We start from the raw sequence: 128,123 nt of genomic DNA, 5'->3' as shown, positions 1-128,123 counted from the left end.
ACTGTATAACCTCTAGGTTACCTGTCACTCTACACACACCTTGACTATATAACCTCTAGGTTACCTGTCACTCTACACACACCTTGACTATATAACCTCTAGGTTACCTGTCACTCTGCACACACCTTGACTATATAACCTCTAGGTTACCTGCCACTCTACACACACCTACCATATAAAACTCTAGGTTACCTGTCACTCTACACACACCTTGACTATAAAACCTCTAGGTTACCTGCCACTCTACACACACCTTGACTATATAACCTCTAGGTTACCTGCCACTCTACACACACCTTGACTGTATAACCTCTAGGTTACCTGCCACTCTACACACACCTTGACTATATAACCTCTAGGTTACCTGCCACTCTACACACACCTTGACTGAATAACCTCTAGGTTACCTGTCACTCTACACACACCTTGACTATATAACCTCTAGGTTACCTGCCACTCTACACACACCTTGACTGTCTAACCTCTAGGTTACCTGCCACTCTACACACACCTTGACTATATAACCTCTAGGTTACCTGCCACTCTACACACACCTTGACTATATAACCTCTAGGTTACCTGCCACTCTACACACACCTTGACTATATAACCTCTAGGTTACCTGCCACTCTACACACACCTTGACTATATAACCTCTAGGTTACCTGCCACTCTACACACACCTTGACTGTCTAACATCTAGGTTACCTGCCACTCTACACACACCTTGACTATATAACCTCTAGGTTACCTGTCACTCTACACACACCTTGACTATATAACCTCTAGGTTACCTGCCACTCTACACACACCTTGACTGTCTAACATCTAGGTTACCTGCCACTCTACACACACCTTGACTGTATAACCTCTAGGTTACCTGTCACTCTACACACACCTTGACTATATAACCTCTAGGTTACCTGTCACTCTACACACACCTTGACTATATAACCTCTAGGTTACCTGTCACTCTGCACACACCTTGACTATATAACCTCTAGGTTACCTGCCACTCTACACACACCTACCATATAAAACTCTAGGTTACCTGTCACTCTACACACACCTTGACTATAAAACCTCTAGGTTACCTGCCACTCTACACACACCTTGACTATATAACCTCTAGGTTACCTGCCACTCTACACACACCTTGACTGTATAACCTCTAGGTTACCTGCCACTCTACACACACCTTGACTATAACCTCTAGGTTACCTGCCACTCTACACACACCTTGACTGAATAACCTCTAGGTTACCTGTCACTCTACACACACCTTGACTATATAACCTCTAGGTTACCTGCCACTCTACACACACCTTGACTGTCTAACCTCTAGGTTACCTGCCACTCTACACACACCTTGACTATATAACCTCTAGGTTACCTGCCACTCTACACACACCTTGACTATATAACCTCTAGGTTACCTGCCACTCTACACACACCTTGACTATATAACCTCTAGGTTACCTGCCACTCTACACACACCTTGACTATATAACCTCTAGGTTACCTGCCACTCTACACACACCTTGACTATATAACCTCTAGGTTACCTGTCACTCTACACACCTTGACTATATAACCTCTAGGTTACCTGTCACTCTACACACACCTTGACTGAATAACCTCTAGGTTACCTGCCACTCTACACACACCTTGACTATATAACCTCTAGGTTACCTGTCACTCTACACACACCTTGACTGTCTAACATCTAGGTTACCTGCCACTCTACACACACCTTGACTATGTAACCTCTAGGTTACCTGCCACTCTACACACACCTTGACTATATAACCTCTAGGTTACCTGCCACTCTGCACACACCTTGACTGTCTAACATCTAGGTTACCTGCCACTCTACACACACCTTGACTATATAACCTCTAGGTTACCTGCCACTCTACACACACCTTGACTATATAACCTCTAGGTTACCTGCCACTCTACACACACCTTGACTATATAACCTCTAGGTTACCTGTCACTCTACACACCTTGACTATATAACCTCTAGGTTACCTGTCACTCTACACACACCTTGACTATATAACCTCTAGGTTACCTGTCACTCTACACACACCTTGACTGTCTAACATCTAGGTTACCTGCCACTCTACACACACCTTGACTATGTAACCTCTAGGTTACCTGCCACTCTACACACACCTTGACTATATAACCTCTAGGTTACCTGCCACTCTGCACACACCTTGACTGTATAACCTCTAGGTTACCTGTCACTCTACACACACCTTGACTATATAACCTCTAGGTTACCTGTCACTCTACACACACCGTGACTATATAACCTCTAGGTTACCTGTCACTCTGCACACACCTTGACTATATAACCTCTAGGTTACCTGCCACTCTACACACACCTACCATATAAAACTCTAGGTTACCTGTCACTCTACACACACCTTGACTATAAAACCTCTAGGTTACCTGCCACTCTACACACACCTTGACTATATAACCTCTAGGTTACCTGCCACTCTACACACACCTTGACTGTATAACCTCTAGGTTACCTGCCACTCTACACACACCTTGACTATATAACCTCTAGGTTACCTGCCACTCTACACACACCTTGACTGAATAACCTCTAGGTTACCTGTCACTCTACACACACCTTGACTATATAACCTCTAGGTTACCTGCCACTCTACACACACCTTGACTGTCTAACCTCTAGGTTACCTGCCACTCTACACACACCTTGACTATATAACCTCTAGGTTACCTGCCACTCTACACACACCTTGACTATATAACCTCTAGGTTACCTGCCACTCTACACACACCTTGACTATATAACCTCTAGGTTACCTGCCACTCTACACACACCTTGACTATATAACCTCTAGGTTACCTGCCACTCTACACACACCTTGACTATATAACCTCTAGGTTACCTGTCACTCTACACACCTTGACTATATAACCTCTAGGTTACCTGTCACTCTACACACACCTTGACTGAATAACCTCTAGGTTACCTGCCACTCTACACACACCTTGACTATATAACCTCTAGGTTACCTGTCACTCTACACACACCTTGACTGTCTAACATCTAGGTTACCTGCCACTCTACACACACCTTGACTATGTAACCTCTAGGTTACCTGCCACTCTACACACACCTTGACTATATAACCTCTAGGTTACCTGCCACTCTGCACACACCTTGACTGTCTAACATCTAGGTTACCTGCCACTCTACACACACCTTGACTATATAACCTCTAGGTTACCTGCCACTCTACACACACCTTGACTATATAACCTCTAGGTTACCTGCCACTCTACACACACCTTGACTATATAACCTCTAGGTTACCTGTCACTCTACACACCTTGACTATATAACCTCTAGGTTACCTGTCACTCTACACACACCTTGACTATATAACCTCTAGGTTACCTGCCACTCTACACACACCTTGACTATATAACCTCTAGGTTACCTGCCACTCTACACACACCTTGACTATATAACCTCTAGGTTACCTGCCACTCTACACACACCTTGACTATATAACCTCTAGGTTACCTGCCACTCTACACACACCTTGACTGTCTAACATCTAGGTTACCTGCCACTCTACACACACCTTGACTGTCTAACATCTAGGTTACCTGCCACTCTACACACACCTTGACTATATAACCTCTAGGTTACCTGTCACTCTACACACCTTGACTATATAACCTCTAGGTTACCTGTCACTCTACACACACCTTGACTGAATAACCTCTAGGTTACCTGCCACTCTACACACACCTTGACTATATAACCTCTAGGTTACCTGTCACTCTACACACACCTTGACTGTCTAACATCTAGGTTACCTGCCACTCTACACACACCTTGACTATGTAACCTCTAGGTTACCTGCCACTCTACACACACCTTGACTATATAACCTCTAGGTTACCTGCCACTCTGCACACACCTTGACTGTCTAACATCTAGGTTACCTGCCACTCTACACACACCTTGACTATATAACCTCTAGGTTACCTGCCACTCTACACACACCTTGACTATATAACCTCTAGGTTACCTGCCACTCTACACACACCTTGACTATATAACCTCTAGGTTACCTGTCACTCTACACACCTTGACTATATAACCTCTAGGTTACCTGTCACTCTACACACACCTTGACTATATAACCTCTAGGTTACCTGCCACTCTACACACACCTTGACTGTCTAACCTCTAGGTTACCTGCCACTCTACACACACCTTGACTATATAACCTCTAGGTTACCTGCCACTCTACACACACCTTGACTATATAACCTCTAGGTTACCTGCCACTCTACACACACCTTGACTATATAACCTCTAGGTTACCTGCCACTCTACACACACCTTGACTATATAACCTCTAGGTTACCTGCCACTCTACACACACCTTGACTATATAACCTCTAGGTTACCTGTCACTCTACACACCTTGACTATATAACCTCTAGGTTACCTGTCACTCTACACACACCTTGACTGAATAACCTCTAGGTTACCTGCCACTCTACACACACCTTGACTATATAACCTCTAGGTTACCTGTCACTCTACACACACCTTGACTGTCTAACATCTAGGTTACCTGCCACTCTACACACACCTTGACTATGTAACCTCTAGGTTACCTGCCACTCTACACACACCTTGACTATATAACCTCTAGGTTACCTGCCACTCTGCACACACCTTGACTGTCTAACATCTAGGTTACCTGCCACTCTACACACACCTTGACTATATAACCTCTAGGTTACCTGCCACTCTACACACACCTTGACTATATAACCTCTAGGTTACCTGCCACTCTACACACACCTTGACTATATAACCTCTAGGTTACCTGCCACTCTACACACACCTTGACTATATAACCTCTAGGTTACCTGCCACTCTACACACACCTTGACTGTCTAACATCTAGGTTACCTGCCACTCTACACACACCTTGACTATATAACCTCTAGGTTACCTGTCACTCTACACACACCTTGACTATATAACCTCTAGGTTACCTGCCACTCTACACACACCTTGACTGTCTAACATCTAGGTTACCTGCCACTCTACACACACCTTGACTGTCTAACATCTAGGTTACCTGTCACTCTACACACCTTGACTATATAACCTCTAGGTTACCTGTCACTCTACACACACCTTGACTATATAACCTCTAGGTTACCTGCCACTCTACACACACCTTGACTATATAACCTCTAGGTTACCTGCCACTCTACACACACCTTGACTGTCTAACATCTAGGTTACCTGTCACTCTACACACCTTGAGTATATAACCTCTAGGATACCTGCCACTCTACACACACCTTGACTATATAACCTCTAGGTTACCTGCCACTCTACACACACCTTGACTATATAACCTCTAGGTTACCTGCCACTCTACACACACCTTGACTGTCTAACCTCTAGGTTACCTGCCACTCTACACACACCTTGACTATATAACCTCTAGGTTACCTGTCACTCTGCACACACCTTGACTGTATAACCTCTAGGTTACCTGCCACTCTACACACACCTTGACTGTCTAACCTCTAGGTTACCTGCCACTCTACACACACCTTGACTATATAACCTCTAGGTTACCTGTCACTCTACACACCTTGACTATATAACCTCTAGGTTACCTGTCACTCTACACACACCTTGACTATATAACCTCTAGGTTACCTGTCACTCTACACACACCTTGACTGAATAACCTCTAGGTTACCTGCCACTCTACACACACCTTGACTATATAACCTCTAGGTTACCTGTCACTCTACACACACCTTGACTATATAACCTCTAGGTTACCTGCCACTCTACACATACCTTGACTATATAACCTCTAGGTTACCTGTCACTCTACACACACCTTGACTGAATAACCTCTAGGTTACCTGCCACTCTACACACACCTTGACTGTATAACCTCTAGGTTACCTGTCACTCTACACACCTTGACTATATAACCTCTAGGTTACCTGTCACTCTACACACACCTTGACTGAATAACCTCTAGGTTACCTGCCACTCTACACACACCTTGACTATATAACCTCTAGGTTACCTGTCACTCTACACACACCTTGACTGAATAACCTCTAGGTTTACCTGCCACTCTACACACACCTTGACTATATAACCTCTAGGTTACCTGCCACTCTACACACACCTTGACTGAATAACCTCTAGGTTACCTGTCACTCTACACACACCTTGACTATATAACCTCTAGGTTACCTGTCACTCTACACACACCTTGACTATATAACCTCTAGGTTACCTGTCACTCTACACACACCTTGACTGAATAACCTCTAGGTTACCTGTCACTCTACACGCACCTTGACTATATAACCTCTAGGTTACCTGCCACTCTACACACACCTTGACTATATAACCTCTAGGTTACCTGCCACTCTACACACACCTTGACTATATAACCTCTAGGTTACCTGCCACTCTACACACACCTTGACTATATAACCTCTAGGTTACCTGCCACTCTACACACACCTTGACTGTCTAACATCTAGGTTACCTGCCACTCTACACACACCTTGACTATATAACCTCTAGGTTACCTGTCACTCTACACACACCTTGACTATATAACCTCTAGGTTACCTGCCACTCTACACACACCTTGACTGTCTAACATCTAGGTTACCTGCCACTCTACACACACCTTGACTGTCTAACATCTAGGTTACCTGTCACTCTACACACCTTGACTATATAACCTCTAGGTTACCTGTCACTCTACACACACCTTGACTATATAACCTCTAGGTTACCTGCCACTCTACACACACCTTGACTATATAACCTCTAGGTTACCTGCCACTCTACACACACCTTGACTGTCTAACATCTAGGTTACCTGTCACTCTACACACCTTGACTATATAACCTCTAGGATACCTGCCACTCTACACACACCTTGACTATATAACCTCTAGGTTACCTGCCACTCTACACACACCTTGACTATATAACCTCTAGGTTACCTGCCACTCTACACACACCTTGACTGTCTAACCTCTAGGTTACCTGCCACTCTACACACACCTTGACTATATAACCTCTAGGTTACCTGTCACTCTGCACACACCTTGACTGTATAACCTCTAGGTTACCTGCCACTCTACACACACCTTGACTGTCTAACCTCTAGGTTACCTGCCACTCTACACACACCTTGACTATATAACCTCTAGGTTACCTGTCACTCTACACACCTTGACTATATAACCTCTAGGTTACCTGTCACTCTACACACACCTTGACTATATAACCTCTAGGTTACCTGTCACTCTACACACACCTTGACTGAATAACCTCTAGGTTACCTGCCACTCTACACACACCTTGACTATATAACCTCTAGGTTACCTGTCACTCTACACACACCTTGACTATATAACCTCTAGGTTACCTGCCACTCTACACATACCTTGACTGTCTAACCTCTAGGTTACCTGCCACTCTACACATACCTTGACTGTATAACCTCTAGGTTACCTGCCACTCTACACACACCTTGACTATATAACCTCTAGGTTACCTGTCACTCTACACACACCTTGACTATATAACCTCTAGGTTACCTGTCACTCTACACACACCTTGACTGAATAACCTCTAGGTTACCTGCCACTCTACACACACCTTGACTATATAACCTCTAGGTTACCTGTCACTCTACACACACCTTGACTGAATAACCTCTAGGTTACCTGCCACTCTACACACACCTTGACTGTATAACCTCTAGGTTACCTGTCACTCTACACACCTTGACTATATAACCTCTAGGTTACCTGTCACTCTACACACACCTTGACTGAATAACCTCTAGGTTACCTGCCACTCTACACACACCTTGACTATATAACCTCTAGGTTACCTGTCACTCTACACACACCTTGACTGAATAACCTCTAGGTTTACCTGCCACTCTACACACACCTTGACTATATAACCTCTAGGTTACCTGCCACTCTACACACACCTTGACTGAATAACCTCTAGGTTACCTGTCACTCTACACACACCTTGACTATATAACCTCTAGGTTACCTGTCACTCTACACACACCTTGACTATATAACCTCTAGGTTACCTGTCACTCTACACACACCTTGACTGAATAACCTCTAGGTTACCTGCCACTCTACACACACCTTGACTATATAACCTCTAGGTTACCTGCCACTCTACACACACCTTGACTGAATAACCTCTAGGTTACCTGCCACTCTACACACACCTTGACTATATAACCTCTAGGTTACCTGCCACTCTACACACACCTTGACTATATAACCTCTAGGTTACCTGTCACTCTACACACACCTTGACTATATAACCTCTAGGTTACCTGCCACTCTACACACACCTTGACTATATAACCTCTAGGTTACCTGTCACTCTACACACACCTTGACTATATAACCTCTAGGTTACCTGCCACTCTACACACACCTTGACTATATAACCTCTAGGTTACCTGCCACTCTATACACACCTTGACTATATAACCTCTAGGTTACCTGCCACTCTACACACACCTTGACTATATAACCTCTAGGTTACCTGCCACTCTACACACACCTTGACTATATAACCTCTAGGTTACCTGCCACTCTACACACACCTTGACTATATAACCTCTAGGTTACCTGTCACTCTACACACACCTTGACTATATAACCTCTAGGTTACCTGCCACTCTACACACACCTTGACTATATAAACTCTAGGTTACCTGTCACTCTACACACACCTTGACTATATAACCTCTAGGTTACCTGCCACTCTACACACACCTTGACTATATAACCTCTAGGTTACCTGCCACTCTACACACACCTTGACTATATAACCTCTAGGTTACCTGCCACTCTACACACACCTTGACTATATAACCTCTAGGTTACCTGCCACTCTACACACACCTTGACTATATAACCTCTAGGTTACCTGTCACTCTACACACACCTTGACTATATAACCTCTAGGTTACCTGTCACTCTACACACACCTTGACTATATAACCTCTAGGTTACCTGCCACTCTACACACACCTTGACTATATAACCTCTAGGTTACCTGCCACTCTACACACACCTTGACTATGTAACCTCTAGGTTACCTGCCACTCTACACACACCTTGACTGTCTAACATCTAGGTTACCTGTCACTCTACACACACCTTGACTATATAACCTCTAGGTTACCTGCCACTCTATACACACCTTGACTATATAACCTCTAGGTTACCTGCCACTCTACACACACCGTGACTATATAACCTCTAGGTTACCTGTCACTCTACACACACCTTGACTATATAACCTCTAGGTTACCTGTCACTCTACACACACCTTGACTATATAACCTCTAGGATACCTGCCACTCTATACACACCTTGACTATATAACCTCTAGGTTACCTGTCACTCTACACACACCTTGACTATATAACCTCTAGGTTACCTGCCACTCTATACACACCTCGACTATATAACCTCTAGGTTACCTGTCACTCTACACACACCTTGACTATATAACCTCTAGGATACCTGCCACTCTACACACACCTTGACTGAATAACCTCTAGGTTACCTGTGACTCTACACACACCTTGACTATATAACCTCTAGGTTACCTGTCACTCTACACACACCTTGACTATATAACCTCTAGGTTACCTGTCACTCTACACACACCTTGACTGAATAACCTCTAGGTTACCTGCCACTCTACACACACCTTGACTATATAACCTCTAGGTTACCTGCCACTCTACACACACCTTGACTGAATAACCTCTAGGTTACCTGCCACTCTACACACACCTTGACTATATAACCTCTAGGTTACCTGCCACTCTACACACACCTTGACTATATAACCTCTAGGTTACCTGTCACTCTACACACACCTTGACTATATAACCTCTAGGTTACCTGCCACTCTACACACACCTTGACTATATAACCTCTAGGTTACCTGCCACTCTACACACACCTTGACTATATAACCTCTAGGTTACCTGCCACTCTACACACACCTTGACTATATAACCTCTAGGTTACCTGTCACTCTACACACACCTTGACTATATAACCTCTAGGTTACCTGCCACTCTACACACACCTTGACTATATAACCTCTAGGTTACCTGTCACTCTACACACACCTTGACTATATAACCTCTAGGTTACCTGCCACTCTACACACACCTTGACTATATAACCTCTAGGTTACCTGCCACTCTACACACACCTTGACTATATAACCTCTAGGTTACCTGCCACTCTACACACACCTTGACTATATAACCTCTAGGTTACCTGCCACTCTACACACACCTTGACTATATAACCTCTAGGTTACCTGTCACTCTACACACACCTTGACTATATAACCTCTAGGTTACCTGTCACTCTACACACACCTTGACTATATAACATCTAGGTTACCTGCCACTCTACACACACCTTGACTATATAACCTCTAGGTTACCTGCCACTCTACACACACCTTGACTATGTAACCTCTAGGTTACCTGCCACTCTACACACACCTTGACTGTCTAACATCTAGGTTACCTGTCACTCTACACACACCTTGACTATATAACCTCTAGGTTACCTGCCACTCTATACACACCTTGACTATATAACCTCTAGGTTACCTGCCACTCTACACACACCGTGACTATATAACCTCTAGGTTACCTGTCACTCTACACACACCTTGACTATATAACCTCTAGGTTACCTGTCACTCTACACACACCTTGACTATATAACCTCTAGGATACCTGCCACTCTATACACACCTTGACTATATAACCTCTAGGTTACCTGTCACTCTACACACACCTTGACTATATAACCTCTAGGTTACCTGCCACTCTATACACACCTTGACTATATAACCTCTAGGTTACCTGTCACTCTACACACACCTTGACGATATAACCTCTAGGATACCTGCCACTCTACACACACCTTGACTATATAACCTCTAGGTTACCTGCCACTCTATACACACCTTGACTGTCTAACCTCTAGGTTACCTGCCACTCTACACACACCTTGACTATATAACCTCTAGGTTACCTGTCACTCTACACACACCTTGACTGTATAACCTCTAGGTTACATGTCACTCTACACACACCTTGACTGTATAACCTCTAGGTTACCTGTCACTCTACACACACCTTGACTATATAACCTCTAGGTTACCTGCCACTCTACACACACCTTGACTATATAACCTCTAGGTTACCTGCCACTCTACACACACCTTGACTATATAACCTCTAGGTTACCTGCCACTCTACACACACCTTGACTATATAACCTCTAGGTTACCTGCCACTCTACACACACCTTGACTATATAACCTCTAGGTTACCTGCCACTCTACACACACCTTGACTATATAACCTATAGGTTACCTGCCACTCTACACACACCTTGACTATATAACCTCTAGGTTACCTGTCACTCTACACACACCTTGACTATATAAACTCTAGGTTACCTGCCACTCTACACACACCTTGACTATATAACCTCTAGGTTACCTGTCACTCTACACACACCTTGACTATATAAACTCTAGGTTACCTGCCACTCTACACACACCTTGACTATATAACCTCTAGGTTACCTGTCACTCTACACACACCTTGACTATATAACCTCTAGGTTACCTGTCACTCTACACACACCTTGACTATATAACCTCTAGGTTACCTGCCACTCTACACACACCTTGACTGTCTAACCTCTAGGTTACCTGTCACTCTACACACACCTTGACTGTCTAACATCTAGGTTACCTGCCACTCTACACACACCTTGACTATATAACCTCTAGGTTACCTGCCACTCTACACACACCTTGACTATATAACCTCTAGGTTACCTGCCACTCTACACACACCTTGACTATATAACCTCTAGGTTACCTGCCACTCTACACACACCTTGACTGTCTAACCTCTAGGTTACCTGCCACTCTACACACACCTTGACTGTCTAACCTCTAGGTTACCTGCCACTCTACACACACCTTGACTATATAACCTCTAGGTTACCTGCCACTCTACACACACCTTGACTGTCTAACCTCTAGGTTACCTGTCACTCTACACACACCTTGACTGTCTAACCTCTAGGTTACCTGCCACTCTACACACACCTTGACTATATAACCTCTAGGTTACCTGCCACTCTACACACACCTTGACTGTCTAACCTCTAGGTTACCTGCCACTCTACACACACCTTGACTATATAACCTCTAGGTTACCTGCCACTCTACACACACCTTGACTATATAACCTCTAGGTTACCTGCCACTCTACACACACCTTGACTATATAACCTCTAGGTTACCTGCCACTCTACACACACCTTGACTATATAACCTCTAGGTTACCTGCCACTCTACACACACCTTGACTATATAACCTCTAGGTTACCTGCCACTCTACACACACCTTGACTATATAACCTCTAGGTTACCTGTCACTCTACACACACCTTGACTATATAACCTCTAGGTTACCTGCCACTCTACACACACCTTGACTATATAACCTCTAGGTTACCTGTCACTCTACACACACCTTGACTATGTAACCTCTAGGTTACCTGTCACTCTACACACACCTTGACTATGTAACCTCTAGGTTACCTGTCACTCTACACACACCTTGACTGTATAACCTCTAGGTTACCTGCCACTCTACACACACCTTGACTATATAACCTCTAGGTTACCTGTCACTCTACACACACCTTGACTATATAACCTCTAGGTTACCTGCCACTCTACACACACCTTGACTATATAACCTCTAGGTTACCTGCCACTCTGCACACACCTTGACTGTATAAGATAGGATCATTAATGGCATTGATAATGGCAGTAAAATCACCAGAAATCTTGTTGAACCCAACACTCTGAAATATGCAGGTTTGTAAAACCTAATTGTAATATTTATAAAGAGGTGTGTGTGTGTATGTATATGTGTGTGTGTGTGTGTGTGTGTGTGTGTGTGTGTGTGTGTGTGTGTGTGTGTGTGTGTGTGTGTGTGTGTGTGTGTGTGTGTGTGTGTGTGTGTGTGTGTGTGTGTGTGTGTGTGTGTGTGTGTGTGTGTGTGTGTGTGTGTGTGTGTGTGTGTGTGTGTAGATGTTTGGTAGGCTCTTGCTGTTAACTGTTTCTAGTGATGTCATAGGGATGGTTTGGAACACGGGGTCTTTACTCTTCAGGCTTCATTATACTTCCTAGGATTATATACAGACACACACACACACACACACACACACCCGATGGTCTCCCAGCATGTATTTTACTGAATCCTCTCCCACTTCCTCTTGTCGGAAGCTTACACTCTCCCTCCTACCTCCCTCTCCCTCTCCCTCCCTCCCTCCCTCCCTCTTACCTCCCTCTCTCTCTCTCTCTCTCCTTCCAACCTCCCTCCTCCCTCTCCCTCCCTCCTACCTCCCTCCTCCCTCCCTCCTCCCTCCCTCTCCCTCCCTCCTACCTCCCTCTCTCTCTCCTTCCAACCTCCCTCCTTCCTCTCTCTCCCTCCTCCCTCCCTTCTACCTCCCCCCTCCTCCCCCCTCTCTCTCTCTCCCTCCTCCATCCTACCTCCTTCCTCTCTCTCCCTCCTACCTCCTTCCTCCCTCTCTCTCCCTCCTGCCTCCATCTCTCTCCCTCTCCTCTTTATCACTCTCGTCTATATCCCTTCATCTGTTGTCCTTGTCTCCCTCCCTCCATTCTCCCTCCCTCCTCTCTCTTCTTCTCCCTCTCCATCCCTTCATCTGTTGTCCTTGTCTCCCTCCCTCCCTCCCTTCTCCCTCTCTCTCCCTCTCCTCTATATCCCTTCATCTGTTGTCCTTGTCTCCCTCCCTCCCCCCTCCCTCCCTAATCTCTCTCCCTCTCCATCCCTTCATCTGTTGCCCTTGTCTCCCTCCCTTCTCCCTCCCTCCCTCCTCTCTCTCCCTCTCCTCTCTATCCCTTCATCTGTTGTCCTCGTCTCCCTCCCTCCCCCCCCCCTCCCTAATCTCTCTCCCTCTCCCTCTCCATCCCTTCATCTGTTGCCCTTGTCTCCCTCCCTTCTCCCTCCCTCCCTCCTCTCTCTCCCTCTCCTCTCTATCCCTTCATCTGTTGTCCTCGTCTCCCTCCCTCCCCCCTCCCTCCCTCCTCTCTCTCCCTCTCCTCTCTATCCCTTCATCTGTTGTCCTCGTCTCCCTCCCTCCTCCCTCCCTCCCCCCTCCCTGTGCACCTCTCCTCTCGTCTGTTCTTTCTCTGGGCACAAGGCCAGTGTGGGTCAGTGGCAGGGTGTCATTATTCCTGTCTTCCTCCCCTCTCCTCCTCTACTATCCATCCTCCTCTCTCCTACTCTGCTATCCATCCTCCTCTCTCCTCCTCTGCTACCCATCCTCCTCTGTTATCCATCCTCCCCTCTCCTTCTCTGCTACCCATCCTCCTCTCTGATCCTCTGCTATCCATCCTCCTCTCTCCCCCTCTACTATCCATCCTCCTCTGCTATCCATCCTCCCCTCTCCTACTCTGTTATCCATCCTCCCCTCTCCTCCTCTGCTATCCATCCTCCCCTCTCCTCCTCTGCTATCCATCCTCCCCTCTCCTCCTCTGTTATCCATCCTCATCTCTCCTCCTCTGCTATCCATCCTCCCCTCTCCTCCTCTGCTATCCATCCTCCCCTCTCCTCCTCTGCTATCCACCCTCCCCTCTCCTACTCTGTTATCCATCCTCCCCTCTCCTCCTCTGCTATCCATCCTCCCCTCTCCTCCTCTGCTATCCATCCTCCCCTCTCCTCCTCTGTTATCTATCCTCCTCTCTCCTCCTCTGCTACCCATCCTCCTCTCTCCTCCTCTGCTATCCATCCTTCCCTCTCCTCCTCTGCTATCCATCCTCCCCTCTCCTCCTCTGCTACCCATCCTCCCCTCTCCTCCTCTGCTATCCATCCTCCCCTCTCCTCCTCTGCTATCCATCCTCCCCTCTCCTCCTCTGCTATCCATCCTCTCTCCTCCTCTGCTATCCATCCTCCCCTCTCCTCCTCTGCTATCCATCCTCCCCTCTCCTCCTCTGTTATCCATCCTCCCCTCTCCTCCTCTGTTATCCATCCTCCCCTCTCCTCCTCTGCTACCCATCCTCCCCTCTCCTCCTCTGTTATCCATCCTCCACTCTCCTCCTCTGTTATCCATCCTCCCCTCTCCTCCTCTGCTACCCATCCTCCCCTCTCCTCCTCTGCTACCCATCCTCCTCTCTCCTCCTCTGCTATCCATCCTCCTCTCTCCTCCTCTGCTATCCATCCTCCCCTCTCCTCCTCTGTTATCCACCCTCCCCTCTCCTACTCTGTTATCCATCCTCCCCTCTCCTCCTCTGCTACCCATCATCCCCTCTCCTCTTCTGCTACCCATCCTCCCCTCTCCTCCTCTGCTACCCATCCTCCCCTCTCCTCCTCTGTTATCCATCCTCCTCTCTCCTCCTCTGCTATCCATCCTCCTCTCTCCTCCTCTGCTATCCATCCTCCCCTCTCCTCCTCTGTTATCCATCCTCCCCTCTCGTCCTCTGCTACCCATCCTCCCCTCCTCTGTTATCCATCCTCCCCTCTCCTCTTCTGCTATCCTAGCCTTAATTGTCAAGTCTATATTTGAGTTGAGATGTCTAATAAACTCCAGTTTGACAAGAGACATTCGTTAAAACGCATCACATGATAAATCTGACGTATGACATTTGAGCCACTGCGTATACAAAACAATCAAACTCCAATGAAGGTTTCATTTACTGAAGAACAAACAGGTAGAGAGAAATAGAAGGTCAATGAAAGGCTTTTACTGCTCATTAACAAGCAACAAGTTGTTTTTGTACAAACACTGTCATCTAATGAAGTTGCTATCCTGGTCAACTTGTGTGTTGTATCAGTGACCCTTCCTCTTTAACTAGGTTGATTATTTATAGCTCTTTTTGATGTATTCTGTGGTCCTCTGAGGCTCTTCTGGGGTCTGTGAGGGAGAGAGAGAATGAGAGAAGAGAGAGAGAGAGAGAGAGAGACTGACGGAGAGGGTGAGAGAGACTGAGGGAGAGAGAGATAGAGACAGAGACTGAGGGAGAAACAGGAGAGGAGAGGAGAGGAGAAGAGGTGTAGGAGAGGAGTGGAGGAGAGGAGATGAGGTGGAGGAGAGGAGGAGTGTTGGAGGAGGAGAGGTGGAGGAGAGGAGACGAGAAGAGGTGGAGAAGAGGTGAAGGAGAGGAGAAGAGGTGGAGGAGAGGAGTGGGTGGAGGAGGTGGAGGAGAGGTGGAGGAGAGGAGAAGAGGTGGAGGAGAGGTGGAGGAGAGGAGAAGAGGAGAAAAGGTGGATGATAGGAGAAGAGGTGGAGGAGAGGAGTGGGTGGAGGAGGTGGAGGAGAGGTGGAGGAGAGGAGACGAGAAGAGGTGGAGAAGAGGTGAAGGAGAGGAGAAGAGGTGGAGGAGAGGAGTGGGTGGAGGAGGTGGAGGAGAGGAGAAGAGGTGGAGAAGAGGTGGAGGAGAGGAGAAGAGGTGGAGGAGAGGAGGAGGAGAGGAGGAGAGGAGGAGGAGGAGAGAAGAGGTGGATGAGAGGAGGAGAGGTGGAGGAGAGGAGGAGAGGTGGAGGAGAGGAGAAGAGGTGGAGGAGAAGAGTGGGTGGAGGAGGTGGAGGAGAGGGTGGAGGAGGTGGAGGAGAGGGTGGAGGAGAGGAGAGGATAAAAGGTGGAGGAGAGGAGAAGAGGTGGAGGAGAGGAGTGGGTGGAGGAGGTGGAGGAGAGGAGGAGAGGTGGAGGAGAGGAGAAGAGGTGGAGGAGAGGAGAAGAGAAGAGGTGGAGGAGAGGAGGAGGACAGGAGATGAGGTGGAGGAGAGGAGAAGAGGTGGAGGAGAAGAGGAGGAGAGGAGACGAGGTGGAGGAGAGGAGTGGGTGGAGGAGGTGGAGGAGAGGTGGAGGAGAGGAGGAGAGGAGGAGAGGAGAGGGGTGGGTGGAGGAGGTGTTCCCCAGATTCCAGTAGTAATTGTAAAAGTTTTCTTCAGAGAGAATCCCAGGAAGATCTGGGTCATCTCACTTCCGCCTTCCCCCGGGGTGCTACGACCAAATACACCCCCGAAATATCTCTGTCTGTGTTACTGAGGGTGAAATGTTGTCGTTAATTTATAATACAATTACCTTCCCATTATGATCAAGACTTTTAAAGAGTTTAAAATAAATCCCATCTAAGTGCATGGGCTTGATCACATTGCAACACTATGTGAGATAACTTCCCCTGAAATGGTGATATAACTTCCCCTGAAATGGTGATATAACTTCCCCTGAAATGGTGATATAACTTCCCCTGAAATGGTGATATAACTTCCCCCCCTGAAATGGTGATATACGTAACTTCTCCTCATGAAATGGTGATATATCTTCTCGTTCCTGAAATGGTGATATATCTTATCGTCCTGATATGGTGAAATAACTTCTCCTCCTGAAATGGTGATATAACTTCCCCTCCTGAAATGGTGATATAACTTCTCCTCCTGAAGGGGTGATATAACTTCCCCTCCTGAAATGGTGATATAACTTCTCCGCCTGAAATGGTGATATAACTTCCCCTGAAATGGGATATAACTTCTCGTTCCTGAAATGGTGATATAACTTCTCCTCCTGAAATGGTGATATAACTTCTCGTTCCTGAAATGGTGATATAACTTATCGTTCCTGAAATGGTGATATAACCTCTCCTCCTGAAATGGTGATATAACTTCTCGTTCCTGAAATGGTGATATAACTTCCCCTCCTGAAATGGTGATATAACTTCTCCTCCTGAAATGGTGATATAACTTCTCGTTCCTGAAATGGTGATATAACTTCCCCTCCTGAAATGGTGATATAACTTCTCCTCCTGAAATGGTGATATAACCTCTCCTCCTGAAATGGTGATATAACTTCCCCTGAAATGGTGATATAACTTCTCGTTCCTGATATGGTGAAATAACATCTCCTCCTGAAATGGTGATATAACTTCTCGTTCCTGAAATGGTGAGATAACTTCCCCTCCTGAAATGGTGAGATAACTTCTCCGCCTGAAGGGGTGATATAACTACCCTTGAAATGGTGATGTAACTTCCCCTCCTGAAATGGTGATATAACTTCCCCTGAAATGGTGATATAACTTCTCCTCCTGAAATGGTGATATAACTTCCCCTGAAATGGTGATATATCTTATCGTCCTGAAATGGTGACATAACTTCTCCTCCTGAAATGGTGATATAACTTCTCGTTCCTGAAATGGTGAAATAACATCTCCTCCTGAAATGTTGATATATTTTCCCCTCCTGAAATGGTGTTTGTTTACTCAACTAAATATAATAACCTAGTTGTTTCATTTGACAGAATTCGTCCATTCCATGGATTCTATTTCCATAGTTGTACGATCCCCCAGATATGTCATAGGCTGCATGCATCCCAAATGTCTCTGGTCAAAAGTAGTGCACAATATTTGACTGAGGCCTACAGTTCTCGAAGGTTGAGAGTGTCTCTCTCGCTCTCTCTCTCTATATATATATATATCCCTCTCTCTCTGTCTCTCGGTCTATCCATCTCAATTTCTATCGCTGTCTATCAATTTCTATCGCTCTCGCCCTCTCTCCCTCCCTCTCCTTCTCTCTCTCTCCATCTCTCTCTCCCTCTCTCTCTCGCCCTCTCTCTCTCTCCCTCTCTCTCTCTTTCTCTCTCTCTCTCTCCTTTCTCTCTCTCTCCTTCTCTCTCTCGCCATCTCTCTCTCCCTCTCTCTCTCTCCCTCTCTCTCTCTCCTTCTCTCTCTCTCCTTTCTCTCTCTCCCTCTCTCTCTCTCCCCATCTCAATCCCTCTCTCTCTCTCCCCCATCTCAATCTCTCGCTGTCTATCCGTTTCTATCGCTCTCTCTCTCCCTCTCTCTCCCCATCTCAATCCCTCTCTCTATCACTCTCTCTCTAGCCCTGGTTTCACCTTGCGTTAACATGTGGTTGTCGCCATCCAATCAAGATGATCCAATCTCTATCTGATGGAGATTTGTTGCGTCTACACCGGTGCCGGATTCTGCGGGGAGGACGGCTCATAATAATGTCTGGAACGGAGCAAATGGAATGGCTTTAGATACAGTTAAGGTGCCCTCAACCTCATGTGGTAATAAAACGTGTCTCTAACCTGCCCACTGCGTCCATATCCATAAACCTCCCATTATGACACGAGCTGTATAAATGGACAGAAAAGAGCACACTTTTATAATCAATAGTTTTAAACAAAGACCGGGCGTAATACTGTCTCGATATCCTAAACCTGTCCACAGCTGTCCTAATGAATATTCATAGAAACACTCCCATTCCTAAAAAAGTCACAACACAAATAAGTTGAGTATCTGGATGAAACAGGTTCAGTTACAGGCCCTAATGAAACAGGTTCAGTTGCAGGCCCCAATGAAACAGGTTCAGTTACAGGCCCTAAAGAAACAGATTCAGTTACAGACCCTAATGAAACAGATTCAGTTACAGGCCCTAATGAAACAGGTTCAGTTACAGGCCCCAATGAAACAGATTCAGTTACAGGCCCTAATGAAACAGGTTCAGTTACAGGCCCCAATGAAACAGGTTCAGTTACAGGCCCTAAAGAAACAGATTCAGTTACAGACCCTAATGAAACAGATTCAGTTACAGGCCCCAGTGAAACAGGTTCAGTTACAGGCCCCAATGAAACAGATTCAGTTACAGGCCCTAATGAAACAGGTTCAGTTACAGGACCTAATGAAACAGGTTCAGTTACAGGCCCTAACGAAACAGGTTCAGTTACAGGCCCTAATGAAACAGGTTCAGTTACAGGCCCCAATGAAACAGGTTCAGTTACAGGCCCTAATGAATCAGATTCAGTTAGATGCCCTAATAAAACAGGTTCAATAACAGGCCCTAATGAAACAGGTTCAGTTACAGGCCCTAATGAAACAGGTTCAGTTACAGGCCCTAATGAAACAGGTTCAGTTACAGGCCCTAATGAAACAGGTTCAGTTACAGGCCCCAATGAAACAGGTTCAGTTACAGGCCCCAATGAAACAGGTTCAGTTACAGGCCCCAATGAATCAGATTCAGTTACAGGCCCCAATGAAACAGGTTCAGTTACAGGCCCTAATGAAACAGGTTCAGTTACAGGCCCCAATGAAACAGGTTCAGTTACAGGCCCTAATGAATCAGATTCAGTTACAGGCCCCAATGAAACAGGTTCAGTTACAGGCCCTAATGAAACAGGTTCAGTTAGAGGCCCTAATGAAACAGATTCAGTTAGATGCCCTAATAAAACAGGTTCAATTACAGGCCCTAATGAAACAGGTTCAGTTACAGGCCCTAATGAAACAGGTTCAGTTACAGGCCCTAATGAAACAGGTTCAGTTACAGGCCCTAATGAAACAGGTTCAGTTACAGGCCCCAATGAAACAGGTTCAGTTACAGGCCCCAACGAAACAGGTTCAGTTACAGGCCCTAATGAAACAGAAACAGGTTCAGTTACAGGCCCCAATGAAACAGGTTCAGTTACAGGCCCTAATGAATCAGATTCAGTTAGATGCCCTAATAAAACAGGTTCAATTACAGGCCCTAATGAAACAGGTTCAGTTACAGGCCCTAATGAAACAGGTTCAGTTACAGGCCCTAATGAAACAGGTTCAGTTACAGGCCCTAATGAAACAGGTTCAGTTACAGGCCCCAATGAAACAGGTTCAGTTACAGGCCCCAATGAAACAGGTTCAGTTACAGGCCCCAATGAATCAGATTCAGTTACAGGCCCCAATGAAACAGGTTCAGTTACAGGCCCTAATGAAACAGGTTCAGTTACAGGCCCCAATGAAACAGGTTCAGTTACAGGCCCCAATGAAACAGGTTCAATTACAGGCCCTAATGAAACAGGTTCAGTTACAGGCCCTAATGAAACAGGTTCAGTTACAGGCCCTAATGAAACAGGTTCAGTTACAGGCCCTAATGAAACAGGTTCAGTTACAGGCCCCAATGAAACAGGTTCAGTTACAGGCCCCAATGAAACAGGTTCAGTTACAGGCCCCAATGAATCAGATTCAGTTACAGGCCCCAATGAAACAGGTTCAGTTACAGGCCCTAATGAAACAGGTTCAGTTACAGGCCCCAATGAAACAGGTTCAGTTACAGGCCCTAATGAATCAGATTCAGTTACAGGCCCCAATGAAACAGGTTCAGTTACAGGCCCTAATGAAACAGGTTCAGTTAGAGGCCCTAATGAAACAGATTCAGTTAGATGCCCTAATAAAACAGGTTCAGTTACAGGCCCTAATGAAACAGGTTCAGTTACAGGCCCTAATGAAACAGGTTCAGTTACAGGCCCTAATGAAACAGGTTCAGTTACAGGCCCTAATGAAACAGGTTCAGTTACAGGCCCCAATGAAACAGGTTCAGTTACAGGCCCAAATGAAACAGGTTCAGTTACAGGCCCTAATGAAACAGAAACAGGTTCAGTTACAGGCCCTAATGAAACAGAAACAGGTTTAGTTACAGGCCCTAATGAAACAGGTTCAGTTACAGGCCCTAATGAAACAGAAACAGTTACAGGCCCTAATGAAACAGAAACAGGTTCAGTTACAGGCCCTAATGAAACAGAAACAGGTTCAGTTACAGGCCCTAATGAAACAGGTTCAGTTACAGGCCCCAACGAAACAGGTTCAGTTACAGGCCCTAATGAAACAGAAACAGGTTCAGTTACAGGCCCCAATGAAACAGGTTCAGTTACAGGCCCTAATGAATCAGATTCAGTTAGATGCCCTAATAAAACAGGTTCAATTACAGGCCCTAATGAAACAGGTTCAGTTACAGGCCCTAATGAAACAGGTTCAGTTACAGGCCCTAATGAAACAGGTTCAGTTACAGGCCCTAATGAAACAGGTTCAGTTACAGGCCCCAATGAAACAGGTTCAGTTACAGGCCCCAATGAAACAGGTTCAGTTACAGGCCCCAATGAATCAGATTCAGTTACAGGCCCCAATGAAACAGGTTCAGTTACAGGCCCTAATGAAACAGGTTCAGTTACAGGCCCCAATGAAACAGGTTCAGTTACAGGCCCCAATGAAACAGGTTCAATTACAGGCCCTAATGAAACAGGTTCAGTTACAGGCCCTAATGAAACAGGTTCAGTTACAGGCCCTAATGAAACAGGTTCAGTTACAGGCCCTAATGAAACAGGTTCAGTTACAGGCCCCAATGAAACAGGTTCAGTTACAGGCCCCAATGAAACAGGTTCAGTTACAGGCCCCAATGAATCAGATTCAGTTACAGGCCCCAATGAAACAGGTTCAGTTACAGGCCCTAATGAAACAGGTTCAGTTACAGGCCCCAATGAAACAGGTTCAGTTACAGGCCCTAATGAATCAGATTCAGTTACAGGCCCCAATGAAACAGGTTCAGTTACAGGCCCTAATGAAACAGGTTCAGTTAGAGGCCCTAATGAAACAGATTCAGTTAGATGCCCTAATAAAACAGGTTCAGTTACAGGCCCTAATGAAACAGGTTCAGTTACAGGCCCTAATGAAACAGGTTCAGTTACAGGCCCTAATGAAACAGGTTCAGTTACAGGCCCTAATGAAACAGGTTCAGTTACAGGCCCCAATGAAACAGGTTCAGTTACAGGCCCAAATGAAACAGGTTCAGTTACAGGCCCTAATGAAACAGAAACAGGTTCAGTTACAGGCCCTAATGAAACAGAAACAGGTTTAGTTACAGGCCCTAATGAAACAGGTTCAGTTACAGGCCCTAATGAAACAGAAACAGTTACAGGCCCTAATGAAACAGAAACAGGTTCAGTTACAGGCCCTAATGAAACAGAAACAGGTTCAGTTACAGGCCCTAATGAAACAGGTTCAGTTACAGGCCCTAATGAAACAGAAACAGGTTCAGTTACAGGCCCCAATTAAACAGATTCAGCTGTGCATTTGCGCAAAACTGAAAACACGAACCCCCACTTTTAATCATGGCAAGGCGACCAGAATCATTACCGAATACAAACAGTGCAGCTATTCCCTCCGCAAGGCAATCAAACAAGCAAAGCGTCAGTATAGAGACAAAGTAGAGTCGCAATTCAACGGCTCAGACACGAGAGGTATGTGGCAGGGTCTACAGTCAATCACGGACCACAAAAAGAAAACCAGCCCCGTCGGGGACATTGACGTCTTGCTCCTAGACAAATTTAACAACTTCTTTGCTCCCTTTGAGGACAATACAGTGCCACTGACACGGCCCGCTACCAAAACCTGTGGGCTCTCCTTCTCCGTGGCCAACTAAATGTGTTAACCCTCGCAAGGCTGCCAGTCCAGACGGCATCCCTAGCCGCGTCCTCAGCATGCGCAGACCAGCTGGCTGGTGTGTTTACGGACATATTCAATCAATCTCTATCCCAGTCTGTTGTCCCCACATGCTTCAAGATGGCCACCAGTGTTCCTGTTCCCAAGAAAGCTGAGGTAAATATCTTGACTGGATACCACTACTTGAACACTGAAAATAAATATCAACACTAATGTACCCGAACCTCCTGCTGAATATTTGACCACATCCCTACACTACCTATTTGACATGGTTTGTTCGTTTTTATTTACGACACATTTGTAATGTGTTCTTTTTCCTCAAAGTGCTAACTTGAGATCTCCAAATAGCTGCTCGGTGTAGTTACCGTTGGTTTCCACTAGATGGCAGCCTAAGTTAGATGAAGTCACCGCTCTAGCAATCCGGCCCGTTCAAAGCAGTTTTTTCTTTCTGGCTACATTTGATCTTGTTGTATGGGAGTGTGATTAACCATTTCAGCAGGTCAGATTGTATAGTTTTTAACAGAAGGCGCTAATATTGTCTTGAAAAATAATGACCGTAGACAGCTAAAACAAACTCCATGTGTAGTCGTTTTATTTGGTAGTAGAGGATCCCATAGACTGGTTTTTATTAACGCTCAAACCCTACGTAGATGCCTCTTGATTCTGGGTATGCACGGCTAACACGGAACCCAAACCGGCTGCGCGCGTGCTATCGTGCATAAATGTATTTTGTCCCCCCAAACCAAACGCGATCACGACACGCAGGTTAAAATATCAAAACAAACTCTGAACCAATGACATTCATTTGGGAACAGGTCGAAAAGCGTTAAACATATATGGCAATTTAGCTAGTTAGCTTGCACTTGCTAGCTAATTTGTCCTATTTAGCTAGCTGTTGCTAGCTAATTTGTCCTATTTAGCTAGCTGTTGCTAGCTAATTTGTCCTATTTAGCTAGCTGTTGCTAGCTGATTTGTCCTATTTAGCTTGCTGTTGCTAGCTAATTTGTCCTATTTAGCTTGCTGTTGCTAGCTAATTTGTCCTATTTAGCTAGCTGTTGCTAGCTAATTTTTCCTATTTAGCTTGCTGTTGCTAGCTAATTTGTCCTATTTAGCTTGCTGTTGCTAGCTAATTTGTCCTATTTAGCTAGCTGTTGCTAGCTAATTTGTCCTATTTAGCTTGCTGTTGCTAGCTAATTTGTCCTATTTAGCTTGCTGTTGCTAGCTAATTTGTCCTATTTAGCTAGCTGTTGCTAGCTAATTTTTCCTATTTAGCTTGCTGTTGCTAGCTAATTTGTCCTATTTAGCTTGCTGTTGCTAGCTAATTTGTCCTATTTAGCTTGCTGTTGCTAGCTAATTTGTCCTATTTAGCTAGCTGTTGCTAGCTAATTTGTCCTATTTAGCTTGCTGTTGCTAGCTAATTTGTCCTATTTAGCTTGCTGTTGCTAGCTAATTTGTCCTATTTAGCTAGCTGTTGCTAGCTAATTTTTCCTATTTAGCTTGCTGTTGCTAGCTAATTTGTCCTATTTAGCTTGCTGTTGCTAGCTAATTTGTCCTATTTAGCTTGCTGTTGCTAGCTAATTTGTCCTATTTAGCTTGCTGTTGCTAGCTAATTTGTCTAGCAATAGTCAAAACAAAATATTTATTAAAGACAATTAGAAAGAAGGTTGGTACTTATTTATTTTGATCCAAAGATCAAAATAAGAAGAGAGTCCAAAGAAGAGAGTCACTCAGTGTTATGCTGACAATTATACAGAGCCTTCGGAAAGTATTCAGACCCCTTGACTTTTTACAAATGGTTTTACCTTACAGCCTATTGATTAAATAAATAAAAAATCCTCAGCAATCTCCACACACTAACCCATAATAACAAAGTAAAACAGGTTTTAAGAAATGTTCGCAAATGTATTAAAAATAAAAAACAGAAATACCTTATTTACATAAGTATTCAGACCCTTTGCTATGAGACTAGAAATTGAGCTCAGGTGCATCCTGTTGTTTCCATTGATCATCCTTGAGATGTTTCTACAACTTGAATGGAGTCCACCTGTGGTAAATTAAATTGATTGGACATGATTTGGAAAGGACCACACCTGTCTATATAAGGTCCCACAGTTTACAGTGCATGTCAGAGCAAAAACCAAGCCATGAGGTCAAAGGAATTGTCCGTAGAGCTCCGAGACAGGATTGTGTCGCGGTTCAGATCTGGGGAAGGGTACCAAAACATTTCTGCAGCATTGAAGGTCCCCAAGAACACATTGGCCTCCATCATTCTTAAATGGAAGAAGCAATCGGGGGAGAAGGGCCTTGGTCGGGGAGGTGACCGAGAACCCGATGGTCACTCTGACAGAGCTCTAGAGTGACTCTGTGGAGATGGGAGAACCTTCCAGAAGGACAACCATCTCTGCGGCACTCCATCAATCAGGCCTTTATGGTAGAGTGGCCAGACGGAAGCCACTTCTCAGTAAAAGGCACATGACAGCCCGCTTGGAGTTTGCCGAAAGACACCTAAAGAACTCTCAGACAATGAGAAACAAGATTCTTTGGTCTGATGAAACCAAGATTGAACTCTTTGGCCTGAAAGCCAAGCGCCACATCTGGAGGAAACTTGGCACCATCGCTACAGTGAAGCATGGTGGTGGCAGCATCATGCTGTGGGTATGTTTTTCAGTGGCAGGGACTGGGAGGTGTTAGCGTTCGTTCCTTTAATCCTTGTCAATCATTGGCTCATTGGGTGAAATTAGCATTATGACAATATCTTTCATTAAATAATTCATAAACTTTTATTAATGTAATTGCAGACAGAAGTTGACAATCAGGAACACGCATGTTTCTGAGTAAGTTCTGCATCAAACAAAAGGTCTCAAGTTGTTTTATTAAACCCTCAGTCTAGCCTGGTGATGTCACTACCTACGTCATTACCTTTTTACTCCTGAGACCAAAACCGTGGCCTACCAAGCTATTTAAACAAGGCTTTTGGAGTTATCTAAAAGCTTAGCGGTGTCACGTCTTGACCATAGTTCTTATGTGTTTGCTTGTTTTAGTGTTGGTCAGGACGTGAGCTGGGTGGGCATTCTATGTTGTGTGTCTAGTTTGTCTGTTTCTGTGTTCGGCCTAATATGGTTCTCAATCAGAGGCAGCTGTCAATCGTTGTCCCTGATTGAGAATCATATATAGGTGGCTTGTTTTGTGTTGGGGATTTGTGGGTGGTTGTTTCCTGTCTCTGTGTTTTGTCTGCACCAGAAAGGACTGTATCGGTTTGCCACTTTTTGTTATTTTGTATTTGTAAGTGTTCTCTGTTTTATCGTTTATTAAACATGTTGAGCACTGGCTACGTTGCGTGTTGGTCCGATCCCTGCTACACCTCCTCTTCTCTTGAAGAGAGGGAAGGCTGCCGTTACAAGCGGTAAACGTCCACTCCCCAAAGTTGATTTATTGTGGAATGTTTGACTAGTCTCTTATCTCCTACACTCCCCTGCAGAGTTCTGTCTCAGTCACACATTCTCAGAGGGGCCTTTTTATAAGACATAGAGAACTAGAAAACAACAGCGGAACAATTCTAAACCTCTATAATGAATATATATATATTGTTAATCTATAGTCTAGGACCCTATAAATGTAAGGAGGGAGGGGTCTTATAACCCCTCCCCTTCTATTAATATAACATACGCATAATCAATTATTCTAATACATCAAACATTTGTACAGCCCCAATCATGACCCCTAGGTGAACTTCTAACCTAGACAGGATCGAGGGAAAGATAAACTAAGCAAAGTACAGAGAGATCCTTGATGAAAGCCTGATCGCTCAGGACCTCAGACTGGAGTGAAGGTTCACCTTCCAACAGGACAACAACCCTGAGCACACAGCCAAGACAATGCTGGAGTGGCCTCGGAACAAGTCTCTGAATGTCCTTGGCCCAGCCAGAGGCCGGACTTGAACCCGATCGAACATCTTTGGAGAGAACTGAAAATAGCTGTGAAGCAACGCTCCTCATCCAACCTGACAAAGCACGAGAGGAACTGCAGAGAAGAATGGAAGAAACTTCACAAATACAGGTGTGCCAAGCTTGTAGCGTCATACCCAAGAAGAGTCGAGGCTGTAATCGCTGCCCAAGGTGCTTCAACAAAGTACTGAGTAAAGGGTCTGAATACTTATGTTTCCGTTTTTAACTTTCATACATTTGCAAACAATTCTAAAAAACGGTTTTTTCTTTGTCATTATGGGGTATTGTGTGTAGATTGATGAGGAAAATAAACAACTTATTGAATTTTAGAATAACGCTGTAATATATATATATATATTTTTAAAGTCAAGGGGTCTTGCCAAATGCAATGAAAACACAAGTATAACACTTACTGTACAGACTGAAAACAGAAACTACAGTACAGACTGAAAACACAAGCATATACAGGGCAGACAGGAAACAAATATAACAAGTACAGTACAGACTGAAAACACATTAATATTCTGTATTGACTGAGAACACAAGCATAACACTAAATACTGAAAATACAAGCATAACACTAACAGTAAAGACTGAAAACACAAGCATTAAATGTACAGTACAGACTGAAAAACAAGCTAAATACATACAGTACAGACTGAAAACATGAGCAGTACAGACTGAAAACACAGGCATATTGTACACAGGCATATTGTGTACAGACTGAAAACACAAGCATAACACTTACACAGTAGTTGTGGTCAGTGGTTTTGTGGTTATCTTCAGTAGTTGTGTGGTAGTGGTCAGTATTTTTGGTCAGTTTTTGTAGTTAGTAGTAGTCAGAAGTTTGGTCAGTAGTTGTGTGGTTGTTGTCACTAGATGTTTGGTTGTGGTCAGTAGTTGTGTGGTTGTGGTCAGTAGTTGTGTGGTTGTTGTCAGTAGTTGTGTGGTTGTTGTCAGTAGTTGTGTGGTTGTGGTCAGTAGTTGTGGTTGTTGTCAGTGGTTGTGTGGTTGTGGTCAGTAGTTGTGGTTGTGGTCAGTAGTTGTGGTTGTTGTCAGTAGTTGTGGTTGTTGTCAGTAGGTGTTTGGTTGTGGTCAGTAGTTGTGTGGTTGTTGTCAGTAGATTTTTGGTTGTTGTCAGTAGATTTTGGTTGTTGTCAGTAGGTGTTTGGTTGTGGTCAGTAGGTGTTTGGTTGTGGTCAGTAGTTGTGGTTGTTGTCAGTAGTTGTGGTTGTTTTCAGTGGTTGTGTGGTTGTGGTCAGTAGTTGTGGTTGTTGTCAGTAGTTGTGTGGTTGTTGTCACTAGATGTTTGGTTGTTGTCAGTAGTTGTGGTTGTTGTCAGTGGTTGTGTGGTTGTTGTCAGTAGGTGTTTGGTTGGGGTCAGTAGTTGTGGTTGTTGTCAGTAGTTGTGGTTGTTGTCAGTAGTTGTGTGGTTGTGGTCAGTAGTTGTGGTTGTTGTCAGTAGTTGTGGTTGTTGTCAGTAGTTGTGTGGTTGTGGTCAGTAGTTGTGGTTGTTGTCAGTAGTTGTGGTTGTTGTCAGTAGTTGTGTGGTTGTGGTCAGTAGTTGTGTGGTTGTGGTCAGTAGTTGTGGTTGTTGTCAGTGGTTGTGTGGTTGTTGTCAGTAGTTGTGTGGTTGTTGTCACTAGATGTTTGGTTGTTGTCAGTAGTTGTGGTTGTTGTCAGTGGTTGTGTGGTTGTTGTCAGTAGGTGTTTGGTTGTGGTCAGTAGTTGTGTGGTTGTGGTCAGTAGTTGTGTGGTTGTTGTCAGTAGATTTTTGGTTGTTGTCAGTAGATTTTGGTTGTTGTCAGTAGGTGTTTGGTTGTGGTCAGTAGGTGTTTGGTTGTGGTCAGTAGTTGTGGTTGTTGTCAGTAGGTGTGGTTGTTTTCAGTGGTTGTGTGGTTGTGGTCAGTAGTTGTGGTTGTTGTCAGTAGTTGTGGTTGTTGTCAGTAGTTGTGTGGTTGTGGTCAGTAGTTGTGTGGTTGTTGTCAGTAGTTGTGGTTGTTGTCAGTAGTTGTGTGGTTGTGGTCAGTAGTTGTGTGGTTGTTGTCAGTAGATTTTTGGTTGTTGTCAGTAGATTTTGGTTGTTGTCAGTAGGTGTTTGGTTGTGGTCAGTAGTTGTGGTTGTTGTCAGTAGTTGTGGTTGTTTTCAGTGGTTGTGTGGTTGTTGTCAGTAGTTGTGGTTGTTGTCAGTAGTTGTGGTTGTTGTCAGTAGTTGTGTGGTTGTGGTCAGTAGTTGTGTGGTTGTGGTCAGTAGTTGTGGTTGTTGTCAGTGGTTGTGTGGTTGTTGTCAGTAGTTGTGTGGTTGTTGTCACTAGATGTTTGGTTGTTGTCAGTAGTTGTGGTTGCTGTCAGTGGTTGTGTGGTTGTTGTCAGTAGGTGTTTGGTTGTGGTCAGTAGTTTCGGTCAGTAGTTGTGTGGTTGTGGTCAGTAGTTGTGGTTGTTGTCAGTAGTTGTGGTTGTTGTCAGTAGTTGTGTGGTTGTGGTCAGTAGTTGTGGTTGTTGTCAGTAGTTGTGGTTGTTGTCAGTAGTTGTGTGGTTGTGGTCAGTAGTTGTGTGGTTGTGGTCAGTAGTTGTGGTTGTTGTCAGTGGTTGTGTGGTTGTTGTCAGTAGTTGTGTGGTTGTTGTCACTAGATGTTTGGTTGTTGTCAGTAGTTGTGGTTGTTGTCAGTGGTTGTGTGGTTGTTGTCAGTAGGTGTTTGGTTGTGGTCAGTAGTTGTGTGGTTGTGGTCAGTAGTTGTGTGGTTGTTGTCAGTAGATTTTTGGTTGTTGTCAGTAGATTTTGGTTGTTGTCAGTAGGTGTTTGGTTGTGGTCAGTAGGTGTTTGGTTGTGGTCAGTAGTTGTGGTTGTTGTCAGTAGGTGTGGTTGTTTTCAGTGGTTGTGTGGTTGTGGTCAGTAGTTGTGGTTGTTGTCAGTAGTTGTGGTTGTTGTCAGTAGTTGTGTGGTTGTGGTCAGTAGTTGTGTGGTTGTTGTCAGTAGTTGTGGTTGTTGTCAGTAGTTGTGTGGTTGTGGTCAGTAGTTGTGTGGTTGTTGTCAGTAGATTTTTGGTTGTTGTCAGTAGATTTTGGTTGTTGTCAGTAGGTGTTTGGTTGTGGTCAGTAGTTGTGGTTGTTGTCAGTAGTTGTGGTTGTTTTCAGTGGTTGTGTGGTTGTTGTCAGTAGTTGTGGTTGTTGTCAGTAGTTGTGGTTGTTGTCAGTAGTTGTGTGGTTGTGGTCAGTAGTTGTGTGGTTGTGGTCAGTAGTTGTGGTTGTTGTCAGTGGTTGTGTGGTTGTTGTCAGTAGTTGTGTGGTTGTTGTCACTAGATGTTTGGTTGTTGTCAGTAGTTGTGGTTGCTGTCAGTGGTTGTGTGGTTGTTGTCAGTAGGTGTTTGGTTGTGGTCAGTAGTTTCGGTCAGTAGTTGTGTGGTTGTGGTCAGTAGTTGTGGTTGTTGTCAGTAGTTGTGGTTGTTGTCAGTAGTTGTGTGGTTGTGGTCAGTAGTTGTGGTTGTTGTCAGTAGTTGTGGTTGTTGTCAGTAGTTGTGTGGTTGTGGTCAGTAGTTGTGTGGTTGTGGTCAGTAGTTGTGGTTGTTGTCAGTGGTTGTGTGGTTGTTGTCAGTAGTTGTGTGGTTGTTGTCACTAGATGTTTGGTTGTTGTCAGTAGTTGTGGTTGTTGTCAGTGGTTGTGTGGTTGTTGTCAGTAGGTGTTTGGTTGTGGTCAGTAGTTTCGGTCAGTAGTTGTGTGGTTGTTGTCAGTAGTTGTGTGGTTGTGGTCAGTAATTGTTTGGTTGTGGTCAGTAGTTGTTTGGTTGTGGTCAGTAGTTGTGGTTGTGGTCAGTAGTTGTGTGGTTGTGGTCAGTAGTTGTGGTTGTTGTCAGTAGTTGTGGTTGTTGTCAGTGGTTGTGCGGTTGTGGTCAGTAGTTGTGGTTGTTGTCAGTAGTTGTGGTCAGTGGCTGTGGTTGTTGTCAGTAGTTGTGGTTTAGTAGGTGTGTGGTTGTGGTCAGTAGTTGTGTGGTTGTGGTCAGCAGTTGTGGTCAGTAGTTGTGTGGTTGTGGTCAGTATTTGTGTGGTTGTGGTCAGTATTTAAGTTTGACTTTGTAACGAGTGCACAGCATGGTGTTTTGGGAAACGGGTGGGACACAGTCTGTGTGTTTTTGTCTGTCTGTCTGTCTGTCTGTCTGTCTGTCTGTCTGTCTGTCTGTCTGTCTGTCTGTCTGTCTGTCTGTCTGTCTGTCTGTCTGTCTGGATAGCTTTGATGCTATCCAGAATTTGACTAGATTTTACTACTAGTTTTTAATGACTGATAGTTTTTCATCAGCATGCTAGGCTAGCTAATGCTATAGGAGCCCGTTGGATTCTCCAACACATCCGGGTAGCTACAACTCATCCGGGTAGCTACAACTCATCCGGGTAGCTACAACTCATCCGGGTAGCTACAACTCATCCGGGTAGCTACAACTCATCCGGGTAGCTACAACTCATCCGGGTAGCTACAACTCATCCGGGTAGCTACAACTCATCCGGGTAGCTACAACACATCCGGGTAGCTACAACACATCCGGGTAGCCACAACTCATCCGGGTAGCTACAACTCATCCGGGTAGCTACAACACATCTGGGTAGCTACAACACATCTGGGTAGCTACAACACATCCGGGTAGCTACAACTCATCCGGGTAGCTACAACACATCCGGGTAGCCACAACTCATCCGGGTAGCTACAACTCATCCGGGTAGCTACAACTCATCCGGGTAGCTACAACACATCTGGGTAGCTACAACACATCTGGGTAGCTACAACACATCCGGGTAGCTACAACTCATCCGGGTAGCTACAACACATCCGGGTAGCTACAACATATCCGGGTAGCTACAACTCATCTGGGTAGCTACAACACATCCGGGTAGCTACAACTCATCCGGGTAGCTACAACACATCCGGGTAGCTACAACACATCCGGGTAGCCACAACTCATCCGGGTAGCTACAACTCATCCGGGTAGCTACAACTCATCCGGGTAGCTACAACACATCCGGGTAGCCACAACACATCCGGGTAGCTACAACTCATCCGGGTAGCTACAACACATCTGGGTAGCTACAACTCATCCGGGTAGCTACAACACATCCGGGTAGCTACAACACATCCGGGTAGCTACAACACATCCGGGTAGCCACAACTCATCCGGGTAGCTACAACTCATCCGGGTAGCTACAACACATCTGGGTAGCTACAACACATCTGGGTAGCTACAACACATCCGGGTAGCTACAACTCATCCGGGTAGCTACAACACATCCGGGTAGCTACAACTCATCCGGGTAGCTACAACACATCCGGGTAGCTACAACTCATCCGGGTAGCTACAACACATCCGGGTAGCTACAACTCATCCGGGTAGCTACAACACATCCGGGTAGCTACAACTCATCCGGGTAGCTACAACTCATCCGGGTAGCTACAACACATCCGGGTAGCTACAACTCATCCGGGTAGCTACAACTCATCCGGGTAGCTACAACTCATCTGGGTAGCTACAACTCATCCGGGTAGCCACAACACATCCGGGTAGCCACAACACATCTGGGTAGCTACAACACATCCGGGTAGCCACAACTCATGGGTGTGTTGATCCAAGAGAGCACACGGCTACAGGACTGGTGGTGGATCCCTGGACCACTCAACATAGCCGACATTATCACTCGAGGAGCTGGGCCAAAGGAACTTGATGCCCATTCAGAGTGGCAGCAAGGGCCAGAGTTTCTATATCTTCCAGAGAGCGAGTGGCCAATTATGTCGTCAAAAGATGTGTCTGTGACAGCTCGAGAGAGCATTAACAATATGCAAAAGAAGTCATTTGTGGCAGCACTCACCAGAGCCCAAGCGAAAAGAAGTCTTCCAAGTCTTGTGGGACGATTTCCTGCTGGTGCAGCTGTCCTAAACTTGGTGGATGAGAGGCGCTTTAGTAGCCTAAAGTGTCTAATCAAGACTGTTGCTTTTATCTGGAGAGCCGCCAAAAAGTTTAGATCTGCAACAAAGTCCATCGAGACCCCAAAGTGGGAGGCGATTCCCACAAAAGGAGTTATCACCGCCACAGAACGTCAAGAGGCAATAAGAGACATCTATCTTGCTGCTCAAGAGGGGGTGACGTTCCCAACTACCACTACGGACCGCTTGGTTGTGTACAGAGAGCCAGAATCTGGGTTACTAGTCTGCGGTGGGAGAATCCATGGCTTCAGGGAGGATGGCGCTGCAGTTCCCCTTCTGCCTTTCAATGCATGGGTCTCTACTTTATTGGCACGGGAGGCGCACGATGAGGGTCATGAAGGTGTGGCTGCAACCCTGCTGAAAATGAGGAGGAAAGCCTGGGTCATCCAAGGAAGAAAAATTTCCCAAAAAGTAGTGGATAACTGCCTTTTCTGCAAAAAGTCAAGAGCGAGGGTGCGAACAGGTAATGGCTGACTTACCTGCTGAAAGAGCCACACCTGCAGCTCCGTTCGAGTTCACTACAGTCGACCTCTTCGGACCGTACCTTGTCAAAGATGACATCAAGAAACGGGTCTCAATGAAAGTGTGGGGTGTCGTCTTCAGCTGTATGGCCAGCAGGGCAATTCATGCAGACCTGGTCAACACAATGTCGACAGAGAGCTTCTTGATGGCTTACCAACGCTTTACTGCAATTAGAGGGCACCCAAGAAAGATCTGGTCCGACCCGGGGACAAACTTCATCGGCGCCAAACCTGTCCTAAGAGAGCTGTACCAGTTCCTGGATGCTCAGAATAGAACTTCAATAGAAGAGATGTCGGCTCAAAAAGGTACCAAATGGGAGTGGACAATTCACCCTGCTGACTCACCTCACCGCAATGGGGCTGCTGAAGCCGCTGTTCGCATTCTCAAGAAGGCACTGCAGAGCCTGGGCAACAACACTGGCCTTAGCTACAGCGAGCTTCAGACAACACTACAACTTGCTGCAAACCTTGCCAACGAATGCCCAATAGATGCCAGGGTGCAGAGCCATGAAGAAAGCGTGCAGTATGTGTCACCCAACACACTTCTCCTGGGCCGAGCCTCTCCAAGCGGTGAGATCAGAACATTTGACTTTGCGAACTACCCTTACAAGAGACTCAGAGAGATGCAGAACCAGGTCAACAAGTTCTGGAGGTCTTGGAGCCAGCTTGCCGGCCCAAACTTATTTCTGAGAAGTAAATGGCACACTTCATATCGCAACGTTGCTGTCGGAGATATTGTCTGGTTGTGTGACCAAAATGCAGTGAGGGGCCAATTCAAGCTAGGACGGGTGGTGAGCGTTAATCCAGATGCTAAGGGCATTGTTCGAGACGTGAACGTCAAAGTGGTCCAAAGCTCCTGCCTTCCTGTCACAAAACCCGCACTAAACTGGCCATCGGCCAAAGTCCTGAAAGAAGCTACGCAAACCACAGTCCTGCACAGAGATGTTCGACGCCTGGTTGTCTTGCTACCAGTTGAGGATCAAACTCGGAGCTGACCGGCAGTATGTAGGTGTTGATTTACGATCTTTCCATCGGTTCCCGTGGGAAGATTGAGTGGGAGGTGTGCTGACAAACTGCCTGGGAGCTCCTCAGTGGTGAAACTCCTCCTCCTTCAATCAGTGGTGAACCAGGTGGAACAAATCTTTCAGGCAATCTGGGCGTGCCAGCACCTGGCTCTGCTGTTGTCTTTAGACCGCAGTGAAAGGAGCATTTATAACACCACAAGACCAAGGAAACTTCATCTTTGTGATCAAGGTGACTGTGCAAGTCCAAGCCCTCCACAAAACTGTGAAAGACAGCCGGTAAGCGCCATATTGGCCATGCTTTGCTAGACTGCTAATGATACTCTGGAAAACACAGACTCTTAACTCTTAACTTTGATAGGACTTTTGCAGTGGTATTTATAACTTCAAATGTTGTTTGTGGGGTATAAAGGAAAAGTAAGAAGAGCCAAATTCATTGTTGACAAAGAACTTGTTTGAAATGGTTAAAAGTAATTTAAACTTTGTAGAAATCTTAGTAAACCAAGTTCTTAATTCAGTAACAAATGTATAGTCTAAAAAATCTTTGGCTAAAAAATGTAAGATTTGTCTGCTTAAAACTACTGATTAGAAAATAAATGTAATTTTTTACTACTAAAAATATTTTGAATGTATTTGGCTAAAATGCAAATTTAGATAAAAATATACTGATTCTGCTCATTTGATAAAAAATGGTGGGTTTCTATTTTGGGAAACATTTGCTTAAAAGTGGAAACCTTGTATTTTATAATGGCAGAAATGTGTTTATCTGAGGTGAATGTGGATAATTTTGTGTATTTTTGTGCTACTTACCCTAACGCTAGGCGTTGCATTTTCATGGAATCCAATGATTTTTGAAAACGGAAACCATCGACTCCAAACGGAAAAACGTTTTTGCAATGAAAACAGGAGTTTCCGTTTGACAAATGAAGGTAGGTTTCCTCCTCGTGTCCTTCTGCATCCCTTTGGTTTCTGGTGAACACATCCCTTGTTGTATGTAGACACTATGGCACCCTGGTTCATGTGGTGGTGCTAATCAGATCATTCTCAGTGGGGACTTTAAACAACGACAGATTGATGCTGAAGAACATCACATGGACCCCTATTCAACAAACCGTATCAGTAGGAGAGCTGATGTAGGATCAATGATGTCTTTAAGATCATAATGAATAAGAGAGGAGAGCTGGTCTAGGATCAGTTATGTCTTTAAGATCATAATGAATAAGAGAGGAGAGCTGGTCTAGGATCAGTTATGTCTTTAAGATCATAATGAATAAGAGAGGAGAGCTGGTCTAGGATCAGTTATGTCTTTAAGATCATAATGAATAAGAGGAGAGCTGGTCTAGGATCAGTTATGTCTTTAAGATCATAATGAATAAGAGGGGAGAGCTGATCCTAGATCAGCAGTCTGACACGCTCTCTGAATAATACAGGCCATAGGCTCTGATTACCAGCTTCCTGTTGATGCAGAACAGAGACCATGGAGCAGACTATTTGTTCACAACACAGAGAGAGAGACGAGACAGACTGAAGAGATCTGGGAGACAAGAGGTCTCCAACTGATTGGCTAAGAACTATAATCAATTTACTAATTGATTGTCTCTGATATGCACTATTGAGGACAGCACACATTCCGCCGAGAGACCCGGGTGCTGCTGATCGACATCGATAACCGGCATCAAACTGTGGTGTGTTCATTAGGAACCAAACGAAACACAACAGGGAGGGACCTACCTGAATTTGTCTGAAAGTAATTGGTTTTCATCATAAAATGTTCTGAGTTCTGAATGTTTTTGCTACGGTGTGTGACCAATGAATACACCCCTGAACTAGTGCGACTGATGTTATCTACTGGACTATGTAAAGAGTTCTACGGTTCTATTCACTCTGTTCAACCTCCTTGATTGGATTTGCAGAACCTCAAATAACTCTGTGAGGACTTGTTACCACTCCGCCTGCCCGCTAAAACCTCAGATATTCTCCTGCTGAGAAGACTAAACCTCATAGAGGTTGTGAAGAAGAAAAAAACAAGCCTGATATCCTCTCCTCGTCTCCTTGGACACCAAAAGATAACAAGCCTGATAACCTCTCCTCGTCTCCTTGGACACCAAACGATAACAAGCCTGATATCCTCTCCTCGGACACCAACAACAGTGAAAGTCAAGTCTAGTTGATTGTCGTTCCTGTATCCTAAACATGTCTCCATCGAGGTCTGTGGAGGCTCCTCTCTCCAGTGGGCAGTCTGCGTCTGGTCAGTCTGTGCCTGCTCCTCTCTCCAGTGGGCAGTCTGCGTCTGGTCAGTCTGTGCCTGCTCCTCTGTCCATCTCCTTCTCTGGATCGGGGTTCCTGGCTACGTACCAGCTGGGTGTGGCCCAGAGCATGCTGGACCGGTCCCCCTGGGTGCTGCAGGCGGCCCCTAAGGTCATGGGGGCCTCAGCCGGGTCCCTGGTGGCTGCTGCCGTAGTCTGTGGATCCAGTCTGGGTAAGAGAGTTAATTATACTGAGGAGTTGACCAGTCTGGGTAAGAGAGTTAATTATACTGAGAAGTTGACCAGTCTGGGTAAGAGAGTTAATTATACTGAGAAGTTGACCAGTCTGGGTAAGAGTTAATTATACTGAGAAGTTGACCAGTCTGGGTAAGAGAGTTAATTATACTGAGAAGTTGACCAGTCTGGGTAAGAGAGTTAATTACACTGAGAAGTTGACCAGTCTGGATAAGAGAGTTAATTATACTGAGAAGTTGATGTGAGATGCTGTTGATTGATGTTTTAATCATTCTGCGAATATGTATCTGTGTACGTGCGTGTCGGTGTGTGTGCCAAGCTGACTGTTTATGTGTGTGTGTGTGTGTGTGTGTGTGTGTGTCTCTGTCTGTCTGTAACAAGCCGACTGTTTATGTGTGTGTCTCTGTCCGTGTGCCATGCAGACGCGGTGCGTGATGAGATGCTGCGGTTTGCGCGGCAGATGAAGGGCCACATCCTGGGGCCGCTGCACCCTGCGGGGAACGTGTCTGTGTGGATAGAACGTATGGTGCGCCTCTTGCTTCCGGCCGACGCCCACATCAGGGCCAGCGGACGCCTGGCCATCGCCATGACGCGCATCCCAGATGGACAGAACATCTTGGTGTCAAAGTTCACGTCCAGAGAGGACGTGGTGCAGGTGTGTCCTATGCTATAGACAATTACATTGATAAAACTAACGTGAGTAAATCTCAGTTTACCGTGAGTAAATCTCAGTTTACCGTGAGTAAATCTCAGTTTACCGAGAGTAAATCTCAGTTTACCGAGAGTAAATCTCAGTTTACCGAGAGTAAATCTCAGTTTACCGAGAGTAAATCTCAGTTTACCGAGAGTAAATCTCAGTTTACCCAGAGTAAATCTCAGTTTACCCAGAGTAAATCTCAGTTTACCCTGAGTAAATCTCAGTTTACCCTGAGTAAATCTCAGTTTACCCTGAGTAAATCTCAGTTTACCCTGAGTAAAGCTCAGTTTACCCTGAGTAAATCTCAGTTTACCGTGAGTAAATCTCAGTTTACCGTGAGTAAATCTCAGTTTACCCTGAGTAAATCTCAGTTTACCGTGAGTAAATCTCAGTTTACCGTGAGTAAATCTCAGTTTACCCTGAGTAAATCTCAGTTTACCCTGAGTAAATCTCAGTTTACCCTGAGTAAATCTCAGTTTACCCTGAGTAAATCTCAGTTTACCCTGAGTAAATCTCAGTTTACCCTGAGTAAATCTCAGTTTACCGTGGTACACAGCATTAGATACTAGTATCAACATGCAGAACTTAGTGATGTCTGTCTATGAGCCAGATGTTTAACTGCAGTTCTGTGTTTCCCCCACATGGAGGCGCTGTTGTGCGGTTGCTTTCTGCCTGGGTACTGTGGTATACAGCCACCAAGTTACAAAGGAGTGGTGAGTCCTCACACTGCTCACTGTCTGTGGGCTAATACTAACCCTGCTATACGTTAAACTAATACACAAAACGTTTTACGTTAGAGTTTACGTAGCACACCTGAGTCAAGGGCTTGATGATTAGTTGATCAGTGTAATCAGGTGGTTCTGGAACGGTTTAGATCCACGGACCGGCTCCCTGAGGTTTGAAAGAGACTGCTATAAAGCAGTGCTCCGTGGTGCATGTGATCCCTGTTTGTGTGTCGTCACGCAGCATTACGTGGACGGTGGATTCTCCAGTATGCAGCCGACCAACTCCTTCCCAATTGGCCACACCCTCACTGTGTCTCCATTCGCTGGTGAGACGGACATCTGCCCTAAAGACCCCGCCCCACTGTGTGACATCGCGGTGAGCGGAGCGCACCTCCACTGCAGTGTTGTCAACGGTTACCGGATGCTAAACGCCATCTACCCCTACAACTGGGAGGTATAACCCCAAAACAAACCCAGCCCTCTACCTCTCTACCCAGCCCTCTACCTCTCCACCCAGCCCTCTACCAAGCCCTCTACCTCTCCACCCAGCCCTCTACCTCTCCACCCAGCCCTCTACCCCTCTACCCCTCTACCTCTCCACCCAGCCCTCTACCCCTCTACCTCTCCACCCAGCCCTCTACCCCTCTACCTCTCCACCCAGCCCTCTACCTCTCCACCCAGCCCTCTACCCCTCTACCTCTCCACCCAGCCCTCTACCTCTCCACCCAGCCCTCTACCCCTCTACCTCTCCACCCAGCCCTCTACCCCTCTACCTCTCCACCCAGCCCTCTACCCCTCTTCCTCTCCACCCAGCCCTCTACCCCTCTACCTCTCCACCCAGCCCTCTACCTCTCCACCCAGCCCTCTATCCCTCTACCTCTCCACCCAGCCCTCTACCTCTCCACCCAGCCCTCTACCCCTCTACCTCTCCACCCAGCCCTCTACCTCTCCACCCAGCCCTCTACCTCTCTACCTCTCCACCCAGCCCTCTACCCCTCCACCCAGCCCTCTACCCCTCTTCCTCTCTACCCAGCCCTCTACCTCTCCACCCACCCCTCTACCTCTCCACCCACCCCTCTACCCCTCTTCCTCTCCACCCAGCCCTCTACCTCTCTACCCAGCCCTCTACCCCTCTACCCCTCTACCTCTCCACCCAGCCCTCTACCCCTCTACCTCTCCACCCAGCCCTCTACCCCTTTACCTCTCCACCCAGCCCTCTACCTCTCCACCCAGCCCTCTACCCCTCTACCTCTCCACCCAGCCCTCTACCTCTCCACCCAGCCCTCTACCTCTCCACCCAGCCCTCTACCCCTCTACCTCTCCACCCAGCCCTCTACCTCTCCACCCAGCCCTCTACCCCTCTACCTCTCCACCCAGCTCTCTACCCCTCCTCCTCTCCAACCAGCCCTCTACCCCTCTACCTCTCCACCCAGCTCTCTACCCCTCCTCCTCTCCAACCAGCCCTCTACCTCTCCACCCAGCCCTCTACCTCTCCACCCAGCCCTCTACCTCTCCACCCAGCCCTCTACCTCTCTACCTCTCCACCCAGCCCTCTACCCCTCCACCCAGCCCTCTACCCCTATTCCTCTCTACCCAGCCCTCTACCTCTCCACCCACCCCTCTACCTCTCCACCCACCCCTCTACCCCTCTTCCTCTCCACCCAGCCCTCTACCTCTCTACCCAGCCCTCTACCCCTCTACCCCTCTACCTCTCCACCCAGCCCTCTACCTCTCCACCCAGCCCTCTACCTCTCTACCCAGCCCTCTACCCCTCTACCCCTCTACCTCTCCACCCAGCCCTCTACCCCTCTACCTCTCCACCCAGCCCTCTACCCCTTTACCTCTCCACCCAGCCCTCTACCTCTCCACCCAGCCCTCTACCCCTCTACCTCTCCACCCAGCCCTCTACCTCTCCACCCAGCCCTCTACCTCTCCACCCAGCCCTCTACTTCTCCACCCAGCCCTCTACCCCTCTACCTCTCCACCCAGCCCTCTAGCCCTCTACCTCTCCACCCAGCCCTCTACCTCTCCACCCAGCCCTCTACCCCTCTTCCTCTCCACCCAGCCCTCTACCTCTCCACCCAGCCCTCTACCTCTCCACCCAGCCCTCTACCCCTCTACCTCTCCACCCAGCCCTCTACCCCTCTACCTCTCCACCCAGCCCTCTACTCCTCTACCTCTCCACCCAGCCCTCTATCCCTCTACCTCTCCACCCAGCCCTCTACCCCTCTACCTCTCCACCCAGCCCTCTACCCCTCTTCCTCTCCACCCAGCCCTCTACCTCTCCACCCAGCCCTCTACCCCTCTACCTCTCCACCCAGCCCTCTATCCCTCTACCTCTCCACCCAGCCCTCTACCCCTCTTCCTCTCCACCCAGCCCTCTACCTCTCCGACCAGCCCTCTACCCCATCTACCTCTCCACCCAGCCCTCTACCCCTCTACCTCTCCACCCAGCCCTCTACCCCTCTACCTCTCCACCCAGCTCTCTACCCCTCCTCCTCTCCAACCAGCCCTCCTCCTCTCCAACCAGCCCTCTACCTCTCCACCCAGCCCGCTACCTCTCCACCCAGCCCTCTACCCCTCTTCCTCTCCACCCAGCCCTCTACCTCTCCACCCAGCCCTCTACCCCTTTACCTCTCCACCCAGCCCTCTACCCCTCTACCTCTCCACCCAGCCCTCTACCCCTCTACCTCTCCACCCAGCTCTCTACCCCTCCTCTCCAACCAGCCCTCTACCTCTCCACCCAGCCCTCTACCTCTCCACCCAGCCCTCTACCCCTCTACCTCTCCACCCAGCTCTCTACCCCTCCTCCTCTCCAACCAGCCCTCTACCTCTCCAACCAGCCCTCTACCTCTCCACCCAGCCCTCTACCCCTCTACCTCTCCACCCAGCCCTCTACCCCTCTTCCTCTCCACCCAGCCCTCTACCCCTCTACCTCTCCACCCAGCCCACTACCTCTCCACCCAGCCCTCTATCCCTCTACCTCTCCACCCAGCCCTCTACCTCTCCACCCAGCCCTCTACCCCTCTACCTCTCCACCCAGCCCTCTACCTCTCCACCCAGCCCTCTACCTCTCTACCTCTCCACCCAGCCCTCTACCCCTCTATCCCTCCACCCAGCCCTCTACCCCTCTTCCTCTCTACCCAGCCCTCTACCTCTCCACCCACCCCTCTACCTCTCCACCCACCCCTCTACCCCTCTACCTCTCTACCCAGCCCTCTACCTCTCTACCCAGCCCTCTACCCCTCTACCCCTCTACCTCTCCACCCAGCCCTCTACCCCTCTTCCTCTCCACCCAGCCCTCTACCTCTCCACCCAGCCCTCTACCTCTCCACCCAGCCCTCTACCTCTCCACCCAGCCCTCTACTTCTCCACCCAGCCCTCTACCCCTCTACCTCTCCACCCAGCCCTCTACCCCTCTACCTCCACCCAGCCCTCTAGCCCTCTACCTCTCCACCCAGCCCTCTACCTCTCCACCCAGCCCTCTACCCCTCTTCCTCTCCACCCAGCCCTCTACCTCTCCACCCAGCCCTCTACCCCTCTACCTCTCCACCCAGCCCTCTACCCCTCTACCTCTCCACCCAGCCCTCTACTCCTCTACCTCTCCACCCAGCCCTCTACCCCTCTATCTCTCCACCCAGCCCTCTACCCCTCTACCTCTCCACCCAGCCCTCTACCCCTCTACCTCTCAACCCAGCCCTCTACCCCTCTTCCTCTCCACCCAGCCCTCTACCTCTCCACCCAGCCCTCTACCCCTCTACCTCTCCACCCAGCCCTCTATCCCTCTACCTCTCCACCCAGCCCTCTACCCCTCTACCTCTCCACCCAGCCCTCTACCCCTCTATCCCTCCACCCAGCCCTCTACCCCTCTTCCTCTCTCCTCTTCCTCTCCACCCAGCCCTCTACCTCTCCACCCACCCCTCTACCTCTCCACCCACCCCTCTACCCCTCTTCCTCTCCACCCAGCCCTCTACCTCTCTACCCAGCCCTCTACCCCTCTACCTCTCCACCCAGCCCTCTACCCCTCTTCCTCTCCACCCAGCCCTCTACCTCTCCACCCAGCCCTCTACCTCTACCTCTCCACCCAGCCCTCTACTTCTTCACCCAGCCCTCTACCCCTCTACCTCTCCACCCAGCCCTCTAGCCCTCTACCTCTCCACCCAGCCCTCTACCTCTCCACCCAGCCCTCTACCTCTCCACCCAGCCTACCCCTCTACCTCTCCACCCAGCCCTCTACCTCTCCACCCAGCCCTCTACCCCTCTACCTCTCCACCCAGCCCTCTACCCCTCTACCTCTCCACCCAGCCCTCTACTCCTCTACCTCTCCACCCAGCCCTCTACCCCTCTACCTCTCCACCCAGCCCTCTACCCCTCTACCTCTCCACCCAGCCCTCTACCCCTCTACCTCTCAACCCAGCCCTCTACCCCTCTTCCTCTCCACCCAGCCCTCTACCTCTCCACCCAGCCCTCTACCCCTCTACCTCTCCACCCAGCCCTCTATCCCTCTACCTCTCCACCCAGCCCTCTACCCCTCTTCCTCTCCACCCAGCCCTCTACCTCTCCGACCAGCCCTCTACCCCTCTACCTCTCCACCCAGCCCTCTACCCCTCTACCTCTCCACCCAGCTCTCTACCCCTCCTCCTCTCCAACCAGCCCTCTACCTCTCCACCCAGCCCTCTACCTCTCCACCCAGCCCTCTACCTCTCCACCCAGTCCTCTACCCCTCTTCCTCTCCACCCAGCCCTCTACCTCTCCACCCAGCCCTCTACCCCTTTACCTCTCCACCCAGCCCTCTACCCCTCTACCTCTCCACCCAGCCCTCTACCCCTCTACCTCTCCACCCAGCCCTCTACCCCTCCTCCTCTCCAACCAGCCCTCTACCTCTCCACCCAGCTCTCTACCCCTCTACCTCTCCAACCAGCCCTCTACCTCTCCACCCAGCCCTCTACCCCTCTACCTCTCCAACCAGCCCTCTACCTCTCCACCCAGCCCTCTACCTCTCTACCCAGCCCTCTACCTCTACACCCAGCCCTCTACTCCTCTACCTCTCCACCCAGCCCTCTACCCCTCTTCCTCTCCACCCAGCCCTCTACCTCTACACCCAGCCCTCTACCCCTCTACCTCTCCACCCAGCACCCTACCTCTCCAACCCAGCCCTCTACCCCTCTTCCTCTCCACCCAGCCCTCTACCTCTCCACCCAGCCCTCTACCCCTCTACCTCTCCACCAAGCCCTCTACCCCTCTACCTCTCCACCAAGTCCTCTACCTCTCCACCCAGCCCTCTACCCCTCTACCTCTCCACCCAGCCCTCTATCCCTCTACCTCTCCACCCAGCCCTCTACCCCTCTACCTCTTCACCCAGCCCTCTACCCATCTACCTCTCCACCCAGCCCTCTACCCCTCTTCCTCTCCACCCAGCCCACTACCTCTCCACCCAGCCCTCTACCTCTCCACCCAGCCCTCTACCTCTCCACCCAGCCCTCTACCTCTCCACCCAGCCCTCTACCTCTCCACACAGCCCTCTACCTCTCCACACAGCCCTCTACTTCTCTACCTCTCCACCCAGCCCTCTACCTCTCCACCCAGCCCTCTACCTCTCCACCCAGCCCTCTACCTCTCCACCCAGCCCTCTACCCCTCTACCCCTCTACCCAGCCCTCTACCCCTCTACCCAGCCCTCTACCCCTCTACCCCTCTACCCAGCCCTCTACCCCTCTACCTCTCCACCCAGCCCTCTACCTCTCCACCCAGCCCTCTACCTCTCCACCCAGCCCTCTACCCCTCTACCTCTCTACCCAGCCCTCTACCCCTCTACCCCTCTACCTCTCCACCCAGCCCTCTACCCCTCTACCCAGCCCTCTACCCCTCTACCTCTCCACCCAGCCCTCTACCCCTCTACCCAGCCCTCTACCCCTCTACCTCTCCACCCAGCCCTCTACCTCTCCACCCAGCCCTCTACCTCTCCACCCAGCCCTCTACCTCTCTACCCAGCCCTCTACCTCTACACCCAGCCCTCTACTCCTCTACCTCTCCACCCAGCCCTCTACCCCTCTTCCTCTCCACCCAGCCCTCTACCTCTCCACCCAGCCCTCTACCCCTCTACCTCTCCACCCAGCCCTCTACCCCTCTACCTAGCCCTCTACCCCTCTACCCCTCTACCTCTCCACCCAGCCCTCTACCCCTCTTCCTCTCCACCCAGCCCTCTACCTCTCCACCCAGCCCTCTATCCCTCTACCTCTCCACCAAGCCCTCTACCCCTCTACCTCTCCACCAAGCCCTCTACCTCTCCACCCAGCCCTTTACCCCTCTACCTCTCCACCCAGCCCTCTATCCCTCTACCTCTCCACCCAGCCCTCTACCCCTCTACCTCTTCACCCAGCCCTCTACCTCTCTACCTCTCCACCCAGCCCTCTACCCCTCTACCTCTCCACCCAGCCCTCTACCCCTCTACCCCTCTCTCTACCCCTCTACCTCTCCACCCAGTCCTCTACCTCTCCACCCAGCCCTCTACCCCTCTACCTCTCTACCCTGACCTCTACCCCTCTACCCCTCTACCTCTCCACCCAGCCATCTACCTCTCCACCCAGCCCTCTACCTCTCCACCCAGCCCTCTACCTCTCCACCCAGCCCTCTACCTCTCTACCCAGCCCGCTACCTCTACACCCAGCCCTCTACCCCTCTACCTCTCCACCCAGCCCTCTACCCCTCTACCTCTCCACCCAGCCCTCTACCTCTCCACCCAGCCCTCTACCTCTCCACCCAGCCCTCTACCTCTCCACCCAGCCCTCTACCCCTCTACCTCTCCACCCAGCCCTCTACCTCTCCACCCAGCCCTCTACCCCTCTACCTCTCCACCAAGCCCTCTACCCCTCTACCCCTCTACCTCTCCACCAAGCCCTCTACCCCTCTACCTCTCCACCAAGTCCTCTACCTCTCCACCCAGCCCTCTACCCCTCTACCTCTCCACCCAGCCCTCTACCCCTCTACCTCTCCACCCAGCACTCTACCCCTCTACCCCTCTTCCTCTCCACCCAGCCCTCTACCCCTCTTCCTCTCCACCCAGCCCTCTACCTCTCCACCCAGCCCTCTACCCCTCTACCTCTCCACCAAGTCCTCTACCTCTCCACCAAGTCCTCTACCTCTCCACCCAGCCCTCTACCTCTCCACCCAGCCCTCTACCCCTCTACCTCTTCACCCAGCCCTCTACCCCTCTACCTCTCCACCCAGCCCTCTACCCCTCTTCCTCTCCACCCAGCCCTCTACCTCTCCACCCAGCCCTCTACCTCTCCACCCAGCCCTCTACCTCTCCACCCAGCCCTCTACCTCCCCACCCAGCCCTCTACTCCTCTACCTCTCCACCCAGCCCTCTACCCCTCCTCCTCTCCACCCAGCCCTCTACCTTTCCACCCAGCCCTCTACCTCTCCACCCAGCCCTCTACCCCTCTACCTCTCCACCCAGCCCTCTACCCCTCTACCCCTCTACCTCTCCACCCAGCCCTCTACCCCTCTACCTCTCCACCCAGCCCTCTACCTCTCCACCCAGCCCTCTACCCCTCTACCTCTCCACCAAGCCCTCTACCCCTCTACCTCTCCACCAAGCCCTCTACCTCTCCACCCAGCCCTTTACCCCTCTACCTCTCCACCCAGCCCTCTACCCCTCTTCCTCTCCACCCAGCCCTCTACCTCTCCACCCAGCCCTCTACCTCTCCACCCAGCCCTCTACCTCTCCACCCAGCCCTCTACCTCTCCACCCAGCCCTCTACCTCTCCACCCAGCCCTCTACCCCTCTACCCCTCTACCTCTCCACCCAGCCCTCTACCTCTCCACCCAGCCCTCTACCCCTCTACCTCTCCACCCAGCCCTCTACCCCTCTTCCCCTCCACCCAGCCCTCTACCCCTCTACCTCTCCACCCAGCCCTCTACCTCTCCACCCAGCCCTCTACCCCTCTACCTCTCCACCAAGCCCTCTACCCCTCTACCTCTCCACCAAGCCCTCTACCTCTCCACCCAGCCCTTTACCCCTCTACCTCTCCACCCAGCCCTCTACCTCTCCACCCAGCCCTCTACCTCTCCACCCAGCCCTCTACCTCTCCACCCAGCCCTCTACCTCTCCACCCAGCCCTCTACCCCTCTCTACCCCTCTACCCTCTCTACCTCTCCACCCAGCCCTCTACCCCTCTACCTCTCTACCCAGCCCTCTACCCCTCTACCTCTCTACCCAGCCCTCTACCCCTCTACCCCTCTACCTCTCCACCCAGCCCTCTACCCAGCCCTCTACCCCTCTACCTCTCCACCCAGCCCTCTACCCAGCCCTCTACCCCTCTACCTCTCCACCCAGCCCTCTACCTCTCCACCCAGCCCTCTACCTCTCCACCCAGCCCTCTACCTCTCTACCCAGCCCTCTACCTCTACACCCAGCCCTCTACTCCTCTACCTCTCCACCCAGCACTCTACCCCTCTCCCTCTCCACCCAGCCCTCTACCTCTCCACCCAGCCCTCTACCCCTCTACCTCTCCACCCAGCCCTCTACCCCTCTACCTCTCCACCCAGCCCTCTACCCCTCTACCCCTCTACCTCTCCACCCAGCCCTCTACCCCTCTACCTCTCCACCCAGCCCTCTACCTCTCCACCCAGCCCTCTACCCCTCTACCTCTCCACCAAGCCCTCTACCCCTCTACCTCTCCACCAAGCCCTCTACCTCTCCACCCAGCCCTTTACCCCTCTACCTCTCCACCCAGCCCTCTATCCCTCTACCTCTCCACCCAGCCCTCTACCCCTCTACCTCTTCACCCAGCCCTCTACCTCTTCACCCAGCCCTCTACCTCTCCACCCAGCCCTCTACCCCTCTACCCCTCTACCCAGCCCTCTACCCCTCTACCTCTCCACCCAGCCCTCTACCTCTCCACCCAGCCCTCTACCCCTCTACCTCTCTACCCTGACCTCTCCTCTACCCCTCTACCCCTCCACCCAGCCCTCTACCCCTCTACCTCTCCACCCAGCCATCTACCTCTCCACCCAGCCCTCTACCTCTCCACCCAGCCCTCTACCTCTCTACCCAGCCCTCTACCTCTACACCCAGCCCTCTACTCCTCTACCTCTCCACCCAGCCCTCTACCCTTCTTCCTCTCCACCCAGCCCTCTACCTCTCCACCCAGCCCTCTACCCCTCTACCTCTCCACCCAGCCCTCTACCTCTCCACCCAGCCCTCTACCTCTCCACCCAGCCCTCTACCCCTCTACCTCTCCACCCAGCACTCTACCCCTCTACCCCTCTACCTCTCCACCCAGCCCTCTACCCCTCTTCCTCTCCACCCAGCCCTCTACCCCTCTACCTCTCCACCAAGCCCTCTACCCCTCTACCTCTCCACCAAGTCCTCTACCTCTCCACCCAGCCCTCTACCCCTCTACCTCTCCACCCAGCCCTCTATCCCTCTACCTCTTCACCCAGCCCTCTACCCCTCTACCTCTTCACCCAGCCCTCTACCCCTCTACCTCTTCACCCAGCCCTCTACCCCTCTTCCTCTCCACCCAGCCCTCTACCTCTCCACCCAGCCCTCTACCTCTCCACCCAGCCCTCTACCTCTCCACCCAGCCCCTACCTCTCCACCCAGCCCTCTACTCCTCTACCTCTCCACCCAGCCCTCTACCCCTCTACCTCTCCACCCAGCCCTCTACCCCTCCTCCTCTCCACCCAGCCCTCTACCTCTCCACCCAGCCCTCTACCTCTCCACCCAGCCCTCTACCCCTCTACCTCTCCACCCAGCCCTCTACCCCTCTACCCAGCCCTCTACCCCTCTACCTCTCCACCCAGCCCTCTACCTCTCCACCCAGCCCTCTACCTCTCCACCCAGCCCTCTACCTCTCCACCCAGCCCTCTACCTCTCCACCCAGCCCTCTACCCCTCTACCTCTCCACCCAGCCCTCTACCCCTCTACCTCTCCACCCAGCCCTATACCCCTCCTCCTCTCCACCCAGCCCTCTACCTCTCCACCCAGCCCTCTACCCCTCTACCTCTCCACCCAGCCCTCTACCCCTCTACCCAGCCCTCTACCCCTCTACCTCTCCACCGAGCCCTCTACCTCTCCACCCAGCCCTCTACCCCTCTACCTACCCAGCCCTCTACCCCTCTACCTCTCTACCTCTCCACCCAGCCCTCTACCCCTCTACCCAGCCCTCTACCCCTCTACCTCTCCACCCAGCCCTCTACCTCTCCACCCAGCCCTCTACCTCTCCACCCAGCCCTCTACCTCTCTACCCAGCCCTCTACCTCTACACCCAGCCCTCTACTCCTCTACCTCTCCACCCAGCCCTCTACCCCTCTACCTCTCCACCCAGCCCTCTACCCCTCTACCCAGCACTCTACCTCTCCACCCAGCCCTCTACCTCTCCACCCAGCCCTCTACCCCTCTTCCTCTCCACCCAGCCCTCTACCTCTCCACCCAGCCCTCTACCCCTCTACCTCTCCACCAAGCCCTCTACCCCTCTACCTCTCCACCAAGTCCTCTACCTCTCCACCCAGCCCTCTACCCCTCTACCTCTCCACCCAGCCCTCTATCCCTCTACCTCTCCACCCAGCCCTCTACCCCTCTACCTCTTCACCCAGCCCTCTACCCCTCTACCTCTTCACCCAGCCCTCTACCCCTCTTCCTCTCCACCCAGCCCTCTACCTCTCCACCCAGCCCTCTACCTCTCCACCCAGCCCTCTACCTCTCCACCCAGCCCTCTACCTCTCCACCCAGCCCCTACCTCTCCACCCAGCCCTCTACTCCTCTACCTCTCCACCCAGCCCTCTACTCCTCTACCTCTCCACCCAGCCCTCTACCCCTCCTCCTCTCCACCCAGCCCTCTACCTCTCCACCCAGCCCTCTACCCCTCTACCCAGCCCTCTACCCCTCTACCCAGCCCTCTACCCCTCTACCCAGCCCTCTACCCCTCTACCCAGCCCTCTACCCCTCTACCTCTCCACCCAGCCCTCTACCTCTCCACCCAGCCCTCTACTCCTCTACCTCTCCACCCAGCCCTCTACCCCTCTACCTCTCCACCCAGCCCTATACCCCTCCTCCTCTCCACCCAGCCCTCTACCTCTCCACCCAGCCCTCTACCTCTCCACCCAGCCCTCTACCCCTCTACCCAGCCCTCTACCCCTCTACCTCTCCACCCAGCCCTCTACCCCTCTACCTCTCCACCCAGCCCTCTACCTCTCCACCCAGCCCTCTACCCCTCTACCTCTCTACCCAGCCCTCTACCCCTCTACCCCTCTACCTCTCCACCCAGCCCTCTACCCCTCTACCCAGCCCTCTACCCCTCTACCTCTCCACCCAGCCCTCTACCTCTCCACCCAGCCCTCTACCTCTCCACCCAGCCCTCTACCTCTCTACCCAGCCCTCTACCTCTACACCCAGCCCTCTACTCCTCTACCTCTACACCCAGCCCTCTACTCCTCTACCTCTACACCCAGCCCTCTACCCCTCTACCTCTCCACCCAGCCCTCTACCCCTCTACCCCTCTACCCAGCACTCTACCTCTCCACCCAGCCCTCTACCCCTCTACCTCTCCACCAAGCCCTCTACCCCTCTACCTCTCCACCAACCTCTCTACCTCTCCACCCAGCCCTCTACCCCTCTACCTCTCCACCCAGCCCTCTACCCCTCTACCTCTCCACCCAGCCCTCTACCTCTCCACCCAGCCCTCTACCCCTCTACCTCTCTACCCTGACCTCTACCCCTCTACCTCTCTACCCTGACCTCTACCCCTCTACCCCTCTACCTCTCCACCCAGCCCTCTACCCCTCTACCTCTCCACCCAGCCATCTACCTCTCCACCCAGCCCTCTACCTCTCCACCAAGCCCTCTACCCCTCTACCTCTCCACCAAGCCCTCTACCTCTCCACCCAGCCCTTTACCCCTCTACCTCTCCACCCAGCCCTCTACCCCTCTACCTCTTCACCCAGCCCTCTACCTCTCTACCTCTCCACCCAGCCCTCTACCCCTCTACCTCTCCACCCAGCCCTCTACCCCTCTACCCCTCTACCCAGCCCTCTACCTCTCCACCCAGCCCTCTACCCCTCTACCTCTCTACCCTGACCTCTACCCCTCTACCCCTCTACCTCTCCACCCAGCCCTCTACCCCTCTACCTCTCCACCCAGCCATCTACCTCTCCACCCAGCCCTCTACCTCTCCACCCAGCGCTCTACCTCTCTACCCAGCCCTCTACCTCTACACCCAGCCCTCTACCTCTCTACCCAGCCCTCTACCTCTACACCCAGCCCTCTACTCCTCTACCTCTCCACCCAGCCCTCTACCCCTCTTCCTCTCCACCCAGCCCTCTACCCCTCTTCCTCTCCACCCAGCCCTCTACCCCTCCACCCAGCCCTCTACCCCTCTACCTCTCCACCCAGCCCTCTACCCCTCTACCCCTCTACCGCTCCACCCAGCCCTCTACCCCTCTTCCTCTCCACCCAGCCCTCTACCTCTCCACCCAGCCCTCTACCCCTCTACCTCTCCACCAAGCCCTCTACCCCTCTACCTCTCCACCAAGCCCTCTACCCCTCTACCTCTCCACCCAGCCCTCTATCCCTCTACCTCTCCACCAGCCCTCTACCCCTCTACCTCTCCACCCAGCCCTCTACCCCTCTTCCTCTCCACCCAGCCCTCTACCCCTCTACCTCTCCACCCAGCCCTCTACCCCTCTTCCTCTCCACCCAGCCCTCTACCCCTCTTCCTCTCCACCCAGCCCTCTACCCCTCTACCTCTCCACCCAGCCCTCTACCCCTCTTCCTCTCCACCCAGCCCTCTACCCCTCTACCTCTCCACCCAGCACTCTATCCCTCTACCTCTCCACCCAGCCCTCTACCCCTCTTCCTCTCCACCCAGCCTTCTACCCCTCTTCCTCTCCACCCAGCCCTCTACCCCTCTTCCTCTCCACCCAGCCCTCTACCCCTCTTCCTCTCCACCCAGCCCTCTACCTCTCCACCCAGCCCTCTACCCCTCTTCCTCTCCACCCAGCCCTCTACCTCTCCACCAAGCCCTCTACCTCTCCACCCAGCCCTCTACCCCTCTACCTCTCCACCCAGCCCTCTACCTCTCCACCCAGCCCTCTACCTCTCCACCCAGCCCTCTACCTCTCCACCCAGCCCTCTACCTCTCCACCCAGCCCTCTACCCCTCTACCCCTCTACCTCTCCACCAAGCCCTCTACCTCTCCACCCAGCCCTCTACCCCTCTACCTCTCCACCCAGCCCTCTACCCCTTCTCCTCTCCACCCAGCCCTCTACCTCTCCACCCAGCCCTCTACCCCTCTACCTCTCCACCCAGCCCTCTACCCCTCTACCCCTCTACCCAGCCCTCTACCCCTCTACCTCTCCACCCAGCCCTCTACCTCTCTACCCAGCCCTCTACCCCTCTACCTCTCTACCCAGCCTTCTACCCCTCTACCCCTCCACCCAGCCCTCTACCCCTCTACCCAGCCCTCTACCCCTCTACCCAGCCCTCTACCCCTCTACCTCTCCACCCAGCCCTCTACCTCTCTACCCAGCCCTCTACCCCTCTACCCAGCCCTCTACCTCTACACCCAGCCCTCTACTCCTCTACCTCTCCACCCAGCCCTCTACCCCTCTTCCTCTCCACCCAGCCCTCTACCTCTCCACCCAGCCCTCTACCCCTCTACCTCTACCCCTCTACCTCTCCACCCAGCCCTCTACCCCTCTACCCCTCTACCGCTCCACCCAGCCCTCTACCCCTCTTCCTCTCCACCCAGCCCTCTACCTCTCCACCCAGCCCTCTACCCCTCTACCTCTCCACCAAGCCCTCTACCCCTCTACCTCTCCACCAAGCCCTCTACCCCTCTACCTCTCCACCCAGCCCTCTATCCCTCTACCTCTCCACCAGCCCTCTACCCCTCTACCTCTCCACCCAGCCCTCTACCCCTCTTCCTCTCCACCCAGCCCTCTACCCCTCTACCTCTCCACCCAGCCCTCTACCCCTCTTCCTCTCCACCCAGCCCTCTACCCCTCTACCTCTCCACCCAGCCCTCTACCCCTCTTCCTCTCCACCCAGCCCTCTACCCCTCTACCTCTCCACCCAGCACTCTATCCCTCTACCTCTCCACCCAGCCCTCTACCCCTCTTCCTCTCCACCCAGCCCTCTACCCCTCTTCCTCTCCACCCAGCCCTCTACCCCTCTCCCTCTCCACCCAGCCCTCTACCCCTCTTCCTCTCCACCCAGCCCTCTACCCCTCTTCCTCTCCACCCAGCCCTCTACCTCTCCACCCAGCCCTCTACCCCTCTTCCTCTCCACCCAGCCCTCTACCTCTCCACCAAGCCCTCTACCTCTCCACCCAGCCCTCTACCCCTCTACCTCTCCACCCAGCCCTCTACCTCTCCACCCAGCCCTCTACCTCTCCACCCAGCCCTCTACCTCTCCACCCAGCCCTCTACCTCTCCACCCAGCCCTCTACCCCTCTACCCCTCTACCTCTCCACCAAGCCCTCTACCTCTCCACCCAGCCCTCTACCCCTCTACCTCTCCACCCAGCCCTCTACCCCTTCTCCTCTCCACCCAGCCCTCTACCTCTCCACCCAGCCCTCTACCCCTCTACCTCTCCACCCAGCCCTCTACCCCTCTACCCCTCTACCCAGCCCTCTACCCCTCTACCTCTCCACCCAGCCCTCTACCTCTCTACCCAGCCCTCTACCCCTCTACCTCTCTACCCAGCCTTCTACCCCTCTACCCCTCCACCCAGCCCTCTACCCCTCTACCCAGCCCTCTACCCCTCTACCCAGCCCTCTACCCCTCTACCTCTCCACCCAGCCCTCTACCTCTCTACCCAGCCCTCTACCCCTCTACCCAGCCCTCTACCTCTACACCCAGCCCTCTACTCCTCTACCTCTCCACCCAGCCCTCTACCCCTCTTCCTCTCCACCCAGCCCTCTACCTCTCCACCCAGCCCTCTACCCCTCTACCTCTCCACCCAGCCCTCTACCCCTCTACCTCTCCACCCAGCCCTCTACCCCTCTACCTCTCCACCCAGCCCTCTACCCCTCTACCTCTCCACCCAGCCCTCTACCCCTCTACCTCTCCACCCAGCCCTCTACCCCTCTACCTCTCCACCCAGCCCTCTACCCCTCTTCCTCTCCACCCAGCCCTCTACCTCTCCACCCAGCCCTCTACCCCTCTACCTCTCCACCCAGCCCTCTACCTCTCCACCCAGCCCTCTACCTCTACACCCAGCCCTCTACTCCTCTACCTCTCCACCCAGCCCTCTACCTCTCCACCCAGCCCTCTACTCCTCTACCTCTCCACCCAGCCCTCTACCTCTCCACCCAGCCCTCTACCTCTCCACCCAGCCCTCTACCCCTCTACCTCTCCACCCAGCCCTCTACCCCTCTACCTCTCCACCCAGCCCTCTACCCCTCTTCCTCTCCACCCAGCCCTCTACCTCTCCACCAAGCCCTCTACCTCTCCACCCAGCCCTCTACCCCTCTACCTCTCCACCCAGCCCTCTACCCCTCTACCTCTCCACCCAGCCCTCTACCTCTCCACCCAGCCCTCTACCCCTCTACCTCTCCACCCAGCCCTCTACCCCTCTACCTCTCCACCCAGCCCTCTACCTCTCCACCCAGCCCTCTACCTCTCCACCCAGCCCTCTACCTCTCCACCCAGCCCTCTACCTCTCCACCCAGCCCTCTACCTCTCCACCCAGCCCTCTACCTCTCCACCCAGCCCTCTACCTCTCCACCCAGCCCTCTACCTCTCCACCCAGCCCTCTACCTCTCCACCCAGCCCTCTACCTCTCCACCCAGCCCTCTACCTCTCCACCCAGCCCTCTACCTCTCCACCCAGCCCTCTACCTCTCCACCCAGCCCTCTACCTCTCCACCCAGCCCTCTACCTCTCCACCCAGCCCTCTACCCCTCTACCTCTCCACCCAGCCCTCTACCTCTCCACCCAGCCCTCTACCTCTCCACCCAGCCCTCTACCTCTCCACCCAGCCCTCTACCCCTCTACCTCTCCACCCAGCCCTCTACCCCTCTACCTCTCCACCCAGCCCTCTACCTCTCCACCCAGCCCTCTACCTCTACACCCAGCCCTCTACTCCTCTACCTCTCCACCCAGCCCTCTACCTCTCCACCCAGCCCTCTACTCCTCTACCTCTCCACCCAGCCCTCTACCTCTCCACCCAGCCCTCTACCTCTCCACCCAGCCCTCTACCCCTCTACCTCTCCACCCAGCCCTCTACCCCTCTACCTCTCCACCCAGCCCTCTACCCCTCTACCTCTCCACCCAGCCCTCTACCCCTCTTCCTCTCCACCCAGCCCTCTACCTCTCCACCCAGCCCTCTACCCCTCTACCTCTCCACCCAGCCCTCTACCCCTCTACCTCTCCACCCAGCCCTCTACCCCTCTACCTCTCCACCCAGCCCTCTACCCCTCTACCTCTCCACCCAGCCCTCTACCTCTCCACCCAGCCCTCTACCTCTCCACCCAGCCCTCTACCCCTCCACCCAGCCCTCTACCTCTCCACCCAGCCCTCTACCTCTCCACCCAGCCCTCTACCTCTCCACCCAGCCCTCTACCTCTCCACCCAGCCCTCTACCTCTCCACCCAGCCCTCTACCTCTCCACCCAGCCCTCTACCTCTCCACCCAGCCCTCTACCTCTCCACCCAGCCCTCTACCTCTCCACCCAGCCCTCTACCTCTCCACCCAGCCCTCTACCTCTCCACCCAGCCCTCTACCTCTCCACCCACCCCTCTACCTCTCCACCCAGCCCTCTACCCCTCTACCTCTCCACCCAGCCCTCTACCTCTCCACCCAGCCCTCTACCTCTCCACCCAGCCCTCTACCCCTCCACCCAGTGATGGCTCCACCATATTGCCTTACAGTAAATGTCAGAATGCTGTAAACATGATAACAGATGGAGTGTCTATAACCTCTCCTTAGGCTATGGAAAAGGCCTACCACAGTGGATACAGAGACGGCCTTCACTTCCTACAAACCAGTGGTGGGTCCATGATGTCTTGTGATCTCTGTATAAATGAGTCTCTTTATGGTGGAAAGAGATTATGTCATAGTGACTCCTTATCCAATTGGTTCTCTCTCTCTCTCTCTCTCTCTCCGCCCCCCCCCCTACTAGACCTGGTCCCATGTCTGCCTCTTCTTAACACCCCATCAGAGCCTCACTTCTCACCTCCTCCTGATGGATGGACAGATCTGGAGACAGACCTGGAGGAGGAGGAAGAGGAGGAGGGAAAGCAGAAAGAAGAGGAGGAACAGATAGAGAGGAGGCAGATGAAGAGATGGGAGCAACAGGAGGATGAGATAGAGGAGGATGAGGTGAATGTGTTGTCCTCTCTGACAGAGACCAGTCAGAGAAACGGTTATCTTGAAGGGGGAGATCTACCTTGGCATCTGACAAGCCTGGAGCAGGCCATGTACCTTGCCCTGCCCACCTGGATAAACACAGGTACCGTGCACACACACACACACACACACACACACACACTCTCACTCTCAGCGTCATCAAGCATGTTAAATGCTGAAACCATCAGACTCAAGTTTTTTCTTGACCTAAAACTTGCACTTGTCTTTTCTTACTCGCGCTGGCTTTGCCACCATAAAAATGTTTACCATATGTCATTTTAAAAACACTTAAAATAAGGGGCTGTGTTTCGTGTAGCCTTACCCTGACGTAACGTTTTAATAACCATGTAAATCTCTCTCGGACAAGGTGACTTTTACCAATATGTTCACTCTATTTACTCTCACATTCAACAATGTTAATTAGCATCAAACTAGACATCAGGCAAAACTACAACTCCCAGCATGCTCCTGCACTTCCTCTCTCGCTGACACCTTTGCTAACAGCTATTGTGTCCATGTAAAACTTGCACAAGACAGTCAACAGAATATGCCTCGATTCAGCAGTCTCTTCCAGACCATCATGGCATCCTCTGTTCTTTTATGATAGCCACATTAGCAGCTAATTAGCATTACATTTTAGGGGGGTAAATACACGCGAATATATAGATAAAAGCCACCTTGTCCTAGAGAGATTTACATGGTTATCAAAATGTCACGCCAAGGTAAGCCTACACGAATCATATCCCTTATATGTTTCTAAAATCCCATTCGGGGAAAAATTTATGGTGGGAAAAACGATTGGAACCCTTGTTTTATCGCTAGGTTTAATGGGTATTATGACTCATACTCTGGTACTCTATGGAAGAAAAAAATACCTTACTATGACTGTGATATGCAGTTGTCTCCCCTTAGCTACTGTAAGATGACTAACTGTACGTCGCTCTGGATAAGAGCCTCTGACATTACATTTGAGTCATTTAGCAATTTAAATTATTCGATTTTTACCTTGAGAACACTTAATAGACAGAGTGGCCTGGTATAAGGAAGTGTCATGTTATTACCAGCTGTGATTGGTGTTTCAGCGTTGCTATGCAACATCATGGGGTTGCTGTGGACTCACCCCCTACTCCGTGTGATGTCATACCTGCTCCTCCCCTTCATGGTGCTACTCAGCTTCCTGATTGAAAATACACACAGGTAAGACACACACACTAGTGCTGAGCGATTAACCAAAATCTCTGTTATTTGTTTTTTTAAAGGGGAATTTCACCTTAGGGGGGAATCTGGGCTTGTTTTCATCATGTCAGAGGCCTTTCTAGGACTGTGAGATGTAAAAGCCCAGGGGGAAGTCAGGTCAGGGCTTCGCTCGCTGGCCAGGAGGAAGTCAGGTCAGGGCTTCGCTCGCTGGCCAGGAGGAAGTCAGGTCAGGGCTTCGCTCGCTGGCCAGGAGGAAGTCAGGTCAGGGCTTCGCTCGCTGGCCAGGAGGAAGTCAGGTCAGGGCTTCGCTCGCTGGCCAGGAGGAAGTCAGGTCAGGGCTTCGCTCGCTGGCCAGGAGGAAGTCAGGTCAGGGCTTCGCTCGCTGGCCAGGAGGAAGTCAGGTCAGGGCTTCGCTCGCTGGCCAGGAGGAAGTCAGGTCAGGGCTTCGCTCGCTGAATTATACACCTTATGACAACTTCCGGTGTCTAAAGATACACGTCGTCCTGCTTTGTGGCATTTCGCAAAGCCTCTATGTTATACTGAACACACTATAAGGCTCTACTGATCACACTATAAGGCTCTATGTTATACTGATCACACTATAAGGCTCTACTGATCACACTATAAGGCTCTATGTTAAACTGATCACACTATAAGGCTCTATGTTATACTGATCACACTATAAGGCTCTATGTTATACTGATCACACTATAAGGCTCTATGTTATACTGATCACACTATAAGGCTCTATGTTATACTGATCACACTAAGGCTCTATGTTATACTGATCACACTATAAGGCTCTGTTATACTGATCACACTATAAGGCTCTATGTGATACTGATCACACTATAAGGCTCTATGTTATACTGATCACACTATAAGGCTCTATGTTATACTGATCACACTATAAGGCTCTATGTGATACTGATCACACTATAAGGCTCTATGTTATACTGATCACACTATAAGGCTCTACTGATCACACTATAAGGCTCTATGTTATACTGATCACACTATAAGGCTCTACTGATCACACTATAAGGCTCTATGTTATACTGATCACACTATAAGGCTCTACTGATCACACTATAAGGCTCTATGTTATACTGATCACACTATAAGGCTCTACTGATCACACTATAAGGCTCTATGTTATACTGATCACACTATAAGGCTCTATGTTATACTGATCACACTATAAGGCTCTATGTGATACTGGTTAAATAACGGTAAAAGAAAGGAGAAAAAAATATATATTGCACAGTTTCTCTAGAGATAAATCAGATCCAGACTGAACTGTGCGATGTAGTAGGGAGTTGTAGTTTCTCGAGGCATAAATCAGATCCAGACTGAACTGTGTGATGTAGTAGGGAGTTGTAGTTTCTCGAGGCATAAATCAGATCCAGACTGAACTGTGGTGTAGTAGGGAGTTGTAGTTTCTCTAGGCATAAATCAGATCCAGACTGAGCTGTGATGTTGTAGTTTCTCTAGGCATAAATCAGATCCAGACTGAACTGTGTGATGTAGTAGGGAGTTGTAGTTTCTCTAGACATAAATCAGAGCCAGACTGAACTGTGTGATGTAGTAGGGAGTTGTAGTTTCTCTAGAGATAAATCAGATCCAGACTGAACTGTGTGATGTAGTAGGGAGTTGTAGTTTCTCTAGAGATAAATCAGATCCAGACTGAACTGTGTGATGTAGTAGGGAGTTGTAGTTTCTCTAGACATAAATCAGAGCCAGACTGAACTGTGTGATGTAGTAGGGAGTTGTAGTTTCTCTAGACATAAATCAGATCCAGTCTGAACTGTGTGATGTAGTAGGGAGTTGTAGTTTCTCTAGAGATAAATCTGATCCAGCCTGATCTGTGCGATGTAGTAGGGAGTTGTAGTTTCCAACAGGACAGTATTCTACATAGTGAAGAAAACATGGTAATTAAGTACAATGACCATAATCCATTCCTCTCCTACTTCGCCGGTCTGTTTTTCTTTCATGCCTGATACTGAAAAGACGGGAGAATGTGTGACTGTGAGGGGATGTAGAGAGCAGCTGTTGCTTCACGAGGTGTCTCATGATCTAAGTAATTGATTAGTTGGTCTTTAGCAGCCATAAAAGTATACCTTAAAGAACTACTAAAACAGGGATTTTGTCAGACAACATAGACAGCAGCTCTATAGAGATGAGAACTCAGACAGCAGCTCTATAGAGATGAGAACTCAGACAGCAGCTCTATAGAGATGAGAACTCAGACAGCAGCTCTATAGAGATGAGACGATGACTCAGACAGCAGCTCTATAGAGATGAGACGATGACTCAGACAGCAGCTCTATAGAGATGAGACGATGACTCAGACAGCAGCTCTATAGAGAGGAGACGATGACTCAGACAGCAGCTCTATAGAGAGGAGACGATGACTCAGACAGCAGCTCTATAGAGAGGAGATGATGACTCAGACAGCAGCTCTATAGAGAGGAGACGATGACTCAGACAGCAGCTCTATAGAGAGGAGACGATGACTCAGACAGCAGCTCTATAGAGATGAGACGATGACTCAGACAGCAGCTCTATAGAGATGAGACGATGACTCAGACAGCAGCTCTATAGAGAGGAGACGATGACTCAGACAGCAGCTCTATAGAGATGAGACGATGACTCAGACAGCAGCTCTATAGAGATGAGACGATGACTCAGACAGCAGCTCTATAGAGATGAGACGATGACTCAGACAGCAGCTCTATAGAGATGAGACGATGACTCAGACAGCAGCTCTATAGAGATGAGACGATGACTCAGACAGCAGCTCTATAGAGATGAGACGATGACTCAGACAGCAGCTCTATAGAGATGAGACGATGACTCAGACAGCAGCTCTATAGAGATGAGACGATGACTCAGACAGCAGCTCTATAGAGATGAGACGATGACTCAGACAGCAGCTCTATAGAGATGAGACGATGACTCAGACAGCAGCTCTATAGAGAGGAGACGATGACTCAGACAGCAGCTCTATAGAGAGGAGATGATGACTCAGACAGCAGCTCTATAGAGATGAGACGATGACTCAGACAGCAGCTCTATAGAGATGAGACGATGACTCAGACAGCAGCTCTATAGAGATGAGACGATGACTCAGACAGCAGCTCTATAGAGAGGAGACGATGACTCAGACAGCAGCTCTATAGAGATGAGACGATGACTCAGACAGCAGCTCTATAGAGATGAGACGATGACTCAGACAGCAGCTCTATAGAGATGAGACGATGACTCAGACAGCAGCTCTATAGAGAGGAGACGATGACTCAGACAGCAGCTCTATAGAGATGAGACGATGACTCAGACAGCAGCTCTATAGAGATGAGACGATGACTCAGACAGCAGCTCTATAGAGATGAGACGATGACTCAGACAGCAGCTCTATAGAGATGAGACGATGACTCAGACAGCAGCTCTATAGAGATGAGACGATGACTCAGACAGCAGCTCTATAGAGATGAGACGATGACTCAGACAGCAGCTCTATAGAGATGAGACGATGACTCAGACAGCAGCTCTATAGAGATGAGACGATGACTCAGACAGCAGCTCTATAGAGATGAGAGGATGACTCAGACAGCAGCTCTATAGAGATGAGACGATGACTCAGACAGCAGCTCTATAGAGATGAGACGATGACTCAGACAGCAGCTCTATAGAGATGAGACGATGACTCAGACAGCAGCTCTATAGAGATGAGACGATGACTCAGACAGCAGCTCTATAGAGATGAGAGGATGACTCAGACAGCAGCTCTATAGAGATGAGACGATGACTCAGACAGCAGCTCTATAGAGATGAGACGATGACTCAGACAGCAGCTCTATAGAGATGAGACGATGACTCAGACAGCAGCTCTATAGAGATGAGACGATGACTCAGACAGCAGCTCTATAGCGATGAGACGATGACTCAGACAGCAGCTCTATAGAGATGAGACGATGACTCAGACAGCAGCTCTATAGAGAGGAGATGATGACTCAGACAGCAGCTCTATAGAGATGAGATGACGACTCAGACAGCAGCTCTATAGAGATGAGACGATGACTCAGACAGCAGCTCTATAGAGACGATGACTCAGACAGCAGCTCTATAGAGATGAGACGATGACTCAGACAGCAGCTCTATAGAGATGAGACGATGACTCAGACAGCAGCTCTATAGAGATGAGATGATGACTCAGACAGCAGCTCTATAGAGATGAGACGATGACTCAGACAGCAGCTCTATAGAGATGAGACGATGACTCAGACAGCAGCTCTATAGAGATGAGATGATGACTCAGACAGCAGCTCTATAGAGATGAGACGATGACTCAGACAGCAGCTCTATAGAGATGAGATGATGACTCAGACAGCAGCTCTATAGAGATGAGACGATGACTCAGACAGCAGCTCTATAGAGATGAGACGATGACTCAGACAGCAGCTCTATAGAGATGACGACTTGGAATGAAATAATAAAATCATCAAATAAAACGAATGTAATAAACAACTGAAATATTGTATTTAACACGAGAACCACCAGGTCCTTTCAGCCTATAAATACCCACAAGACAACATTGCTGGGCGTGTCTCCTTTACCATAGTGACTAAAGTATTATAAAGGATTAAATGCATGAAGACATATTTGTGGAAATATATCAATAAAAAGTGATGTTTTGTATAATTCTACAAAGTCCTAGAAAACATAGTAGGCCTATAGCCCGTTTCCATTTCCCTTCCAATTAAAACATTACAGAATCCATTTGATCAACTTTATTTATAGATTACATTATCAGTAGAGTTATAGTAATTGATTAGTAATAGTTATAGTAATTGATTAGTAATAGTTATAGTAATTGATTAGTAATAGTTATAGTAATTGATTAGTAATATTGTTATAGTAATTGATTAGTAATATTGTTATAGTAATTGATTAGTAATAGTTATAGTAATTGATTAGTAAGTTATAGTAATTGATTAGTAATAGTTATAGTAATTGATTAGTAATATTGTTATAGTAATTGATTAGTAATATTGTTATAGTAATTGATTAGTAATATTGTTATAGTAATTGATTAGTAATATTGTTATAGTAATTGATTAGTAATATTGTTATAGTAATTGATTAGTAATATTGTTAAAGTAATTGATTAGTAATATTGTTATAGTAATTAATTAGTAATAGTTATAGTAATTGATTAGTAATATTGTTAAAGTAATTGATTAGTAATATTGTTATAGTAATTGATTAGTAATATTGTTAAAGTAATTGATTAGTAATATTGTTAAAGTAATTGATTAGTAATAGTTATAGTAATTGATTAGTAATAGTTATAGTAATTGATTAGTAATAGTTATAGTAATTGATTAGTAATATTGTTATAGTAATTGATTAGTAATAGTGTTATAGTAATTGATTAGTAATAGTGTTATAGTAATTGATTAGTAATAGTGTTATAGTAATTGATTAGTAATAGTGTTATAGTAATTGATTAGTAATAGTGTTATAGTAATTGATTAGTAATAGTGTTATAGTAATTGATTAGTAATAGTTATAGTAATTGATTAGTAATAGTTATAGTAATTGATTAGTAATATAGTTATAGTAATTGATTAGTAATATAGTTATAGTAATTGATTAGTAATATTGTTATAGTAATTGATTAGTAATATTGTTATAGTAATTGATTCGTAATATTGTTATAGTAATTGATTCGTAATATTGTTATAGTAATTGATTCGTAATATTGTTATAGTAATTTATTAGTAATTGGCTACAGCTTCTTTTGACAAAGTAGATACTTATAATTTTGAATGACGTCTCAGTGAGAGAGAGACGTCATTCATTCAGTGAGGAGAGAGAGACTCATTAGCACCTGTCTGTATACCAACATCCTACAGCACATTGTCTTGGTGGGTTAAGTCAGGAATTGTTTTGAAAATAACTGCGCTAAATACTTGTCTGTTTGTGCTGTCAAAATTGTGACAAATGAGCAGTGTAAAATACAAACATTTAGGAAGTCAGGGAATTAGTAGGACATAGTTTTTTTTAAAGCAGACTTTTCCCTCTCTCTCTCTCTCTGTGTGTGTGTCAGGATGGGAGTTTTAGGGTTCTGGCTGTGGCAGGATCTACGCCAGATCACCTTCTATATCACCGACATCCTGGTCTCCAACCTCCGCAGAAACCTTCAGGACAGGTACAACACAGACAGATACACACACACACTAGAGATTCATATTTTGTGTCTGCGTCAGAGCACTATGTACAGTATTCACATACTGTATGCTTATATATGGTGTGTGTGTGTGTGTGTGTGCATGGTGTGTGTGTGGTGTGTGCATGGTGTGTGTGTGTGTGCATGGTGTGTGTGTGGTGTGTGTGTGTGCATGGTGTGTGTGTGGTGTGTGTGTGTGTTGTGTGTGTGTGTGTGTTCTCAGGGTACTACCTCCTCTCTTCCTGCCCATGATGACAGAGGTGCGGGCGGAGTACGAGGGTCTGGGAGAGACCCCCCAAGAACAGATGTGTTCCACCCTCCGCCTCCACCTCTCCTCTTTCTCATCCCCCTCTCCGTCCTCTCCTACCTCACCAGACTCCAACCAGTACACAATCTTACTCCGCTTGGATCTGGAGCGAGGGGATGTAGAGAGGGAGGGAGAGGAGGATGTGGAGACAACCCCCACCATACCTCTCTATCCTGGGCTGAAAGAGGGGAGGATGAAGAGACGACCCCCACCATATGAAGAGAGAGAGACCTTTGTTGACCCCCCCCTGGCACCCCATCCTAATAAAGCAGACCTTGGTTGACCCCCCCCCCCCCCCCCCCCACATCCTAATAAAACAGACCTTGGTTGACCCCCCCCCCATCCTAATAAAACAGACCTTGGTTGACCCCCCCCCCCCCACATCCTAATAAAACAGACCTTGGTTGACCCCCCCCACCCCATCCTAATAAAACAGACCTTGGTTGACCCCCCCCACCCCATCCTAATAAAACAGACCTTGGTTGACCCCCCCCCCCCCCCCCCCCACATCCTAATAAAACAGATCTTGGTTGACCCCCCCCCATCCTAATTAAACAGACCTTGGTTGACCCCCCCCCCCCCCCCATCCTAATATAACAGACCCTGGTTGACCCCCCCCATCCTAATAAAACAGACCTTGGTTGACCCCCCCCACATCCTAATAAAACAGACCTTGGTTGACCCCCCCCCCCCCCACATCCTAAAAAAACAGACCTTGGTTGACCCCCCCCCCCCCCCCACACATCCTAATAAAACAGATCTTGGTTGACCCCCCCCCATCCTAATTAAACAGACCTTGGTTGACCCCCCCCCCCCCCCCATCCTAATAAAACAGACCCTGGTTGACCCCCCCCATCCTAATAAAACAGACCTTGGTTGACCCCCCCACATCCTAATAAAACAGACCTTGGTTGACCCCCCCCCCCCCACATCCTAATAAAACAGACCTTGGTTGACCCCCCCCCCCCCCCCCCATCCTAATAAAACAGCCCCTGGTTGACCCCCCCCATCCTAATAAAACAGACCTTGGTTGACCCCCCCCCACATCCTAATAAAACAGACCTTGGTTGACCCCCCCCCCCCACCCCATCCTAATAAAACAGACCTTGGTTGACCCCCCCCCCCCCCCCCCACATCCTAATAAAACAGATCTTGGTTGACCCCCCCCCATCCTAATTAAACAGACCTTGGTTGACCCCCCCCCCCATCCTAATAAAACAGACCCTAGTTGACCCCCCCCATCCTAATAAAACAGACCTTGGTTGACCCCCCCCCCCATCCTAATAAAACAGACCTTGGTTGACCCCCCCCCCCCACCCACCCCATCCTAATAAAACAGACCTTGGTTGACCCCCCCCCCCCCATCCTAATAAAACAGACCTTGGTTGACCCCCCCCCCCCCCCACATCCTAATAAAACAGATCTTGGTTGACCCCCCCCCATCCTAATTAAACAGACCTTGGTTGACCCCCCCCCCCCCCATCCTAATTAAACAGACCCTGGTTGACCCCCCCCCATCCTAATAAAACAGACCTTGGTTGACCCCCCCCCCCCCATCCTAATAAAACAGACCTTGGTTGACCCCCCCCCATCCTAATAAAACAGACCTTGGTTGACCCCCCCCCCCCCCCCACATCCTAATAAAACAGATCTTGGTTGACCCCCCCCATCCTAATAAAACAGACCTTGGTTGACCCCCCCCCCCCCCCCCCCACATCCTAATAAAACAGACCTTGGTTGACCCCCCCACCCCATCCTAATAAAACAGACCTTGGTTGAACCCCCCCCCCCCATCCTAATAAAACAGACCTTGGTTGAACCCCCCCCCCCCATCCTAATAAAACAGACCTTGGTTGACCCCCCCCCCCATCCTAATAAAACAGACCTTGGTTGACCCCCCCCATCCTACTAAAACAGACCTTGGTTGACCCCCCCCCATCCTACTAAAACAGACCTTGGTTGACCCCCCCATCCTAATAAAACAGACCTTGGTTGAATCCCCCCCCCATCCTACTAAAACAGACCTTGGTTGAACCCCCCCCATCCTAAATAAACAGACCTTGGTTGACCCCCCCCCCATCCTAATAAAACAGACCTTGGTTGACCCCCCCATCCTAATTAAACAGACCTTGGTTGACCCCCCCCCCATCCTAATAAAACAGACCTTGGTTGACCCCCCCCATCCTAATAAAACAGACCTTGGTTGACCCCCCCATCCTAATAAAACAGACCTTGGTTGACCCCCCCCCCCCCCATCCTAATTAAACAGACCTTGGTTGACCCCCCCCCCCCCCCCATCCTAATAAAACAGACCCTGGTTGACCCCCCCCATCCTAATAAAACAGACCCTGGTTGAAGTATCCACAGACATTCCCTTCGCCTAGTTCTGCTAGGAACAAAACAAACCTACTGTATGTATGCAAACTCTTAGAGTCCACGTCAATCTAGTGGCCTAGGATTTTTGTAGTCGAGGGAATCAACTCTTTTGGAGTCGACTCCCAGTGGTCAAGGAGTCGAGGGAATCAACTCTTTTGGAGTCGACTCCCAGTGGTCAAGGAGTCGAGGGAATCAACTCTTTTGGAGTCGACTCCCAGTGGTCAAGGAGTCGAGGGAATCAACTCTTTTGGAGTCGACTCTCCACCACTATTATCAACTGCCCCAGTGAATTGGTCAACTTTTTCAGTCACAATGTGCTTTTTTTCATGTAATTATTTGCATGATATTGATAAAATGAAGGTAGGCCGAAAAATAATATAGAAGCTAGCTATTGTTTAGGTAATGTTTGCTGACGTTAGCATTCAGCTAACTAATTAGCAAGTTAGCTTGTATGTGGGGAGGATGCAGACAATTTGTTTAGCCTGCTACCTAGCTCTGTATAAAATGAATTACACTGTATAATAACGTTACTGTTATAGTTGTATGGTAAACGTTCATTTTTGCGATGCTGAAATGACTTGATGAAGCAAATGTTGTTAGCTAACGTTAGCTAGCTAGCTAGCAGCTGAGTGTATAGATGAGAAAATAAATCATTGATACGTCTGCACATGCTTGTGAATTATTGCATTATTCAAGAGTTTAATATGGTTTTGTTGCACTAATACAACAGTAAATACTTAGTTGTGTCCTTGTACTTGGCCCCAGTAGTGGTGCGTGGGGGAAATCACTGAGGAAGCCAAGCCAGTAAAAAAAAACAAATATTACAACCTATGTTGTGATAATTGCGTTGTTTGCTCTATAACCCCTTTCGTTAATATACCACCGTGATATACAATAAGGCCCGTGACAACAAAAGAGACAACAGTCACACAGTGGCGGAATAAATTCAACCACACATGTGTGTTTTATTAAAAAAAGTGGCCAGTGATTTCGCAAAGGTAACTGAACTAAATGACTATCGCTCAGTAGCACTCACTTCTGTCATTATGAAGTGCTTTGAGAGACGAGTTAAGGATCATATCACCTCAACCTTACCTGATACCCTAGACCCACTCCAATTTGCTTAAAACACCCCAATAGGTCCACAGACGATGCAATCGCCACCGCACTGCACACTGCCCTCTCCCATCTGGACAAGAGGAATACCTATTGTCCAGATGGACAAGAATGCTGTTCATTGACTATAGCTCAGCATTCAACACCATAGTACCTTCCAAGCTCATTTAAGCTCGAGGCCCTGGGTCTCGACCCCGCCCTGTGCAACTGGGTCCTGGACTTCCTGACGTGCCGCCCCCAGGTGGTGAAGGTAGGAAACAACACCTCCACTTCGCTGATCCTCAACACAGGAGCCCCACAAGGGTGCGTTCTGAGCCCTCTCCTGTACTCCCTGTTCACCCATGACTGCAAGGCCATGAACGCCTTCAACTCAATCATCAAGTTTGCAGACGACATAACAGTAGTAGGCCTGATTACCAACAATGACGAGACAGCCTACAGGGAGGAGGTGAGGGCCCTGGCAGAGTGGTGCCGTATGTGCCCTCCAGGACACCTACAGAACCCGATGTCGCAGGAAGGCCAAAAAGATCATCGAGGACATCGACCACCCGAGCCACTGCCTGTTCACACTGCTACCATCCAGAAGGTGAGGTCAGTACAGGTGCATCAAAGCTGGGACCGAGAGACTGAAAAACAGCTTCTATCTCAAGACCATCAGACTGTTAAATAGCCATCTCTTCGTATCGTCTGAGATCCCCAAAGATTGGAAAGCTGCCACGGTCATCCCCCTCTTCAAAGAGGGAGACACTCTAGACCCAAACTGTTATAGACCATTATCCATCCTGCCCTGCCTTTCGAAAATATTTGAAAGCCAAGTTAATGAACAGATCACCGACCATTTCGAATCCCACCGTACCTTCTCCACTATGCAATCTGGTTTCCGAGCTGGTCATGGGTGCACATCAGCCACGCTCAAGGTCCTAAACGATATCATAACCGCCATCGATAAAAGACAGTACTGTGCATCCGTCTTCATCGACCTGGCCAAGGCTTTCAACTCTGTCAATCACCGCATTCTTATCGGCAGACTCAATAGCCTTGGCTTCTCAAATGACTGCCTCGCCTGGTTCACCAACTACTTCTCAAGTAGAGTTCAGTGTGTCAAATCAGAGGGCCTGTTGTCCGGACCTCTGGCAGTCTCTATGGGGGTGCCACAGGGTTAAATTCTTGGGACGATTCTTTTCGCTGTATACATCAATGATGTCGCTCTTGCTGCTGGTGATTCTCTGATCCACCTCTACCCAGACGACACCATTCTGTATACATCTGGCCCTTCTTTGGACACTGTGTTAACAAACCTCCAAATGAGCTTCAATGCCATACAACACTCCTGTGGTGGCCTCCAACTGCTTTTAAATGCTAGTAAAACTAAGTGCATGCTCTTCAACCGATTGCTGCCGGCACCCGCCTGCCCGACTAGCATCACTACTCTGGACGGTTCTGACTTAGAATATGTGGTCAACTACAAATACCTAGGTGTCTGGTTAGACTGTAAACTCTCTTTCCAGACTCATATTAAGCATCTCCAATCCAAAATTAAATATAGAATCAGCATCCTTCACTCACACTGGCAAACATACCCTCGTTAAACTGACTATCCTACCAATCCTTGACTTCGGCAATGTCATTTACAAAATAGCCCCCAAAACTCTACTCAGCAAACTGGATGTAGTCTATCAGTGCCATCCGTTTTGTCACCAAAGCCACATATACTACCCACCCCTGCAACCTGTATGCTCTAGTCGGCTGGCCCTCACTACATATCCATTGCCAAACCCACTGGCTCCAGGTCAATGGCTCCAGGTCATCTATAAGTCTTTGCTAAGTAAAGCCCCGCCTTAACTCACTGGTTACCATAGCAACACCCACCCATAGCACGCGCTCCAGCAGGTATATTTCACTGGTCATCCCCAAAGCCAACCCTTACTCTGGCCACCTTTCGTTCCAGTTCTCTGCTGCCAATGACTGGAACGAACTGCAAAAATCTGAAGCTGGAGTCCTATATCTCCCTCTCTAATATTAAGCATCAGCTGTCAGAGCAGCTTACCGATCACTGTACCTGTACACAGGCCATCTGTAAATAGCCCACCCAACTACCTCATCCCCATATTATTACTTACCCTCTTGCTCTTTTCCACCCCAGTATCTCTACTTCCACATCATCATCTGCACATCTATCACCCCAGTATTAATGCTACATTGTAGTTATTTTGGCCTCTAGGGCCTATTTATTGCCTTCCTCCCTACTCTTCTACATCTGCACACACTGTACATAGATTTTTCTATTTTTCTATTGTGTTATTGACTGTACGTTTGTTTATTTGTAACTCTGTGTTGTTTGTGTCGCACTGCTTTGCTTTATTCTTGGTCAGGTTGCAATTATAAATGAGAATTTGTTCTCAACTTGCCTACCTGGTTAAATAAAGTTCAAATAAAATATAAAATAAATCACTAGCCGTATATAAATAGACATGAAATCACTGGCCACTTTAATAACGGAACACTAGTCATCTGAAATCAGTTCACTGAGACCTAACCCAACCCTAGCCCAACCCTAACCTAACCCAACCCTAACCCAACCCAACCCAACCCTAACCCTAACCCAACCCAACCTAACCCAAACTCAACCCTAACCCAACCTAACCTAACATAACCCAACCCTAACCCAAACTAACCCAACCCAACCCCAACCCAACCCAACCCAACCCCAACCCTAACCCAACCCTAACCCAACCCAACCCAACCCTAACCTAACCTTACATAGTCTCCTTTCACCTGAGAGCACACCTTGAGACAACCCTAACCCTGGGTTAGGTTGGGTTGCGTTATTTAGCCCCCTACAGTCGATTTACGCACCGGTGCATCAATCTAAGTTGCATAACAAAAAATCCCCATCGAAATCCATCCGTTTTTTGTTGTTGACTGCGTCTCAATCCTCCACATCCGCCTATGTCGCACTTTCACAGCTGCAATGTAAGGTGGCAGAGCTAGAGTGATGTTTGTCAGACCATGAGACATCCTGAAAAGTGTTCTTCTCACGTAAACGTCTGTAGTGTCCAAATGGTTTGGCCTACAGGTTAGGTTAGGTTACTTTGAGTTGGGTTATTTAAGGTTAGGTTGGGTTAGGTTGGGTTATTTAAGGTTAGGTTGGGTTAGGTTGGGTTATTTAAGGTTAGGTTAGGTTGGGTTAGGTTGGGTTATTTAAGGTTAGGTTGGGTTAGGTTATTTAAGGTTAGGTTAGGTTGGGTTAGGTTGGGTTATTTAAGGTTAGGTTGGGTTAGGTTATTTAAGGTTAGGTTAGGTTGGGTTAGGTTGGGTTATTTAAGGTTAGGTTAGGTTGGGTTAGGTTGGGTTATTTAAGGTTAGGTTAGGTTAGGTTGGGTTATTTAAGGTTAGGTTGGGTTAGGTTGGGTTATTTAAGGTTAGGTTAGGTTGGGTTAGGTTGGGTTATTTAAGGTTAGGTTGGGTTAGGTTATTTAAGGTTAGGTTAGGTTGGGTTAGGTTGGGTTATTTAAGGTTAGGTTAGGTTATTTAAGGTTAGGTTAGGTTAGGTTGGGTTAGGTTATTTAAGGTTAGGTTAGGTTGGGTTAGGTTATTTAAGGTTAGGTTAGGTTGGGTTAGGTTATTTAAGGTTAGGTTAGGTTGGGTTATTAAGGTTAGGTTAGGTTGGGTTAGGTTGGGTTATTTAAGGTTAGGTTGGGTTAGGTTATTTAAGGTTAGGTTAGGTTGGGTTAGGTTGGGTTATTTAAGGTTAGGTTGGGTTAGGTTATTTAAGGTTAGGTTAGGTTAGGTTGGGTTAGGTTATTTAAGGTTAGGTTAGGTTGGGTTATTTAAGGTTGGGTTAGGTTATTTAAGGTTAGGTTAGGTTGGGTTATTTAAGGTTAGGTTAGGTTAGGTTGGGTTGGGTTAGGTTATTTAAGGTTAGGTTAGGTTGGGTTATTTAAGGTTAGGTTAGGTTAGGTTGGGTTGGGTTATTTAAGGTTAGGTTGGGTTATTTAAGGTTAGTTTGGGTTAGGTTAGGTTGGGTTATTTAAGGTTAGGTTGGGTTATTTAAGGTTAGGTTGGGTTATTTAAAGTTAGGTTGGTTTGGGTTATTTAAGGTTAGGTTAGGCTGGGTTAGGTTGGGTTATGTTATTTAAGGTTAGGTTGGGTTAGGTTAGGTTGGGTTGGGTTATTTAAGGTTAGGTTAGGTTAGGTTAGGCTGGGTTAGGTTGGGTTAGGTTATTTAAGGTTAGGTTGGGTTAGGTTATTTAAGGTTAGGTTAGGTTGGGTTAGGTTAGGTTGGGTTATTTAAGGTTAGGTTAGGTTGGGTTAGGTTGGGTTATTTAAGGTTAGGTTGGGTTAGGTTGGGTTAGGTTAGGTTATTTAAGGTTAGGTTGGGTTAGGTTAGGTTGGGTTAGGTTAGTTTGGGTTATTTAAGGTTAGGTTGGGTTAGGTTAGTTTGGGTTATTTAAGGTTAGGTTGGTTTGGGTTAATTAAGGTTAGGTTAGGTTAGGTTGGGTTATTTAAGGTTAGGTTAGGTTGGGTTGGGTTAATTAAGGTTAGGTTAGGTTGGGTTATTTAAGGTTAGGTTGGGTTGGTTTGGGTTAATTAAGGTTAGGTTAGGTTGGGTTATTTAAGGTTAGGTTAGGTTATTTAAGGTTAGGTTGGGTTGGGTTATTTAAGGTTAGGTTGGGTTAGGTTAGGTTGGGTTAGGTTATTTAAGGTTAGGTTGGGTTAGGTTAGGTTGGGTTGGGTTAGGTTATTTAAGGTTAGGTTGGGTCGGGTTATTTAAGGTTAGGTTGGGTTGGGTTATTTAAGGTTAGGTTAGGTTAGGTTGGGTTAGGTTATTTAAGGTTAGGTTAGGTTGGGTTGGGTTGGGTTATTTAAGGTTAGGTTGGGTTGGGTTAGGTTATTTAAGGTTGGGTTGGGTTATGTTATTTAAGGTTAGGTTAGGTTAGGTTAGGTTGGGTTAGGTTGTTTAAGGTTAGGTTAGGTTCTTTAAGGTTAGGTTATGTTGGCTTAAGGTATTTTGTTATTTTATTATGATCCCCATTAGCTGTTGCAAAAGCAGCAGCTCCTCTTCCTGGGGTCCAAAGTGTGCTCTCAGGTGAAGATGTTCTCAGAGATTAAGTTCCCCCTAGGTACAGATCTAGGATCAACTTCCCCTCTCCCAATCCAAACCTTAGTGGGGAAAATGCTAAACTAACCCCACATCAGCGTTTAGGGGCAACTTCCCCCTGGGTTGGGTGGTGGTGTTGGTTGTAGAATAGGAGTTGTCTCTAGACACTCACCCAAGGCCAGTTTAATGGGCCAGTTTAATGGGTCAGTTTAATGGGCCAGTTTAATGGGCCAGTTTAATGGGCCAGTTTATTGGGCCAGTTTATTGGGCCAGTTTAATGGGCCAGTTTAATGGGCCAGTTTAATGGGCCAGTTTAATGGGCCAGTTTAATGGCATGCTCATTCCCTCACAATCCACAACTAGCTGCACTATTCCAGCTCCTCTGTTGTCCTCAGTGCCCCACCATGTGGCAGTCTGGTGTTACTGCATGTGTTTATGTCCGCTATGGAGGAGAACGTCTTTCTAATGGGTGGCCCCAGCGGGAATCGAACCTCAGGATGCTTGGTGTCGCAAGCACCATACTCTACCAACTGAAGCACATAGCACAATAGCACAATAGCACAATAGCACACAGCACACAGTACACAGCACACAGCACACAGCACAATAGCACATAGCACACAGCACAATAGCACAATAGCACACAGCACACAGCACACAGCACAATAGCACACAGCACACAGCACACAGCACAATAGCACACAGCACACAGCACAATAGCACACAGCACAATAGCACAATAGCACACAGCACACAGCACAATAGCACACAGCACACAGCACATAGCACATAGCACAATAGCACACAGCACAATAGCACACAGCACAATAGCACACTAGCACACTAGCACACTAGCACAATAGCACAACAGCACAATAGCACACAGCACAACAGTACACAGCACACAGCACAATAGCACACAGCACAATAGCACAATAGCACACAGCACACAGCACATAGCACACAGCACAATAGCACAATAGCACACAGCACAATAGCACACAGCACAATAGCACACAACAGCACAGCACAATAGCACAACAGCACACAGCACAACAGCACACTAGCACACAGCACAATAGCACAGTAGCACACAGCACAATAGCACACAGCACACAGCACAATAGCACACAGCACAATAGCACACAGCACACAAGCACACAGCACAATAGCACACAGCACAATAGCACACAGCACACAGCACACAGCACACAGCACAATAGCACACAGCACACAGCACACAGCACAATAGCACACAGCACACAGCACAATAGCACACAGCACAATAGCACAATAGCACACAGCACACAGCACAATAGCACACAGCACATAGCACATAGCACAATAGCACACAGCACAATAGCACACAGCACAATAGCACACTAGCACACTAGCACACTAGCACAATAGCACAACAGCACAATAGCACACAGTACACAGCACACAGCACAATAGCACACAGCACAATAGCACAATAGCACACAGCACAATAGCACACAGCACAATAGCACAATAGCACACAGCACAATAGCACACAGCACAATAGCACACAATAGCACAGCACATAGCACAATAGCACACAGCACACAGCACAATAGCACACAGCACAATAGCACAGAGCACACAGCACAATAGCACACAGCACACAGCACACAGCACAATAGCACACAGCACAATAGCACACAGCACAATAGCACAATAGCACACAGCACACAGCACAATAGCACACAGCACACAGCACAATAGCACACAGCACAATAGCACAATAGCACACGGCACACGGCACACGGCACAATAGCACACAGCACACAGCACACAGCACACAGCACAATAGCACACAGCACACGGCACAATAGCACACGGCACAATAGCACACGGCACACGGCACACGGCACACGGCACACGGCACAATAGCACACAGCACACAGCACACAGCACACAGCACACAGCACACAGCACAATAGCACACAGCACAATAGCACACAGCACAATAGCACACAGCACATAGCACACAGCACAATAGCACACAGCACACAGCACACAGCACACAGCACAATAGCACAATAGCACACAGCACACAGCACAATAGCACACAGCACACAGCACACAGCACAATAGCACACAGCACAATAGCACACAGCACAATAGCACACAGCACACAGCACACAGCACAATAGCACACAGCACACAGCACACAGCACAATAGCACACAGCACACAGCACAATAGCACACAGCACAATAGCACAATAGCACACAGCACAATAGCACACAGCACAATAGCACACGGCACACGGCACAATAGCACACAGCACAATAGCACACAGCACACAGCACAATAGCACACAGCACACAGCACAATAGCACACAGCACACAGCACAATAGCACAATAGCACAATAGCACACGGCACACGGCACACGGCACAATAGCACACAGCACAATAGCACACAGCACACAGCACAATAGCACACAGCACAATAGCACACAGCACAATAGCACACAGCACACAGCACAATAGCACAATAGCACACAGCACAATAGCACACAGCACACAGCACAATAGCACACAGCACAATAGCACACAGCACAATAGCACAATAGCACACAGCACACAGCACAATAGCACACAGCACACAGCACAATAGCACAATAGCACACGGCACACGGCACAATAGCACACAGCACACAGCACATAGTACATAGCACACAGCACACAGCACAATAGCACACATCACAATAGCACACAGCACAATAGCACACGGTACACGGCACACGGCACACGGCACACAGCACAATAGCACACAGTACATAGCACACAGCACACAGCACACAGTACATAGCACACAGCACACAGCACAATAGCACACAGCACACAGCACAATAGCACACAGCACAATAGACACATACATAGCACACAGTAGCACACAGCACAATAGCACACACGCACACAGACACACATACACACGCACAATATAGCACACAGCACAATAGACAATAGCACATAGCACACAGCACACAGCACAATAGCACAATAGCACACGGCACACGGCATACGGCACAATAGCACACAGCACAATAGCACAATAGCACAATAGCACAATAGCACACAGCACACAGCACAATAGCACACAGCACAATAGCACAATAGCACACGGCACACGGCACAATAGCACACGGCACACGGCACAATAGCACACGGCACACGGCACAATAGCACACGGCACACTAGCACACGGCACACGGCACAATAGCACAATAGCACACAGCACACAGCACAATAGCACACAGCACAATAGCACACAGCACAATAGCACAATAGCACACAGCACACAGCACACAGCACACGGCACACGGCACAATAGCACACGGCACACGGCACACGGCACAATAGCACACAGCACAATAGCACACAGCACACAGCACAATAGCACACAGCACACAGCACAATAGCACAATAGCACAATAGCACACGGCACAATAGCACACGGCACACGGCACAATAGCACACGGCACACGGCACAATAGCACACGGCACACGGCACACGGCACACGGCACACGGCACAATAGCACACGGCACACGGCACACGGCACAATAGCACAATAGCACACGGCACACGGCACAATAGCACACGGCACACGGCACACGGCACAATAGCACACGGCACACGGCACACGGCACAATAGCACACGGCACACGGCACACGGCACACGGCACACGGCACACGGCACACGGCACACGGCACACAGCACATAGCACACAGTACATAGCACACAGCACCATTGGGTCAGGATGGTTATCTACAGTACCAGTCAAAAGTTTGGACACACCTACTCAGTCAAGAGTTTTTCATATTTTTTTTTTTACTGTTTTCTACATTGTAGAATAATAGTGAAGACATCAGAACTATGACATAACACATATGGAATCATGTTGTAACCAAAAAAGGTGTTTAACAAATCAACATTTATTTATGACAGCTTTGCACACTCTTGGCATTCTCTCAACCAGCTTTATGAGGAATGCTTTTCCAAACAGTCTTGAAGGAGTTCCCACATATGCTGAGCACTTGTTGTCTGCTTTCCTTCACTCTGCGGTCCAAATAATCCCAAATAGGCCTTACACCGCCTGGTGGTGTGTTTTGGGTCATTGTCATGTTGAAAAACAACTGATAGTTCCACTAAGAGTAAACCAGATGGGATGGCGTATCACTGCAGAATGCTGTGGTCAACATGCTGGTTAAGTGTGCCTTGAATTCTAAATAAATCACTGACAGTGTCACCAGCAAAGCACCCCCACACCATCACACCTCCTCCTCCATGCTTCACGGTGGAAAACTTCCATTCACATCCTCTGCGTCTCACAAAGACACGCCGGTTGGAACCAAAAATGTCCAATTTGGACTCATCAGACCAAGCAAGTCTCTTCTACTTATTGGTGTACTTTAGTAGGGGTTTCTTTGCAGCAATTCGACCATCTAGACTTGGTTTCCTCTATCATAATCGCTCCTCTTTCACACCAGCTGCCAAAACTAACCCTGATTCAAATGACCATCCTACCCATGCTAGATTACGGAGACATAATTTATAGATCGGCAGGTATGGGTGCACTATATACTCCTCTGTAAACTGGTCATCTCTGTATACCCGTCGCAAGACCCACTGGTTGATGCTTATTTATAAAACCCTCTTAGGCCTCACTCCCCCCTATCTGAGATATCTACTGCAGCCCTCATCCTCCACATACAACACCCGTTCTGCCAGTCACATTCTGTTAAAGGTCCCCAAAGCACACATATCCCTGGGTCGCTCTTCTTTTCAGTTCGCTGCAGCTAGCGACTGGAACGAGCTGCAACAAACACTCAAACTGGACAGTTTAATCTCCATCTCTTCATTCAAAGACTCAATCATGGACACTTACTGACAGTTGTGGCTGCTTTGCGTCATGTATTGTTGTCTCTACCTTCTTGCCCTTTGTGCTGTTGTCTGTGCCCAATAATGTTTGTACCCTGTTTTGTGCTGCTACCATTTTCTGTTGCTACCATGTTGTTGTCATGTTGTTTTGCTAACATGCTGTGTTGTCATGTGTTGCTGCTATGCTATTGTCTTAGGTCTCTCTCTATGTAGTGTTGTGTTGTCTCTCTTGTCGTGATGTGTGTTTTGTCCTATATTTATTTTTGTATTTTTAATCCCAGGCCCCCGTCCCCGCAGGAGGCCTTCTGGTAGGCCGTCATTGTAAATAATAATTTGTTCTTAACTGACTTGCCTAGTTAAATAAAGGTTAAATAAATAAAACATATTTTAAAAATGAAGGCCTGATTCACGCAGTCTCCTCTGAACAGTTGATGTTGTGATGTGTCTGTTACTTGAACTCTGTGAAGCATTAATTTGGGCTGCGATTTCTGAGGCTGGTAACTCTAATGAACGTATCCTCTGCAGCAGAGGTAACTCTGGGTCTTCCTTTCCTGTGGCGGTCCTCATGAGAGCCAGTTTCATCAAAGCGCTTGATGGTTTTTGCAACTGCACTTGAAGAAACTTTCAAAGTTCTTGAAATGTTCCGTATTGACTGACCTTCATGTCTTAAAGTAATGATGGACTGTCGTTTCTCTTTGCTTATTTGAGCTGTTCTTGCCATAATATGGACTTGGTCTTTCACCAAATACGGCTATCTTCTGAATACCACCCCTACCTTGTCACAACACAACTGATTGTCTGAAATGCATTAAGAAGGAAATAAATTCCACAAATTAACTTTTTAACAAGGCACACCTGTTAATTGAAACGTATTCCAGGTGACTACCTCATGAAGCTGGTTGAGAGAATGCCAAGAGTGTGCAAAGCTGTCATCAAGGAAAAGGGTAGCTACTTCGAAGAATCTCAAATGTAAAATATATTTTTATTTGTTTAACACTTTTTTGGTTACTACATAATTCCATATGTGTTATTTCATAATTTTGATGCCTTCACTATTATTCTACAATGTAGAAAATAGTAAAAAATAAAGAAAAACCCTTGACTGAGTAGGTGTGTCCAAACTTTTGACTGGTACTGTACATGCCAGAGAAGACAGTGGAGAATAAAAGGCCCAGTGTAATAAGAAGATATACTAGGTCATACTGGGCCCTGGGCCTGGTCACACTGACACCATGGAGGATCACAGACATACAGCATCAATCCATCACACACACTCTCTTATTAGGGACATGGGAGAGGGGAGGAGAGGAGGAGAAGAGGAGGAGGAGGAGGAGAGGAGGAGAAGAGGAGGAGGAGAGAGGGAGGAGAGGGAGGAGAAGAGGAGGAGGAGGAGGAGAGGGAGGAGAAGAGGAGGAGGAGGAGGAGAGAAGGAGAAGAGGAGAGGAGAGGGGGAGGAGAGAAGTGGAGGAGGAGAGGACAGGAGAGGAGGCGGGGAGGAAGGAGGAGGAGAAGGGGGGAAAGGGGAGGAGAAGAGGAGGAGAAGAGGTGGAGGAGGAGAACAAGAGACAGAGGAGAAGAGGGGGAGAAGAAGAGGAGGAGGGGGAGGAGAGGAGAGGGAGGAGAAGAGGGGGAGAAGAGTAGAGGAGGAGGACAAGAGACGGAGGAGAAGAGGGGGAGAAGAAGAGGAGGAGGGGGAGGAGAAGAGGGGGAGACGAGGAGGAGGAGAAGAGGAGGAGAATAGTGAACCAGTGTGTTGTGAGGACAGAGCATCACAGAATTCACCACTGTGACTCCAGAGGAAAACAATTGGCCACACGGATCAATTTGTCGCCTACAGCAGTGTCTCAACCCTCTAGAGCCGAAGTGCACCAGGCACCTACTGCCACCGTTCAATGGCATTGAAATATTTTGCCCATTCACCTTCTGAATGGCACACATTCATACAATTTCAAGAAAAAGAAAATTACCTGGATTTCTGCATAAATTTGATCTGATTTCATCTAAGTCACAACAAAGGACAAACATAGGTGTGCTTAAACTAATAACTCACAAAGTATTGTATTTTTCTCATCTATATTGAATACATCCATTAAACATTCACAGTGTAGGTTGGAAAAAGTATGTGAACCCCCAAGGCTAATGACTTCAACAAAAGCTAATTGGAGTAAGGAGTCAGCTGACCTGGAGTCCAATCAATGAGAAGAGATTGGAGATGTTGGTTAGAGCTGCCCTGCCCTATTAAAAAAATAATGTGAGTTTCCTATTCACATGAAGCATTGCCTGATGTGAACCACGCCTCGAACAAAACAGATCTCAGAAGACCTAAGATAAAGAATTGTTGCCTGGTATGATCCCGGACTGGTGTTTGTTAAAGCCGGTGTTTGATGATTTAAAAATGTTTTATAATTCTATGAATCTTATCCAGTTGATTAACGCACCCACTCGCCCCAAAATCTCAAATGCCCAGATAAATCTACCTGATTGATTTGATATTGACAAATGTTCCACATTGAAATGCTGAATTGTTTCAATGAGCACATTGTATCTTCTGTCTCTGTCCAACCCTGTGTGGATGAACCAGTGTCCTCTGTCTCTGTCCAACCCTGTGGATGAACCAGTGTCCTCTGTCTCTGTCCAACCCTGTGGATGAACCAGTGTCCTCTGTCTCTGTCCAACCCTGTGTGGATGAACCAGTGTCCTCTGTCTCTGTACAACCCTGTGTGGATGAACCAGTGTCCTCTGTCTCTGTCCAACCCTGTGTGGATGAACCAGTGTCCTCTGTCTCTGTCCAACCCTGTGTGGATGAACCAGTGTCCTCTGTCTCTGTCCAACCCTGGTGGATGAACCAGTGTCCTCTGTCTCTGTCCAACCCTGTGTGGATGAACCAGTGTCCTCTGTCTCTGTCCAACCCTGTGTGGATGAACCAGTGTCCTCTGTCTCTGTACAACCCTGTGTGGATGAACCAGTGTCCTCTGTCTCTGTCCAACCCTGTGTGGATGAACCAGTGTCCTCTGTCTCTGTACAACCCTGTGGATGAACCAGTGTCCTCTGTCTCTGTACAACCCTGTGTGGATGAACCAGTGTCCTCTGTCTCTGTCCAACCCTGTGTGGATGAACCAGTGTCCTCTGTCTCTGTCCAACCCTGTGTGGATGAACCAGTGTCCTCTGTCTCTGTCCAACCCTGTGTGGATGAACCAGTGTCCTCTGTCTCTGTACAACCCTGTGTGGATGAACCAGTGTCCTCTGTCTCTGTCCAACCCTGTGTGGATGAACCAGTGTCTTCTGTCTCTGTCCAACCCTGTGGATGAACCAGTGTCCTCTGTCTCTGTACAACCCTGTGTGGATGAACCAGTGTCCTCTGTCTCTGTCCAACCCTGTGTGGGTGAACCAGTGTCCTCTGTCTCTGTCCAACCCTGTGTGGGTGAACCAGTGTCCTCTGTCTCTGTCCAACCCTGTGTGGGTGAACCAGTGAGAGCTGATCAAACGTTTTGCCCTGAAATCCTTAGATCAGCCTGCAGGTCCTGATCTTCCTGATCCCTGCTTTCTAAAACATGCAGCTGATTTCATTGCTGGACCACTTATGTATCTGTTCAATCTAACCCTGGAATGTAATGAAATTCCAAGGATCTGGAAATCAACGTTTTTCCTACCACTTTTAAAAGGGGGTGATCCAACTCTTTTAAATAATTATAGGTGAATCTTTAAGCTGTCACGAAAATACTTGAAACCTTTGTTAGTGAACAGCTAAAATAGTTTTTTTATACTAATTATATTTTATCAGTGTACCAAATCGGGCTTCAGGAAGAAGCATAGCACAATTACAGCAGCCATGAAGGTTTTAAATGGTATCACTGAAGCCCTTGACAAAAAACAGCACTGTGTCTCTTTTGATCATGCTATACTGAGGCAGAGATTGTTGAGTGTAGGTCTTTCGGAGAATACAGTTGCATGGTTTTCTAACTATCTGTCTGATAGAACTCAGTGTACTGAATTTGATGGGCTCATGTCTGTAAAATTGTCTGTCCTGAATGGTGTGCCCCAAGGCTCTGTACTTGGTCCCTTCTTATTCACTATTTATATAAATAATTTAGACAAAAAATGTCAAATGCGCAACTTCATTTTTATGCTGATGATACTGTTATTTACTGTTGTGCCTCGTTTCTCACAAAAGCTTTCCAGAACTTGCAAACTGCTTTTTAAACTGTTCAACATACCTTGTGTCAATTGAAGCTTATCCTCAATGCTGCCTAAACTAATGGTGTTTTCTAAAGCAAGAAATAGACCTCAACCTTTCACCTATTACTACTTGTCAGGGCAATGAGACTGTAACCTCAGATATATATATATATATCTTGGGATTTTAATTGATGACGGCCTCTTTTAAATTGCACAAAATTGAAGCTGAAGTTGGGATTTTAATTTCAGAATAAGTCCTGTTTTTCTTTTGAAGCCAGAACAAGGCTAGTATCAGCTACATTTATGCCAAGACTAAACTATGGGGATATTTTATATATGAATGCTTCCGCTCAGTTTGAGATCAGTTGACACCCTTAATTTAGATATATTTTAAACTGCAAAACCCTTACGCACCACTGCACTTTGTATACCAGGGTTGGCTGGCCTTCTCTAGTCACTCGTAGGCTCAGTCACTGGTATACTTTTATTTACACAGCCATTTTTTGGGTTTACTACCTTTTTATTTGGCCATTTTTATTGTTCATAAATGTGGTGGGTCGTCTCTTTGTCCGCTTGACTTTATCCTGCTAACTGTTCCAAATATCCCAACTGAATTTGGTAAAAGGGCTTTTATGTACTATGAGCCATCGGCTTGGAACGCTTTTTAAAAAAAAGGATTTTGAGGCTGATGTTTTTAATTTGCTGTTTTATGATGTTGTTAAACTGGTGATTTCTATGATTTTTACTATTACTTGTAGTTTTTCATGTTGTCTGTCTGTAATTTTTGTAATGACTTGGTGGTGCCTATCTTGGCCAGGACGCCTTTGAAAAAGAGATTTAAAATCTTGATAAGCTCTTCCTGGTTAAATAAATAAAAGTTTAAACTTTGGTCGCGCTCCCCTGCTCAGACGTTGCATATACAGTTAGTTGGAAGTTTACATACGCTTAGATTGGAGTCATTAAAACTAGTTTTTCAACCACTCCACAAATGTCTTGTTAACAAACTATAGTTTTGGCAAGTCGGTTAGGACATCTACTTTGTGCACGACACAAGTAATTTTTCCATCAATTGTTTCCAGACAGATTATTTCACTTATAATTCACTGTATCACAATTCCAGTGGGTCAGAAGTTTACATACACTAAGTTGACTGTGCCTTTAATAAGCAGCTTGGGAAATTCCAAAAATGATGTCATGGCTTTAGAAGCTTCTGTTAGGCTAATTGACATAATTTGAGTCAATTGAAGGTGTACATGTGGATGTATTTCAAGGCCTACCTTCAAACTCGGTGCCTCTTTGCTTGACATCATGGGGAAATCAGCCAAGACCTCAGAAAAAATTGTATACCTCCACAAGTCTGGTTCATCCTTGGGAGCAATTTCCAAATGCCTGAAGGTACCACGTTCATCTGGACAAACAATAGTATGCAAGCATAAACACCATGGGACCACGCAGCCGCCATACTACTCAGGAAGGAGATGAGTTCTGTCTCCTAGAGATGAACGTACTTTGGTGTGAAAAGTGCAAATCAATCCCAGAACAACAGCAAAGGACCTTGTGAAGATGCTGGAGGAAACAGGTACAAAAGTATCTATATCCACAGTAAAACGAGTCCTATATCGACATAACCTGAAAGGCCGCTCAGCAAGGAAGAAGCCACTGCTCCAAAACCGCCATAAAAAGCCAGACTACGGTTTGCAACTGCACATGGGGACAAAGATCGTACTTTTTTGGAGAAATGTCCTCTGATCTGATGAAACAAAAATAGAACTGTTTGGCCATAATGATCATCGTTATGTTTGGAGGAAAAAGGGGGAGGCTTGCAAGTCGAAGAACACCATCCCAACCGTGAAGCACGGGGGTGGCAGCATCATGTTGTGGGGGTGCTTTGCTGCAGGAGGGACTGGTGCACTTCACAAAATAGATGGCATCATGAGGCAGGAAAAGTATGTGGATATATTGAAGCAACATCTTAAGACATCAGTCAGGAAGTTAAAGCTTGGTCGCAAATGGGTCTTCCAAATGGACAATGACCCCAAGCATACTTCCAAAGTTGTGGCAAAATGGCAACAAAGTCAAGGTATTGGAGTGGCCATCACAAAGCCCTGACCTCAATCCTATAGACAATTTGGCAGAACTGAAAAAGCGTGTGCGAGCAAGGAGGCCTACAAACCTGACTCAGTTACACCAGCTCTGTCAGGAGGAATGGGCCAAAATTCACCCAATTTATTGTGGGAAGCTTGTGGAAGGCTACACAAAACGTTTGACCAAATTTAATCATTTTTAAGGCAATGCTACCAAATACTAATTGAGTGTATGTAAACTTCTGACCCACTGGGAATGTGATAAAATAAATAAAAGCTAAAATAAATTATTCTCTCTACTATTATTCTGACATTTCACATTCTTAAAATAAAGTTGTGATCCTAACTGACCTAAGACAGGACATTTTTAGTAGGATTAAATGTCAGGAATTGTGAAAAACTGAGTTTAAAAGTATTTGGCGAAGGTGTATGTAAAACTTCCGACTTCAACTGTATACCATGCCATCGACTGCGCCGTTGCGCACCAGATTGCTCTAACTTATGATGTGGTTAGCTGATAGGTAAAATACCTATCCAGGCGTAGTAAGATCTGGCATTTGTCAGCAACGCCTGGGCAAAGGAACACAGCCTTTTTCTAATGTTTGCAAGTATGGAGCAGGAAGCGAAACATCCCACTCCCAAATGTTTCTCTTTCAATGGAAGTCAATGAACTAAGCAGACTGATATCGCATTAAGCAGACAATAGTAAACAGCTTGAGTCGTTTATCTTAATAAATATACACCATCTTTGGTATGAACACAATGGATTTAGCCTATTACCGCGTTCACATGCTAGTCGGGAACTAGGGAATTGGGACATTTTGTAACGGCTTTCGTCTTCCTCCTCGTCTGAGGAGGAGAAATTAGAAGGATCGGAGGACCAATGTGCAGCGTGGTAATTGTTAATCTTGATTTAATAAAAGTGAACACTCAAAATACAAAAAACAACAAATGTGAAAAAACCGAAACAGTTCTGTCTGGTGCAGACACACGAAGACTAAAGATAACCACCCACAAAACCCAACACAAAACAGGCTACCTAAATATGGTTCCCAATCAGAGACAACACAAAACACCTGCCTCTGATTGAGAACCATATCAGGCCAAACACAGAAATAGGAAAAACATAGAAATACAAAACTAGACTGCCCACCCCAACTCACGCCCTGACCATACTAAATAAAGACACAACAAAGGAAATAAAGGTCAGAACGTGACACATTTCTGACTTGTTAACTGGTAGTAGTTAATCACGTGCCTTGTTCAACGAATTAGCAAGTTGGAAATTTCAGAGCTTCCTAGTTCCAACTAGCATGAGCAGGTGACATAAACCTCATCTCTTCTTCCTGTAGGCAGAAGCTCATTGTAGATGAGCAGGTGACATTAACCTCATCCCTTCTTCCTGTAGGCAGAAGCTCATTGTAGATGAGCAGGTGACATAAACCTCATCCCTTCTTCCTGTAGGCAGAAGCTCATTGTAGATGAGCAGGTGACATTAACCTCATCCCTTCTTCCTGTAGGCAGAAGCTCATTGTAGATGAGCAGGTGACATTAACCTCATCCCTTCTTCCTGTAGGCAGAAGCTCATTGTAGATGAGCAGGTGACATTAACCTCATCCCTTCTTCCTGTAGGCAGAAGCTCATTGTAGATGAGCAGGTGACATTAACCTCATCCCTTCTTCCTGTAGGCAGAAGCTCATTGTAGATGAGCAGGTGACATTAACCTCATCCCTTCTTCCTGTAGGCAGAAGCTCATTGTAGATGAGCAGGTGACATAAACCTCATCCCTTCTTCCTGTAGGCAGAAGCTCATTGTAGATGAGCAGGTGACATAAACCTTATCCCTTCTTCCTGTAGGCAGAAGCTCATTGTAGATGAGCAGGTGACATTAACCTCATCCCTTCTTCCTGTAGGCAGAAGCTCATTGTAGATGAGCAGGTGACATTAACCTCATCCCTTCTTCCTGTAGGCAGAAGCTCATTGTAGATGAGCAGGTGACATAAACCTCATCCCTTCTTCCTGTAGGCAGAAGCTCATTGTAGATGTCACATGCAGAGTGCTAGTCACTCAACTAATCACATTGGAGAAGATCTGAGGCAGGAGCCAATCACTGCCCTAGCAGGGTATCACCTGATCAGGGAGTTATCGGAACTTCCTAATTCCGACTGGGAAGTTTCACTTGAAAGTTTCACTCCAAGACTGAATATGAAGTGGGGAATGTTGTTGCCCGAGTTAACGTTTCACCACTGACATTTTACCTTCTCAACCAAAAGACGAAAACAAATCTGTTTTTGACAGCTATAAATATGGATAATGTAACTAGTTTGACCATTTGTCAATGTTAAGCAAGCTAGCTTTGTCCGACCAAAAAGCACACGAATGAAACAAAGTCGTATTTCCAACATCACAACTACGAAATAGGAAGTTCCGATGAGCATGTGAATGCGGCATGAGAACATTGGCCAATGTGAGCGGTCTTCACAGGAGGAACCAGCCGGTGAAGCTCTAGGGCCATATTTAGTAGGAAACACAGGAGGAACCAGCCGGTGAAGCTCTAGGGCCATATTTAGTAGGAAACACAGGAGGAACCAGCAGGTGCAGCTCTTAAGGGCCATATTTAGTAGGAAACACAGGAGGAACCAGCCGGTGCAGCTCTAGGGCCATATTTAGTAGGAAACACAGGAGGAACCAGCCGGTGCAGCTCTTAAGGGCCATATTTAGTAGGAAACACAGGAGGAACCAGCCGGTGCAGCTCTAGGGCCATATTTAGTAGGAAACACAGGAGGAACCAGCCGGTGAAGCTCTAGGGCCATATTTAGTAGGAAACACAGGAGGAACCAGCCGGTGCAGCTCTTAAGGGCCATATTTAGTAGGAAACACAGGAGGAACCAGCCGGTGAAGCTCTAGGGCCATATTTAGTAGGAAACACAGGAGGAACCAGCAGGTGCAGCTCTTAAGGGCCATATTTAGTAGGAAACACAGGAGGAACCAGCCGGTGCAGCTCTAGGGCCATATTTAGTAGGAAACACAGGAGGAACCAGCCAGTGCAGCTCTAGGGCCATATTTAGTAGGAAACACAGGAGGAACCAGCCGGTGCAGCTCTAGGGCCATATTTAGTAGGAAACACAGGAGGAACCAGCCGGTGCAGCTCTAGGGCCATATTTAGTAGGAAACACAGGAGGAACCAGCCGGTGCAGCTCTAGGGCCATATTTAGTAGGAAACACAGGAGGAACCAGCCGGTGCAGCTCTAGGGCCATATTTAGTAGGAAACACAGGAGGAACCAGCCGGTGCAGCTCTAGGGCCATATTTAGTAGGAAACACAGGAGGAACCAGCAGGTGCAGCTCTTAAGGGCCATATTTAGTAGGAAACACAGGAGGAACCAGCCGGTGCAGCTCTTAAGGGCCATATTTAGTAGGAAACACAGGAGGAACCAGCCGGTGCAGCTCTAGGGCCATATTTAGTAGGAAACACAGGAGGAACCAGCCGGTGCAGCTCTTAAGGGCCATATTTAGTAGGAAACACAGGAGGAACCAGCCGGTGAAGCTCTAGGGCCATATTTAGTAGGAAACACAGGAGGAACCAGCCGGTGCAGCTCTAGGGCCATATTTAGTAGGAAACACAGGAGGATCCAGCCGGTGAAGCTCTCGGGCCATATTTAGTAGGAAACACAGGAGGAACCAGCCGGTGCAGCTCTAGGGCCATATTTAGTAGGAAACACAGGAGGAACCAGCCGGTGCAGCTCTAGGGACATATTTAGTAGGAAACACAGGAGGAACCAGCCGGTGCAGCTCTAGGGACATATTTAGTAGGAAACACAGGAGGAACCAGCCGGTGAAGCTCTAGGGCCATATTTAGTAGGAAACACAGGAGGAACCAGCCGGTGAAGCTCTAGGGCCATATTTAGTAGGAAACACAGGAGGAACCAGCCGGTGCAGCTCTAGGGCCATATTTAGTAGGAAACACAGGAGGAACCAGCCGGTGCAGCTCTAGGGCCATATTTAGTAGGAAACACAGGAGGAACCAGCCGGTGCAGCTCTTAAGGGCCATATTTAGTAGGAAACACAGGAGGATCCAGCCGGTGCAGCTCTTAAGGGCCATATTTAATAGGAAACACAGGAGGAACCAGCAGGTGCAGCTCTTAAGGGCCATATTTAGTAGGAAACACAGGAGGAACCAGCCGGTGCAGCTCTTAAGGGCCATATTTAGTAGGAAACACAGGAGGAACCAGCCGGTGCAGCTCTAGGGCCATATTTAGTAGGAAACACAGGAGGAACCAGCCGGTGAAGCTCTAGGGCCATATTTAGTAGGAAACACAGGAGGAACCAGCTGGTGCAGCTCTAGGGCCATATTTAGTAGGAAACACAGGAGGAACCAGCCGGTGCAGCTCTACGGCCATATTTAGTAGGAAACACAGGAGGAACCAGCCGGTGAAGCTCTAGGGCCATATTTAGTAGGAAACACTGGAGGAACCAGCCGGTGCAGCTCTAGGGCCATATTTAGTAGGAAACACAGGAGGAACCAGCCGGTGAAGCTCTAGGGCCATATTTAGTAGGAAACACAGGAGGAACCAGCCGGTGCAGCTCTAGGGCCATATTTAGTAGGAAACACAGGAGGAACCAGCCGGTGAAGCTCTAGGGCCATATTTAGTAGGAAACACAGGAGGAACCAGCCGGTGCAGCTCTAGGGCCATATTTAGTAGGAAACACAGGAGGAACCAGCCGGTGCAGCTCTAGGGCCATATTTAGTAGGAAACACAGGAGGAACCAGCCGGTGAAGCTCTAGGGCCATATTTAGTAGGAAACACAGGAGGAACAAGCCGGTGCAGCTCTTAAGGGCCATATTTAGTAGGAAACACAGGAGGAACCAGCCGGTGCAGCTCTAGGGCCATATTTAGTAGGAAACACAGGAGGAACCAGCCAGTGCAGCTCTAGGGCCATATTTAGTAGGAAACACAGGAGGAACCAGCAGGTGCAGCTCTTAAGGGCCATATTTAGTAGGAAACACAGGAGGAACCAGCCGGTGAAGCTCTAGGGCCATATTTAGTAGGAAACACAGGAGGAACCTGCCGGTGCAGCTCTTAAGGGCCATATTTAGTAGGAAACACAGGAGGAACCAGCAGGTGCAGCTCTTAAGGGCCATATTTAGTAGGAAACACAGGAGGAACCAGCAGGTGCAGCTCTTAAGGGCCATATTTAGTAGGAAACACAGGAGGAACCAGCCGGTGCAGCTCTAGGGCCATATTTAGTAGGAAACACAGGAGGAACCAGCAGGTGCAGCTCTTAAGGGCCATATTTAGTAGGAAACACAGGAGGGACCAGCCGGTGCAGCTCTAGGGCCATATTTAGTAGGAAACACAGGAGGAACCAGCCAGTGCAGCTCTAGGGCCATATTTAGTAGGAAACACAGGAGGAACCAGCAGGTGCAGCTCTTAAGGGCCATATTTAGTAGGAAACACAGGAGGAACCAGCCAGTGCAGCTCTAGGGCCATATTTAGTAGGAAACACAGGAGGAACCAGCCGGTGAAGCTCTAGGGCCATATTTAGTAGGAAACACAGGAGGAACCAGCCAGTGCAGCTCTAGGGCCATATTTAGTAGGAAACACAGGAGGAACCAGCCGGTGAAGCTCTAGGGCCATATTTAGTAGGAAACACAGGAGGAACCAGCCAGTGAAGCTCTAGGGCCATATTTAGTAGGAAACACAGGAGGAACCAGCCAGTGAAGCTCTAGGGCCATATTTAGTAGGAAACACAGGAGGAACCAGCCGGTGCAGCTCTAGGGCCATATTTAGTAGGAAACACAGGAGGAACCAGCCGGTGCAGCTCTAGGGCCATATTTAGTAGGAAACACAGGAGGAACCAGCCGGTGCAGCTCTAGGGCCATATTTAGTAGGAAACACAGGAGGAACCAGCCAGTGCAGCTCTAGGGCCATATTTAGTAGGAAACACAGGAGGAACCAGCAGGTGCAGCTCTTAAGGGCCATATTTAGTAGGAAACACAGGAGGAACCAGCCGGTGAAGCTCTAGGGCCATATTTAGTAGGAAACACAGGAGGAACCTGCCGGTGCAGCTCTTAAGGGCCATATTTAGTAGGAAACACAGGAGGAACCAGCAGGTGCAGCTCTTAAGGGCCATATTTAGTAGGAAACACAGGAGGAACCAGCAGGTGCAGCTCTTAAGGGCCATATTTAGTAGGAAACACAGGAGGAACCAGCCGGTGCAGCTCTAGGGCCATATTTAGTAGGAAACACAGGAGGAACCAGCAGGTGCAGCTCTTAAGGGCCATATTTAGTAGGAAACACAGGAGGGACCAGCCGGTGCAGCTCTAGGGACATATTTAGTAGGAAACACAGGAGGAACCAGCCAGTGCAGCTCTAGGGCCATATTTAGTAGGAAACACAGGAGGAACCAGCAGGTGCAGCTCTTAAGGGCCATATTTAGTAGGAAACACAGGAGGAACCAGCCAGTGCAGCTCTAGGGCCATATTTAGTAGGAAACACAGGAGGAACCAGCCGGTGAAGCTCTAGGGCCATATTTAGTAGGAAACACAGGAGGAACCAGCCAGTGCAGCTCTAGGGCCATATTTAGTAGGAAACACAGGAGGAACCAGCCGGTGAAGCTCTAGGGCCATATTTAGTAGGAAACACAGGAGGAACCAGCTGGTGCAGCTCTAGGGCCATATTTAGTAGGAAACACAGGAGGAACCAGCCGGTGCAGCTCTACGGCCATATTTAGTAGGAAACACAGGAGGAACCAGCCGGTGAAGCTCTAGGGCCATATTTAGTAGGAAACACTGGAGGAACCAGCCGGTGCAGCTCTAGGGCCATATTTAGTAGGAAACACAGGAGGAACCAGCCGGTGAAGCTCTAGGGCCATATTTAGTAGGAAACACAGGAGGAACCAGCCGGTGCAGCTCTAGGGACATATTTAGTAGGAAACACAGGAGGAACCAGCCGGTGAAGCTCTAGGGCCATATTTAGTAGGAAACACAGGAGGAACCAGCCGGTGCAGCTCTGGGGCCATATTTAGTAGGAAACACAGGAGGAACCAGCCGGTGCAGCTCTAGGGCCATATTTAGTAGGAAACACAGGAGGAACCAGCCGGTGCAGCTCTAGGGCCATATTTAGTAGGAAACACAGGAGGAACCAGCCAGTGCAGCTCTAGGGCCATATTTAGTAGGAAACACAGGAGGAACCAGCAGGTGCAGCTCTTAAGGGCCATATTTAGTAGGAAACACAGGAGGAACCAGCCGGTGCAGCTCTAGGGCCATATTTAGTAGGAAACACAGGAGGAACCAGCCAGTGCAGCTCTAGGGCCATATTTAGTAGGAAACACAGGAGGAACCAGCCAGTGCAGCTCTAGGGCCATATTTAGTAGGAAACACAGGAGGAACCAGCCGGTGAAGCTCTAGGGCCATATTTAGTAGGAAACACAGGAGGAACAAGCCGGTGCAGCTCTTAAGGGCCATATTTAGTAGGAAACACAGGAGGAACCAGCCGGTGCAGCTCTAGGGCCATATTTAGTAGGAAACACAGGAGGAACCAGCCAGTGCAGCTCTAGGGCCATATTTAGTAGGAAACACAGGAGGAACCAGCAGGTGCAGCTCTTAAGGGCCATATTTAGTAGGAAACACAGGAGGAACCAGCCGGTGAAGCTCTAGGGCCATATTTAGTAGGAAACACAGGAGGAACCTGCCGGTGCAGCTCTTAAGGGCCATATTTAGTAGGAAACACAGGAGGAACCAGCAGGTGCAGCTCTTAAGGGCCATATTTAGTAGGAAACACAGGAGGAACCAGCAGGTGCAGCTCTTAAGGGCCATATTTAGTAGGAAACACAGGAGGAACCAGCCGGTGCAGCTCTAGGGCCATATTTAGTAGGAAACACAGGAGGAACCAGCCGGTGCAGCTCTAGGGCCATATTTAGTAGGAAACACAGGAGGAACCAGCAGGTGCAGCTCTTAAGGGCCATATTTAGTAGGAAACACAGGAGGGACCAGCCGGTGCAGCTCTAGGGACATATTTAGTAGGAAACACAGGAGGAACCAGCCAGTGCAGCTCTAGGGCCATATTTAGTAGGAAACACAGGAGGAACCAGCAGGTGCAGCTCTTAAGGGCCATATTTAGTAGGAAACACAGGAGGAGCCAGCCAGTGCAGCTCTAGGGCCATATTTAGTAGGAAACACAGGAGGAACCAGCCGGTGAAGCTCTAGGGCCATATTTAGTAGGAAACACAGGAGGAACCAGCCGGTGCAGCTCTAGGGCCATATTTAGTAGGAAACACAGGAGGAACCAGCCGGTGCAGCTCTAGGGCCATATTTAGTAGGAAACACAGGAGGAACCAGCCGGTGCAGCTCTAGGGCCATATTTAGTAGGAAACACAGGAGGAACCAGCCGGTGCAGCTCTAGGGCCATATTTAGTAGGAAACACAGGAGGAACCAGCCGGTGCAGCTCTTAAGGGCCATATTTAGTAGGAAACACAGGAGGAACCAGCCGGTGCAGCTCTAGGGCCATATTTAGTAGGAAACACAGGAGGAACCAGCCAGTGCAGCTCTAGGGCCATATTTAGTAGGAAACACAGGAGGAACCAGCAGGTGCAGCTCTTAAGGGCCATATTTAGTAGGAAACACAGGAGGAACCAGCCGGTGAAGCTCTAGGGCCATATTTAGTAGGAAACACAGGAGGAACCTGCCGGTGCAGCTCTTAAGGGCCATATTTAGTAGGAAACACAGGAGGAACCAGCAGGTGCAGCTCTTAAGGGCCATATTTAGTAGGAAACACAGGAGGAACCAGCAGGTGCAGCTCTTAAGGGCCATATTTAGTAGGAAACACAGGAGGAACCAGCCGGTGCAGCTCTAGGGCCATATTTAGTAGGAAACACAGGAGGAACCAGCAGGTGCAGCTCTTAAGGGCCATATTTAGTAGGAAACACAGGAGGGACCAGCCGGTGCAGCTCTAGGGCCATATTTAGTAGGAAACACAGGAGGAACCAGCCGGTGCAGCTCTAGGGCCATATTTAGTAGGAAACACAGGAGGAACCAGCAGGTGCAGCTCTTAAGGGCCATATTTAGTAGGAAACACAGGAGGAACCAGCCAGTGCAGCTCTAGGGCCATATTTAGTAGGAAACACAGGAGGAACCAGCCGGTGAAGCTCTAGGGCCATATTTAGTAGGAAACACAGGAGGAACCAGCCGGTGCAGCTCTAGGGCCATATTTAGTAGGAAACACAGGAGGAACCAGCCGGTGAAGCTCTAGGGCCATATTTAGTAGGAAACACAGGAGGAACCAGCCGGTGCAGCTCTAGGGCCATATTTAGTAGGAAACACAGGAGGAACCAGCCGGTGCAGCTCTAGGGCCATATTTAGTAGGAAACACAGGAGGAACCAGCCGGTGAAGCTCTAGGGCCATATTTAGTAGGAAACACAGGAGGAACCAGCCGGTGCAGCTCTAGGGCCATATTTAGTAGGAAACACAGGAGGAACCAGCCGGTGAAGCTCTAGGGCCATATTTAGTAGGAAACACAGGAGGAACCAGCCGGTGCAGCTCTAGGGCCATATTTAGTAGGAAACACAGGAGGAACCAGCCGGTGAAGCTCTAGGGCCATATTTAGTAGGAAACACAGGAGGAACCAGCCGGTGCAGCTCTAGGGCCATATTTAGTAGGAAACACAGGAGGAACCAGCCGGTGCAGCTCTAGGGCCATATTTAGTAGGAAACACAGGAGGAACCAGCCGGTGAAGCTCTAGGGCCATATTTAGTAGGAAACACAGGAGGAACAAGCCGGTGCAGCTCTTAAGGGCCATATTTAGTAGGAAACACAGGAGGAACCAGCCGGTGCAGCTCTAGGGCCATATTTAGTAGGAAACACAGGAGGAACCAGCCAGTGCAGCTCTAGGGCCATATTTAGTAGGAAACACAGGAGGAACCAGCAGGTGCAGCTCTTAAGGGCCATATTTAGTAGGAAACACAGGAGGAACCAGCCGGTGAAGCTCTAGGGCCATATTTAGTAGGAAACACAGGAGGAACCTGCCGGTGCAGCTCTTAAGGGCCATATTTAGTAGGAAACACAGGAGGAACCAGCAGGTGCAGCTCTTAAGGGCCATATTTAGTAGGAAACACAGGAGGAACCAGCAGGTGCAGCTCTTAAGGGCCATATTTAGTAGGAAACACAGGAGGAACCAGCCGGTGCAGCTCTAGGGCCATATTTAGTAGGAAACACAGGAGGAACCAGCAGGTGCAGCTCTTAAGGGCCATATTTAGTAGGAAACACAGGAGGGACCAGCCGGTGCAGCTCTAGGGCCATATTTAGTAGGAAACACAGGAGGAACCAGCCGGTGCAGCTCTAGGGCCATATTTAGTAGGAAACACAGGAGGAACCAGCAGGTGCAGCTCTTAAGGGCCATATTTAGTAGGAAACACAGGAGGAACCAGCCAGTGCAGCTCTAGGGCCATATTTAGTAGGAAACACAGGAGGAACCAGCCGGTGAAGCTCTAGGGCCATATTTAGTAGGAAACACAGGAGGAACCAGCCGGTGCAGCTCTAGGGCCATATTTAGTAGGAAACACAGGAGGAACCAGCCGGTGCAGCTCTAGGGCCATATTTAGTAGGAAACACAGGAGGAACCAGCCGGTGAAGCTCTAGGGCCATATTTAGTAGGAAACACAGGAGGAACCAGCCGGTGCAGCTCTAGGGCCATATTTAGTAGGAAACACAGGAGGAACCAGCCGGTGAAGCTCTAGGGCCATATTTAGTAGGAAACACAGGAGGAACCAGCCGGTGCAGCTCTAGGGCCATATTTAGTAGGAAACACAGGAGGAACCAGCCGGTGAAGCTCTAGGGCCATATTTAGTAGGAAACACAGGAGGAACCAGCCGGTGCAGCTCTAGGGCCATATTTAGTAGGAAACACAGGAGGAACCAGCCGGTGCAGCTCTAGGGCCATATTTAGTAGGAAACACAGGAGGAACCAGCCGGTGCAGCTCTAGGGCCATATTTAGTAGGAAACACAGGAGGAACCAGCCGGTGCAGCTCTAGGGCCATATTTAGTAGGAAACACAGGAGGAACCAGCCGGTGCAGCTCTAGGGCCATATTTAGTAGGAAACACAGGAGGAACCAGCCGGTGCAGCTCTAGGGCCATATTTAGTAGGAAACACAGGAGGAACCAGCCGGTGCAGCTCTAGGGCCATATTTAGTAGGAAACACAGGAGGAACCAGCCGGTGCAGCTCTTAAGGGCCATATTTAGTAGGAAACACAGGAGGAACCAGCCGGTGCAGCTCTAGGGCCATATTTAGTAGGAAACACAGGAGGAACCAGCCGGTGCAGCTCTAGGGCCATATTTAGTAGGAAACACAGGAGGAACCAGCCGGTGCAGCTCTTAAGGGCCATATTTAGTAGGAAACACAGGAGGAACCAGCCGGTGCAGCTCTTAAGGGCCATATTTAGTAGGAAACACAGGAGGAACCAGCAGGTGCAGCTCTTAAGGGCCATATTTAGTAGGAAACACAGGAGGAACCAGCCGGTGCAGCTCTAGGGCCATATTTAGTAGGAAACACAGGAGGAACCAGCAGGTGCAGCTCTTAAGGGCCATATTTAGTAGGAAACACAGGAGGAACCAGCCGGTGCAGCTCTAGGGCCATATTTAGTAGGAAACACAGGAGGAACCAGCCGGTGCAGCTCTAGGGCCATATTTAGTAGGAAACACAGGAGGAACCAGCAGGTGCAGCTCTTAAGGGCCATATTTAGTAGGAAACACAGGAGGAACCAGCCGGTGCAGCTCTAGGGCCATATTTAGTAGGAAACACAGGAGGAACCAGCCGGTGCAGCTCTAGGGCCATATTTAGTAGGAAACACAGGAGGAACCAGCAGGTGCAGCTCTTAAGGGCCATATTTAGTAGGAAACACAGGAGGAACCAGCCAGTGCAGCTCTAGGGCCATATTTAGTAGGAAACACAGGAGGAACCAGCCGGTGAAGCTCTAGGGCCATATTTAGTAGGAAACACAGGAGGAACCAGCCAGTGCAGCTCTAGGGCCATATTTAGTAGGAAACACAGGAGGAACCAGCCGGTGAAGCTCTAGGGCCATATTTAGTAGGAAACACAGGAGGAACCAGCCGGTGCAGCTCTAGGGCCATATTTAGTAGGAAACACAGGAGGAACCAGCCGGTGCAGCTCTAGGGCCATATTTAGTAGGAAACACAGGAGGAACCAGCCGGTGAAGCTCTAGGGCCATATTTAGTAGGAAACACAGGAGGAACCAGCCGGTGCAGCTCTAGGGCCATATTTAGTAGGAAACACAGGAGGAACCAGCCGGTGCAGCTCTAGGGCCATATTTAGTAGGAAACACAGGAGGAACCAGCCGGTGCAGCTCTAGGGCCATATTTAGTAGGAAACACAGGAGGAACCAGCCGGTGCAGCTCTAGGGCCATATTTAGTAGGAAACACAGGAGGAACCAGCCGGTGCAGCTCTAGGGCCATATTTAGTAGGAAACACAGGAGGAACCAGCCGGTGCAGCTCTAGGGCCATATTTAGTAGGAAACACAGGAGGAACCAGCCGGTGCAGCTCTAGGGCCATATTTAGTAGGAAACACAGGAGGAACCAGCCGGTGCAGCTCTAGGGCCATATTTAGTAGGAAACACAGGAGGAACCAGCCGGTGCAGCTCTAGGGCCATATTTAGTAGGAAACACAGGAGGAACCAGCCGGTGCAGCTCTAGGGCCATATTTAGTAGGAAACACAGGAGGAACCAGCCGGTGCAGCTCTAGGGCCATATTTAGTAGGAAACACAGGAGGAACCAGCCGGTGCAGCTCTTAAGGGCCATATTTAGTAGGAAACACAGGAGGAACCAGCCGGTGCAGCTCTAGGGCCATATTTAGTAGGAAACACAGGAGGAACCAGCCAGTGCAGCTCTAGGGCCATATTTAGTAGGAAACACAGGAGGAACCAGCAGGTGCAGCTCTTAAGGGCCATATTTAGTAGGAAACACAGGAGGAACCAGCCGGTGAAGCTCTAGGGCCATATTTAGTAGGAAACACAGGAGGAACCTGCCGGTGCAGCTCTTAAGGGCCATATTTAGTAGGAAACACAGGAGGAACCAGCAGGTGCAGCTCTTAAGGGCCATATTTAGTAGGAAACACAGGAGGAACCAGCAGGTGCAGCTCTTAAGGGCCATATTTAGTAGGAAACACAGGAGGAACCAGCCGGTGCAGCTCTAGGGCCATATTTAGTAGGAAACACAGGAGGAACCAGCAGGTGCAGCTCTTAAGGGCCATATTTAGTAGGAAACACAGGAGGGACCAGCCGGTGCAGCTCTAGGGCCATATTTAGTAGGAAACACAGGAGGAACCAGCCAGTGCAGCTCTAGGGCCATATTTAGTAGGAAACACAGGAGGAACCAGCAGGTGCAGCTCTTAAGGGCCATATTTAGTAGGAAACACAGGAGGAACCAGCCAGTGCAGCTCTAGGGCCATATTTAGTAGGAAACACAGGAGGAACCAGCCGGTGAAGCTCTAGGGCCATATTTAGTAGGAAACACAGGAGGAACCAGCCAGTGCAGCTCTAGGGCCATATTTAGTAGGAAACACAGGAGGAACCAGCCGGTGAAGCTCTAGGGCCATATTTAGTAGGAAACACAGGAGGAACCAGCTGGTGCAGCTCTAGGGCCATATTTAGTAGGAAACACAGGAGGAACCAGCCGGTGCAGCTCTACGGCCATATTTAGTAGGAAACACAGGAGGAACCAGCCGGTGAAGCTCTAGGGCCATATTTAGTAGGAAACACTGGAGGAACCAGCCGGTGCAGCTCTAGGGCCATATTTAGTAGGAAACACAGGAGGAACCAGCCGGTGAAGCTCTAGGGCCATATTTAGTAGGAAACACAGGAGGAACCAGCCGGTGCAGCTCTAGGGCCATATTTAGTAGGAAACACAGGAGGAACCAGCCGGTGAAGCTCTAGGGCCATATTTAGTAGGAAACACAGGAGGAACCAGCCGGTGCAGCTCTAGGGCCATATTTAGTAGGAAACACAGGAGGAACCAGCCGGTGCAGCTCTAGGGCCATATTTAGTAGGAAACACAGGAGGAACCAGCCGGTGAAGCTCTAGGGCCATATTTAGTAGGAAACACAGGAGGAACAAGCCGGTGCAGCTCTTAAGGGCCATATTTAGTAGGAAACACAGGAGGAACCAGCCGGTGCAGCTCTAGGGCCATATTTAGTAGGAAACACAGGAGGAACCAGCCAGTGCAGCTCTAGGGCCATATTTAGTAGGAAACACAGGAGGAACCAGCAGGTGCAGCTCTTAAGGGCCATATTTAGTAGGAAACACAGGAGGAACCAGCCGGTGAAGCTCTAGGGCCATATTTAGTAGGAAACACAGGAGGAACCTGCCGGTGCAGCTCTTAAGGGCCATATTTAGTAGGAAACACAGGAGGAACCAGCAGGTGCAGCTCTTAAGGGCCATATTTAGTAGGAAACACAGGAGGAACCAGCCGGTGCAGCTCTAGGGCCATATTTAGTAGGAAACACAGGAGGAACCAGCAGGTGCAGCTCTTAAGGGCCATATTTAGTAGGAAACACAGGAGGGACCAGCCGGTGCAGCTCTAGGGCCATATTTAGTAGGAAACACAGGAGGAACCAGCCGGTGCAGCTCTAGGGCCATATTTAGTAGGAAACACAGGAGGAACCAGCAGGTGCAGCTCTTAAGGGCCATATTTAGTAGGAAACACAGGAGGAACCAGCCGGTGCAGCTCTAGGGCCATATTTAGTAGGAAACACAGGAGGAACCAGCCGGTGCAGCTCTAGGCGCCATATTTAGTAGGAAACACAGGAGGAACCAGCCGGTGCAGCTCTAGGGCCATATTTAGTAGGAAACACAGGAGGAACCAGCAGGTGCAGCTCTTAAGGGCCATATTTAGTAGGAAACACAGGAGGAACCAGCCAGTGCAGCTCTAGGGCCATATTTAGTAGGAAACACAGGAGGAACCAGCCGGTGCAGCTCTAGGGCCATATTTAGTAGGAAACACAGGAGGAACCAGCCGGTGCAGCTCTAGGGCCATATTTAGTAGGAAACACAGGAGGAACCAGCCGGTGCAGCTCTAGGGCCATATTTAGTAGGAAACACAGGAGGAACCGGCCGGTGCAGCTCTTAAGGGCCATATTTAGTAGGAAACACAGGAGGAACCAGCCGGTGCAGCTCTAGGGCCATATTTAGTAGGAAACACAGGAGGAACCAGCCGGTGCAGCTCTAGGGCCATATTTAGTAGGAAACACAGGAGGAACCAGCCGGTGCAGCTCTAGGGCCATATTTAGTAGGAAACACAGGAGGAACCAGCCGGTGCAGCTCTAGGGCCATATTTAGTAGGAAACACAGGAGGAACCAGCCGGTGCAGCTCTAGGGCCATATTTAGTAGGAAACACAGGAGGAACCAGCCGGTGCAGCTCTAGGGCCATATTTAGTAGGAAACACAGGAGGAACCAGCCGGTGCAGCTCTAGGGCCATATTTAGTAGGAAACACAGGAGGAACCAGCCGGTGCAGCTCTAGGGCCATATTTAGTAGGAAACACAGGAGGAACCAGCCGGTGAAGCTCTAGGGCCATATTTAGTAGGAAACACAGGAGGAACCAGCCGGTGCAGCTCTAGGGCCATATTTAGTAGGAAACACAGGAGGAACCAGCCGGTGAAGCTCTAGGGCCATATTTAGTAGGAAACACTGGAGGAACCAGCCGGTGCAGCTCTAGGGCCATATTTAGTAGGAAACACAGGAGGAACCAGCCGGTGAAGCTCTAGGGCCATATTTAGTAGGAAACACAGGAGGAACCAGCCGGTGCAGCTCTTAAGGGCCATATTTAGTAGGAAACACAGGAGGAACCAGCCGGTGCAGCTCTAGGGCCATATTTAGTAGGAAACACAGGAGGAACCAGCAGGTGCAGCTCTTAAGGGCCATATTTAGTAGGAAACACAGGAGGGACCAGCCGGTGCAGCTCTAGGGCCATATTTAGTAGGAAACACAGGAGGAACCAGCCAGTGCAGCTCTAGGGCCATATTTAGTAGGAAACACAGGAGGAACCAGCAGGTGCAGCTCTTAAGGGCCATATTTAGTAGGAAACACAGGAGGAACCAGCCAGTGCAGCTCTAGGGCCATATTTAGTAGGAAACACAGGAGGAACCAGCCGGTGAAGCTCTAGGGCCATATTTAGTAGGAAACACAGGAGGAACCAGCCGGTGCAGCTCTAGGGCCATATTTAGTAGGAAACACAGGAGGAACCAGCCGGTGCAGCTCTAGGGCCATATTTAGTAGGAAACACAGGAGGAACCAGCCGGTGCAGCTCTAGGGCCATATTTAGTAGGAAACACAGGAGGAACCAGCCGGTGCAGCTCTAGGGCCATATTTAGTAGGAAACACAGGAGGAACCAGCCGGTGCAGCTCTAGGGCCATATTTAGTAGGAAACACAGGAGGAACCAGCCGGTGCAGCTCTAGGGCCATATTTAGTAGGAAACACAGGAGGAACCAGCCGGTGCAGCTCTAGGGCCATATTTAGTAGGAAACACAGGAGGAACCAGCCGGTGCAGCTCTAGGGCCATATTTAGTAGGAAACACAGGAGGAACCAGCCGGTGCAGCTCTAGGGCCATATTTAGTAGGAAACACAGGAGGAACCAGCCGGTGCAGCTCTAGGGCCATATTTAGTAGGAAACACAGGAGGAACCAGCCGGTGCAGCTCTAGGGCCATATTTAGTAGGAAACACAGGAGGAACCAGCCGGTGCAGCTCTTAGGGCCATATTTAGTAGGAAACACAGGAGGAACCAGCCGGTGCAGCTCTTAAGGGCCATATTTAGTAGGAAACACAGGAGGAACCAGCCGGTGCAGCTCTAGGGCCATATTTAGTAGGAAACACAGGAGGAACCAGCCGGTGCAGCTCTAGGGCCATATTTAGTAGGAAACACAGGAGGAACCAGCCGGTGCAGCTCTAGGGCCATATTTAGTAGGAAACACAGGAGGAACCAGCCGGTGCAGCTCTAGGGCCATATTTAGTAGGAAACACAGGAGGAACCAGCCGGTGCAGCTCTAGGGCCATATTTAGTAGGAAACACAGGAGGAACCAGCCGGTGCAGCTCTAGGGCCATATTTAGTAGGAAACACAGGAGGAACCAGCCGGTGCAGCTCTAGGGCCATATTTAGTAGGAAACACAGGAGGAACCAGCCGGTGCAGCTCTAGGGCCATATTTAGTAGGAAACACAGGAGGAACCAGCCGGTGCAGCTCTAGGGCCATATTTAGTAGGAAACACAGGAGGAACCAGCCGGTGCAGCTCTAGGGCCATATTTAGTAGGAAACACAGGAGGAACCAGCCGGTGCAGCTCTAGGGCCATATTTAGTAGGAAACACAGGAGGAACCAGCCGGTGCAGCTCTAGGGCCATATTTAGTAGGAAACACAGGAGGAACCAGCCGGTGCAGCTCTTAAGGGCCATATTTAGTAGGAAACACAGGAGGAACCAGCCGGTGCAGCTCTAGGGCCATATTTAGTAGGAAACACAGGAGGAACCAGCCGGTGCAGCTCTAGGGCCATATTTAGTAGGAAACACAGGAGGAACCAGCCGGTGCAGCTCTAGGGCCATATTTAGTAGGAAACACAGGAGGAACCAGCCGGTGCAGCTCTAGGGCCATATTTAGTAGGAAACACAGGAGGAACCAGCCGGTGCAGCTCTAGGGCCATATTTAGTAGGAAACACAGGAGGAACCAGCCGGTGCAGCTCTAGGGCCATATTTAGTAGGAAACACAGGAGGAACCAGCCGGTGCAGCTCTAGGGCCATATTTAGTAGGAAACACAGGAGGAACCAGCCGGTGCAGCTCTAGGGCCATATTTAGTAGGAAACACAGGAGGAACCAGCCGGTGCAGCTCTAGGGCCATATTTAGTAGGAAACACAGGAGGAACCAGCCGGTGAAGCTCTAGGGCCATATTTAGTAGGAAACACAGGAGGAACCAGCCGGTGCAGCTCTAGGGCCATATTTAGTAGGAAACACAGGAGGAACCAGCCGGTGCAGCTCTAGGGCCATATTTAGTAGGAAACACAGGAGGAACCAGCCGGTGCAGCTCTAGGGCCATATTTAGTAGGAAACACAGGAGGAACCAGCCGGTGCAGCTCTAGGGCCATATTTAGTAGGAAACACAGGAGGAACCAGCCGGTGCAGCTCTAGGGCCATATTTAGTAGGAAACACAGGAGGAACCAGCCGGTGCAGCTCTAGGGCCATATTTAGTAGGAAACACAGGAGGAACCAGCCGGTGCAGCTCTAGGGCCATATTTAGTAGGAAACACAGGAGGAACCAGCCGGTGCAGCTCTAGGGCCATATTTAGTAGGAAACACAGGAGGAACCAGCCGGTGCAGCTCTAGGGCCATATTTAGTAGGAAACACAGGAGGAACCAGCCGGTGCAGCTCTAGGGCCATATTTAGTAGGAAACACAGGAGGAACCAGCCGGTGCAGCTCTTAAGGGCCATATTTAGTAGGAAACACAGGAGGAACCAGCCGGTGCAGCTCTAGGGCCATATTTAGTAGGAAACACAGGAGGAACCAGCCGGTGCAGCTCTAGGGCCATATTTAGTAGGAAACACAGGAGGAACCAGCCGGTGCAGCTCTAGGGCCATATTTAGTAGGAAACACAGGAGGAACCAGCCGGTGCAGCTCTAGGGCCATATTTAGTAGGAAACACAGGAGGAACCAGCCGGTGCAGCTCTTAAGGGCCATATTTAGTAGGAAACACAGGAGGAACCAGCCGGTGCAGCTCTAGGGCCATATTTAGTAGGAAACACAGGAGGAACCAGCCGGTGCAGCTCTAGGGCCATATTTAGTAGGAAACACAGGAGGAACCAGCCGGTGCAGCTCTAGGGCCATATTTAGTAGGAAACACAGGAGGAACCAGCCGGTGCAGCTCTAGGGCCATATTTAGTAGGAAACACAGGAGGAACCAGCAGGTGCAGCTCTTAAGGGCCATATTTAGTAGGAAACACAGGAGGAACCAGCCGGTGCAGCTCTAGGGCCATATTTAGTAGGAAACACAGGAGGAACCAGCCGGTGCAGCTCTAGGGCCATATTTAGTAGGAAACACAGGAGGAACCAGCCGGTGCAGCTCTAGGGCCATATTTAGTAGGAAACACAGGAGGAACCAGCCGGTGCAGCTCTAGGGCCATATTTAGTAGGAAACACAGGAGGAACCAGCCGGTGAAGCTCTAGGGCCATATTTAGTAGGAAACACAGGAGGAACCAGCCGGTGCAGCTCTAGGGCCATATTTAGTAGGAAACACAGGAGGAACCAGCCGGTGAAGCTCTAGGGCCATATTTAGTAGGAAACACAGGAGGAACCAGCCGGTGCAGCTCTAGGGCCATATTTAGTAGGAAACACAGGAGGAACCAGCCGGTGCAGCTCTAGGGCCATATTTAGTAGGAAACACAGGAGGAACCAGCAGGTGCAGCTCTTAAGGGCCATATTTAGTAGGAAACACAGGAGGAACCAGCCGGTGCAGCTCTAGGGCCATATTTAGTAGGAAACACAGGAGGAACCAGCCGGTGCAGCTCTAGGGCCATATTTAGTAGGAAACACAGGAGGAACCAGCAGGTGCAGCTCTTAAGGGCCATATTTAGTAGGAAACACAGGAGGAACCAGCCGGTGCAGCTCTAGGGCCATATTTAGTAGGAAACACAGGAGGAACCAGCCGGTGCAGCTCTAGGGCCATATTTAGTAGGAAACACAGGAGGAACCAGCCGGTGCAGCTCTAGGGCCATATTTAGTAGGAAACACAGGAGGAACCAGCCGGTGCAGCTCTAGGGCCATATTTAGTAGGAAACACAGGAGGAACCAGCCGGTGCAGCTCTTAAGGGCCATATTTAGTAGGAAACACAGGAGGAACCAGCCGGTGCAGCTCTAGGGCCATATTTAGTAGGAAACACAGGAGGAACCAGCCGGTGCAGCTCTAGGGCCATATTTAGTAGGAAACACAGGAGGAACCAGCCGGTGCAGCTCTAGGGCCATATTTAGTAGGAAACACAGGAGGAACCAGCCGGTGCAGCTCTAGGGCCATATTTAGTAGGAAACACAGGAGGAACCAGCCGGTGCAGCTCTAGGGCCATATTTAGTAGGAAACACAGGAGGAACCAGCCGGTGCAGCTCTAGGGCCATATTTAGTAGGAAACACAGGAGGAACCAGCCGGTGCAGCTCTAGGGCCATATTTAGTAGGAAACACAGGAGGAACCAGCCGGTGCAGCTCTAGGGCCATATTTAGTAGGAAACACAGGAGGAACCAGCCGGTGCAGCTCTTAAGGGCCATATTTAGTAGGAAACACAGGAGGAACCAGCCGGTGCAGCTCTAGGGCCATATTTAGTAGGAAACACAGGAGGAACCAGCCGGTGCAGCTCTAGGGCCATATTTAGTAGGAAACACAGGAGGAACCAGCCGGTGCAGCTCTAGGGCCATATTTAGTAGGAAACACAGGAGGAACCAGCCGGTGCAGCTCTAGGGCCATATTTAGTAGGAAACACAGGAGGAACCAGCCGGTGCAGCTCTAGGGCCATATTTAGTAGGAAACACAGGAGGAACCAGCCGGTGCAGCTCTAGGGCCATATTTAGTAGGAAACACAGGAGGAACCAGCCGGTGCAGCTCTAGGGCCATATTTAGTAGGAAACACAGGAGGAACCAGCCGGTGCAGCTCTTAAGGGCCATATTTAGTAGGAAACACAGGAGGAACCAGCCGGTGAAGCTCTAGGGCCATATTTAGTAGGAAACACAGGAGGAACCAGCCGGTGCAGCTCTTAAGGGCCATATTTAGTAGGAAACACAGGAGGAACCAGCCGGTGCAGCTCTAGGGCCATATTTAGTAGGAAACACAGGAGGAACCAGCCGGTGCAGCTCTAGGGCCATATTTAGTAGGAAACACAGGAGGAACCAGCCGGTGCAGCTCTTAAGGGCCATATTTAGTAGGAAACACAGGAGGAACCAGCCGGTGCAGCTCTAAGGGCCATATTTAGTAGGAAACACAGGAGGAACCAGCCGGTGCAGCTCTAGGGCCATATTTAGTAGGAAACACAGGAGGAACCAGCCGGTGCAGCTCTAGGGCCATATTTAGTAGGAAACACAGGAGGAACCAGCCGGTGCAGCTCTAGGGCCATATTTAGTAGGAAACACAGGAGGAACCAGCCGGTGCAGCTCTTAAGGGCCATATTTAGTAGGAAACACAGGAGGAACCAGCCGGTGCAGCTCTTAAGGGCCATATTTAGTAGGAAACACAGGAGGAACCAGCCGGTGCAGCTCTAGGGCCATATTTAGTAGGAAACACAGGAGGAACCAGCCGGTGCAGCTCTAGGGCCATATTTAGTAGGAAACACAGGAGGAACCAGCAGGTGCAGCTCTTAAGGGCCATATTTAGTAGGAAACACAGGAGGAACCAGCCGGTGAAGCTCTAGGGCCATATTTAGTAGGAAACACAGGAGGAACCAGCCGGTGCAGCTCTAGGGCCATATTTAGTAGGAAACACAGGAGGAACCAGCCGGTGCAGCTCTAGGGCCATATTTAGTAGGAAACACAGGAGGAACCAGCCGGTGCAGCTCTAGGGCCATATTTAGTAGGAAACACAGGAGGAACCAGCCGGTGCAGCTCTAGGGCCATATTTAGTAGGAAACACAGGAGGAACCAGCCGGTGCAGCTCTAGGGCCATATTTAGTAGGAAACACAGGAGGAACCAGCCGGTGCAGCTCTAGGGCCATATTTAGTAGGAAACACAGGAGGAACCAGCCGGTGCAGCTCTAGGGCCATATTTAGTAGGAAACACAGGAGGAACCAGCCGGTGCAGCTCTAGGGCCATATTTAGTAGGAAACACAGGAGGAACCAGCCGGTGCAGCTCTAGGGCCATATTTAGTAGGAAACACAGGAGGAACCAGCCGGTGCAGCTCTAGGGCCATATTTAGTAGGAAACACAGGAGGAACCAGCCGGTGCAGCTCTAGGGCCATATTTAGTAGGAAACACAGGAGGAACCAGCCGGTGCAGCTCTAGGGCCATATTTAGTAGGAAACACAGGAGGAACCAGCCGGTGCAGCTCTAGGGCCATATTTAGTAGGAAACACAGGAGGAACCAGCCGGTGAAGCTCTAGGGCCATATTTAGTAGGAAACACAGGAGGATCCAGCCGGTGCAGCTCTAGGGCCATATTTAGTAGGAAACACAGGAGGAAGCAGCCGGTGCAGCTCTAGGGCCATATTTAGTAGGAAACACAGGAGGAACCAGCCGGTGCAGCTCTAGGGCCATATTTAGTAGGAAACACAGGAGGAACCAGCCGGTGCAGCTCTTAAGGGACATATTTAGTAGGAAACACAGGAGGAACCAGCCGGTGAAGCTCTTAAGGGCCATATTTAGTAGGAAACACAGGAGGAACCAGCCGGTGCAGCGCTAGGGCCATATTTAGTAGGAAACACAGGAAGAACCAGCCGGTGCAGCTCTAGGGCCATATTTAGTAGGAAACACAGGAGGAACCAGCAGGTGCAGCTCTTAAGGGCCATATTTAGTAGGAAACACAGGAGGAACCAGCCGGTGAAGCTCTAGGGCCATATTTAGTAGGAAACACAGGAGGAACCAGCCGGTGAAGCTCTATGGCCATATTTAGTAGGAAACACAGGAGGAACCAGCCAGTGCAGCTCTAGGGCCATATTTAGTAGGAAACACAGGAGGAACCAGCCGGTGAAGCTCTAGGGCCATATTTAGTAGGAAACACAGGAGGAACCAGCCGGTGAAGCTCTAGGGCCATATTTAGTAGGAAACACAGGAGGATCCAGCCGGTGCAGCTCTAGGGCCATATTTAGTAGGAAACACAGGAGGAACCAGCCGGTGCAGCTCTAGGGCCATATTTAGTAGGAAACACAGGAGGAACCAGCCGGTGCAGCTCTAGGGCCATATTTAGTAGGAAACACAGGAGGAACCAGCCGGTGCAGCTCTTAAGGGACATATTTAGTAGGAAACACAGGAGGAGCCAGCCGGTGAAGCTCTTAAGGGCCATATTTAGTAGGAAACACAGGAGGAACCAGCCGGTGCAGCGCTAGGGCCATATTTAGTAGGAAACACAGGAAGAACCAGCCGGTGCAGCTCTAGGGCCATATTTAGTAGGAAACACAGGAGGAACCAGCAGGTGCAGCTCTTAAGGGCCATATTTAGTAGGAAACACAGGAGGAACCAGCCGGTGAAGCTCTAGGGCCATATTTAGTAGGAAACACAGGAGGAACCAGCCGGTGCAGCTCTAGGGCCATATTTAGTAGGAAACACAGGCGGAACCAGCCGGTGCAGCTCTAGGGCCATATTTAGTAGGAAACACAGGAGGAACCAGCCGGTGCAGCTCTAGGGCCATATTTAGTAGGAAACACAGGAGGAACCAGCCGGTGCAGCTCTAGGGCCATATTTAGTAGGAAACACAGGAGGAACCAGCCGGTGCAGCTCTAGGGCCATATTTAGTAGGAAACACAGGAGGAACCAGCCGGTGCAGCTCTAGGGCCATATTTAGTAGGAAACACAGGAGGAACCAGCCGGTGCAGCTCTAGGGCCATATTTAGTAGGAAACACAGGAGGAACCAGCCGGTGAAGCTCTTAAGGGCCATATTTAGTAGGAAACACAGGAGGAACCAGCCGGTGCAGCTCTAGGGCCATATTTAGTAGGAAAAACACAGGAGGAACCAGCCGGTGCAGCTCTTAAGGGCCATATTTAGTAGGAAACACAGGAGGAACCAGCCGGTGAAGCTCTAGGGCCATATTTAGTAGGAAACACAGGAGGATCCAGCCGGTGCAGCTCTAGGGCCATATTTAGTAGGAAACACAGGAGGAACCAGCCGGTGCAGCTCTAGGGCCATATTTAGTAGGAAACACAGGAGGAACCAGCCGGTGCAGCTCTAGGGCCATATTTAGTAGGAAACACAGGAGGAACCAGCCGGTGCAGCTCTAGGGCCATATTTAGTAGGAAACACAGGAGGAACCAGCCAGTGCAGCTCTAGGGTCATATTTAGTAGGAAACACAGGAGGAACCAGCCGGTGAAGCTCTAGGGCCATATTTAGTAGGAAACACAGGAGGAACCAGCCGGTGAAGCTCTAGGCCCATATTTAGTAGGAAACACAGGAGGATCCAGCCGGTGCAGCTCTAGGGCCATATTTAGTAGGAAACACAGGAGGAAGCAGCCGGTGCAGCTCTAGGGCCATATTTAGTAGGAAACACAGGAGGAACCAGCCGGTGCAGCTCTAGGGCCATATTTAGTAGGAAACACAGGAGGAACCAGCCGGTGCAGCTCTAGGGCCATATTTAGTAGGAAACACAGGAGGAACCAGCCAGTGCAGCTCTAGGGCCATATTTAGTAGGAAACACAGGAGGAACCAGCCGGTGAAGCTCTAGGGCCATATTTAGTAGGAAACACAGGAGGAACCAGCCAGTGCAGCTCTAGGGCCATATTTAGTAGGAAACACAGGAGGAACCAGCCGGTGAAGCTCTAGGGCCATATTTAGTAGGAAACACAGGAGGAACCAGCCGGTGAAGCTCTAGGGCCATATTTAGTAGGAAACACAGGAGGATCCAGCCGGTGCAGCTCTAGGGCCATATTTAGTAGGAAACACAGGAGGAAGCAGCCGGTGCAGCTCTAGGGCCATATTTAGTAGGAAACACAGGAGGAACCAGCCGGTGCAGCTCTAGGGCCATATTTAGTAGGAAACACAGGAGGAACCAGCCGGTGCAGCTCTAGGGCCATATTTAGTAGGAAACACAGGAGGAACCAGCCAGTGCAGCTCTAGGGCCATATTTAGTAGGAAACACAGGAGGAACCAGCCGGTGAAGCTCTAGGGCCATATTTAGTAGGAAACACAGGAGGAACCAGCCGGTGCAGCTCTTAAGGGCCATATTTAGTAGGAAACACAGGAGGAACCAGCCGGTGCAGCTCTAGGGCCATATTTAGTAGGAAACACAGGAGGAACCAGCCGGTGCAGCTCTAGGGCCATATTTAGTAGGAAACACAGGAGGAACCAGCCGGTGCAGCTCTTAAGGGACATATTTAGTAGGAAACACAGGAGGAACCAGCCGGTGAAGCTCTTAAGGGCCATATTTAGTAGGAAACACAGGAGGATCCAGCCGGTGCAGCGCTAGGGCCATATTTAGTAGGAAACACAGGAAGAACCAGCCGGTGCAGCTCTAGGGCCATATTTAGTAGGAAACACAGGAGGAACCAGCCGGTGCAGCTCTAGGGCCATATTTAGTAGGAAACACAGGAGGAACCAGCCGGTGCAGCTCTTAAGGGACATATTTAGTAGGAAACACAGGAGGAACCAGCCGGTGAAGCTCTTAAGGGCCATATTTAGTAGGAAACACAGGAGGAACCAGCCGGTGCAGCGCTAGGGCCATATTTAGTAGGAAACACAGGAAGAACCAGCCGGTGCAGCTCTAGGGCCATATTTAGTAGGAAACACAGGAGGAACCAGCAGGTGCAGCTCTTAAGGGCCATATTTAGTAGGAAACACAGGAGGAACCAGCCGGTGAAGCTCTAGGGCCATATTTAGTAGGAAACACAGGAGGAACAAGCCGGTGCAGCTCTAGGGCCATATTTAGTAGGAAACACAGGAGGAACCAGCCGGTGCAGCTCTAGGGCCATATTTAGTAGGAAACACAGGAGGAACCAGCCGGTGCAGCTCTAGGGCCATATTTAGTAGGAAACACAGGAGGAACCAGCCGGTGCAGCTCTAGGGCCATATTTAGTAGGAAACACAGGAGGAACCAGCCGGTGCAGCTCTAGGGCCATATTTAGTAGGAAACACAGGAGGAACTAGCCGGTGCAGCTCTAGGGCCATATTTAGTAGGAAACACAGGAGGAACCAGCCGGTGCAGCTCTAGGGCCATATTTAGTAGGAAACACAGGAGGAACCAGCCGGTGCAGCGCTAGGGCCATATTTAGTAGGAAACACAGGAAGAACCAGCCGGTGCAGCTCTAGGGCCATATTTAGTAGGAAACACAGGAGGAACCAGCAGGTGCAGCTCTTAAGGGCCATATTTAGTAGGAAACACAGGAGGAACCAGCCGGTGAAGCTCTAGGGCCATATTTAGTAGGAAACACAGGAGGAACCAGCCGGTGCAGCTCTAGGGCCATATTTAGTAGGAAACACAGGAGGAACCAGCCGGTGCAGCTCTAGGGCCATATTTAGTAGGAAACACAGGCGGAACCAGCCGGTGCAGCTCTAGGGCCATATTTAGTAGGAAACACAGGAGGAACCAGCCGGTGCAGCTCTAGGGCCATATTTAGTAGGAAACACAGGAGGAACCAGCCGGTGCAGCTCTAGGGCCATATTTAGTAGGAAACACAGGAGGAACCAGCCGGTGCAGCTCTAGGGCCATATTTAGTAGGAAACACAGGAGGAACCAGCCGGTGCAGCTCTAGGGCCATATTTAGTAGGAAACACAGGAGGAACCAGCCGGTGCAGCTCTAGGGCCATATTTAGTAGGAAACACAGGAGGAACCAGCCGGTGAAGCTCTTAAGGGCCATATTTAGTAGGAAACACAGGAGGAACCAGCCGGTGCAGCTCTAGGGCCATATTTAGTAGGAAACACAGGAGGAACCAGCAGGTGCAGCTCTTAAGGGCCATATTTAGTAGGAAACACAGGAGGAACCAGCCGGTGAAGCTCTAGGGCCATATTTAGTAGGAAACACAGGAGGAACCAGCAGGTGCAGCTCTTAAGGGCCATATTTAGTAGGAAACACAGGAGGAACCAGCCGGTGAAGCTCTAGGGCCATATTTAGTAGGAAACACAGGAGGAACCAGCCGGTGCAGCGCTAGGGCCATATTTAGTAGGAAACACAGGAAGAACCAGCCGGTGCAGCTCTAGGGCCATATTTAGTAGGAAACACAGGAGGAACCAGCAGGTGCAGCTCTTAAGGGCCATATTTAGTAGGAAACACAGGAGGAACCAGCCGGTGAAGCTCTAGGGCCATATTTAGTAGGAAACACAGGAGGAACCAGCCGGTGCAGCTCTAGGGCCATATTTAGTAGGAAACACAGGAGGAACCAGCCGGTGCAGCTCTAGGGCCATATTTAGTAGGAAACACAGGCGGAACCAGCCGGTGCAGCTCTAGGGCCATATTTAGTAGGAAACACAGGAGGAACCAGCCGGTGCAGCTCTAGGGCCATATTTAGTAGGAAACACAGGAGGAACCAGCCGGTGCAGCTCTAGGGCCATATTTAGTAGGAAACACAGGAGGAACCAGCCGGTGCAGCTCTAGGGCCATATTTAGTAGGAAACACAGGAGGAACCAGCCGGTGCAGCTCTAGGGCCATATTTAGTAGGAAACACAGGAGGAACCAGCCGGTGCAGCTCTAGGGCCATATTTAGTAGGAAACACAGGAGGAACCAGCCGGTGAAGCTCTTAAGGGCCATATTTAGTAGGAAACACAGGAGGAACCAGCCGGTGCAGCTCTAGGGCCATATTTAGTAGGAAAAACACAGGAGGAACCAGCCGGTGCAGCTCTTAAGGGCCATATTTAGTAGGAAACACAGGAGGAACCAGCCGGTGAAGCTCTAGGGCCATATTTAGTAGGAAACACAGGAGGATCCAGCCGGTGCAGCTCTAGGGCCATATTTAGTAGGAAACACAGGAGGAAGCAGCCGGTGCAGCTCTAGGGCCATATTTAGTAGGAAACACAGGAGGAACCAGCCGGTGCAGCTCTAGGGCCATATTTAGTAGGAAACACAGGAGGAACCAGCCGGTGCAGCTCTAGAGCCATATTTAGTAGGAAACACAGGAGGAACCAGCCAGTGCAGCTCTAGGGCCATATTTAGTAGGAAACACAGGAGGAACAAGCCGGTGAAGCTCTAGGGCCATATTTAGTAGGAAACACAGGAGGAACCAGCCGGTGAAGCTCTAGGGCCATATTTAGTAGGAAACACAGGAGGATCCAGCCGGTGCAGCTCTAGGGCCATATTTAGTAGGAAACACAGGAGGAAGCAGCCGGTGCAGCTCTAGGGCCATATTTAGTAGGAAACACAGGAGGAACCAGCCGGTGCAGCTCTAGGGCCATATTTAGTAGGAAACACAGGAGGAACCAGCCGGTGCAGCTCTAGGGCCATATTTAGTAGGAAACACAGGAGGAACCAGCCAGTGCAGCTCTAGGGCCATATTTAGTAGGAAACACAGGAGGAACCAGCCGGTGAAGCTCTAGGGCCATATTTAGTAGGAAACACAGGAGGAACCAGCCGGTGCAGCTCTTAAGGGCCATATTTAGTAGGAAACACAGGAGGAACCAGCCGGTGCGGCTCTACGGCCATATTTAGTAGGAAACACAGGAGGAACCATCCGGTGCAGCTCTAGGGCCATATTTAGTAGGAAACACAGGAGGAACCAGCCGGTGCAGCTCTTAAGGGCCATATTTAGTAGGAAACACAGGAGGAACCAGCCGGTGAAGCTCTAGGGCCATATTTAGTAGGAAACACAGGAGGAACCAGCCGGTGCAGCTCTAGGGCCATATTTAGTAGGAAACACAGGAGGAACCAGCCGGTGCAGCTCTAGGGCCATATTTAGTAGGAAACACAGGCGGAACCAGCCGGTGCAGCTCTAGGGCCATATTTAGTAGGAAACACAGGAGGAACCAGCCGGTGCAGCTCTAGGGCCATATTTAGTAGGAAACACAGGAGGAACCAGCCGGTGCAGCTCTAGGGCCATATTTAGTAGGAAACACAGGAGGAACCAGCCGGTGCAGCTCTAGGGCCATATTTAGTAGGAAACACAGGAGGAACCAGCCGGTGCAGCTCTAGGGCCATATTTAGTAGGAAACACAGGAGGAACCAGCCGGTGAAGCTCTTAAGGGCCATATTTAGTAGGAAACACAGGAGGAACCAGCCGGTGAAGCTCTTAAGGGCCATATTTAGTAGGAAACACAGGAGGAACCAGCCGGTGCAGCTCTAGGGCCATATTTAGTAGGAAAAACACAGGAGGAACCAGCCGGTGCAGCTCTTAAGGGCCATATTTAGTAGGAAAAACACAGGAGGAACCAGCCGGTGCAGCGCTAGGGCCATATTTAGTAGGAAACACAGGAAGAACCAGCCGGTGCAGCTCTAGGGCCATATTTAGTAGGAAACACAGGAGGAACCAGCAGGTGCAGCTCTTAAGGGCCATATTTAGTAGGAAACACAGGAGGAACCAGCCGGTGAAGCTCTAGGGCCATATTTAGTAGGAAACACAGGAGGAACCAGCCGGTGCAGCTCTAGGGCCATATTTAGTAGGAAACACAGGAGGAACCAGCCGGTGCAGCTCTAGGGCCATATTTAGTAGGAAACACAGGCGGAACCAGCCGGGGCAGCTCTAGGGCCATATTTAGTAGGAAACACAGGAGGAACCAGCCGGTGCAGCTCTAGGGCCATATTTAGTAGGAAACACAGGAGGAACCAGCCGGTGCAGCTCTAGGGCCATATTTAGTAGGAAACACAGGAGGAACCAGCCGGTGCAGCTCTAGGGCCATATTTAGTAGGAAACACAGGAGGAACCAGCCGGTGCAGCTCTAGGGCCATATTTAGTAGGAAACACAGGAGGAACCAGCCGGTGCAGCTCTAGGGCCATATTTAGTAGGAAACACAGGAGGAACCAGCCGGTGCAGCTCTAGGGCCATATTTAGTAGGAAACACAGGAGGAACCAGCCGGTGCAGCTCTAGGGCCATATTTAGTAGGAAACACAGGAGGAACCAGCCGGTGCAGCTCTTAAGGGCCATATTTAGTAGGAAACACAGGAGGAACCAGCCGGTGCAGCTCTAGGGCCATATTTAGTAGGAAACACAGGAGGAACCAGCCGGTGCAGCTCTAGGGCCATATTTAGTAGGAAACACAGGAGGAACCAGCCGGTGCAGCTCTAGGGCCATATTTAGTAGGAAACACAGGAGGAACCAGCCGGTGAAGCTCTTAAGGGCCATATTTAGTAGGAAACACAGGAGGAACCAGCCGGTGCAGCTCTAGGGCCATATTTAGTAGGAAACACAGGAGGAACCAGCCGGTGCAGCTCTAGGGCCATATTTAGTAGGAAACACAGGAGGAACCAGCAGGTGCAGCTCTTAAGGGCCATATTTAGTAGGAAACACAGGAGGAACCAGCCGGTGAAGCTCTAGGGCCATATTTAGTAGGAAACACAGGAGGAACCAGCCGGTGCAGCTCTAGGGCCATATTTAGTAGGAAACACAGGAGGAACCAGCCGGTGCAGCTCTAGGGCCATATTTAGTAGGAAACACAGGAGGAACCAGCCGGTGCAGCTCTAGGGCCATATTTAGTAGGAAACACAGGAGGAACCAGCCGGTGCAGCTCTAGGGCCATATTTAGTAGGAAACACAGGAGGAACCAGCCGGTGCAGCTCTAGGGCCATATTTAGTAGGAAACACAGGCGGAACCAGCCGGTGCAGCTCTAGGGCCATATTTAGTAGGAAACACAGGAGGAACCAGCCGGTGCAGCGCTAGGGCCATATTTAGTAGGAAACACAGGAAGAACCAGCCGGTGCAGCTCTAGGGCCATATTTAGTAGGAAACACAGGAGGAACCAGCAGGTGCAGCTCTTAAGGGCCATATTTAGTAGGAAACACAGGAGGAACCAGCCGGTGAAGCTCTAGGGCCATATTTAGTAGGAAACACAGGAGGAACCAGCCGGTGCAGCTCTAGGGCCATATTTAGTAGGAAACACAGGAGGAGCCAGCAGGTGCAGCTCTTAAGGGCCATATTTAGTAGGAAACACAGGAGGAACCAGCCGGTGAAGCTCTAGGGCCATATTTAGTAGGAAACACAGGAGGAACCAGCCGGTGCAGCTCTAGGGCCATATTTAGTAGGAAACACAGGAGGAACCAGCCGGTGCAGCTCTAGGGCCATATTTAGTAGGAAACACAGGCGGAACCAGCCGGGGCAGCTCTAGGGCCATATTTAGTAGGAAACACAGGAGGAACCAGCCGGTGCAGCTCTAGGGCCATATTTAGTAGGAAACACAGGAGGAACCAGCCGGTGCAGCTCTAGGGCCTTATTTAGTAGGAAACACAGGAGGAACCAGCCGGTGCAGCTCTAGGGCCATATTTAGTAGGAAACACAGGAGGAACCAGCCGGTGAAGCTCTTAAGGGCCATATTTAGTAGGAAACACAGGAGGAACCAGCCGGTGCAGCTCTAGGGCCATATTTAGTAGGAAACACAGGAGGAACCAGCCGGTGCAGCTCTAGGACCATATTTAGTAGGAAACACAGGAGGAACCAGCAGGTGCAGCTCTTAAGGGCCATATTTAGTAGGAAACACAGGAGGAACCAGCCGGTGAAGCTCTAGGGCCATATTTAGTAGGAAACACAGGAGGAACCAGCCGGTGCAGCTCTAGGGCCATATTTAGTAGGAAACACAGGAGGAAGCAGCCGGTGCAGCTCTAGGGCCATATTTAGTAGGAAACACAGGAGGAACCAGCCGGTGAAGCTCTAGGGCCATATTTAGTAGGAAACACAGGCGGAACCAGCCGGTGCAGCTCTAGGGCCATATTTAGTAGGAAACACAGGAGGAACCAGCCGGTGCAGCTCTTAAGGGCCATATTTAGTAGGAAACACAGGAGGAACCAGCCGGTGCAGCTCTAGGGCCATATTTAGTAGGAAACACAGGAGGAACCAGCCGGTGCAGCTCTAGGGCCATATTTAGTAGGAAACACAGGAGGAACCAGCCGGTGCAGCTCTAGGGCCATATTTAGTAGGAAACACAGGAGGAACCAGCCGGTGCAGCTCTAGGGCCATATTTAGTAGGAAACACAGGAGGAACCATCCGGTGCAGCTCTAGGGCCATATTTAGTAGGAAACACAGGAGGAACCAGCCGGTGCAGCTCTTAAGGGCCATATTTAGTAGGAAACACAGGAGGAACCAGCCGGTGAAGCTCTAGGGCCATATTTAGTAGGAAACACAGGAGGAACCAGCCGGTGCAGCTCTAGGGCCATATTTAGTAGGAAACACAGGAGGAAGCAGCCGGTGCAGCTCTAGGGCCATATTTAGTAGGAAACACAGGAGGAACCAGCCGGTGCAGCTCTAGGGTCATATTTAGTAGGAAACACAGGAGGAACTAGCCGGTGCAGCTCTAGGGCCATATTTAGTAGGAAACACAGGAGGAACCAGCCGGTGCAGCTCTAGGGCCATATTTAGTAGGAAACACAGGAGGAACCAGCCGGTGCAGCTCTACGGCCATATTTAGTAGGAAACACAGGAGGAACCAGCCGTTGAAGCTCTAGGGCCATATTTAGTAGGAAACACAGGAGGTACCAGCCGGTGCAGCTCTAGGGCCATATTTAGTAGGAAACACAGGAGGAACCAGCCGGTGAAGCTCTAGGGCCATATTTAGTAGGAAACACTGGAGGAACCAGCCGGTGCAGCTCTAGGGCCATATTTAGTAGGAAACACAGGAGGAACCAGCCGGTGCAGCTCTTAAGGGCCATATTTAGTAGGAAACACAGGAGGAACCAGCCGGTGCAGCTCTAGGGCCATATTTAGTAGGAAACACAGGAGGAACCAGCCGGTGCAGCTCTAGGGCCATATTTAGTAGGAAACACAGGAGGAACCAGCCAGTGCAGCTCTAGGGCCATATTTAGTAGGAAACACAGGAGGAACCAGCCGGTGAAGCTCTAGGGCCATATTTAGTAGGAAACACAGGAGGAACCAGCCGGTGCAGCTCTTAAGGGCCATATTTAGTAGGAAACACAGGAGGAACCAGCCGGTGCAGCTCTAGGGCCATATTTAGTAGGAAACACAGGAGGAACCAGCCGGTGCAGCTCTAGGGCCATATTTAGTAGGAAACACAGGAGGAACCAGCCGGTGCAGCTCTAGGGCCATATTTAGTAGGAAACACAGGAGGATCCAGCCGGTGCAGCTCTAGGGCCATATTTAGTAGGAAACACAGGAGGAACCAGCCGGTGAAGCTCTTAAGGGCCATATTTAGTAGGAAACACAGGAGGAACCAGCCGGTGCAGCTCTAGGGCCATATTTAGTAGGAAACACAGGAGGAACCAGCCGGTGCAGCTCTAGGGCCATATTTAGTAGGAAACACAGGAGGAACCAGCCGGTGCAGCTCTAGGGCCATATTTAGTAGGAAACACAGGAGGAACCATCCGGTGCAGCTCTAGGGCCATATTTAGTAGGAAACACAGGAGGAACCAGCCGGTGCAGCTCTTAAGGGCCATATTTAGTAGGAAACACAGGAGGAACCAGCCGGTGCAGCTCTAGGGCCATATTTAGTAGGAAACACAGGAGGAACCAGCCGGTGCAGCTCTAGGGCCATATTTAGTAGGAAACACAGGAGGAACCAGCCGGTGCAGCTCTAGGGCCATATTTAGTAGGAAACACAGGAGGATCCAGCCGGTGCAGCTCTAGGGTCATATTTAGTAGGAAACACAGGAGGAACCAGCCGGTGCAGCTCTAGGGCCATATTTAGTAGGAAACACAGGAGGAACCAGCCGGTGCAGCTCTAGGGCCATATTTAGTAGGAAACACAGGAGGAACCAGCCGGTGCATCTCTACGGCCATATTTAGTAGGAAACACAGGAGGAACCAGCCGGTGAAGCTCTAGGGCCATATTTAGTAGGAAACACCGGAGGTACCAGCCGGTGCAGCTCTAGGGCCATATTTAGTAGGAAACACAGGAGGAACCAGCCGGTGAAGCTCTAGGGCCATATTTAGTAGGAAACACTGGAGGAACCAGCCGGTGCAGCTCTAGGGCCATATTTAGTAGGAAACACAGGAGGAACCAGCCGGTGAAGCTCTAGGGCCATATTTAGTAGGAAACACAGGAGGAACCAGCCGGTGCAGCTCTAGGGCCATATTTAGTAGGAAACACAGGAGGAACAAGCCGGTGCAGCTCTACGGCCATATTTAGTAGGAAACACAGGCGGAACCAGCCGGTGAAGCTCTAGGGCCATATTTAGTAGGAAACACAGGAGGAACCAGCCGGTGAAGCTCTAGGGCCATATTTAGTAGGAAACACAGGAGGAACCAGCCGGTGCAGCTCTTAAGGGCCATATTTAGTAGGAAACACAGGAGGAACCAGCCGGTGCAGCTCTAGGGCCATATTTAGTAGGAAACACAGGAGGAACCAGCCGGTGCAGCTCTAGGGCCATATTTAGTAGGAAACACAGGAGGAACCAGCCAGTGCAGCTCTAGGGCCATATTTAGTAGGAAACACAGGAGGAACCAGCCGGTGCAGCTCTAGGGCCATATTTAGTAGGAAACACAGGAGGAACCAGCCGGTGCAGCTCTAGGGCCATATTTAGTAGGAAACACAGGAGGAACCAGCCGGTGAAGCTCTTAAGGTCCATATTTAGTAGGAAACACAGGAGGAACCAGCCGGTGCAGCTCTAGGGCCATATTTAGTAGGAAACACAGGAGGAACCAGCCGGTGCAGCTCTAGGGCCATATTTAGTAGGAAACACAGGAGGAACCAGCCGGTGCAGCTCTAGGGCCATATTTAGTAGGAAACACAGGAGGAACCAGCCAGTGCAGCTCTAGGGCCATATTTAGTAGGAAACACAGGAGGAACCAGCCGGTGCAGCTCTTAAGGGCCATATTTATAGAACGCATTGGGAGGGATCGGAGAACGCATTGGGAGGGATCGGAGAACGCATTGGGAGGGATCGGAGAACGCATTGGGAGGGATCGGAGATCTTCATTCCTCCACAATCTTTCCAGATCCTTGATATCCTTCGTCTCCGTCTCTCTTCGAGAGGGATCGGAGAACACATTGGGAGGGATCGGAGAACGCATTGGGAGGGATCGGAGAACTAATTGGGAGGGATCGGAGAACGCATTGGGAGGGATCGGAGAACGCATTGGGAGGGATCGGAGAACATATTGGGAGGGATCGGAGAACGCATTGGGAGGGATCGGAGAACGCATTGGGAGGGATCGGAGAACGCATTGGGGGGATCGGAGAACGCATTGGGAGGGATCGGAGAACTAATTGGGAGGGATCGGAGAACGCATTGGGAGGGATCGGAGAACGCATTGGGAGGGATCGGAGAACGCATTGGGAGGGATCGGAGAACATATTGGGAGGGATCGGAGAACGCATTGGGAGGGATCGGAGAACGCATTGGGAGGGATCGGAGAACACATTGGGGGGATCGGAGAACGCATTGGGAGGGATCGGAGAACTAATTGGGAGGGATCGGAGAACGCATTGGGAGGGATCGGAGAACGCATTGGGAGGGATCAGAGAACGCATTGGGAGGGATCGGAGAACTAATTGGGAGGGATCGGAGAACGCATTGGGAGGGATCGGAGAACTAATTGGGAGGGATCGGAGAACTAATTGGGAGGGATCGGAGAACGCATTGGGAGGGATCGGAGAACGCATTGGGAGGGATCGGAGAACGCATTGGGAGGGATCGGAGAACGCATTGGGAGGGATCGGAGAACGCATTGGGAGGGATCGGAGAACGCATTGGGAGGGATCGGAGATCTTCATTCCTCCACAATCTTTCCAGATCCTTGATATCCTTCGTCTCCGTCTCTCTTCGATATCCGACGGCCCTCTTCGATTCAAACCACAGGTTTGTCCACACACACACACACACACACACACACACACACACACACACACACACACACACACACACACACACACACACACACACACACACACACACACACACACACACACACACACACACACACACACACACACACACACACACACACACACAGTGCTGTGACCTGTTGTCCAGAAGACATGGCCAGATCAGAGCAGACCTCCAGGAAGAGGGCGTCGTATTTCTCTCTGACCCAGATTCAGAGCCTCTTCTCTGGGTGTACAGTTACCCTGCTGCCTTTTAGAGCCCCCAACACCACCACCACAGTTGACCACATACAACATACTGGACACGTGACACATGTAGCATGCACACACCAACCCACAACATGAGTCCAACTCCACACTGTAAAGCTGCTGACATTACTGCACAATCATAGATCATCCGTGGGTCAGTGGCAACAGTAGAGGCCTCACGGAGACCTCACTGTATTATATCTTACAGTAGGATCTTAATGAGAGCCAGTTTGGTACAGTAGGAATATAATCCTGCAGCCACAGGAAATGTGAATGATAAAGTAGATTATGGAGCATCTCAGAAAATCATCCATACGGATAAAAAGTATTGCAAAAAAATGTGCTTGCATTCTTTGCCAAGATAATCCATCCACCTGACAGGTGTGGCATATCAAGAAGCTGATTAATCAGTATGATCATTACATAGGTGCACCTTGTGCTGGGGGGGGACAATAAAAGGCCACTCTAAAATGTGCAGTTTTGTCACACAACACAATGCCACAGATATCTCAAGATTTGAGGGAACGTGCAATTGGCATGCAGAAATGTCCACCAGAGCTGTTGCAAGAGAATTGATTGTTAATTTCTCTACCACGAGCCTACTATGTCGTTTTGCAGAATTTGGCGGTACGTCCAACCAGCCTCGTGTATGGCGTTGTGTGGGTGAACGGTTTGCGGATGTCAACGTTGTGAACAGAGTGCCCCATGGTGGTGGTGGGGTTATGGCAGGCATAAACTATGGACAATGAACACAATTGCATTTTATCAATGACAACATGAATGCACAGAGATACCGTGACGAGATCCTGAGGCCCATTGTTGTGCCATTCATCCGCCGCCATCACCTCATGTTTCAGCATGATAATGCACGTCCCCAAGGATCTGTACACAATTCCTGGAAGCTGAAAATGTCCCAGTTCTTCCATGGCCTGTATACTCACCAGACATGTCACCCATTGAGCATGTTTGGGATGCTCTGGATCGACGTGTACGACAGCGTGTTCCAATTCCCACCAATATCCAGCAACTTCACACAGCCATTGAAGAGGAGTGGGACAACATTCTACAGTCCACAATCAACAGCCTGATCAACTCCATGCGAAGGAGATGTGTCGTGCTGCATGAGGCAAATGGTGGTCATGTGAAATCCATAGATTAGGGCCAATGAATATATTTAAATTGACTGATTTCCTAATGAACTGTAACTCAGTAAAACCTTAGAAATTGTAGCATGTTGCGTTTATATTTTTGTTCAGTGTAATTAATGGACATATTTGTAGGGATTGATACCATCTTTCGTAAGGAAAAATCTAATCTGAAATTCAAAGTGAAAATTAGAAACTACATTTGTGAAGTAAGTAAGTAAGTAAGATCCGACATCTGTTGCTCTTTATTACCAGATGTTTCCTGCTATAAACGCAAGCTTAACATATAAAAACAAACTGAGTCCCAAATGGCACCCTATTCCTAATATAGTGCACTACTTTTGACCAGCGGGCCCATTGGGAATAGGGTGCTATTACCAAATAGGGTCACCTAAAATGGGGGGACTATGTACATAAAGTGCTGTAATTTTCTAAACGGTTCACCTGATATGGATGAAAATACCCTCAAATTAAAGCTGACAGTCTGCACTTTAATGGCATTGTTTCATTTCAAATCCAAAGTGCAGGAGTACAGAGCCAAAACAACACATGTGTCACTGTCCCAAACCTTTTTGGGACAGAGCCAAACCTTTCAGTCAACAGACACACCTACTCAGTCAAGGGTTTTTCAATTATTTTGACTATTTTCTACATTGTAGAATAACAGTGAAATTGAGATACTAGTCAGTTGTAAAACAATGCCTTCAACTGAGATGTGTCTTCCGCATTTAACCCCTCTGAATCAGAGAGAAATCAAAACTATGAAATAACACATATAGAATCATGTAGTAACCAATCACGTCTTTAAAGTAATGATGGACTGTTGTTTCTCTTTGCTTATTAAAGTTGTTCAGGCCATAATATGGACTTGGTCTTTTACCAAATAGGGATTCTTCTGTATATTACCCGTACCTTGTCACAACACAACTGAATCGGCTCAAACACATTAAGAAGGAAAGAAATTCCACACGAATCTCAAATATATTTTTATTTGTTTAACCCTTTTTTTTAGTTACTACATGATTCCATATGTGTTATTTCATAGTTTTGATGTCTTCACTATTATTATACAATGTAGAAAACAGTAAAAATAAAGAAAAACCCTTGAATGAGTAGGTGTGTCCAAACTTTTGACTGGTACTGTAGATACATGCAGAACATAGACCTATAGAACACGGGTGGCTGGTGGCACCTTAATTGGGGAGGATGGGCTCTGGAATGAAATAAATGTAATGTTTTAAGCACATAAAAAACACACACAGATTCCAATCCATTCACTCCATTCCAGACATTAGTATGAGCCTCCCCTCACCAGTCTCCTGTGCTGTAGAACGATCAGACTCGCGTTCAGGTGACGTCACAGCGCGGCCGGGCGGATGTGTCTGGGTGATGTTGGTCTCCATGCTGACGGCCGGGCAGGGGAGCGAGCCGTGTGAGCATGGCTGGGAGGGCACATGGCGACAGCCGCGATAAGGACTAGAGGGGAATCCTGGGAGATTTAAGGGATTAGGTAGCGAGAATGTCGAGTACGGCCCTCTCTCTCTCTCAGGTGGAAGAGGAACATGTGAGAGTTTACCATTACGCAAAGACTGACTGGTCCTAACAAACTTACCCTGCTGTGTGTTAGAACACTAACCCTGCTGACTGACTGGTTCTAACACACTAACCCTGCTGTGTGTTAGAACACTAACCCTGCTGACTGACTGGTTCTAACACACTAACCCTGCTGTGTGTTAGAACACTAACCCTGCTGACTGACTGGTCCTAACACACTAACCCTGCTGACTGACTGACTGGTCCTAACACACTAACCCTGCTGACTGACTGGTCCTAACACACTAACCTTGCTGACTGACTGGTCCTAACACACTAACCCTGCTGACTGACTGACTGGTCCTAACACACTAACCCTGCTGACTGACTGGTTCTAACCCTGCTGACTGACTGGTCCTAACACACTAACCCTGCTGGTTGACTGGTCCTAACACACTAACCCTGCTGACTGACTGGTCCTAACACACTAACCCTGCTGACTGACTGACTGGTCCTAACACACTAACCCTGCTGACTGACTGGTCCTAACACACTAACCCTGCTGACTGACTGGTCCTAACACACTAACCCTGCTGACTGGCTGGTCCTAACACACTAACCCTGCTGACTGACTGGTTCTAACACACTAACCCTGCTGACTGACTGGTTCTAACCCTGCTGATTGACTGGTCCTAACACACTAACCCTGCTGACTGACTGGTCCTAACACACTAACCCTGCTGACTGACTGGTCCTAACACACTAACCCTGCTGATTGACTGGTCCTAACACACTAACCCTGCTGGTTGACTGGTTCTAACACACTAACCCACTAGACTAGAGTCATTACACTCGTCCACCAAACTTTACAGTGGGCACTATGCATTCGGGCAGGTAGTGTCCTCCTGGCATCCCCCAAACCCAGATTCGTCCGTCTGATTGCCAGATGGAGAAGAGTGATTCATCATTCCAGAGAACAGGTTTCCACTGCTCCAGAGTCCCATGGCAGTGAGCTTTACATCACACCAGGCTTGTGTGTGGCTGCTCGGCCATGGAAACCATGGAAACCAATTCCATTAAACTACCGACGAACAGTTTTTGTACTGATGTTTCTGCCAGAGGTAGTTAGGAACTTGGGAGGTTGCACCCGAGGACAGATGATTTTTACGCGTTACGAACTTCAGCACTCGGCGGTCCCATTCTGTGAGCTTGTGTGGTCTACCACTTCGCGGCTGAGTCGTTGTTCCTCCTAGACGTTTTTCACAATAACAGCACTTACAGTTGACCGGGGGCAGCTCTTGCAGGGCAGAAATGTGACAAACTGACTTGTTGGAAAGGTGGCATCCTATGACGGTGCCACGTTGAAAGTCACTGAGCTCTTCAGTGAGGCCATTCTACTGCCAATGTTTGTCTATGGAGATTGCATGGCTGTGTGCTCGATTTTATACACCTGTCAGCAACGGTGTGGCTGAAATAGCCAAATCCACTAATTTGAAGGGGTGTCCACATACCCTGTATACACCCAGACAGCATTATGTTCCAGGGCATCTGTATTGCAGTGTCCACATACTTTTTGGCCATGTAGTGTACTATTCTTCTTCTCACTATTTTGTTTATAAAGTGTATATGTCATACACACTCTAGACCCAAACTGTTATAGACCCATATCCATCCTGCCTTTCTAAAACCTTAGAAAGTCAACCTTTCTAGAACGTTCCGCTAGCGGGACCCCTCCACAACATTCCCCTCGAAAAGGCAGCGCGGGAAATAAAAAAATATATTTTTGAAAATATGTAACTTTCACACATTAACAAGTCCAATACAGCAAATGAAAGATCAACTTCTTGTTAATCTACCCATCGTGTCCCTATTAACAAAAAAATCACAGACCATTTCGAATCCCACCGTACCTTCTCCACTATGCACTCTGGTTTCCAAGCTGGTCACGGGTGTACCTCATCCACGCTCAAGGTCCTAAACGATATCATAACCGCCATCGATAAAAGACAATACTGCCGTCTTCATCGACCTGGCCAAGGCTTTCGACTCTGTCAATCACTGCACTCTTATCGGCAGACTCAATAGCCTTGGCTTCTCAAATGACTGCCTCGCCTGGTTCACCAACTACTTCTCTGATAGAGTTCAGTGTGTCAAATCGGAGGGCCTGTTGTCTGGACCTCTGGCAGTCTCTATGGGGGTGCCACAGGGTTCAATTCTCGGGCCGACTCTTTTCTCTGTATATATCAATGATGTTGCTCTTGCTGCGGGCGATTCCCTGATCCACCTCTACGAAGACGACACCATTCTGTATACTTCTGGCCCTTCCTTGGACACTGTGCTATCTAACCTCCAAACGATCTTCTATGCCATACAACACTCCTTCCGAGGCCTCCAACTGCTCTTAAATGCTAGTAAAACCAAATGCATGCTCTTCAACCGATCGCTGCCCGCAGCCTCCCGCCCGATTAGCATCACCACTCTGGACGGTTCTTACTTAGAATATGTGGACAACTACAAATACCTAGGTGTCTGGTTAGACTGTAAACTCTTCTTCCAGACTCACATTAAGCATCTCCAATCCAAAATTAAATCTAGAATCGGCTTCCTATTTCACAACAAAGCCTCCTTCACTCATGCTGCCAAACATACCCTCGTTAAACTGACTATCCTACCGATCCTTGACTTCGGCGATGTAATTTACAAAATAGCCTCCAACACTCTACTCAACAAACTGGATGCAGTCTATCACAGTGCCAGCCGTTTTGTCACCAAAGCCCCATATACTACCCACCCCTGCAACCTGTATGCTCTCGTTGGCTGGCCCTCACTACATATCCATTGCCAAACCCACTGGCTCCAGGTCATCTATAAGTCTTTGCTAGGTGAAGCCCCGCCTTATCTCAGCTCACTGGTCACCATAGCAACACCCACCCGTAGCACGCGCTCCAGCAGGTATATTTCACTGGTCATCCCCAAAGCCAATTCCTCCTTTGGTCGTCTTTCCTTCCAGTTCTCTGCTGCCAATGACTGGAACGAATTGCAAAAATCACTGGAGTCTTATATCTCCCTCTCTAACTTTAAGCATCAGCTGTCAGAGCAGCTTACCGATCACTGTACCTGTACACAGCCAATCGGTAAATAGCCCACCCAACTACCTCATCCCCATATTGTTATTTATCCTCTTGCTCTTTTGCACCCCAGTATCTCTACTTTGACATCATCTGCACATCTATCACTCCAGTGTTAACGCTAAATTGTAATTATTTCGCCTCTTGGGCCTATTTATTGCTTTACCTTCCTACTCTTCTACATTTGCACACACCGTACATAGATTTTTCTATTGTGTTATTTGTTTATTGCATGTGTAACTCTGTGTTGTTGTTTGTGTCGCACTGCTTTGCTATATTCTTGGCCAGGTCGCAGTTGTAAATGAGAACTTGTTGTCTTCTGGCCTACCTGGTTAAATAAAGGAGAAATAAAACACAATGAACACAGTGTACTGTACGTGTTCATGTTGTGATCTCTGGTTATCCGTCCTACATATTGAAGCCTTCTGAACAGTTAAGTAACCTGGTCAGTTGTACAAGAAGGAACCAGTAGAACTGAGACGATCCATTGTATAAGGCTAGTTGTATAACTCACACGTGGCTGTTCATTTTAACATTAGAGTTGGAATCCAATCCGACAGCGATAAAAGCTGTTGTTGTTGTTGTGGTGATGGTTGTACAATAAAGCACGTCCCCACCACCACACTGCTGAGTCCTTACCTAACAACGTCCCCTCCACCACACTGCTGAGTCCTTACCTAACAACGTCCCCACCACCACACTGCTGAGTCCTTACCTAACAACGTCCCCACCACCACACTGCTGAGTCCTTACCTAACAACGTCCCCCTACCACACTGCTGAGTCCTTACCTAACAACGTCCCCACCACCACACTGCTGAGTCCTTACCTAACAACGTCCCCACCACCACACTGCTGAGTCCTTACCTAACAACGTCCCCACCACCACACTGCTGAGTCCTTACCTAACAACGTCCCCACCACCACACTGCTGAGTCCTTACCTAACAACGTCCCCACCACCACACTGCTGAGTCCTTACCTAACAACGTCCCCACCACCACACTGCTGAGTCCTTACCTAACAACGTCCCCACCACCACACTGCTGAGTCCTTACCTAACAACGTCCCCTCCACCACACTGCTGAGTCCTTACCTAACAACGTCCCTCCGCCACACCGCTGAGTCCTTACCTAACAACGTCCCCACCACCACACCGCTGAGTCCTTACCTAACAACGTCCCCACCACCACACTGCTGAGTCCTTACCTAACAACGTCCCTCCGCCACACCGCTGAGTCCTTACCTAACAACGTCCCCACCACCACACCGCTGAGTCCTTACCTAACAACGTCCCTCCGCCACACTGCTGAGTCCTTACCTAACAACGTCCCCACCACCACACCGCTGAGTCCTTACCTAACAACGTCCCTCCGCCACACTGCTGAGTCCTTACCTAACAACATCCCCTCCACCACACTGCTGAGTCCTTACCTAACAACGTCCCCACCACCACACTGCTGAGTCCTTACCTAACAACGTCCCTCCGCCACACCGCTGAGTCCTTACCTAACAACGTCCCTCCGCCACACTGCTGAGTCCTTACCTAACAACATCCCCTCCACCACACTGCTGAGTCCTTACCTAACAACGTCCCCTCCACCACACTGCTGAGTCCTTACCTAACAACGTCCCTCCGCCACACCGCTGAGTCCTTACCTAACAACGTCCCCACCACCACACCGCTGAGTCCTTACCTAACAACGTCCCCACCACCACACCGCTGAGTCCTTACCTAACAACGTCCCCACCACCACACTGCTGAGTCCTTACCTAACAACGTCCCCACCACCACACCGCTGAGTCCTTACCTAACAACGTCCCCACCACCACACCGCTGAGTCCTTACCTAACAACGTCCCCACCACCACACTGCTGAGTCCTTACCTAACAACGTCCCCCTACCACACTGCTGAGTCCTTACCTAACAACGTCCCCACCACACTGCTGAGTCCTTACCTAACAACGTCCCTCCGCCACACCGCTGAGTCCTTACCTAACAACAACGTCAGCTCCACCACACCGCTGAGTCCTTACCTAACAACATCCCCTCCACCACACTGCTGAGTCCTTACCTAACAACGTCCCCTCCATCACACCGCTGAGTTCTTACCTAACAACAACGTCAGCTCCACCACACCGCTGAGTCCTTACCTAACAACATCTCTTCCATCACACCGCTGAGTCCTTACCTAACAACATCCCCTCCATCACACCGCTGAGTCCTTACCTAACAACGTCCCCCTACCACACTGCTGAGTCCTTACCTAACAACGTCCCCTCCATCACACCGCTGAGTCCTTACCTAACAACGTCCCCCTACCACACTGCTGAGTCCTTACCTAACAACGTCCCCTCTACCACACTGCTGAGTCCTTACCTAACAACGTCCCCCACCACACTGCTGAGTCCTTACCCAACAACGTCCCCCTAACACACTGCTGAGTCCTTACCTAACAACGTCCCCTCTACCACACTGCTGAGTCCTTACCTAACAACGTCCCCTCTACCACACCGCTGAGTCCTTACCTAACAACGTCCCCCTACCACACTGCTGAGTCCTTACCTAACAACGTCCCCTCTACCACACTGCTGAGTCCTTACCTAACAACGTCCCCACCACCACACCGCTGAGTCCTTACCTAACAACGTCCCCACCACCACACTGCTGAGTCCTTACCTAACAACGTCCCTCTACCACACTGCTGAGTCCTTACCTAACAACGTCCCTCTATCACACCGCTGAGTCCTTACCTAACAACAACGTCCCCTCCACCA

At 49.2% G+C, this 128,123-nt stretch overlaps 2 protein-coding genes across 2 annotated transcripts in view; both read left to right on the top strand.

Moving 5' to 3' along the window:
* Positions 1-32,994: 32,994 nt before the first annotated feature.
* LOC139557943 (patatin-like phospholipase domain-containing protein 2) lies at positions 32,995-64,215 on the top strand. Its single transcript, XM_071373299.1, has 10 exons — positions 32,995-35,198; positions 36,833-37,398; positions 37,843-38,075; positions 38,765-38,830; positions 39,084-39,296; positions 55,776-55,836; positions 55,969-56,298; positions 57,278-57,392; positions 63,505-63,606; positions 63,848-64,215. The coding sequence occupies exons 2-10, from the start codon at positions 37,113-37,115 to the stop codon at positions 64,212-64,214; spliced, it is 1,773 nt and encodes a 590-aa protein (XP_071229400.1). The 5' UTR covers positions 32,995-35,198; positions 36,833-37,112; the 3' UTR covers position 64,215.
* A 54,946-nt stretch (positions 64,216-119,161) lies between these two features.
* Positions 119,162-128,123, top strand: part of LOC139557942 (thyrotropin subunit beta-like) — a 13,763-nt gene continuing 4,801 nt past the window's right edge. Inside the window, exon 1 of the mRNA XM_071373298.1 lies at positions 119,162-119,266. The gene's annotated coding sequence lies outside the window, so the exon portion shown is untranslated. The remainder of the gene's footprint in view (positions 119,267-128,123) is intronic.

This window comes from Salvelinus alpinus, chromosome 28 (genome assembly GCF_045679555.1).
Source record: "Salvelinus alpinus chromosome 28, SLU_Salpinus.1, whole genome shotgun sequence".
Classification (NCBI taxonomy): domain Eukaryota; kingdom Metazoa; phylum Chordata; class Actinopteri; order Salmoniformes; family Salmonidae; genus Salvelinus; species Salvelinus alpinus.
Note: the sequence above shows the minus strand (reverse complement) of the source record. Positions and strands in the feature narration are given on the sequence as shown.

Coding starts and splice junctions, on each gene's coding strand:
- LOC139557943 (XM_071373299.1), top strand. CDS start 37,113: ATGTCTCCATCGAGGTCTGTGGAGGCTCCTCTCTCCAGTGGGCAGTCT. Junction 38,076..38,764: donor CCAGAGAGGACGTGGTGCAG/GTGTGTCCTATG, acceptor CCCCACATGGAG/GCGCTGTTGTGCGGTTGCTT. Junction 38,831..39,083: donor CACCAAGTTACAAAGGAGTG/GTGAGTCCTCAC, acceptor GTCGTCACGCAG/CATTACGTGGACGGTGGATT.